The sequence below is a fragment of the Giraffa tippelskirchi genome, chromosome 4, assembly GCF_054371585.1.
Source record: "Giraffa tippelskirchi isolate mGirTip1 chromosome 4, T2T-mGirTip1v1.2.pri, whole genome shotgun sequence".
In the NCBI taxonomy this organism is placed as follows: Eukaryota; Metazoa; Chordata; class Mammalia; order Artiodactyla; family Giraffidae; genus Giraffa; species Giraffa tippelskirchi.
The window spans coordinates 192,825,467-192,946,644 of record NC_137278.1 but is presented as its reverse complement, the minus strand read 5'-3'; the positions used below and the strand labels follow the sequence as shown (position 1 = coordinate 192,946,644).

General features: G+C 39.6%; 4 protein-coding genes and 2 pseudogenes across 6 annotated transcripts; 4 read left to right on the top strand and 2 right to left on the bottom strand.

Annotated features, from left to right (window-relative positions):
• The first annotated feature begins 491 nt into the window (after positions 1 to 491).
• Positions 492 to 40,750, top strand: LOC145545269 (uncharacterized). The gene is made up of 4 exons (XM_081589339.1): positions 492 to 2,480; positions 3,175 to 3,347; positions 38,811 to 39,172; positions 40,667 to 40,750. The coding sequence occupies exons 2-3, from the start codon at positions 3,278 to 3,280 to the stop codon at positions 39,152 to 39,154; spliced, it is 414 nt and encodes a 137-aa protein (XP_081445465.1). The 5' UTR covers positions 492 to 2,480; positions 3,175 to 3,277; the 3' UTR covers positions 39,155 to 39,172; positions 40,667 to 40,750.
• On the bottom strand, positions 2,072 to 3,011 carry LOC145545268 (taste receptor type 2 member 42-like; annotated as a pseudogene).
• Positions 10,756 to 12,262, bottom strand: LOC145544394 (taste receptor type 2 member 42-like). The gene has a single exon (XM_081587278.1). It carries the CDS (start codon positions 11,683 to 11,685, stop codon positions 10,756 to 10,758), a length of 930 nt encoding a protein of 309 aa, XP_081443404.1. The 5' UTR covers positions 11,686 to 12,262.
• Positions 40,751 to 45,162: 4,412 nt separating the features above from the next.
• Positions 45,163 to 66,596, top strand: LOC145545714 (uncharacterized). The gene is made up of 5 exons (XM_081590520.1): positions 45,163 to 45,216; positions 62,328 to 62,427; positions 63,307 to 63,342; positions 64,255 to 64,505; positions 65,610 to 66,596. Exons 1-4 carry the CDS (start codon positions 45,163 to 45,165, stop codon positions 64,485 to 64,487), a joined length of 423 nt encoding a protein of 140 aa, XP_081446646.1. The 3' UTR covers positions 64,488 to 64,505; positions 65,610 to 66,596.
• Positions 66,597 to 68,562: 1,966 nt separating this feature from the next.
• LOC145544985 (uncharacterized) lies at positions 68,563 to 120,853 on the top strand. Of its 2 annotated transcripts, XM_081588482.1 has the most exons (5): positions 68,563 to 68,725; positions 79,577 to 79,612; positions 80,547 to 81,061; positions 87,824 to 87,965; positions 120,678 to 120,853. In XM_081588482.1, the coding sequence occupies exons 1-3, from the start codon at positions 68,641 to 68,643 to the stop codon at positions 80,981 to 80,983; spliced, it is 558 nt and encodes a 185-aa protein (XP_081444608.1). In that variant the 5' UTR covers positions 68,563 to 68,640; the 3' UTR covers positions 80,984 to 81,061; positions 87,824 to 87,965; positions 120,678 to 120,853. The 2 variants fall into 2 exon arrangements, with proteins under 2 accessions (XP_081444608.1, XP_081444609.1); XM_081588483.1 differs by lacking the exons at positions 87,824 to 87,965; positions 120,678 to 120,853 and adding an exon at positions 84,863 to 85,165 and having other exon boundaries at positions 80,547 to 81,729.
• LOC145544984 (transcription factor E2F6 pseudogene) lies at positions 73,852 to 77,240 on the top strand (annotated as a pseudogene). The gene has a single exon (XR_014081778.1). The product of XR_014081778.1 is annotated as a transcription factor E2F6 pseudogene (transcript).
• Positions 120,854 to 121,178: the final 325 nt, after the last annotated feature.

Here is a 121,178-nt window from a genome sequence, read left to right as displayed (position 1 = left end):
TGTAGTTTGCTGTGGGAGTGTTTGTTTTTTTGCTTCTACCTTTGAAAAATTATGGCAATTCTAGCAATGATTTCTTCATTTTTTACAGTTTTTAGGGAGGCTTCCCAGGTAGCCCAGTGGTAAAGAATCTGCCAGCCAATGCAGCAGACACAGGAGACTTGGGTTCGATCCTTGAGTCAGGAAGATTCTATGGAGTAGGAAATGGCAGCCCACTCCAATATTCTTGCCTGGAAAGTTCGATGGACAGAGGAAACTGGTGGGTTATAGTCCGTAGAGCCGCAAAGAGTCAGACACCCTTGAGCAACTGAGCATCACCACCAGTGTCATTAGCAAGCACAAATTTGCCACCTGCTGGTCTTAGGATGCATATACATTTTCAGCTGCTTTTATTTTATTTTAATTATTATAAACATCAACTCAGCACTATATATATATATACACATACACACACACACACACCCCCATAAACATGTCTGAAAATTCTACAAATAGGTGACATTCTCTTGTAAATTTCCTTTTCTGTTTTTACCCCTGGTGAATTGCTTTTGTTCTCTTTGACAAGGGACATTATTGTTCATACAATTCTTACACACACACACCCCGCACACACACACAAATTTGATATCAAAGTATGATTTTGATCCATGAAAAGTAGACATAAAAATATAAGTAGACTAAAAGCATTATTATACACTTAGGGATAATTATACAGTCTCTTTTTATAGGTTCAGTTAATTTTTTTCTTATTCTACAAAGTACAGGCTAGTCTAGCTTGGATTCCTAATAATAGTCTGCTCCTTTTTCTAAAAGCTATGTTGGCCAAGTCAGCTACAAAATGACACTTGCCATCTATCTCCATAAGGATTAAATCATCTACTGTTGGTGCTGCTGATTTTCAAGACTCCCTAAAGGAGTTCAGGGTGGAGAACAGAAATGAGGCACTCTGAGCTCAGGGAAAACTGGCAGAACAGGTCTTCAGATAGATATTTTCAGGAGACAACTTTATGAGAGCCTATTCTTGTATCTCCTCATATCTAAAAAGCACTAAAGTCCTTCATGGTGACGACTGCTCTTTGTGACTAGCAGAAACGTTCTGCAAAAATACGTGCTTGATTGCATATATTCCCCCTTCACCAAAATCACCTCTATACTGACCTTCTCTCCTGCCTCTTTGGAGCAGTCTCTCAGAGCTACCTAAGGTGCTGAATCCAGGGCTGCTGTCCTCATTTTGCCCTAAGAAAAACTTAACTTGCAAAGTTCACACTGTGCATTTTTGTTTTTTTAAGTTGACAGCCATTTTAAGGTTCTATACTTCCAACATTTTTAGCCCTTCATTTATCTATTTTTTATAATTTAACTTTTTTATTTTTCATTTGGGGCGTTCTTGGTCTTCATTGCTGTGCAGGCTTTGCTCTAGATGCAGAGAGTGGGCTTCTCATTGTGGTGGCTTCTCTTGTTGCAGAACATGGGCTCTAGGGTGCACAGGCTTCAGCAGTTGCAGCCCATGGGTACAGTAGTTTTGGCTTCAAGGCTCCAGGGCACAGGCTCAATAGTTGTGTGCAAGGGCCCAGTTGCTGCATGACATGTGGGACCTTCCTGTGTCAGATATTGAACCCGTGTCTCCTGCATTGGCAGGCAGACTCTCCACTACTGAGCCACCAGGGAAGCCCCTTTGATTTATTTTTAGCTTAATTATATACAAATATTTCACCTGCTCTACCTTGTAAAGGATGGGCATGTCCAAATGATCATGCATTTTCCCTTATATATTCTGTGGTAAACATATACCAACATATATAAAATTAATACATAGTGCATTATGTATTTTATATTTATATTGCTCAAATATTTTTTGATTGGTAAAAACTGTTAAGATGACCATGATGCTTGCTTCTTAAAAAATCAATTCACCTCTGTGACTAGATTGTTAGTTTATGGGTCATTCTAGGGAAAGTTTCTGATGTTCAGTGGTATTTAAAGGAATCCAGTGAGAAAAACAGAAGTTAAAATGCATCTTCAATGTCTCTTGATTAATTCAGTGCTCTTGGAATATAGAAAATTCTGGATAAATCTATGAAGCTAAAGATTTCACTCTTTTTTGGGTGACAATTAAGATACCACAGCAGTGCTACGGCATTTTGTCTCAGCTTGCTATTTCCCAAAATGAGGATAAAGGAGTGGCTTGAAGGAAAAACAGTCGAAGTTAACACAACCACCAATTTGGCCGGATGTTCCTGCAGTTTAAGGAAAACCCAACCTGTTAATAGGGTGGAAGAAACATGAATGACGAAGAGGAAGAGGAAAGACATCACCATTTTCATGGCTCTTTTATGGGCCTCTGTGCTGAGATCCTTTGAGCTGGGATTGAGCTGCAAATTCCTGATGTGTCTCATCAAGGAGAGAACTAAGAAGAGCAGTGAGGTCAGGGACAGAAGAAAGGGGATTAAGTTGATGAAGTTAAAAACAATCAACTGGTGAAGGTAATGACTTTCACTTATATCTGAGGACCACGTTGAGTTTCTTTCATATATTTTGTAGCTGTTAGTTGAGATATGATTAAACATACATATTGATTCAGAGTTCAAAAACAGTAAGGGCAAAGACCCCAAGAGAAGTACCAGTACCACACTACGAATTCGCCACCGCAGCCAAGTGAAGCAGGGGTGGGAGAAGTTGGCTACTTTAAAGAAGTAGAAAACACTTAGACAGGTGGCAAACCAGGTAGCTAGGTGATTGGACAGTATCCAAAAAATATTAACAACTTTTGTTAGTTTATCAATTGCATACAGGTGTGGCCATAGTACCAATAAAAATGAGTCACACAGTATTATCCAAAGTTGACTGATTCTGGAGATAGCCAGGCCTGTGAGGATGCAGTCAGCTGATGAGAGCTTTTGTCTCTTCACCAGGTCAATGCAGTTAACTAGTACAATGAACCCATTCCCCAACATTCCAATCATGAATCCTCCTGTTGTTGCTACCAGAAAAGTATTTTCAATTCCAGATGGCATTTCTGTAGAAAGAATCCAGAAAGTTAATACTATTTTTCACTGATTTTTTTTCTTGCTGTTGTTGCTGTCCAAGTGTTGTAGAATGATACCCAGTCAAGAATGCTTAATGAAACTCAGATACCACCTCACATATCTTCATAAAGACCTTTCTCTTTTATTCCAGCTGTAGTTCTGAAATTTATGCAAGGAGATCCACTCCCATAGCTCTAAACAGAAAACTTGAACATTGCTTTCAATCGGCTACTGATTTCCAGATTCAGCAGTGAATGTGCCCTCTCATCATTGGTGCTGGCAGCAATTTTCCACTTGTGGAGACATCTGGAAAAGGAAAATCAGGTATGCAAACACGCAAATGTGAGACAGATTTCTTTACACTCATTTGTACTTCCTTTCTCAACAGAAACTCAATGCCGTTTGGATTCAAGTTTCTCAATTTTAATAGTATTCTCAGAAAATAACCTCCAAAATAGAACATTGTTCATCAATTTCATTTAATAAAATCCATAACATTTCAGATACAGTTACAGATGAAAGAAACATAATAAAGAGAAGCAATATATAGGATCTCACAGAATCGTGGAAGAAATAACTTTAAATAAACTATTGCTGTTGTATATGACAAAAATTTGACCAAAATGCAGTTGCAACACCAAGGATGGTGTTACAAAATCTATAGTTTATAGTTAATTCTCATTTCCTAAGGACAAAGACAACTGGCTTAGGATTTGAAGCTTTTTAAGATTTCTTGAAGAAATAGATTAAAAGGGAAGTGATCTTCCAGAATAATGTGCAAAGGTACCTAAATCATACTTCTATCTGAGCTCCTACTGTGAATTTTTGAACTTTGTTTCCAATGAGCTACTGCCTATTTGATTCTGAATTAGCTGTCATCAACTGAGAGGAAAAAATACTAAGAAAAAAGCCAAAAAAAAAGCAGATGATGGATGAGTAGCAGATAGGTTCTCCTTTTCATTAATTCTGCTTTTGATAAAATGCTTCACCTCATAATAAATTGATTACAAGTAAAATGATTTTCCCTTCAACAAACAACTAACTCTAATACAATGGTTTTCAACCTTGACTGTAAACTGGAGCCTCCCTTCCACTGCCCACCCTCATCTCATCCCTCTAGCTCATCACAGAACTGCAAGCCCACTGAGCCAACTATGACTGTGGTTGACAAACAACCTACTTCATGTCCATCTCAGCCTCTCTGTGTGATGCTAAGACACTCACCTGGGCTGAAAGTACCTGTGGGAGTCCTCACTGACATTTCCCCACCAGCCAGTGTTGTATCTGGACTGGCTGTTTTGGTTCTTATTATGATTGCAAGACCCACTCAGTAGCAACCATCAGGGAAAAAGCAAAGTTTATTACTCAACAGATCCAGAGGGTATATAACATACCCAGGGCCATACAGTGAAGTCATGAGGAGAGAGAGAAAAAGCACCTAGGAGTCTGCCGTGTAAGGGTTGAGGGTAGGGTGCCTAGGGTTTCACAAGTTCACTCTTTAATGGTGAAATTAAAATGTAAGAGAGGGAATTAGGGCTCTTGAGGGAGAAATGGAGTCACTTGAGTGAACGGTCAGTTATCTAGTTTACCAGGCATTTTCTAAAGGGGAAACTTCATGGGTTGGGGGCAACCTGGCATCTTATCTAGGTGTTTATTAGTAGTTGTAGACAGCTGGAAATAAGTCCTGTCAAGATGGAGGCCTTAACAGTTTCACTACCGAGGGAGTGGTTTCAATCCCTGGTTAAAGAACTAAGATCCCACAAACCACATAGCCCAGCCAATAAAAGTAAAAGACAGAGATCCTAGAGATGGACGCCTCGGCAATCAAAAGCTTATTGTCAGGCACTTATATGACCTTAGCCACCTTGGCAGTCACCTACACTCCACAAGGAAAAGAACTATTTTCTGTCATCCACTGATCTCTTTCCAGTTCCTAGAATAAGGAGGGCCTGGCAAATAGAAGGCTCTCAATAACTATTTGTCAAGTGAATGAGTGCTAACTCTGTTGGTAATCTTATTGAGAACACAGAAAAAGAGAAAATGAGTTAAGATTTGATGGTGAAACTAGTATTAGAGCAAGAAAAGATGGAAACTCTTTAAAACTAGAGGCAGTTTTGTAACATATGAACTCATGAGAGATTTCTGTACTCACCTGAAATAACCAACACTGTTCTCTAGTCTTCTGGTTCAAATCAGAAGTCATACCAAATCATCAAGATCATTGTACACATCTGGCAACCAAGAAGTCTTTGAAAGAGAACTACTTTAAGCCCAGGGAGTTGAAAATGGGTAGAAAAATCTAGATTTTGTGGCAGAGGAGCAAGAAGGACTAGAGATCACTGATGTTTTCAGAAATGCTCCGACCTGGTATAGAAGGCTACCTGAGAAGCAGACTTCACTGAAAAGTGTGGCTTAGCAGTGACAAAAAAACAGACAGTTAATTAGCCAATAGATGCTCAGTCATTAAAAAACACTTGAGTTCATACTTATACACTTTACCCTAAAAGAGAAACTCAGTCTAAAGGATATAATAACAAATTTAAAATCACAAGTGCCATACGCTATAAATTAAATTCAAAGTCCAAGTTAACAATCACAGTTTAAAAAAATCTACATAACTGCAGAACTATCTCAGTTCCTGGGGAACTGCCTATATATCCTATATTCTTACAATGATTGATTTATACATGCAAAAGAAAGCGCTATTGTATGTTTAAATGAAAAGCATATTGTTGCAAAAATTTTAGGTAGATAATGATTCATTAAATTTATGTATATGCTATAATAACAATCCAAACTAATCAGTCTAAACTTACCATAATGACTATAATTGAAGTCAGAAAATTTGTGAACATTGATTTTATAATTGTCAGTAGGAAGGATCACATTTCCTCCAAGAAATAGTGAGAAAACACATTGAGAGAAGTTCACTTTGGCCTAATTCAAACAAAATCCTGAATCTGGAGTGATACTGAATAATACTAATAGAGTAACAAGCTACTGCTTATGGGAATGTAAATAAAGGTGACTCAGCTGAAGATCTTAATGACCTTCTATCATTAATATTATCTTTCTTTTGACTTGAATTATTCCTATCTCCTCCTTGTGTCTGTTACATCACCAGAGACTTTTTATTGCCTCTTTCTGTTGCCTATCTGTTTATGCAAGTTTCTGGGCCCTAGGCCAAACAAACTGGAACAACGGAGTTTGGGGCAAAGAAAAGGTTTATTGCAGGGAGACAGGTGGCTCCTACCCTAAAATGTTCTGAACTCCCAGGGTTGCAGCAGAGCATTTTTAAAACCCAGGTAAGGGGAATGTCCCAGCTTGTGCACAGTTCTCTGATTAGCTGATGGTGAGGTAGCCGGGTGATGTCACAGGGGTTAACATTATTAGTCCTCGGCTCTAGGAGGCCTGGGGCTATGTGCTCACCAGTCATCAAGTAGATACCACCTTCCATTTGATGCGGGGTTTTCCCATCAGCAAAACAACTCAGGAAATGTGCATCAAGTACTATTATCTCGGTACTTCAGAGAGGAGCTAAAGCAGAGGATATGAGGGAAGGCCTGTAGGGAAAGTCCCTCGAGGGCCTGCTCAGTCACCTTTCCCTTCCCTGAGTCCACATTTTTTAGATTTCCCAATAGTCTCAGACATGAGGCAGAATTAGAGGAGAATAAAGTTTATTAGAGTGGGCGACGCTGTTAGAACAGTGGGCCAGCTCAAGGGAGAACCAACAAAGAGTCGGACAGAGTAGCAAAGAGCTGGACACGACTGAGTGACTGAACTGAATAGTCTAAGAGAAGCCAGGAACAAATGCTCCCCTAGTTGTGATGCTCTCTGATCCTGTTAATAGAAAGATGTCCCATTTATTTGCAAGCAAAGAAATAGCTTCCTAATTCTTTTTGAATCACAACTTAGAGCTTCCACATATTGACCGTAACAACTTCTTTTCTAGTCACTAAATGAAAGCACTAGCCTTTGTGTTTTTCAGGTGAAAGAGATCTTCAATATTTCTTTGGCTTCAGTGTTTCTAGGCCAATAAGCATCAACTGGGACCAGAGTCACAGCTGGAAGGGACAAAGATTTAATCATTCATACCTGAAGGATATTTGTTCAGCTTAATCACTGCTACGGGGCTTCCAAGGTGGCACAGTGGTAAAGAATCCACCTGCCAATGCAGGAGACTTCAGAGATATGGGTTGGATCACTGGGTCAGGAAGATCCCCTGGAGAAGAAAATGGCAACCCACTCCAGTATTTTTGCCTGGAGAATCCCCATGGACAGAGGAGCCTGGCAGACTACAGTCCATGGGGTTGCAAAGAGTCAGACACGACTAAAGTGATGAAGAATGAGCTGACTTCAGCACTAGTCTTATGGATCAATGATAACACTCTTCCATCCATAAAAAGTTTATTTTTTCTCCTCCTACAAGCTGCCTGAATGAACAAATTGAAATGAAAATGATTACACCCAGATTCTTAAAATGAACATTTATTTGGTGGAAGAGAAAAGGGTGGTTAGTGAGAAATCAGTGATAATCTCCCTCTTACCCCAACATTTTTTGTCCCAGAGTAGGTTATTATCTGGAGAAGGAAATGGCAACCCACTCCAGTATTCTTGCCTAGAGAATCACGTGGACAGAGCAGCCTGGTGGGCTGCTGTATATGGGGTCGCACAGAGGTGGACATGACTGAAGTGACTTAGCAGCAGCAGCAGCAGGTTATTATCATCCAGGTTTTCTCCTCCAGATTGCAGATTGCATGGCACTGGCAGCATACATGCTGGGAGTGGCTCTTCTCGTATTGTGGCTTGTGTGCCACTGAGTCACCCACAGAGGCTCTTTTTACAGGGCTGCCGAGCTTGATCTCATCAGCCATTCAAGCATACAGCTTATAATATCTATACATCAATTGTAATTACTCTAGCCTATGGCCTGGTATTTTATTAGTCTTTTGATATACTTCTTTGACAAGAATAGGGCTCTGTTCCTTATAATTCCATCTTCCTAAGGTTACTGCAGAAGCATGGACCTACTCATAGTTAGACATTTACACTGAAGGTTCAGTTATGAGAAGCAAAGTTTGCTTATTACTTTATATACTTTACTGAAGAGAAATTTAGTAAATGAAAAAACTAAGGTAAAATTTTAGTGTTACTGTTGGTTATTATCTTATAAAGAGTACAAGATTATCTTTAAGTCATTTATGTGAAAGACTATCCAAGACAAAACAAACTCAGCTAAATGTATTCAGCTTGATTTGCACATTACTTTTAACCAATCCAAGATAACTACAATGATAATCTTTGGTAAAATACTAAGTTAGTGTCCAAAACAGTATATATACATTTTGTTTTGTAAAATGAAAGTTACTTTTTATAACAGACACTCTATTTTTTTTTAACTTTTTATTTTGTTAGAGTATAGCCGATTAATGTTGTGATAGTTTCAGGCAGACAGCAAAGTGACTCAGCCATACATATACATGTATCCATTCTCCCCCAAACTCTCCTCCTATCCAGTCTGCTACATAGCATTGAGCAGGACACTCTATTTCTTATCATTAAAACCATCATCAGAATCATTATTGTAACAGATACAAACGCACCACAGAGTCTAGGTGTGCTAGCCATTTCAGTTCAGTTCAGTTCAGTCACTCAGTTGCGTCCAACTCCTTGTGACCCCATGGACCACAGCACACCAGGCCTCCCTGTCCATCACCAACTCCCTGTCCATCCAACCATCTCCTCCCCGTCATCCCTTTCTGCTCCTGCCCTCAATCTTTCCCAGCATCAGGGTCTTTTCCAATGAGTCAGTTCTTCACATCAGGTGGCCAAAGTATTGGAGTTTCAGCTTCAACATCAGTCCTTCCAATGAGCACCCAGGACTGATCTCCTTTAGGATGGACTGGTTGGATCTCCTCACAGTCCAAGGGACTCTCAAGAGTCTTCTCCAACACCACAGTTCAAAAGCATTGATTTTTTGGCGCTCAGCTTTCCTTACAGTCCAACTCTCACACCCATACATGACTACTGAAAAAACCGTAGCCTTGACTAGACGGACCTTTGTTGGCAAAGTAATGTCTCTGCTAGCCATTTAGTTTCCTACATATCGTGTTTGAGGGTGGACATACATATTAATAATTCTAACATCGTTCCTAGCTTCAGGGAACAGCCCTAAAGCAGTGCCCTTACCTATGGCTTTATTAAGGTTAACTTATAGGTCACCTATTTATCACCTTCTAATTGCAGCTTTTTGTTTCTTTACTCTAATACAATCTAAAGATTATATCAAAGGTAAACCCTAAAAAGGATTATTTCTAATAATTTCCATTATATATACAAGTATAGCATCTGTGCAATATTATAATTCATACCATCATTTTGAAATTTTATAGTAAACTTCCTTATCCTTAACATTATTTACAATTTGTAGTCACCTTATCTAAATTCAGATTATTTTAGTCAAAACAACACTATATATACACATGCACAACCCAAATTTACACTAAACATGTAGTGTTCTATTAAAAAAATTCTGTGTCTTTACTATTGACCTGTTTCCATTTGTTTCTCTAAGAACTCTACTGATCAGATTACAAGAAAATGTATCTGCATAGACAAAAATATATTCTCAAACTATAATTATGATATTTTTGTAAGAGCAGTAGTGTGATTTTGAATTAAGGATAATTCTTCCATATATGTTTACTTCTATTACATAACATGATAGAAATATTGACTTCTACCACTCTGAAAATACATACCCCATATCCCAGAATTTAGCAAAATTAGTATGTACCCAGATACATCATTTATGATTTGGGGTTTCAAATTAAGATTAATATCATAAGCATGTTTTGAACTTATACTTAAAGATAATTTATTTTATTTTGTACTATGAATATAATTCTTTTTTCCAAGGGAAATAAAAGCAATCTATTTGGATAGATGTCAAAAAGACTTCTGATTAAATTTCACCCTCAATCCAGATATAACCATTAATAGGCTGGGTCTAGGAGAACACTTCTTTAACGTGATAAAAACTATTGAAACCTCAAATGGAGATGCCTGGTAACCTTGCTCTTTTTCAGTAGTGTTCTTATAACACTGATTGATGTAGGCATAAAGGATAAAGAAATATGGTAATTGATACAACATTGTAATATAAAAACAAGCAAATATTGGAAAGGAAGAGGTCTTTTTCATTTTTTTTGCAGACAACGTCTATATTGGCAGCGGCACTGTGAATAGCATTCTTATTCTGAAACATCTCATTCCTTTGTTATCAGTAAGACTCCCAATAACAATGCAAAGCCTTTTTTAAAAAAAAAGACTTTTGAGCTATGAGGTTATGTTTTTCCCACCTATGATTTTAGCTGCTTAGTCAATTTTTCTATCAACATTTTATAGATCTTCTACTTAGTCAAGTTTAGGATTTATCTTGATTTCTAAAGAGTTACAAGCCTCTTCTCATATATACGAGTTGAAATTACACACATCTTTTTCAGAGATCTAATTTGACTCTCTTTAAAAGAATATTTGAAACTTTTAAATATTGGGAAGCAATGACCATGTGTGAATTATCATCAAAAGCAAGCTGTTCTAGGGAAAATTTCAGTTATGCTCAACAATACCTAAAGGACCCAAGAGGAAAAACAAAACAGTAGAAGTGAAAATTAACCCTCAAAATCTCCTCATAAAGTTTTCATCTTTGAAAAGACTCTGAAAAGTGTTTCTATAAAGCCAATGGATTTTGTCTTTTCAAGGAGCTTTTAAGATGCTTCAGTACCTTCAAGGCTACCTGTCTTAACTGGCTGTTTCCCAGAATCAACATGAACGAGTGGCCTAAAGGAAAGACACATAGTGATAACATGATGAACTTTGTGAACTTATTGTCCAAAAATCTATGAAATATCCAATTTGCCAATTGTGTGAAAAGAAAATGAACCATGATAAGGAAGAGGAATGATGTCACCATTTTCATGGCTCTTTTATGGGCCTTTGTGCTGAAGTCCCTGGAACCCACAAAATTGAGCTGCAAATTTCTGGTGTGTTTCACCAAGGACCAAAATAAAAAAAGCAATGAGAGCAGGGACAGAACAATAGGAATGAAATGGGAGAAACTAAGAAGACTCTCGCTTTTAATATAATGAGTTTTACTTTCAGCTGAAGTCCAATTGCCTTCATTTATTAAATTCCAGAAGAGATCATTAAATGTTTCTAGCAATAGAATGTCCAAAATCAGAAAGACCAAAGAAAACGCAAGCATCACAAGAATGACTCTGTTCATTCTCCACTTCAACCAGAAAAAAAGAGAGTGGGAGAAATGAGCTACCTTAAGGAGATAGAAAATACTTAGGCAGGTGATGAGCCAGGTAGTCAAATGATTAGATATTCTCCAAAGTAAAGTAATGGGTTTTGCTAGTTTAAAAATGTCAAATACCTGTGGATCTAGTCCCATTATAAGTGATTCCAAAAAAAGCACCAATAGTTGACTGATTCTGGAGATAGCCAAGCCAGTGAGGGTGAAGTCAAATAAAGATGTCTTTTGGTTCTTAATGCATTCAGAGCAGAGTACCAGTCCAATGAATACATTGCCTAGAATTCCGATTAAGAATTCCACCCCTGACAATATCAGAAAGACTGTACTCAACCCAGGGAACATTTCCGCTGGAAGAAACCCAGATTTCTAATACTACGTCTCAATGAAAAAATTAGAATGAAGCTACAGCAGAACAGCATCCATTTCTGATCCTTATCTTCAGTGCTTTTATTGCAGTTCCAGTCTGAAGAAGAATTCTTGCTGTTGGATACAGTCTCACACCTAGAAAACCTTTCTGCTTTGATTGTAATGTCAATATCAATCCAGAAAGATCTGCTAAGTTTTACAGTCTCAAGTAGTTTCATGGAAATGGTTTTATTTCTTTGAGAGAGCTACTAATTTTCAAGCCAAATAGTTTATATGTCTATTTATCATGGGCAGAGACTGAAATTTTCCACTTGTGGTGGTGACGAAAATGTTAAAGGCAAATCTGCATGCAAATATGGAGAGGTTCTTTTTCACTGATTGTACTTTCCTCCTCACCAGAAATCCTATACTATTTGGATCAAAATATCATAGCTTGCTTTAGAAATAATCTAAGTAATTTAGGTATTATTCAATGATTATATTTTATGAGTGAGTGCATACTTTGTGTCAGAATTTTTTCCAAACGCAGAATAGGTTAATACAAAAAAGAACAAAGAAAGCATTAGGAAATCTATAAAATAGTCAAAACACAGAAAGAAATAACAAGATAGAAGTAAAAATAAAATGTAATGTGAACACGGAAAAGGTAACTACAAACATTATTGTCAAGAGAGAAAGAGAGGTAATATTTTCCTTCGATTTTTAAGATATTTAAAATTTCATGAGGAAACTGGTGAGTAATTTGGACTGATTGAACAATTACAAAAAGACACGAAAACCCACACTTCTCTGAAATAAAAGCCTTCTAACTGTAAGTTTGCTTTTAGTAGCATTCACAATTAAATAGTAGGCAGAGAATAGGTAGAAAACTGTTTTAGTTTAAATAAGAAAATAGTGAACAAATGTATATGTTCTATATTGTAGGAACAATAATTTTGACCAAAGCCATAAATGCATCAGAAGTGAGCTTTACAAACTTTGTATCTTGGTGTGTTTGTAGGCATTCTATTGTTACTGTTAATTATTCAAGCATTTAAGTGTTGCCAGATAACATCCCCCCAGAATGAATAAAATCATTAAAAAATTCAACCTTTTCAATGCTGCTGTCACACTCCTCAGTTAAATTCTACTAATTTTTAAAGTATATTTTTCAAGAACAATGATGTGTAATGAACTGTTGGTAAGTTATTTTGTACAAAAATATTTTTATTTAGGACACACATTTAAAATTATAAGAAGAAAGAGAGAATGGAAGAAAAGAGGAAGGAAATAACAGGAAGGATGAAGGGAAGGAAAAAAGAGAGGAAGGTATCTATTGGCTAGACCAAGAAATTTGGTTCTGTTTTCGAGAAGAGAATGGTACATATAACTATTAATAAATTAATATCTAGAGATAGGGAGAAATTCACAACAATGAGAAGCATCCAGGAATTAGAATCAGTAAGGCTTGGTGACGGGTTTGGGGGTTATAAAAAGGAAGAGAAGCCAACAATGACAGCATGCTCGTTTTGCACCTGGATACGTGGAATACAGTGACCTGAGGGAAGCCTTGGAGAAATACCAGGTTTAGAAGCCATGAGGGTAGGAAAAAGAAGAAAAGGTGGGAGATGACAAGTTCTGTTTCCATCATTTTGGACTATCTGTAAGTCATCCAAGAGGAAACATGGGTAGGCACTTGGGTATTTATGACTGCAGCTCAGAAAAGGAGTTTGGGCTCCAAGCAAACTGTTAAGGATCATCAGTGTATACTTGATTCATAAGAGGTGATGAGCTCCCAGGTCCATGAGGAACACTAGAGGATGAAAACACCAAAGCAAGATGAAAATACCAGCAAATGGAGGATGGAAACCAAGAGATTACAGTTTCAAAACAGTCAAGAGCAAGGAGCATCGCAAGGAAAAGTGTGTGGTGTGTGCTTAGTCACGTCTGACTCTTTGCAACCACATGGACTCTAGCCCTCCAGGCTCCTCTGTCCATGGGATTCTTCCAGGTAAGAATACTGGAGTGGGTTTCCACTTCCCACTCCAGGGGATGTTCCTGACCCAAGGGTCAAACTGAGATTTCTCGCATCTCCTATATTGGTAGGTGGATTCTTTATTACTGCGCCAACTGGGAAGCCATTACAAGGAAAGCATAACCAATATTTCCTGATATTAATAAAAAGCCACTTACAAGGAAGCACCAAGAGGGTCCTTAGTTAACATAGTAAGAACAGCTTAACTAAATAGAAACCAAACTGCCATCAATTACATAGTCAATGAGATCTCAATAATGAAGCATTAGGAAATCAGTTAATATAATCAATTCAAGGAGATTCAAGGAGAAACACCAAGAGGGAAAAAAGTTTGGTAGAGTTCTACATCTATTCACAATAAACATTCTCAGAAAGCTGGAAACAATATGAAATATTCTTTTTTCTGATAAAAAGTTGTCTATAAAAACCTAGAGTAAATACTATACCTATCAATGGTACATAGAAATCATTCCCTTTGAGTCTGAGACCAAATCAGCAATAAACATCTAAGTTTATTTTTTGGAAGTTTTCACCAATCTCAGTAAGATCAGAAAATTATATAAAAGATACAAATTGTAAAGCTTGAAATAAAACTATCTTTACTTACACATTACGATTGATAGTACATGAAAATCCAAACATATTCTTTAATACATTGTTAGAATAAGATCAAGAGACACAAAACAAAATGTAAAAATCCATTCCATTTCTTTGTACCATCAAGTGTTAAAATGAATTATTCTTTTAAAAGAAAAAATTACCATTATCTCAGCAAAAATCAAGTATCTAAGAAAAATTCATATGCAAAACCTTCATGGGGAATACTAATGAATGTAATCAAACCTAAATTTTTTTAATATAAATCATTATCATACTCATTTTCCCATTTTCAGTATGTGATCCAAGGACATTAAATTCTCTGTGTTGCTGAATATATTAAATTTTTCCGCTTGGTATCTAGATCATGGATCTGGCCCAGGTCTAAAGCAACCACTCCTAATAATATAGTAATGGCCATTCCTTCTCCATGAATACCAGCCTTGTTCCTTTCTTCTAGTCCAGTCACTTGCTGTATATATTATTATATATATATTATACATATATTACCATAGCTATAGGCTGCAATTTTCCATGTGAGGTGATTGATGGGTGACAAGATAATCTCACGTTTGCTATCATGCAAATACAAGTACTGATATTCCATCACTCCTTTTGTATTTTCATTGCTTGCCAAATTTGTGTCTGTACCTTTAGCTTTGGAAGATAATCTAAGGTAAGAATCTATAGACTGTAAGTTTTGGAAATCAACCAAAGTGTATCCTCCTCCAAGTATGTGAGAAAAACATTGATCAGAACATTGTCTACCATAGAGAAAGGCCTTGTGGACACAGGAGGAAGGAAAGGGTGGGATGAATGGAGAGTAGCACTGATGTATATACACCACCATGTGTAAAACAGATCGCTAGTGGGAAGCTGCCGTATAGCACAGGGAGCTCAGCTCAGTGCTCTGGGATGATCTAAGGTGTGGAATTGGGGTGGGGGTGGGAGGGAGACTTACAAGAGAGGGGATATATGTATCCATATAGCTGATGCACATTGTCATATAGCAGAAGCTAATAAAACATTGTAAAGTAATTATCCTCCAACTAAAAAAGAAATAAAATTAAAAAAAATACAGATTAACAGTTTCATTTAAAAAAAAAAAGAACACTGTCCAGAATGGGAAGAACAGAGTCTGTGGCATGCCCTATAGCTTACCATTAAACAGAATTATGAGATCGTTTACAAATATACCTAATTGCCCTATATTAAAATTCTTATTATTTGTTTTGTCCACAAGTATTACAAGAATCTATACCTGAAGCTTTACTGGAATCAAGGTATAAGACATCAACAATATCCTCATGTCAGTAAGTCTACAAATTATAGCCCACAGGAAATAGTTTGCCAGAACTTTCTGCTCTTATTAGCATAAAAGATGCTTGTACTAATTACGGTGGTTTTTGTCAAGGTTGGGAGTTGTTCTATTTGTTACATATGTCCTCTTGTTCAGGTATGTCTTTTAAAAAATATCACAATAATACTAGAAGTGAGCCAAGAAATTAATCGCAAATAAATCAATATCTGATGAGGAATTATAAATCGAATTAGTCATACATTTTTCTAATTATAAAAGTAATCACAACAATGATAAACATAATAGGTTACATTTATAGAACTCTTACTATATATCTGTGCTGGTTTATTCGCTCAGTCATGTCTGACTCTTGCGACCCCATGGACTGTAACCTGCCAGGCTCCTCTGTCCATGGGATTCTCCAGGCAAGAATACTCCAGTGGGTTGCCATCTTCTTCTCCAGGGGATCTTCCTGACCCAGGGATTGAACCCAGGTCTCCTGCATTGCAGACAGATTCTTTGCCAACTGAGCTATGAGGGAAGCCCCTACTATATGTTTAGCTCTGGGTTAAATTTCTTATTTTGAGTATTTTTATATAGGCACCTAAGACCATATAAGACAATAAGCAAGAATGTTTACAGCAGTGTTCAAAAGTGAAACAATTTTATTGTTTTATTTTAGAAAGGATGTCTTATTTGTTTTCTATTGTATTAGAAGAAAAGGACTCCTTCTCAGGATGCTCCAGTGATCACAACCACACTCGGTCAGCCCCCGCATACCCACAGACAGAAATGTAAGGAAGCTCTGCGTGCTCCAAGGAAGACACCAAGTTTCATGTCCAACACTAACTACCACCACAGCTGGAGATATGAGGACTCACCACATCTTACCTGTTTTATATCAGTTCCCATAGAAAGCCCAAGACTCTCAGCATGTTATTTTACCTCCCTTGTGGTTCTGTAAACTCATTTGATCCCCTAAGAAGCATTGCAGTCTAACTAGTGTTCACAAACTCAAAAGCATTCATGCACCATGGAATTGATAAAAATTAATGGTGTGAAGAATGATACAAGAGGCAAGGGTGGAGACTATGACAAAACAGAGGATGTATGACTCATTCGATTTAGTTCAGTTCAGTCGCTCAGTCGTGTCCGACTCTTTGTGACCCCATGGACTGCAGCACGCCAGGCCTCCCTGTCCGTCACCAACTCCTGGGGTTTACTCAAAACTTCCAATGAATATTCAGGACCGATTTCCTTTAGGGTGGACTGGTTGGATCTCCTTGCTGTCCAAGGGACTCTCAAGAATCTTCTCCAACACCACAGTCCAAAAGCATCAATTCTTCGGTGTCAGCTTTCTTTATAGTCCAATTCTCACATCCATACATGACCACTGGAAAAACCATAGCTTTGACTAGATGCAACTTGGTTGGCAAAGTAATGTCTTTACTTTTTAATATGCTGTCTAGGTTGATCATAACTTTCCTTCCAAGGAGAAAGCGTCTTTTCATTTAGTGGCTGCAGTAATCATCTGCAGTGATTTTGGAGTCCCCCCAAAAATGTCTGCCACTATTTCCACTGTTTCCTCATCTATTTGCCATGAAGTGATGGGACAGGATGACATGATCTTAGTTTTCTGAATGTTGAGCTTTAAGCCAACTTTTTCACTCTCCTCTTTCACTTTCATCAAGAGGCTCTTTAGTTCTTCTTCACTTTCTGCCATCAGAATGGTATCACCTGCATATCTGAGGTTATTGATATTTCTCCCGGCAATCTTGATTCCAGCCTATGCTTCATCCAGTCCAACATTTCTCATTATGTAGTCTGCATATAAGTTAACTCTTCATATAAGTTAAATAAGTTTATTGTTAAATAAACAATATACAGCCTTGACATACTCCTTTCCTGATTTGGAACCAGTCTGTTGTTCAATGTCCAGTTCTAACTGTTGCTTCTTGACCTGCATATAGATTTCTCAGGAGGCAGGTCAGATAACCCACTCAGAGGCATTTAATTTTTTTTTAATTAGAAAAACATTGTACCGTAACAAAAACAAACTAAATTCACTCCTGTCCCAGTCTTTGCCATCCCATGGACGTGGCCCGCCAGGCTCCTCTGTCCATGGAATTCTCAAAGCAAGAGTACTGGAGTGGGTTGCCATTTCCTTCTCCAGGAGATCTTCCTGACCCAGGAATCGAACCTGGATCTCCTGCATTGCAGGTGGACTCTTTACCATCTGAGCCACCAAGGTCACGAAATCCAGGCTGGAAATATTAATTTCAGTGAATTTATCTTAAGGAAATAAAAAATTTTCCTGAAGCCCATTTCTTTGGGCTTACCAGGTGGCCCAGTGGTAAAGAATCTGCCTGCCAATGCAGGAGACATAAGAGATGCAGTTTTAATCTCTGAATGAGGAAGATCCCCTAGAGAAGGAAATGGCAACCCACTTCAGTATTCTTGTCTGGGAAATGCCATAAACAGAGGAGCCTGGAGGGCTATGGTCCACAGGGTTACAAAGAATCAGGCATGACTGAGTGAGAACACACACAGATGCCCTTTAACCAACACACTGTCCCCACTGAGATCAAAATTTATAATATGCCAAATAATAACCATTCATTTTTGTTTTTCTGCTCTCATATTGTTCCAATGAACACAGAAACAGATACATTTTCAAAGGTAGTACTAATCATTTTATCTTTTATTTGGCATTACCTAGCCTCATAAAAACCACTGAAATCAAAATCCATTCATTCATATCAGCAAATATTTATTGAATGACTACCATGTTCCTACCATGGAGAGGAAATGGCAACCCACTCAAGTATTCTTGCCTGGAGAATCCACAGACAGTGGAGCCTGACAGGCCACGGTCCATTGAGTCACAGAGTCAGACACAACTGAAGTGACTTAGCACACCCGTAACATGTGTTAAATGTTATGCTAGATCTGAGGCCTCTTTTCCTAATACTTTTGTTTTGATTAGCTCAGTTTTTTTCAGAAAATTGCATATGTGATATTTTTGGATCCTGGAATGTTGATAAAGGACTTGATTTTACCCTCACACTAGAGTAATAGCATGGCTGACAAAATAAAGGTCACAACGCTTTCTCTTTGGAGATCCCTAAATACTACTTCCTTGTCTTCTAACTGGAGACCATCCAGCTATCTTCCCTTGGTAGGCAACCTTTGTTTTCATCCAGAAGCATGTGTGGTTTTTCTCTTTATCTTTGGAACATGGTACATTTGCTAGGATGCATGAAAAAGTATATCTATTTTTTTTTCAGTATGCTTATCCAGGGCTCAATAGTCCTTTTGAATTGAAAATCAGTCTTTCTTTCCACTCAGGAATATTTTTTCTACTTCTTTGATTATCCTCTAGCATTTATATTATCTCCATTTTGATCATTTCTTTTCATTCCCCACATCAGAACAAATGGCTAAGCAGAGGGATAAATGACCACCTAGCACAGCTATGTTCCTCCTGATTGTAAAGTAGCTTAAAGATGTTAGGAACATTTCCAAATAGAAGAAAAAGAAGAGAAAGCAATCAAAATGCTCATGGTCTCACATTGACCTCTGTCCTTTGAGCCAGATGTCTGCTGTTTTCTCCACAGAGGGTTAACTGACAAGGAACGCAACATTTGAGAAATCCTAAGTGAATAGACTTCAGGTTAACAAGAATCTGATCAACATAAAACTGGGTTTCATTCACAATGACCTTCCAATTAGAAGGTCATTTAGAAGGTCCAATTAGATGAGAATACAATTCTCTTATATTTCATTTTGATGACAAATCGAAATGAGAATGGAGTAATCACAGTTCAGGCATACGCAAAGGGAGTAAAGTGACCATTGAGGATCTAATCTCAGACACTTCTCTATCTCACTGAAAACTTGAACTTTCCTTGAACTGTACCAGATCCAAGAATATCACTAGTGGTATTCAGAACACCTGCCAGCTACAACCTTACGGTCTCATCATTAATAAGGAATGTGCAACAGATTCAGAATATTTTGGAAGTGGTTTATGAATTGAAGCAGTGTGTATGTTTACCATGAATTATTCAGATAAATATTTTCCAGTGTTTATCTGGGTTTAAGGAAATACATATTTATTTTGAAAATATAGATAAAATGCCACCAAGTACAAGGCACTGTACTGGGTATGGTTCAAAGCCTCATGTAAAGAAAACCATATTCTGTCCATTCTAAGCATAATATTTCAGCCTGAAGTCCTGAAAATAATACTTAATCATTATTATCATTAAAATGCTTTCCCATCTATAAAAGCAATATCTTAAGAGTATGAGGAAAAATTACTTTACATCATTACTTATAATGGTTGTCACATTTTTAAGCTTCTATCCAATAATAGCTGCAGGCAAACTTGAGTAGGTAAAAATATCTCATATACCCTGTATGTGTGGCATGCCACATAAGAAGAGGGTGGGAACTATCTGCTCCCATAAAGTGTGTTAGTCGCTCAGTCATGTCTGACTCTTTGCAACCCCATGGACTCTACAGTCCATGTAATTCTCCAGGCCAGAGTACTGGAGTAGGTAGCTTTTCCCAACTCCAGAGAATCTTCCCAACCCAGGTCTCCCACATTGCAGGTGGATTTTTTTACCAGCTGAGCCACAAGGGAAGCCCAGGAATACTGGAGTGGATATCCTATCCCTTCTCCAGCGATTTTCCCGACCCAGGAATTGAACCGGGGTCTCCTGTATTGCAGGCAGATTCTTTACCAACTGACCTATCAGCTCCCATGAAAGGAATATTTTATTGCTAAATTACAAGTGCATGAGGATTATAAACAGTGGACTGATTTTTAGTTTATTGTATTACAGTTTTTAAATTCCCTACAAACAGCCTTTTATTATTTGTAGTAAGGACACTCAACTCTCATCCGTCCACACCCTAATACTGAGATGCACTCTAACTTAGATCCTCCACAAAATTACAGCTTATTTTATACCTCCATTGTACATAAAGGCAGCAGTAAAGTATAGGAAAGTCATTAGGGTTGTTGGTGTAATTTCACTGCATAATCTGAATACAATTATCCGCCTCTTGCCTGGAGAATCCCAGGGACGAGGGAGCCTGGTGGGCTGCTGTCTATGGGGTCGCACAGAGTCGGACACAACTGAAGCGACTTAGCAGCAGCAGTAGCAGCATCCCCCTGAAAGCAGTAAGAATACAAATAAGAGCTGACATCTTCTGGGCTCTAGCTCTGTCTAATCAGTGTCTTCACTGTTTAATCATTTTACTTGTCTCAGTTTCATCACTCAGTTGTGTCCAACTCTTTGAGACCCCATGAATTGCAGCATGCCAGGCCTCCCTGACCATCATCAACTCCTAGAGTTTACCCAAACCCATGTCCATTGAGTCGGTGATGTCATCCAACCATCTCATCCTCCGTCGTCCCCTTTTCCTCTGGCCCTGAATCTTTCCCAGCATCAGGGTCTTTTCCAATGAGTCAGCTTTTTGCAGCAGGTGGCCAAAGTATTGGAGTTTCACCTTTAACATCAGTCCTTCCAATGAACACCTAGGATTGATCTCCTTTAGGATGGACTTGTTGGATCTACTTGCAGTCCAAGGGACTCTCAAGAGTCTTCTCCAACACCACAGTTCAAAAGCATCCATTCTTCAGCACTCAGCTTTCTTTATAGTCCAACTCTCACATCCATACATGACCACTGGAAAAACCATAGTCTTGACTAGATAGACCTTTGTTGACAAAGTAATGTCTCTGCTTTCTAATATGCTGTCTAGGTTGGTCATAACTTTCCTTCCAAGGAGTAAGCGTCTTTTAATTTCATGGCTGCAATCACCATCTATAGTGATTTCAGCCCCCAAAAATAAAGTCAGCCACTGTTTCCACTGTTTCCCCATCTATTTACCATGAAGTGATGGGACCGGATGCCATGATCTTAGTTTTCTGAATTTTGAGCTTTAAGCCAACTTTTTCACTCTCCTCTTTCACTTTCATCAAGAGGCTCTTTAGTTCTTCTTCACTTTCTGCCATAAGGGTGGTGTCATCTGCATATCTGAGGTTATTGATATTTCTCCCGGCAATCTTGATTCCAGCTTGTGCTTCTTCCAGCCCAGCGTTTCTCATGATGTACTCTACATGCAAGTTAAATAAGCAAGGTGACAATATACAGCCTTGACGTACTCCTTTTCCTATTTGGAACCAGTCTGTTGTTCCATGTCCAGTTCTAGCTGTTGCTTCCTGACCTGCATACAGGTTTCTCAAGAGGCAGGTCAGGTGGTCTGGTATGCCCATCTCTTTTAGAATTTTCAACAGTTTATTGTCTAACCTCATTTAATTCTCACAGTAGTCCTATTAACAGGTATTGTAATTATCTCCATTTTACACATAAAGGAACTGAAATACAGAGAGGTTAATTAATTTACCCAAGTTCATGTTAATTAGCAAATTACACTGATTTCTATTCAGGTGAATGTATATTCATGAGACTCTTGGAAACCTTCATATTATGGCAGTTTTAACAAGACACTGCAAAAATTAAAATAACTGAGGTAACAGTGCAACATGAGATATAATTCTCTCAGTACAACAACAACAGTAACAGATAAAGATTAAAATGAAAGTAAACAGTATAATAGAAATGGAGAAAATAATAGATGCTAAGTCAATTAATATTGGCAATTATAACATCAATATAAATTTTAATTAGCTCTCACTATTTTCCTAGCATCTTACTATTATTATATTTAATCTTCACATAACCCTACTAGTTCAGGTACTATATTATCACTATTATATGGATGAATGAATTGAGGCTTAGAGACATTATATATCCTGCTGCTAAAGTTCAAACAAGGTCTTCCAAGGTGGCTCAGTGGTAAGGTAAAGAATCCCTCTGCCAATGCAGAAGTCACAGGAGACGCAGGTTCAATCCCTGGGTTAGGAAGGACCTATGGAGGAGGGAATCTCAACCCACTCCAATATTCTTGCCTGGGAAATTTCATGGACAGAGGAGCCTGGCGAGGTATAGTCTGTGGGGTTGCAAAGAGTCAGACATGACTAAGCACGCACAATCGATTAAAGTTCAAACAGCTAGAAACCTGAATGAAATGTGAAACTAAGTGTTATCATTCAGAGCTCACACTAGATTAAGTTACTTGAGTTTGCCACCTTTTATATCTGAATTGTAAATTTGATCATTTCACTCACCTACTGATACCAAAACCTACGGGAGCACAAAAAAGGAAAAAATGGGCTGACTGCAAGTCTAAAGATACTCTTAAATTCTAAATAATACACTTACAAATGAATTTAAACATCAAAAGTATAATACCAGTGGTAATGATTCATGAATATCAACTTATGTCAAAACTTGTCAAATTGTACACTTAAAATATGTGCAGATCATTGTATGTCAGTGATACTTCAGCAAGGCTGTTTGTTTTTTTATAAGTTCGATATCATAAAGATCATGCAAGGTTTATCTCACAAATGTAGTCATGGTTCAGTAGTAAATATATACACACACATGCACAAACATACATGATAAGCATTATTAGATTGAAAGAAAAGAGATGTGTAATCATCTTTAGAGATATAAAAAATGCATTTAATTTGATGTGCTTTCCTGACTATTTACATATAGGAGGTAAATTTAAATTTTTAAATTTACAATCAGAAGAACATATAATGGGGAAAAAAGAGAAGTTGTAGCGTGTTAGTAAGATTGGCTTTAGGAGAAAGCAGTTTGAATTCATGCTTTTTATAACAGCTCCTTACTACAAACCCACTTGTTGTAGGTGCTCAGTTGTGTCCAACTCTTTGTGACCCCCATGGACTGTAGCTCGCCAGGCTGCACATTTCATGGAATTCTCCAAGCAAGAATACTGGAGTAAGTTGCCATTCTCTTCTCCAGGGGATCTTCCCAACCCAGGGATCAAACCCAGGTCTCACACATTGCAGACAAATTCTTTACCATCTAACCCCACTTAAGTGATGATAAATCAGGAGACAATGCTTTTTAAGCTCAAGCCACAGTGATAAAGCAAATTGGAAGTGAGACAAAATTTGGAGGCAATAAAACAGACAAAGATGTAGTAAAGCCTGTGATTTAGCAAATGAAAAATGTAGAAAAACAGCTGCGGGGAAAGCTGAGAAGCGACCTGATTTGTATTATAGAATATGATGAGGATGAAGGTGAGGTCGTAAACTCAAAGTTTGGTTGAAAGACACATTGGGGTAATTTGATTTGGAAAGGCCCTTCCAGTTTCCACACAGCTGTGCAGCTAGCCTTCCCTTTGCAGCACCAGGCTTTCCTTCTCTGGAGAGGTCACTTGTCTGGACTGGGGATTGGACACACTGAAGACAGAGAAAGAGTTCTGAAAACTGCAGATTCATTCAGTGTTAATGTCCTTGAAGTTGAAACAGAAGCCTCTTTTCCTCCTTATCCCCCCAAATATTAGAGCCAGGGTTATTCCCTCCAGACAGATTGGAAATGTCTTCTTTAGGGATCCTGAATGGATGTTTTAAAAATACCTAAAGATACTTTGTTTATATGCCAATGATAAGTTTCAAAATACAATTTAAAAAAAACCACACACTACAACAATCAAAAATACAAAAAATATCCAGGAATTGGTTAAGAATTTACAGAATCGATTTGCAACAATACTTTAAAAGTCTACATGTGAGGAAAGTTTTTAATTAACAAAGTGACTTGCCTTGTTTCTTTTTAAAAAGACTAAATATTGTAAAGATGTTAGGCCTAAATCAATTGAGAAATATAATATCAATACATTGTATTTATTGAAGACATTTTTAAATTATCATGATGTTCAACTGAAAAACTAGATAAGAATAGCAGGAAAAAGTCTGAAACATAAAAACAATGGGAGCAAAAAATGATATTTCATACACTGAAACATGACAAGTATGCTGTAAACAGAAAAATTTGGCTTTGATAGAGTAAACCAACAATATGAGAATGGAAAGTACAGATGGAAGAATGTGTAAGAACTTATATGATAAAAGTGAATTTCCTAGTCAGTAGAAAGAAGATAAATGATTAAATAGAGCAACAACTGACCAGTCATGTACTCAAAATTGAAGTTAGATTGATACATATTTTTTTTAATTGGGGTATAATTGATCTACAATGTTGTGTTAGTTTCAGGTGTACAGCAAAGTGAATCTGTTACACATAGACATATATCCATAGATTGATATGTTTTTGTACCATAGAAGCTGTCCAATAGTAGGTTTTAAATTTCAAATCAAACTATTTTAAAGCATACCAGAAGAAAAAATTAAATATATACCGATAAATTGCATGTAGATAAATTACGTACATATAACATATACGTACATAAAAAATATTTTTTCTATATAAAAAATATATAGATATCTTAGACCAGAAAAGCTTGTTACAAGCATGCAATGAAATCAGAAGCCAAAGAGAAGAAAATTCATAGATTGAATACATAATCAAATTTTATTTTAAAATAATAAAGCTAACATGTATTCAGCCTGCATTATATGCTGAGTATGATGTTATTTCATTTATTCTTCACACCAGTGTTATGTTATATATTCTGTTATTATTTCCATTTTTTGAACAAAGACACTGAGATTCATCGAAGAAAGTGATCTGACCAAGGTCCCATAACCTTCAAGTGGTACATGACGCCAAATCCTACACTGATTATTCCTAACTGGTTATCCATGGGTCCTCTAGCCAGGGACTCACATTTGGACGCCCTCATTACTCCAAGATCAGGAGGTGGAGGGAAGTAATTTTTGACAGCTTCAGAAATAACAGGTTCTTCAGGCACAGGCAGCTGAGGCTACGAGATCTCTGGTGGGAAGGGGAATCCCTGACAACCAGGTGACACGGTGCAGGCTAGAGTCTGAATGAAGTAGATCTGAAGTCTTCACTGGTGACAAGACCCTACACAATCTGCCTACCACCCGCACCCAGCCCCCTCATAGCCGGAAGATCTGCCCCACACCCACACCTTTATTGTTGCACTGGCTTCCAGCTGTTCCTCCAACACTCCAGGCTCCTCCAGCCTCACAGCCTTGAGGATGGTCCCTCTGCCTGAAATCCACACGTTTCCCTGCTAAGTACCACATGTCTCTCTGCAAAAGTTCCCTGTTCACTGAGGCCTCCCATGTCTACCCAACCCTGATCACCCATACCCTCCTTCCCCAGTGTTTTTCCCTCCTTGGCACTTATTACTATCAAACATAGATTAGATTGGTTTTGGTTTTGTCTGTTGCCCTTCTTGCGCCTAAAAGGCAAATCGCATGAGAGCAGTAGTTTTCTCTATTTTGCTCATTTCTGTATTCCTGTGCTGTGCTTAGTTGCTCAGTCATGTCCGACTCTTCGTGACCCCGTGGACTGTAGCCAGCCAGGCTCCTCTGCCCATGGGAATTCTCCAGGCAAGAATACTGGAGTGAGTTGCCATGCCCTCCTCCAGGGAATCTTCCCAACTCAGGAATCGAACCGAGGTCTCCCAATATTGCAGGCAGATTCTTTACCAGCTGAGCCATAAAGGAAGCCCAAGAATGCTGGAGTGGGTAGGCAATCCCTCTCCAGCATAACTTCTACACCCAGAAATTGAACTGGGGGCTCCTGCATTGCTGGCGGATTCTTTACCATCTGAGCCACTATGTCCTAGCACTTAGAATATTTCTGAGAAATAAATTAATAACATGATTTTTTTAAGAAAGAGGTCACTTTCCCAAACTGCAAATATTAATGACTCTCTCTTTGAATTTTTTAAAAGTCTTGCATAAAAACCAACTGAGAAACAAAAATACAAAAGGAGTTTAAAAAAAAATTTTTTTTTTTTTGGCTGTGCCAGGTCTTGGTTGTGGCAGGCAAGATCTTCACTGCAGCAGGATTTTTAGTTGCAGCATGCAGGATCTTGAGTTGTGGCACACGGGCAGGATCGGTTCTCTGACCAGTGACCAAACCCCGGCCCCTGCACTGGGAGCTCAGACTCATAGCCCATTGGCCACGTGAGGGTCCTAAATGAAGTCTGAAGGGGTGGGAACTGTCTGTGTCACAAACACCCCTTCAGCTCCCTTACAAACAGAGCCCTGCAGTGAGCAGAAACTGCCAAAGTAATCAAAGTTGAGCAGAATAGAGATAAAACAGATAAACGAAGAGACAATCCAGACAAAAATGTAGGAAAGAACATGGCCAGGAAATGTCACAAAACAAACCATTACAATTTTTGAAATGATTTCTGTGTTAGATTTCAACACACGGTATTTAATATTATTGATTGATTGATTTTGGCTGTGCTGGGTCTTCGTTTCTCTAGTTGCTTCTCTTGTTGCAGAGCTTTAGGCTCCTGGGCTTCAGTGGGTGTGGCTTGTGGGCTCAATAGTTGCGGTTCCCGGCTCTAGGGCACAGGCTCAGTAGTTGTGGTACACAAGCTTAGTTGCTCCGTGACATGTGGGATCTTCCTGGACCAGGGATGGAACCCGTGTCTCCTTCATTGGCAGGCAGGTTTTTTACCACCAAGCCACCAGGGAAGCCTCTAAAATTTTTAATAAAATGAGAAGAGTTAAGCTTTGTGAAGTTAGGAAAGTTGTCTATCTGACCCACGCTTCCCTATAAAGTTTAGGTGTGTGTAAAAGTGATTTCATGGACCAATTTTTAATGCTAAAGAATGTAAGCCAAATCTCCTACAAAATTTTAATGAGGAAAAAAGAGAATAATAACATCCCTAGGGATAATGAAAATACCTCAAAAAGATGAACACGGAAAAGATACAACAAAAAACAAAAACTCCAGAACCTTCTAATAAAAATGAGATAACAGGACAGAGAAGAATTAGAAATAAAAGGAAAAAAAAAATCAAACACTTCCTAAACAAAGTCTGAACTAGAAAGAAAATGAAAATAATACATATGACAAAAGCACCTAAAAGAAATTAGAGATGAAAAGGAAAAAAAAAACAAACCCTTAAAATCAAAAGGAATGAAAAGATTAATTAAAAAAGGGATTTTAGAGAAAGTAAAAATTATTGAGAACTAGCCAAAGAAGAGCCAACCTACAGTTATTAGGCAGCCTTAAAGAAGGAAAACACAGCAATTTAATAGAATAAATTCTAAAAACACTAACTCAAGAAATGTTCCTGAAATTTCTTTTTAAAAGTTTTGAAACTAGAAGTTGAAAGAACAAATTTGCCGAGAATACTGACCCAGAACAACTAACATGAAGCCATGTCTTAATATGATAATTGGACTTTAAAGAAAAAGAAAAAATTCCTTGGACATCTATAAAAAACTGCTAATGACTTACAACAGGAATAGAAATAGATTATTCTAAGAGTTCTTTACAGTAACACTCTTTGATAAAAGAAAGTGGAGTAACCTATTAAAGATGTGGAGAGAAAGCAAGTGTGATGTTTCTATATGCAAAAATAACACTCCAGTAAAAGTATATAAACAGTTGTTCACTAAGGGACCGTTGTTCTCATGAGTCCTTCTTAATGAATTTATTGGAGAATGAGTCTCAGACAACCAAAATGCCTAGGGAAAATCAATATAAATATTGGTAGAGCATAAAACATACAGTTACTTGTGGAACTAAAACAAATGAAAGTTAAAAGAGAGAAAATAATGGCTATATGATCTGACAATCCAGTTAAATGGGAAACCCAGTTAAAAATAAGATAGGGAAATGGAGAGAGCATATGCAAAAATAAATAAATAAATAAAATTTAATGATGTCAAAAGTTGTGCAGCTGGTGGTAGTATTAATATTGTTATTCTGAGGCTGCTTATGTGATGTGACAATATTCATTATCCATGGTTTCCCTAACTTTTTTAAAAGTAAGTCAAGAATTCATATATTCTCAGACACTATTTTTAAAAGACTCCCTTGCAAGGTGAAATTCATATGGTAACATCTAATGTTGTACAATATTTCTTTGAGTAGAGAACAGAGCGATGACAGAAGAGTCAGAATGACTGAAATGTCCACCTCATTGCTTATTTTAAAAGAACAGTCTTTGCTATCTGTTTTTTAATAGGCTCCAAAGACATCACAGTTGTCATATGATTTAACTTGAGGCCATTAACAATCTCAATATCTAGGACACTTAAGGCATGGGATCAGACATTCATTTCTCTTGGCTTTGGCTATTGGATAATCTGCAGTCTTCCAAGTTGTAATGCCATCTTTCCCCAACAAGGAAAGGTCATGCTTTGGAACACTCTAGTTTCTCATGGCTGACTGTGACCATCGTTGGCAGAATGACTTTCCCCTGATCTGCTGCAATATTTAAGCAGGCATGTCCAAGCTTGAGAAACAAGTATTACTTCTGTTCTCAATTCAATAGCAAGATTGGCCATTTCATGTAAGAGGTTCCATTATTCAGAAAATTTAAACTCTGAGATGTTGCTGCTGTTGTTCAGTCACTAAGTTGTGCCTCTTTTTTGACCCCATGGACGGTAGGCCTATGGTAGGTCTATGGGATTGCTCAGGCAAGAATACTGAAGTGAATTATCATTTCTTTCCCCAGGGGATTGTCCTGACCCAGGGATCGAACCCTCATCTCCTGAACTGGCAGGCAGATCCTTTACCACTGAGCTACTAGGGAAGCCCCAAAATCTGAGATACAAATCTTTAAAAATTATTGTCCATGCCCTTCTCTTTATTGATTCTTTCCTATAAATTACTAGGAAATGAATCTCTTTAGTAAACTCTGTCAAGGCTTCAGTTCCCTTCCCAAATCTTCTGAAAACACTCACTATCTTCTCAGGATTACTAAAAGAAATGTGGTTAAGAGTCCTTTCAGGTTGTCTTGTACTGTCTGCTGATTATCACTAAAGGAAAAATGACTTTTGCATTTTCACACTCATTTCTGTACATCTATTATATGCTTGTTTCAAACCATTTTCCCAAAAACTTATGATCATTGTCTGCAAACAGCTGCAATTTTCTTTAGACCTATAACCTTAGATGTCTAGACACTTTGCTGCCTGTTAGATGTTAGAACAGAAAACACATTCAGTGTTTTAACCAAGAGGTGAGTGCACTAGAATTCTCTCTTTAGTATTGTTAAGAGAGGCAGAGTGTTGAAGATGCAGGCTCTCAATGCATGTTATCTCAATTAACCATTGCAACATTTCCTTGAAGGCCACCTCCTACTCCTGATACCCACTCAACTTCAATACTGAGCCATTCTCACCTCCTTAACTGTCTCTTCTTGCATGTGCTTTTAACTCTAAGGGTTTCCTTCCACTTTTCTCCATTAATCTACAGCTTATGCTACCTTCAGGAAGTCTTTATAAATTTCTAACTCTCAGTTAATAGTCTCAGCTAATGATCTCTGTTAATATTTTCAGTTAATGCTGTTAATTTTCAGAAATGTTATGAAATCTTTTTTTTTAAAGTACTTTCTATCATTTCAGAGAATTTGGGTCCAAAGGAAATGTAAATATATGTGTTCTATTTAATTTTCTTGACCAAATCTCATGACAAAGATATATATATATGTTTATATGGGCTTCCCTGGTAGCTCAGCTGGGAAAGAATCCACTTGCAATGCAGGAGACCCAGTTCGACCCCTAGGTTGGGAAGTTCCCCTGGAAAAGGGATCAGCTACCCACTCCAGTATTCTTGGGCTTCCCTAGTGGCTCAGACGGTAAAGAATCTGGCTGCCATGCAGGAGAACTGGGTTCGATCCCTGGGTTGGGATGATCTCCTGGAGGAGGCATGGCAACCCACTCCAGTATTCTTGGCCTGGAGAATCCCACGGACAGAGGAGCCTGGTGGGCTACAGTCCGTGGGGTCGCAAAGAGTGGAACACAACTGAGTGACTAAGCATATATATATAGCCACACCACTTGGCTTGTGGGACCTTAGTTCCCTAACTAGGGATGGAACCCAGGCCCCCCACTGAGCCCTAACCACTGGTGTGTGTGTGTGTGTGTGTGTGTGTGTGTGTGTGTGCGTGCGCGCACTCTGTCACTCAATCATGTCCTACTCTTTGCAACCCCATAGACTGTAGCCTGCCAGGCTCCTCTGTTCGTGGGATTCTCCAGGCAAGAACACTGGAGTGGGTTGCCATTTCCTTCTCCAGGAGATCTTCCCCACCCAGGGATTGAACCCGAGTCTCTTGCATCTCCTGCATTAGCAGGCGGGTTCTTTACTTCTAGGGCCACCTAGGTAGCCCCTCCCAACCCCAACCACTGGACCATTGGGGGCTTTCCTCATGACGATGATTTACATGGTTGCATTAAATGACTGAAGAGCAGCAAGATAGTTCTCAATGTTTTTATTACTTAAAAAAACTTGAAGGAATTTATAAGCATATGTATTTGTTCATTTTTTGTTATGTAACTGTTACTTAGATATTTCTGCTTATACAGAATATTTTATTGTCAAAATAGTGATAGCTTTACGAAAATAAGTGTGGAATTTTCCTTTTTCTCTATGTTGTAGAGTAGTTTAAATAGCACAGTTGTCTATTCCTGTAGATTTAAAAGAACTAACATTTAAAATGATATTGAACTGTCCTTTTTTAGTTAATTAATTACTTGGCTAATAATAATTAGCCAATTTAAAAAATATCTACTTAGTTATTTAGCTGTGTCAGGGCTTCGTTGTGGCACATGGTGTCTTTGTTGCGTCATGCAGGATCTTTGTTGTGGTGAGTGGACTCTCTAATTGTGTCCAGGCTCAGTAGTTCAAGGTGTGAGCTCAGTTGCCCTGCAGTATGTGCTATCCTAGTTTCCCAACCAGAGATCAAACCCACGTCCTCGGCATTGCAAGGTGGGTTCTTGACCACCAGACCACCAGGGAAGCTCCTGAACTGTCCTTTTTAACAGGGGTAACTTTTTAATACTTTTGGGGCTTCCCTGGTGCTTCAGATGGTAAAGAATCTGCCTGCAATGCAGGAGACCTGGGTTCTATCTCTGGGTGGGAGGATTCCCTGAAGGAGGGCATGCAATCCACTCCAGCATTCTTGCCTGGAGAATCCCCATGGACAGAGGAGCCTGGCAGGCTACAGTCCATAGGGTCACAAAGAGTCGGACATGATTAAATATAGCATAGCACACAACTTTTTAATAGCTTTCTCAATCTCATCCGTTGATATTGGTCTATTCATATAATCCTGACTCAATTGCATTCATTTATGTTTTATTGATAGTCTCTTCTATTCAGAATTTAAAATCAGTTGGCATAGAGTTGTGCCATAAATTTCTAAACTGATTTCATTTAATCTCTCATGGGTTCTTTCATAATTGAGTTAGCTTACTATTTTATTTATTTACTGCAAATAACAGTCTTGGATTCATATAAAATTCTGTTTTCATTCTGATTTTAGCTTTATATTTTTGTCTCTTCTGTTGGGTTTATGTCTTTGTGTTCCCTTTTTCTGTTTTCTTGAATTTAATATTTATTTCACTTATTTTCCTAATATCTTGCTTAGTAGTAAAAGTATTGAATTCCATGAATTTTTACAAACAAAATGTTGCTTGAATTTTTAACATGTAGGTTTTAGCTTAAAATTCTAGACCTATTCCTAAAAGAATTCCCTTAAAATCAAGTAGGGAAGGGTTGTTCATGATAAAAGATATTAGTCAACACATTTCTGATGAAGAAAATGTAAAATAAAAAAAGCCAGATTGTCACTTATAATTAGAATAAAACTTGAAGGATTGTTTGGAAGTCTCAACAAAGATTAAAGAGCTTATGCTTCTCCAAGCAACTAATTGTTTTCTACTTTCCTTTAACCTTAAACCTCATCCTTGGTGGGAGGTTTACATACTTCCTCTTCTGGTGTGTTTTTTATGTTTCATCTAGGGATACAGTTTCTGATATTTATTCTGTTGTGGTACATTGACAACTTCTATTCACTCTCATTTCTTATGAAGTTGGGAAAAGTTCCTGAGTGGAAGGACATTTTTACAATGGGCATAACAAAACCAGTATTTAAAAGGAAACCTGACATCAAGTAGAAAGTAAACATTTGGATTTCATTGAGCATTTCCATCCATCTTGAAATCATGTACAATGATGAGAATCTATCCTGGTATATCTCTACAATGTCACCAAGCCCATTCATGAATTTATCTGAAAAAGACTGACAAACCTCATGGATGGAGAAAAGAAAACCTCAGGAACATTCCTTCAGAGCCAGATTCGTGCTAAACTCCAACTCTACTCACCATACTTCTGTTAATGAATGTTAAGTATGATTTTATTTTCTTACCTACTAGATGACACTAGAGTTTGCATAAACTGCTTCTTGAGTAATTCACTTTTAAATCTAATACAGAACTTCATACGCAGTTGATTGTATCTTTGAACTGGGAGTATTCTCAAACTTGATTTCAGTATCTACCAAATGTGATAGAACCCTCAGCTTTATGTCCTCAAATTAGTAAATATATATTCTAATTCTTCTCAAAATAGACATGTACTTCATTTGATTTTAGCAAGTCTTAATAAGAACTTTTGGAAATTGTATTTGTTCTACCAGGCTCTAACTAGAAAAGCTTACATTGTTCTCACTACTAATGGCATAAAGCTAGAAGTACCTACATAAAGCCAGGTTGGAAAAATATGACATGGAATATCTACTCTCTCTTCTACCCACCCCTGCCCTAGAACAGCTCACCAACCAAAGGGAAGCCTGCCTTCGAGCAGGACCACTCCTTCCAAGCCCCTACTCAAGCTGGCTGCCACTTCCCTCTCTTCCTTATCTCTGACTCTCCTTTCCCACTAGAAGTTCTACCAAAAGTCACGGATCAAGACTCATCTTCTCCCCTTTCCTTTCCAAATTATTGTCTGAGGAAACCAGAAACAGTCATCCCAATACTGTAAGGGGACCTGTTTATCCCAAGAAACTGCTCATTTTCTCCCACGAAGCCCAGCTGGAGCCATGTGCCTCATCAACTAGCTACATAGCTTTTCCACGTTGCCAAATGTGGATACAGTCCCCTTTCTGAAATAAATCCCTCATTACGACAGGAAAAGAAACCAATCTGCCCAGTCACCCTGCAAGGGTACAGTTATAAACTCCAATTATCAGGAAGCCTTCCTGTAATGTTATCTGCAATGCATCAGAAAGTCCCAGACTTATACGCATAGCAAGGGACCTACTCATCCACACTTGTCAAGGGATCTGTTCTTTGGGATTACCAGCTCAATATATATGTGGCTTTCCCTCAGATACTCTAAGCACACCATCATAAAATTTCACTAGGTGACGATAGCTTTAAATGAACCTGTCTCTGCCAGTGCAGGAAACATAAGAGAGGCAGGCTCGATCCCTGGGTCGGGAAGATCCCCTGGAGGAGGGCATGGCAACCCACTCCAGTATACTTGCCTGGAGAATCCCATGGACAGAGGAGCTTGGTGGGCTGCAGTCCATAGGGTCGCAAAGAGTCAGACACGACTGAAGTGACTGAGCACACACACAAAAACTGAACAATTATATAAATGCTACAATAATTCTGAAATAAGTGGCAGGTGATGATATTGATGAATCTCATTCTAAAATAAAAGGACAAGCAGATAACTACTCAACAACATAATAGAATACTCAACTGAAAAGAAGATTGCAGATAATTTTTTAAAATTTGGAAACACAGTACTTGTGAAATACAAGCAACAAAATAGTGAAGAGGATAAAGGTCTGATTTAGATGATCAAATAAATGAATTCCTAGTGTAGAAACTAATTGCAAAATAGAAGATTCTTGACATGCAATTGAGGCTTTAAAGGGGGTATCAGACTCTTGTGCTGGAGTACACAATTGCAACCATTAAATTATCAGGGGGTAGGGGGTTAAAAATACTTTCTAGAAAAAATAAAACCCAACCAGAATTTTACAAAAGATTCTAGAAAAGGGAAGTGGCTTGGAAGAACTCTTAGAGACATAAAATGACATGATCCATGACCCATTCTAGGAGCTATGTATTAATTCACTTCTTCTGCAGGAGACCCCAGTTCGATTCCTGGGTCAGGAAGATCCTCTGGAGAAGGGATAGGCTACCCACTCCAGTATTCTTGGGCTTCCCTGTGGATCAGCTGGTAAAGAACCCATCTGCAATGCAGGATACCTGGGTTCAATTCCTGGGTTGGGTAGATCCCCTGGAGAAGGGAAAGACAACCCACTCTAGTATTCTAAACTGGAAAATTCCATAGACTATATAATCCATGGGGTCAATAGAGTCAAACACCACTGAATGACTTTCACTCTTAGACTCTGTCCTAGAAACTCTATGGTGGATTTCCTATCTATATTTGCATTTACTAAATACAACTTTCAAGAACTTTAATAAGAATAGAAAGCCTTAAGTTACATTTTTTCTACAACATAAAGATTTCCCAGTTAGAGCCAGGTAATCTTGGATGATGGTTGGGGACTTGAGTAGGTTGAGGGCCACCCTTCTGCTATCCATGTGAGCCCAAGTATGAGTTTTCCATGTATCTCTCAAAGTTAAACCGAGATGATCTCTATCATAAACATGTTTTGCTACATATCATATACATATGGTGTAGATAGGTATGGGGCTTCCCAGGTGGCGCTAGTGGCACAGAACGCACTTGCCAATGTAGGAGACATAAGAGATGAGGATACACAAATAAATGATGGCATTTCGGCCATAAAAATAGACAGAAATATTGATCAGTTTCACGATGGGCAATAGGATCATTGCCAACACACACACACAAATGCACATACATATATACCTCATTCATGAGAAATGCTGGGCTGGAAGAAGCACAAACTGGAATCAAGATTGCAGGGAGAAATATCAATAACCTCAGATATGCAGATGACACCACCCTTATGGCAGAAAGCAAAGATGAACTAAAGAGCCTCTTGATGAAAGTGAAAGAGGAGAGTGAAAAAGTTGGCTTAAAGCTCAACATTCAGAAAACTAAGGTCATGGCATCTGGTCCCATTACTTCATGGGAAATAGATGGGGAAACAGTAGAAACAGTGGCTTTATTTTTGGGGGCTCCAAAATCACTACAGGTGGTGATTGCAGCCATGAAATTAAAAGATGCTTAGTCCTGGAAGGAAAGTTATGACCAACCTAGACAGCATATTAAAAAGCAGAGACATTACTTTGTCAACAAAGGTCCATCTAGTCAAGGCTATGGTTTTTCCAGTAGTCATGTATGGATGTGAGAGTTGGACTATAAAGAAAGCTGAGCACTGAAGAATTGATGCTTTTGAACTGTGGTGTTGGAGAAGACTCTTGAGAGTCCCTTGGACTGCGAGGAGATCCAACCAGTCCAGCCTAAAGGAGATCAGTCCTGGGTGTTCATTGGAAGGACTGATGTTGAAACTCCAATACTTTGGCCACCTGATGTGAAGAGATGACTCATTTGAAAAGACCCTGATGCTGAGAAAGATTGAGGGCAGGAGGAGAAGGGGACAACAGAGGATGAGATGGCTGGATGACATCACCGACTCGATGGACATGAGTTTGGGTAAACTCCAGGAGTTGGTGATGGATAGGGAGGCCTGTTGTGCTGCGGTTCACGGGGTCGCAAAAAGTTGACACGGCTGAGCGACTGAACTGAACTGAACTGAACTGAACTGAATATACCCCATACATATGAAAAACACATTGGAAGGACAGAAAAACAGATCACTAAACAGACTGAAAATCATATGATGACAGAACAATTCTATCTGCTCTGATTGCTTAGATATCCTTCCTTCAAAATCTTTTCCCAAGTCACATCCTATCCCTTTAAGAAGTGACACATTGATAACACCTAACCTCTCAATCCTGTTGGGCTAAGTCCCAACTCTAACCGTGTCTATACAGTGACACGTTCTGCCCAGTGTGAAACTCAAAAGATAACATTGTTCTGGTCCCCTTTATAAAGGAAGCTGCCTGGTTTCTCCTAGCCCAGAGCTGAGAACATTCCAAAGCTTCCTCCAAGATGCTGCTGATCCTGCTCTCAGTGACCTTGCTGGCCCTGAGCTCAGCTCAAGGCCTGTTTGATGGTAAGAGAAAGAAAGAGGTGGGTGCTGAGACTCTGCTTGGGGCTTGAGGGATGACACTGTAGTGAGGAAGCTGGTAAGAGAGAACAAAAATGAAAGATGAGGTACAGAGTTCTTAAGACAAGGATAAGGCCCTTCACACCCTCGTTGACACCAAGGCCTCATACTTTATTTAAAGTGTGATTCCAACCCAATCCAGAATTTTAACCAGAGGAATGACAAGGTAAGTTTTTAACAAAAGTCTCTCTACTGTGTTATGGAGGATGCATTGCAAAAAAGGTACGACTGGAACAGACGTGTTTCTTCGTGAAGATGTTGTGGTAATCAAAGTAGGCAGTAGATGAGGATGACCTTGTTAGGAGGTGCCAGATGGATGGAGGAGGTGAAGCCCATTCAGAGCTATTTCAAAGACAGAGACTAGGATAATCTCTCTCTCTTTCTCTACATGTATATACAGAGATTCCAGGAACTGGTGGTCTCATTTTACTCTCATCCACATTTAATATTTCAGTGTATTGCACCCAATATGGGCAAGCTTGTATCCACTTGTTTACTCCTGGTTGCCCCACCTTGAGAAATATAAGTAAAGGATTTCATGAATGGATATCTTAGAATTCTCATAGGATGTAAGTCAACATAAGTAAGGGATTTCATGAATTGAGAGGGCAGAAGTCCACTAAAAAATGACTTTGAAATAGCCCAGCACTTCACCTAAATTAGCATTACTATTTGAGGGATCCTAGGCTTCCCTTGTAGTTCGGTAGGTAAAAAGTCTGCCTGCAAGGCAGGAGACCTGAGTTCAGTTCCTGGCTCAGGAAGATTCCCCTGGAGAAGGAAGTGGCAGCCCACTCCAGTATTCCTGCCTGGAGAATCCCAAGGGCAGAGGAGCCTGGCAGGCTATAGTCTATTGGGTTGCAAGAGTCAGACATGACAGAGCAACTAAGCTACACACACACACAGAGGACAAAACTGCCTTTTCTCTTTTACTTGGTGATTGAGCCTCAGCACAGGAGCAACCCTGCCATCGCTTCATGTCTTCCTCCCTTTGCAATAGCATCACAGACAATGACTGACAAGTTAACTTCGGGGATATAGAGATGTAGTTGAAGAGTCCCATTCCCTGTAGAACAGCTGTGAGCCCTGAACTTACTTTACACTTCATCTTCTGCTTCTTTCCCTAGAAGGCAACAGTGAAGACTTCCCTACCCCATATATGGCAAGACTTAATTAATTCTCATTCAACTGTTTTTTCCATTAGCTACTTTTCATTTTTCCAGTGTCCTACTATCATCTTTGTCTTGTCAAGAACTGATTAATGCTAGAAACCGTTCCCAGAAGGCTCAGAGGTCGAGAATCCAACTGCAACACAGGAGACGAGGGTTCAATCCCTTGGTTGGGAAGATTCATTGGAGAAAGAACTGGCAACCCACTCCATTGTTCTTGCCTGGGAAATCCCATGGACAGAAGAACATAGCAGCCTACAGTCCATGGGGTCGCAAAAGAGTCAGATACGATTAAACAACAGCAATTAGCTTGGATGACACAGGAGACTTCTGCCTATATACCCTCAGACCAGAAATGACTATTGAGAGCCAACCACTCAACTTGTTCCTTCTTCCATAATATTCCTCTCTCTAAATATACGGTTTAAGAAGAAATGTAAAGAAATGGAGTCTGGGTCCCTTTGTCCCTGTAATTAATTTTGCTCACTATTATTTAGTCACCCTTAGGCAAACCATTATTTGTGTTTCTCTCTATCTCTCTTTATTATTGCTCATCATGTCATAGAGGAGGCAAATTCCACATATGCATTCAACTGGCCAGAAGTGAAGTCACAGATGTCAGGTTACATCACTGACCCCAAATATAACCGGCAACATAACTGACATCGAAAATCCATTCGCTTTCTTTTATCTTTGGAAGCATCCTCTGAGAATTCTAAGATATCCAATAACTTTATTTTTGCCAAATTGAGGACACCTGTTTGTCTCAAGAACACAGAATTACTATTCAATATCACTAGTATGTGGATGAATAGGAACCCTGCAAAATGAAGCTGAGGGTGAGAGGGAAATTGGTAGTTGACAAGCAAGTCCTAGGAGAAAGGGACTGTCTGATAAGGTGACCAGAGACCAAAATAAGAGGGGTGCCTTCCGTCACCAAGTTCTTCTATTCCTGTGCTGTATCCTACAGATGCAGAGAACCCAGACCAGGTCTCCCCTGAGCACTTTCAGAGACCTCCTGAGGAACCTGAAACACCACCACCTGGAGCCCCTCCTAATGGCGAAAACCTAGAAGGAGAACCTCAGCAAAGTCCACCCCCACAAGGTGATGGACCTCAGCAGGGACCACGCCCACAAGGTGATGGACCTCAGCAGGGACCACGCCCACAAGGTGATGGACCTCAGCAGAGACCACTCCCACCAAAGCAACATTGTCACCACTATCCTTCTTCACCTTCTCCTGAAAGACATCACAGACCACCAACACCAAGACATGGCCCACAAAGACCTCCCCAAGGCCCACCAACCCAGTAATCTGGAATTCGATGACAGGTATGACTCAAGCTCACTTTCCATAAAGGTTCTAACCCCTACAAGTCTCACATTTTATTATGTCATTGAATTAACTGAAAATATGTGGAAATTGCCTACTCCTGGATTCCAGTCTAAATATTTCAGTTCAGATGTTCTGGAATAAAGTAGCAAGACCTTGTATTTATTACATGCTATCCAAGGTGATTCTGATTTTAAGAAAGATGGACCATAGATTGCCTTTTCCCTGGTGACTACCTGTCGTAAAGTGGGTTGGTGATGAGAAAGTAGAGCTGTGTTTTCCCTTGTCCTCTCCTCTTCTCCTCCTCAGGCTCAATGACTTCCCTTCTCAAGTTTCCACCTGCCAGACCTCTCAGGTCCCATGTGCCTGATAAATGATACTTTAATTTTTATGCTTCTAATGTTATCTAGTTTTTAAAGTATTGACTTTTGATTTAATATATGCTCAAAATAAGGAAAAAAGAAAACAAGAGAAAAGTATGAGGCTAATTCTTAACATCATATTACATCCTACCTTCCCACTTCCTTCCCCAAAGGCCACCACAATTAGCTCCTTTGAACATCCCCTTGGGAATATTTAGACTTCCCAGGTAGCTCAAATGGTAAAGAATCTGCCTGCAGTGTGGGAGACCTGGGTTCCATCCCTGGGTTCCATCCCTTCATCCTCCTGGAGAAGGGCATAGCAACCCACTCCAGTATTCTTGGCTGGAGAATCCCATGGACAGTGGAGCCAGGAGGGCTACAGTCCATGGGGTTGCAAAGAGTCAGACATGACTGAGTGACTAACACACACACACACACAAACATATGTTATCTTTTTATTTGCAAATGATACACTATTTTATTTATGTATCTATAAGTTCTTATTTCAAATAACATATTTTGGGTGATCTATTATTTATTTTTATTGAAATACAGTTGATGTACAATATTATACTAGTTTCAGATGTACTACTTAGTGATTCGACATTTATATACATTATAAATTTATCAGTACCAGAAGTCTAGTAAGCATTTGTCAAATAACTTATTTCTTAGAAAAATTCCATATCATTTTATAGAACTATACGGATCTGTTTGCTTCTGGTTTTATTTTCATTTTAACTGTATTCTATTCTTTTGTCTGACTGTGCCATGATTTCTTTAACTAAAGCTCTATCAATGGACACTTAGGCTGGCCTCGGCTTTTTGCTATTATAGGATATACTGCAGCAACCATCTTTGTAAATATAATGCATGTTTGAACATTATAAATAGCAGCCTAGAGATAAACAACCTAAGAAAAAACTTTCTTCATCTTGCAAGCAACAATTTAGAACTCACTGTCTGTTACATGCATACTAATCATAAACAAGAACATTAGAAGATTACAGGACATGGAGGAAGTAGAGAAAGTGAGAAGTTGGGCTCTCAACAACTTCCTTTCAGTTACCAGCAGGGCTATGAACTCAATTTCCAACACTCTCTGAACTTCCCTCTTTTTTTTTGTTTCAGAAAATATGAAGATATGTGTCCTTCAGAAAGCCATGGAAGAAGGCAGTCTATCCTCCATTTACCAATAAAACAATCAGCATCTAATTTCTAAGTGTCATGTCTCATTCTGGGTGTTTGTGAGTCTGAAATTTGAGGGCTATAAACCCAGCATAGGAGCATCAAAGACCTGTTCTCATCGATGAGTCCGGATGGCTTCCTCCAGGGCTGCCTTTCTAGGAAACATTTTCCCTTCGTTCTTTGCTTGAGGACAGGAATGTGTATCTCCTTTCAACCTGCTTTTGCCTCCTCCTTCCCCCTAGAATAAGCCAGGTACCTGTTCCTCTCTCTCCATGGTTTCTACAGCACCAAGGCCATATTTTATTTTATTTTTTACACTTTTAATTAAGACACCAGTAATGTTAGGAAAATAAGGAAAATATTGCAAATGTAACAAGTTGCACAGGATCGAAATTCTTAAAATTTCCAAAATAATTGATGCTATTGCTAGAGAAATGAGTGGTTCTAGGTCCTTACTCTCTGGAGTCTACTATACCCCACTTCCATATTTTTTTTTAAACATTTCTCAGTTTTCTCCCTCCTTAGATCCCCGGCCTTTCTTTAACAAAACCTGAGTGTATTTCATAAAGGAGGTGGTATGCTCCAAAGGAATTTGGAGTTCTCCAGACTTGAGTTTAAATCCTATCTCTTTATGTTAGCTCTGGACTCTTAGCAAGCTGCTTCAGGCTTCAGAGCCTTTGTTTACTCACTCATACAGTGAGGATAATAATAATATCTACTCTAGAGGATAAATGTAATGAGTTAACACATGTAGAAAACCTTTTACACCACCAAGTTAACGTTATGGGGAGAAAAAGGATGTCCTTCTCTAGATTAAAAATGAAACAGCTGAATGTGGAAAGGAGCCAGATTTTAAGGAGCCAAAAGCTTATATAATTTAGATTGCTCCTGTAAGGTAAACAGTTGTCTTACTCTATGAGACCCCATGGGCTGTAGCACACCAGGCTTCTCTGTCCCCCACCATCTCCCAGAGTTTGCTCTAACTGATGTCCATTGAGTCAGTTACACTAACCATTTCATCTTCTGTCGCCCCCTTCTCCTTTTGCCCTCAATCTTTCCCAGCATCAGGATCTTTACCATTGTATTGGCTCTTCTCAACGGGTGGACAAAGTATTGGATCTTCAGCTTCAGCATCAGTACTTCCAATGAATATTCAGGGTTGATTTCCTTTAGGAGCCACTGATTGATCTCCTTGCTGTCCAAGGGACTCTCAAGAGTCCTCTCCAGCACCACAATTTGAGCATCAGTTCTCTGACGCTTAGCCTTCTTTATAGACCAACTCTCACATCAGTACATGACTAGTACAGTAAACAGGGAAACAGTACAAAATGATGAATACAAAATTCCCAGGCTTCTCCCAGGGCATTAAAAGAGGCCTGTGAAATAGGGGATCTCAAATTTAAAGTTGCATCAGCTTTGTAGAAAATGTAAATCTAACCAAATATAACACATGAACGTTGTTCAAGTCCTCATTTAAATAACCAGTATTTGTTGGACAAAAATGTACATTTTTCATACAGCCAGGATATTGTGAGTATAGACTACGTTTAGCTAGAAAACAAAGAAATTTAGTGAAAATTTTAGAAAAATCCAAACTTTTTCTTCCCCTTAACATAAACTTAAGTTTCCATCTAGATTAGTTTACTAAAAAGACAAATAGAATTCCTATAATGTTAAGAGGTTCATTTTAGCACTTCTCAGAACTGTTAAGTGGTAGGTTTGAAACTACAGAACTTTGCTGTAGGAAACTATATTTGTTAATTGTTAAACAGAAAACAGGGCTAGTACACTTAAAATTATTATTCCTGTGTTTGAAAAATATGTTATTTACTCATCAATCTTGTGATAATTACCCAATTGATTATGAACTCACAGTCATGTTTTATTTGATGCAGCCAGTAAAAAAGCACTGTGCAGATTCTTCTCCTAAAATTATGAACATAGCTAACAGTTCTTTGCCTAGGAAAATAACTTAAAAGTGCAAAAAGACAAAACAAAAAAGAACGGAGCAGCAAAGGCTGATTTATACAAGTTCTTTTAATCTATCAGGGAATTTGTCCTTTTAACCTAATGATATTGGAGTATTGGATATTGGAATGCTAACAGAATGTTAAGCCAGGAAGTTACAGGATCAGACGGGACATTAAAAAGATCATTAAGTTTTTAATTTAAATGTAGTACATTGGACATATATATTTATTTATGTTTTTACCGATGCCCAAATAAAACTATAATAATGAAATTTTAAAGTAATTAATGGCCAAGGATAAGAAGAATATGAGAGAAGATACAGCAAACAAGAAAGATGAACAAAATTCTGGAATTGGAATGACTAGATGAAAGTTAACAGAGGTAGTGAATGTGCAGAGGATGAAACCAGACATGGAAGTGAGAAGAGCAGTGCAAATCAAAATACTTCAGAACCCCAGAAATATTGCCTCTTTTAGAATATTGCATTTCCCTCTCCAGAAGTTCATGTTTACCCTCATTTAGTGAACTACTTGTGTTTCTAGTTGTTTGATCCTAGAAATTGTGATTTGTTCTTGTAAGTAAGGTTGTTCTCTCTCTCATTCTCTGTCCATTGAATCTCCTACTAATTTTGATACTTACAAAATATATGGATGTGGAAAAGTCACTCAATCAGATTATGCCTTTATTCTTTAATCTGAAACATGAACATGATGCCAAAAATCAAAGGGCTCTTGTGAAAACTTTCAGCTAGTATATGAGAAGCACTTATGGCTCTGCTGGACACAAAGAGATGATCAATAGACATAAAGCTATACAGCTGTTCATGTAAAGAAGCTTAATATGGGAAAAGGTTCACTTGTCAACCAACATCTCTGATACTGTTGCAAAGGGAGGAAGACTTGAAGGGGTGGCAGGGTTGCTCCTGTGCTAACAATCAACCACAAACTCAAAAGAGAAGAGGTCCTTTTGTCCTCCCTAGGATCCCTCAAACCCTAATGGTTAAGTGCTGGGGCAATTCCGTGTCATATTTTAGTGTCCTTCTGCCCTCTTTCTTCATGAAATATTTTACTTATATTAACATACTTTCTCAGGGTAGTGGTACCAGAAGTAAATATGTGGATAAAAACTTGCCCATATTAGGCACAGCACATAGAAATATTAAACATAGGTGGCAATAAAATGAAACAACTGGGCCCTGGAATCTCTATATCTCCATGTAGGGAGAGAGGGATTTATTACCACAGTCTCTGTCACTGAAAGAGCCCTAAATGAGCATCACCTCCTCCAACCATTGGTATCCCCTAACAAGGCCACCCTCATCCACTGCCTACTTTGATTAACATCAGGCTTCATGAGGGAACTTTTCTGTTCCTGTCTTGTCATTGTCTGAGAGGATTTTATAAAAACACAAATTTTACTTTGTCATTCCTCTGGTTACAGTAGTGCATCAGGCTCAAATCGCACAGTAAATAAAATGTGATGACTTGGTATGAATATAATGTTAAGGGCTTTATCCTTCTCTTAAGAAATCCACTGGAGAAGGCAATGGCAACCCACTCCAGTACCCTTGCCTGGAGAATCCCATGGACAGAGGAGCCTGGTAGGCTGCGGTCCATGGGGTCGCTGAGAGTCGGACACGACTGAGCGACTTCACTTTCACTTTTCACTTTCATGCATTGGAAAAGGAAATGGCAACCCACTCCAATGTTCTTGTCTGGAGAATCCCAGGGACGGAAGAGCCTGGTGGGCTGCCGTCTATGGGGTCGCACCGAGTCAGACACGACTGAAGCGACTTAGCAGCAACAGCAGCAGCAAGAAATCCTCAGCTCATCTTTCCTCTCATTTATGTATGCCAGCAAATTTGGAAAACTCAGTAGTGGCCACAGGACTGGGAAAGGTCAGTTTTCATTCCAAGTCCAGAGAAAGACAATGCCAAATAATGTTCAAACTATGCACAATTGCACTCATCTCACATACTAGCAAAGCAATGCTCAAAATTCTCCAAGCCAGGCTTCAGCAATATGTAAACCATGAAATTCCAAATGTTCAAGATGGATTTAGAAAAGGCAGAGGAACCAGAGATCAACATGCCAACATCCACTGGATATCGAAAAAGCAAGAGTTCCAGAAAAACATCTACTTCTACTTCACTGACTATTCCAAAACCTTTGACTGATGGATCATAGAAAACTGTAGAAAATTCTTTAAGAGATGGAAATACCAGACCACCTTACCCGCCTCGTGAAAAATCTCTTTGCAGGTTTAGAAGCAACAGTTAGAGCTTGACATGGAACAACAGAGTGGTTCCAAATTGTGAAAGCATTATGTCAAGGCTGTATATTGTCACCCTGCTTACTTAACTTTTTTGAGAGTGCATCACGTGAAATGCCAGGCTGGATGAAGTACAAGCTGGAATCAAGACTGCTGGGAGAAATATCAATAACCTCAGACATGCAGATGATATCACCATGATGGCAGAAAACGAAAAAGAACTAAAGAGTCTCTTGATGAAAGTGAAAAAGGTGAGTGGAAAAGCTGCCGTAAAACTCAACATTCAGAAAACTAAGAGCATGGCATCCAGTCCCATCACTTCATGGCAAATAGATGCGGAAACAGTGAGAACAGTGACAGACTTTATATTTTTGGGCTCCAAAATCACTGCAGATGATGACTGCAGCCATGAAATTAAAAGACACTTGCTCCTTGGAAGAAAAGTTATGACCAACCTAGACAGCATATTAGAAAGCAAAGACATTACTTTGCCAACGAAGGTCCATCTAGTCAAAGCTATGGTTTTTCCAGTAGTCATATATGGGTGTGAGTGTTGGACTATAAAGAAAACTGAGACCAAAGAATTCATGCATTTGAACTGTGGTGTTGGAGAAGATTCTTGAGAGTCCCTTGGACTGCAAGGAAATCAAACCAGTCAATCTTAAAGGAAATCAGTCCTAAATATTCATTGGAAAGACTGATGCTGAAGTTGAAACTCCAATAGTTTGGCCACCTGATGCAAAGAACTGACTCATTGGAAAAGACCCTTATGCTTGGAAAGATTGAAGGCAGGAGGAGAAGCAGATGACAGAGGATGAGATGGTTGGATGGCATCACCGACTCAATGGACATGAGTTTGAGCAAGCTCTGGAAGCTGGTGATGGACAAGGAAACCTGGCGTGCTACAATCAATGGGGTCTCAAAGAGTCAGACACTACTGACTGACTGAACTGAACTGATGTCCCTCTTTACCAGCTGCCACACAGAAATGTGATCTCCCAAGTCTAATGCAGAGTCTCAGCATCCTCCCCCTTCATTCCTACCACACAATGGGTCTTGAACTGAGCTAAGGGTCAGCAAGCCCACTGAGAGCGGGATCAGCAGCTTCTTGGAGGAAGCTCTGGAATGTTCTCAATTCTGTGCTGGGATAAATCATGCAGCTTCCTTTACAAAGGGGCCAAGAACAATGGAATCTTTGAGTTCTATACTGAACAGTCCTCATCACCAGAGAGACATGGTTATAGTTGGGACTTAGCTCAGCAGGATGGAATGGGTAGGCTCTGCCTGGTGTCTCATTTTGAAAAGGTTCAGCATGTGACTTGTGCAAGGTTTCGAAGGACCGTTGTCCAAGCAGTCAGCACAGATACTTGAATTATTGTCATATTTGCATGTTCCATGTGTTCCCTGAGACTCTTTCTCTGTTTCCCCTGTGTGTTCTTCATGTGTTTATGTGTGTATGTATATTTGTGTGTTGGCAGTGATCCTACAACCCAATGTGAAGTTGATCAATATCTCTGGCCATTATTATAACAGAACTCCATAATTCTTGGTATTTGGGTACCTCTGTATATGATAGGTAGGTAACAGAACATTTTGATGATGTAGAGATTATTTCTGTTTATCTTTGAAGTGTGTGTGGAGAACCTGTGCTTGTACACACACGGAAGGCAGAAGGTTGACCCTCAGTCAGCTCAGGCCCCCAGAGATCATCTAAGATTACTTGGTTCTAAAACTGAAGCTTGTCATTGTTGAACAAAGATAACCTAAGACGTTCTATTCTTACTAAGATTCTTGGTGTTTATAATATTTAGGAAAATAGACAAAAATCAACCATAGGGTCAAGAAGCAACAGTTAGAACAAAATGTGGAATAACAGACTGGTTCAAAATTGAGAAAGGAACACGACAAGGCTTTGTATTGTCACCCTGCTTATTTAACTTCTATGCAAAGTGTACCTCATTGGAAATGCTAGGCTGGATGAAGGAGAAGCTGAAATCAGTATTGCCAGGAGAAATCTCAACAACCTCAAATATGCAGATGGTACCACTCTAATGGCAGAAAGTGAGAGGAACTATAAAGAGCCTCTTGATGTGGGTCAAAGAGGAGAGTGAAAAGGTTGCCTTGAAACTGACCATGAAAAAAAAACTAAGATCATGGCATCTCATCTCATCAGTTCATGGCAAATAGAAGTGGCAAAAGTGGAAGCAGTGACAGATTTTACTTTCTTGGGCTCCAAGATCACTGTGGAGTGACTGCAGCCAAGAAATTAAAAGACACTTGCTCTTTGGAAGGTAAGCTATGACAAACCGAGACAGCATTTTTTTTTCATTGTAATAAAAATACTTTAATGACATCATTTTTGTATATTCTGTTGTTACTGTACTGCTTTAACTCTTTTCACTCCAACATACACAAACAATACATATATGCAGTGCTCTTATACAGTAAACACATGAACTCTGTAAAGTACACTATGTTGTACAGTAGATCATGCAAAGAAAGTCCTAGAAAAAAAGATTAAACTTAATTAAATATTAACATTAACTAAAATTCTAATTTTGATAGAACTGCAGGATGTGTGATGGGGCAATGCACTGAGTGGGTAAATCTCTTGACCTTGGCTTGACCCAGGAAAACCAAAGGAGAGGACGATGCTTTGTTTTGCCTACTCTTCCAGGTCTTAGTTGGTGGTTTCTACTTCCTTCTCTGCCCAAGTTTCTTCCACATCTTCCATCATATCTTTTGAAGTCTTTTTTACTTATATGCTTTGTGATATGCATTTGTGATATGCTTTGTGATATGTGTTTGACACTGTCCTTTATATTTTCTGTAACACCTTTAAGTCTGAAAATTTTCAGGCAGTCCAGCCAAGCATTTTCCCAACAGTTGATGATAGTAGTCTACTTATTAATTATCGCAGGTTGTGCCAACACAGTGACAGTGCATATACTGACAGATACCCAGTAGTCCATCCTGGTGGTTTCTTTGTTGGTATTGAGAGTTTTGCTAAAAGCTCCCTTATGTTGTGCTTTTATTATGCCCTGATTGAGAGGTTGGATAACATAGAATTTAGGGGCATGAAAAGAACATCTTGATTGGAGTAGGCATTTTCTTTGTTTTCTGTAATATAAATTTATTTATTTTAATTGGAGGCTAATTACTTTACAATATTGTAGTGGTTTTGCCATACATTAACATGAATCCATCATGGGTGCACATGTGTCCCCCATCTTGAACCCCACTCCCAACCCCTGCCCATACCATCCCTCTGGGTCATCCCAGTGCACCAGCCCCAAGCACTGAATGATTTCAATTTTTTTGATTTTACCGAGGCTAGATTTATGGCCCAGGATGTGACCTATCCTGGAGAAGGTTCCATGCGCACTTGAGAAAAAGGTGAAATTCATTGTTTTGGGGTGAAATGTCCTATAGATATCAATTAGGTCTAACTGACCTATTGCATCATTTAAAGTTTGTGTTTCCTTGTTAATTTTCTGTTTTGTTGATCTATCCATAGGTGTGAGTGGGGTATTAAAGTCTCTTTACAGACAAGCAAAAGCTGAGAGAATTCAGCACCACCAAGCCAGCTCTCCAACAAATGCTAAAGGATCTTCTCTAGACAGGAAACACAGAAAGGGTGTATAAACTCGAACCCAAAACAACAAAGTAAATGGCAACGGGACTATACTTATCAATAATTACCTTAAATGTAAATAGGTTGAATGCCCCAACCAAAAGACAAAGACTGGCAGAATGGATACAAAAACAAGACCCCTATATATGTTGTCTAGAAGAGACCCACCTTGAAACAAGGGATATGTACAGACTGAAAGTGAAGGGCTGGAAACAGATATTCCACTCAAATAGAAACCAAAAGAAAGCAGGAGTAGCAATACTCATATCAGATAAAATAGACTTTAAATCGAAGGCTGTGAATAGAGACAAAGAAGGACACCACATAATGATCAAAGGATCAATCCAAGAAGATATAACAATTATAAATATATATGCCCCCAACATAGGAGCACTGCAATATGTAAGACAAATGCTAACAAGTATGAAAGGGGAAATTAACAATAACACAATAATAGTAGTTCATTTTAATTTTAAAAATTTGGTGACAAAAATTTATTTCCAAAATTTTTTGATTATCTGCATTCTGCTTTTCAGTTGCTTGCTAATCTGTTATATTTAGCAGTTGTCTCTCCCTCCTTTTATTTGGTGACTGAAATTGTTAATATTATCAGTTGGAACTTATTTCAGAACTATTAATACTATATGGTTTATGTTCTTATTCAGATTTTGAGTGGGGCTAGTGGTAATTTTAGAATGGTGTACTTGGAGTATCAGAAGGAGTGTAACATGGCTGGAAATCCTAAGAACAGTGCCCTTGACCAATGTGGATAATCCAGTAGGTTCATTTCCCTGCATATGAGTGTCCTGGGCTTTCTGAAAGGTTGCAGATAATATTACTGGAAGGCTTCCTAATACAATGGGTTTTTCTACAGATAAAAAATCCTTGTGGCCATGCAGGGTAACTGTGCAGATTGTTTTCCTTCCCTGGCATAATAATGGATCTATTCGAGAAAAGGGACTGTATCTACAGTTGGCAATGTAAGAAAGCTATGTGGTTATGTGGTGAGGCAAATGGTTCCAGCTGGGCTTGGTGGAAGAAAGGGAGTAGTTTTAGGGACAAGCAGAGACCTCCTTACAGTATTGGGGTGACTGTTTCTGGTTTCCTCAGACAATAATTTGAAAAGGAAAGTGGAGACAAACTAGTCCTCACCAGGTGGCTTTTGGTAAAACTTCCAGCAAAGAGAAGGGTCAGAGATAAGGAGGAGAGGGAAGTGGCAGGCAATTTGAGTGGGCGCTAGGAAGGGGCAGTCCTGCTGGAAGTCAGGCTTCCCTTCCACTTGGTGAGAACTGGAAAAGAGCAGGTGACTCTTCAAAATGTCACTAAGTTCAGAACCTTTCAATAACCTTCTCCAGTGTCAGCCATACAGGAAAGAGATTAGTGTGCTGTGACCGGAAAAATATCAGCCCTGAACTCACCAAACAGATCAAAAACAGAGGAAATGGAAGACCTAAAAGAGAAGGCTGTCCATCAGGAAGGGCAAGGAAGAAGCAAAGAGCATGACTGCAGCAGAAGCTTAGGTAACTGAAAAAGAACAGAAGCTCTCAAGCAATGCATTTGCTTCCTAATACGGATGCTTAACTTGACATGTGCCAAGGAGAATTCCTAATTTCCTTCCCTGAAACCTGCTCTCCTGCAATCTTTTCTCAGTTAAAAACAGCTGTTTCATGCCCCAAAACACATATTAATCAAATTAACGAAGATCAAACACAAAGAACAAATATTAAAAGCAGCAAGGGAAAAACAACAAATAACTCACAGGGGGATCCCCATAAGGATAACAGCTAATCTTTCAATAGAAACTCTTCTAGCCAGAAGGCAATGGCAGGATATACTTAACGTGATGAAAGAGAAAAACCTACAACCCAGATTACCGTACCCAGCAAGGATCTCATTCAAATATGAAGGAGAAATCAAAAGCTTTACAGACAAGCAAAAGCTCAGAGACTTAGCACCACCAAACCAACTCTTCAACAAATGCTAAAGGATCTTCTCTAGACAGGAAACACAGAAAAGGTTAATAAACTCAAACCCAAAACAACAAAGTAAATGGCAACGGGATCATACTTATCAATAATTACCTTAAATGTAAATGGGTTGAATGCCCCAACCAAAAGACAAAGACTGGCTGAATGGATACAAAGACAAGAACCCTATATATGCTGTCTACAAGAGACCCACCTCAAACCTAAGGACACATACAGACTGAAAGTGAAGGGCTAGAAAAAGATATTTCATGCAAACGGAGACCAAAAGAAAACAGGAGTAGCAATACTCATATCAGATAAAATAGACTTTGAAATAAAGGCCATGAAAAGAGATAAAGAAGGATATTACATAATGGTCAAAGGATCGATCCAAGAAGATATAACAATTATAAGAATTTATGCACCCAGCATAGGAGCACCACAATATGTAAGGCAAATGCTAACAAGTATGAAAGGGTAAATTAACAGTAACACAATAATAGTGGGAGACTTTAATACCCCACTCACACCTATGAATAGATCAACAAAACAGAAAATTAACAAGGAAACACAAACTTTAAATGATGCAATAGATCAGTTAGACCTAATTGATATCTATAGGACATTTCACCCCAACACAATGAATTTCACCTTTTTCTCAAGTGCACATGGAACCTTCTCCAGGATAGGTCACATCCTGGGCCATAAATCTAGCCTCAGTAAAATCAAAAAAATTGAAATCATTCCAAGAATCTTTTCTGACCACAATGCAGTAAGATTAGATGTCAGTTACAGGAGAAAAATTATTCAAAATTCCAAAATATGGAGGCTGAACAACACGCTGCTGAATAACCAACAAATCACAGAATAAATCAAAAAAGAAATCAAAATATGCATAGAAATGAATGAAAATGGAAACACAACAACTCAAAACCTAAGGGACACTGTAAAAGCAGTGCTAAGGGGAAGGTTCATAGTAATACAGGCTTACCTCAAAAAACAAGAAAAAAGTCAAGTAAATAACCTAACTCTACACCTAAAGCAACTAGAAAAGGAAGAAATGAAGAACCCCAGGGATAGTAGAAGGAAAGAGATTTTAAAAATCAGGGCAGAAATGAATGCAAAAGAAACAGAAGAGACCATAGCAAAAATCAACAAAGCCAAAAGCTGGTTCTTTGAGAAGATAAATAAAATAGACAAACCATTAGCCAGACTCATCAAGAAACAAAGGGAGAAGAATCAAATCAACAAAATTAGAAATGAAAATGGAGAAATCACAACAGACAACACAGAAATACAAGGATCATAAGAGACTACTATCAACAACTATATGCCAATAAAATGGACAACTTGGAAGAAATGGACAAATTCTTAGAAAAGTACAACTTTCCAAAACTGAACCAGGAAGAAATAGAAAATCTTAACAGACCCATCACAAGCACGGAAATCGAAACTATAATCAGAAATCTTCCAGCAAACAAAAGTCCAGGACCAGGCGGCTTCACAGCTGAATTCTACCAAAAATTTAGAGAAGAGCTAGCACCTATCCTACTCAAACTCTTCCAGAAAATTGCAGAGGAAGGTAAACTTCCAAACTCATTCTATGAGGCCACCATCACCCTAACACCAAAACCAGGCAAAGATGCCACAAAAAAAACAAAACTACAGGCTAATATCACTGATGAACATAGGTGCAAAAATCCTTAACAAAATTCTAGCAAACAGAATCCAACAACATATTAAAAAGATCATACATCATGACCAAGTGGGCTTTATCCCAGGGCTGCAAGGATTCTTCAATATTCGCAAATCAATCAGTGTGATACACCACATTAACAAATTGAAAGATAAAAACGATATGATTATCTCAATAGATGCAGAGAAAGCCTTTGACAAAATTCAACACCCATTTATGATGAAAAACCCTCCAGAAAGCAGGCATAGAAGGAACATACTTCAACATAATAAAAGCCATATATGACAAACCCACAGCAAACATTATCCTCAGTGGTGAAAAACTGAAAGCATTTCCCCTAAAGTCAGGAATAGGACAAGGGTTCCCACTCTTACCACCACTATTCAACATAGTTTTGGATGTTTTGGCCTCAGCAATCAGAGCAGAAAAAGAGATAAAAGGAATCCAGATTGGAAAAGAAGAAGTAAAACTCTCACTGTTTGCAGATGACATGATCCTCTACATAGAAAACCCTAAAGACTCCACCAGAAAATTACTGGAGCTGATCAGTGAATATAGTAAAGTTGCAGGATATAAAATTAACACACAGAAATCCCTTGCAATCCTATAGACTAACAATGAGATAACAGAAAGAGAAATTAACGAGACAAGTCCATTCACCATTGCAACGAAAAGCATAAAATACTTAGGAATAAATCTATCTAAAGAAACAAAAGACCTATATATAGAAAAATATAAAACACTGATGAAAGAAATCAAAGAGGACACAAATAGATGGAGAAATATACCATGTTCATGGATTGGAAGAATCAATATAGTGAAAATGAGTATACTACCCAAAGCAATCTATAGATTCAAATGCAGTCCTTATCGAGCTACCAATGGTATTTTTCAGAGAACTAGAAAAAAATAATTTCACAATTTGTATGGAAATACAAAAAACCTCAAATAGCCAAAGCAATCTTGAGAAAGAAGAATGGAACTGGAGGAATAAACCTACCTGCCTTCAGGCTATACTACAAAGCAACAGTCATCAAGACAGTACGGTACTGGCACAAAGACAGAAATATAGATCAATGGAACAAAATAGAAAGCCCAGAGATAAATCCACGCACCTATGGACACCTTATCTTTGACAAAGGAGGCAAGGATATACAATGGAGAAAAGACAATCTCTTCAACAAGTGGTGCTGGGAAAACTGGTCAACCACTTGTAAAAGAATGAAACTAGAACAGTTTCTAACACCATACACAAAAGTAAGCTCAAAATGGATTAAAGATCTAAATGTAAGACCAGAAACCATAAAACTCCTAGAGGAAAACATAGGCAAAACACTCTCTGACATAAATCACAGCAGGATCCTCTATGACCCACATCCCAGAGTAATGCAAATTAAAGCACAAATAAACAAACGGGACCTAATTAAAGTTTTTTCACAACGAAGGAAACTATAAGGTGGAAAGACAGTCTTCAGAATGGGAGAAAATAATAGCAAATGAAGCAACTGACAAAGAATTAATCTCAAAAATATACAAGCAACTCCTGCAGCTGAATTCCAGAAAAATAAGCGACCCAATCAAAAAATGGGCCAAAGAACTAAGCAGACATTTCTCCAAAGAAGACATACAGATGACTAACAAACACATGAAAAGATGCTCAACGTCACTCATTATCAGAGAAATGCAAATCAAAACCACAATGAGGTACCATCTCACACCGGTCAGAATGGCTGCTATCAAAAATCTACAAGCCACAAATGCTGGAGAGGGTGTGGAGAAAAAGGAACCCTCTTACACTGTTGGTGGGAATGCAAACTAGTACAGCCACTATGGAGAACAGTGTGGAGATTCCTTAAAAAACTGGAAATAGAACTGCCATATGACCCAGAAATCCCACTGCTGGGCATACACACCGAGGAAGCCAGAATTGAAAGAGACACGTGTACTCCAATGTTCATTGCAGCACTGTTTATAATAACCAGGACATGGAAGCAACCTAGATGTCCATCGGCAGAGGAATGGATAAGAAAGCTGTGATACATATAGACAATGGAATATTACTCGGCTATTAAAAAGAATGCATTTGAATCGGTTCTAATGAGGTAGATGAAACCGGAGCCTATTATACAGAGTGAAGTAAGCCAGGAAGAAAAACACCAATACAGTATACTAAGGCATATATATGGAATTTAGAAAGATGGTAACGATAACCCTACATGCGAGACAGCAAAAGAGACACAGATATAAAAAACAGACTTTTGCACTCTGTGGGAGAAGGCAAGGGTGTGATGAGAGTATATCATTGAAACACGTATATTATCATATGTGTAACAGATCGCCAGTCCAGGTTCAATGCATGAGACAGGGTGCTTGGGGCTGGTGCACTGGGATGACCCAGAGGGATGGGATGGGGAGGGCGATGGGAGGGGGGTTCAAGATGGGGAACACATGTGCACCCATGGCTCTTTCATGTTAATGTACGGCAAATCCCACCACAATATTGTAAAGTAATTAGCCTCCAATTAAAAAATTTTTAAATGGCAAAAAAACCCCACCACAGCTGTTTCAGAAAATGAAAATAAAAAGAAGTTGTTTCATCCGTTTGTCTAAAAATTAATTGGGAATACATTCTGGACCACTCATCCCCCATACTTCCCCGTTAGCAACTCCATTGTGCTGGACCATCAAAATATACCCCAAATATGAGCCCATCAATAATGTCTGCCAAAGGAGTCTGGTGCAGGAGATGTTTCTTTCTTTCCTAGAAAGAAGTGTAACAGCCTCCCAGCTGGTCTCGGTAGCGTTCTTGTCCTCTGCCACATCCCGTATCAGTTCTCCACTCAACAACCAGAGTTACCTTGAAAAAATATAAATTAGATCATATCACCTTCTTGCTTAAGAGCCCCCAAGTTTTTTACACACTTTACAGGTGTGGTCAGGTATACATTTCGCACTTTAACTTTTAGCCGCCATAATGTCTGTGACAGAAAAAGAGGCTCTAAAAGGGGCACAATATGACAGTTGGTCCATCTAATCCTCCAACTCTGGGAAGTCAAATTAACAGAATTTGACAGAATTACCCTTGGTTTTTTTCACAGAACATGTGTTGCTTTTTTATTGAGGAAAGTCCAGTAATCTTTGTTTGTGGCAGAAATATCTCACATTTTGTGTTGAACAGTTAGCACTCTTTTTTTCCACTGAGATCACTTTGGTTCCAAATGCAAGAAACCCAACTAAAATTACCTGTAGGAGAAAAGGAAAATGAAATATGAAAATAACAGGGACCTCAAATGAGTGGATTCAGTGGCTCCAAAATGTTTCCCAAGGGCCTTAATCCATCTCTAGCTTTTCCTATGTGGCTGCCAATAGCTCTCTATCTCAACCCCTCATCTTAGGAACTCATTCATATATTTTCCTGTGGATAAACTTCTTTTGATCAAAGCTCTCATTCTCCCTTTCTCTTTCCTCTGTTTTGCTAAGTATGCTGCTACTCATACATCCTAACTGTTTTTCCTATCTGTGTTAAAACTCATAGACTATAAGGATTTGTGAAAGTGACTGATCATATTATAATCTGATTTCTTCTTATGAAAAGTGAACACAATGCAAAGAAATTAAAGGGATATTTTGAAGATTTATGTGTTGGTGAATATTTAGCATTTGTGGCTGTGCTGGGCACAGAGGAATAACCAGAAGACATTAAACTATAAAGCTTCATTCACATGTAAAGAAATTTATTATGTGATAAAAATGGCAATTCACATCACTGACAAAGAGTAGATTATTCGGTAGCATTTAAGGATGATTAGCTATCCAATTATTTTTAAACATTTTAGTCCTCTACTATATAAGGCTCTGAAGACCTACAAGACCTTCTAGAAGTAACACTCCAAAAAGATGTCCTTTTCATTATAAGGGACTGGAATACAAAAGGAGGAAGTCAAAAAACATCTGGAGTAACAGGTAAATTTGGCCTTGGAGTACAGAATGAAGCAGGGCAAAGGCTAATAGAGTTTTACCAAAAGAATGCATTGGTCATAGCAAACACCCTCTTCCAACAACTCAAGAGAAGATTCTACACATGGACATCACCAGATGGTCAATACTGAAATCAGATTGATTATATTCTTTGCAGCCAAAAATGGAGAAGCTCTATACAGTCAGCAAAAACAAGACCGGGAGCTGACTGTGGCTCAGATCATGAACTCTTTATTGCCAAATTCAGACTGAAATTGAAGAAAGTAGGGAAAACCACTAGACCATTCAGGTATGACCTAAATCAAATCCCTTATTATTATACAGTGGAAGTGAGAAATAGATTCAACGGAATAGATCTGATAGACAGAGTCCCTGATAAACTATGGACGGAGGTTCATGACATTGTTTAGGAGACAGGGATCAAGACCATCCCCCAGAAAAAGAAATGCAAGAAAGAAAAATGGCTGTCTGAGGAGGCCTTAAAAACAGCTGTGAAAAGAAGAGAAGGAAAAAGCAAAGGAGAAAAGGAAAGATATACCCATTTGAATGCAGAGTTCAAAAGAATAGTAAGGAGAGATAACAAAGCCTTCTTCAGTGATCTGTGCAAAGAAATAGAGGAAAACAATAGAATGGGAAAGACTAGAGATCTCTTCAAGAAAATTAGACATACCAAGGGAACATTTCATGCAAAGATGGGCTCAATAAAGGACAGAAATGGTACGGACCTAAGAGAAGCAGCAGATATTAAGAAGAGGTGGCAAGGACAGAGAAGAACTATACAAAAAAGATCTTCATGACCCAGATAATCACGGTGGTATGATCACTCATCTAGAGCCAGACATCCTGGAATGTGAAGTCAAGTGGGCCTTAGGAAGAAGCACTACAAACAAAGCTAGCGGAGGTGATGGAATTCCAGTTGAGCTATTTCAAATCCTGAAAGATGACGCTGTGAAAGTGCTGCACTCAATATGCCAGCAAATTTGGAAAAATCAGCAGTGGCCACAGGACTGGAAAAGGTCAGTTTTCATTCCAGCCACAAAGAAAGGCAATGCCAAAGGATGTTTCAAACTACTGCACAATTGCACTCATCTCACAGGCTAGTAAAGTAATGCTCAAAATTCTCCAAGCCAGGCTTCAACAGTACACGAACTGTGAACTTTCAGATGTTCAAGCTGGTTTTAGAAAAGTCCAAGGAACCACAGATCAAATTGCCAATATCTGTTGGGTTATTAGAAAAGCAAAAGAGTTCCAGAAGAATATCTATTTCCCCTTTATTGATTATGCCAAAGTCTTTGACAGTGTGGACCACAACAAACTGGGAAATTCTGAAAGAGATGGAACACCATACCACCTGACCTGCCTCTTGAGAAATCTGTACGCAGGTCAGGAAGCAAGAGTTAGAACTAGACATGGAACAACAGACTGGTTCCAAATCAGGAAAGGAGTACAACAAGGCTGTATATGGTCACCCTGCTTATTTAACTTATATGCAGAGTACATCATGAGAAATACTGGGCTGGATGAAGCACAAACTGGAATCAAGATTGCTGGGAGAAATATGAATAACCTCAGATATGCAGATGACACCACCCTTATGGAAGAAAGTGAAGAAGAACTAAAGAGCCTTTTGATGAATGTGAAAGACGAGAGTGAAAAAGTTGGCTTAAAGCTCAACATTCAGAAAACTAAGATCATGGCATCTGGTCCCATAACTTCCTGGGAAATAGATGGGAAAACAGTGGAAATAGTGGTAGACTTTATTTTTGAGGGCTCCAATCACTGCAGATGGTGACTGCAGCCATGAAATTAAAAGATGCTTACTCCTTGGAAGAAAAGTTATGACCAATCTAGACAGCATATTAAAAGCAGAGACATTACCTTGCCAACAAAGGTCCATCTAGTTAAAGCTATGGTTTTTCCAGTAATCATGTATGGATGTAAGAATTGGACTACAAAGAAGGCTGAGCGCTGAAGAATTGATGCTTTTGGACTGTGGTGTTGGAGAAGACTCTTGAGAGTCGCTTGGACTACAAGGAGATCCAACCAGTCCATCCTAAAGTAAATCAGTCCTGAATATTCATAGGAAGGACTGATGCTGAAGCTGAAACTCCAATACTTTGGCCACCTGCTATGAAGAACTGACTCATTTGAAAATACCCTGATGCTGGGAGAGATTAAAGGCGGGAGGAGAAAGGGACGACAGAGGAAGAGATGGTTCAGTGGCATCGCCGACTCAGTGGACATGAGTTTGAGTAAACTCCAGGAGTTGGTGAAGGGCAGTGAGGCCTGCGTGCTGCAGTCCATGGGGTGGCAATGAGTTGGACATGACTGAGTGACTGAAATGAACTGAACTGAACTGAACTACATAGGAATCACAAAAAGTACCATTTTGAATGGATTAAAGAGGTAAATGTGATTTATTGCCTCAAAACAAATGTGTGTATATATGATGTTGAGGTAGAGAAGTAGGAAGGGAATGTATGTCATAGTGGGATGGGGAATTGGGGCATTTATGGTAGTAAGATAGGCAAAACAGTCTGAACTAGGACATAAAACACATAGACATAAAAGAAAAAATAGGCTTAATTACATCAGAATTTAAAGTATTTATAATAAAAAACCCAAAAACAAAATTAAAAGACATTCATATTAGGAACTAGGAGCAAATATTTATAGAACATATCTCACGCACAGGGTTGATATCCACAATATATTATAAACTTAACAATAATAAAACTTCAAAAAATTTGAAAATGAATATATATGATTATAAATCTGGCACACTAGCAGCTGGAAGAGACTGTCAGCAAGATTGCCAAACCAAATGGGTTCTTGATCATTGTTTCAAGTTTGTAGCTCTTTGTCCAGAAATGTACTGCACCAGGCTAGACTAAGGCAAGAAGCTAAGGGTGAAAACTGTGTTCATGCCTGGGTGGATGCTTCCTTACTCTGTAGTCATCTTGAAAACTGTTAAACTATGAAATGGATGGTGGCCCTACTCATAGGAGTTGTGCATGGCTTTAATCTACATTGACCTCTGCACTCACACAACCATCTCAGCCTGACTCGTGTACTGCTGAAAACTGGAGGCAGCAATTCATATTCCAGAAAATCCGACCCTCACTTATTCAGATTCATCATCCAACCAGGAGCACACTACAGAGGCTTTAGCGGGGTGTGATCATTGGACCGTCGCTGTTGTAAATGATAATGCTCATTGCTCTTTAGGTATTAATACTGTCTGCACTCTGTATTCTTAGAACAGTTTAGCCTCATATACTTTATTCAAAATGTGGCTTGAACTATCTTTCTACCAGTCAGAGATAGATATGACCTTAAGTACACACACACAAGGACACATAAAAAGGTCAATAATCATACAAAAGGAATTTAACTCACTGATATCAGGAAGAGACACAATATGATTAAGTATTTTTGTGTATATTTGAGTTGCAAAGGATAAAAGTAACAGATATCAAGGAATTGAGAGGATGTGAGCAAGCCAGTACTTTCATGAACTGCTCTTATTTCTTTAAATTATTACAGCTATCTTTGAGAAGTTAACACTTGCTACCTGCATATATTTTGACCCAGAATTTCAGTTTTGGTATACACTGGTTATATACAGATTATTCTCCATAAAATACATAAAAATGGAATTTTCTTGGCGGCACAATGGATAAGAATCTGCCTGCCAATGCAGGGGACACAGAGTCGATCTCTGGTCCAGGAAGTTCTCATGGGGTGGAGCAAGTGAATCTATATGCCACAATTACTGAGCCCATGTGTTGTAACTGCTAAAGCCTGTGGATCTAGAGCCTGTGTTCTACAACAAGAGAATCCACTGCAGTGAGAAGCCCACACACTGCAATGAACAGTAACCCCTGCTTGCTGCAGCTAGAGAAAGCCCTCATACATCAAAGATTCAGTGAAGCCAAACATAAATAAATAAATTGTTTTTAAAAGATAAGTCCATCTGGAGGAAAAGTGAGTCATTCATTAACCATTTCAACAAAATCCTTCTTTTAAGGATATCTGCTTTCTTCCTTCTTCCATGTCTTCATACAACCAGGAGGGAGATATGTGTTGCTTTAGATTCCATATATAGAAGTTATGGTTGTATTTCTCTTTGAATTCGGAGGAAGAGCCACTGAAAGTTTCAGACCCCCTTATGTTACTGATATAGTGGTAAGCAGAATCTACAAACACTTGGACAGAGAGATGGCAAGAAATGCCTTCTGTGGCTCTCATCGCTGGAGACCAGAACCTGGGAGAAACTCTCAAGCAAAAGACTAAAAGCCGTGCAGGAGATTTACAAATACACATTTTGATAGACAATTCCATGACTAGGCTTTCTCTCAGGGCTTTCTAAAGTTTAGAGTTATTGTGATTAAAGAATCAAAATTTTTCCCAGCTAAAAGAGGCATCCACACTTTTCATTGGAAAAGACCCTAATGCTGGGTAGGATTGGGGGTGGGAGGAGAAGGGGATGACAGAGGATGAGATGGTTGGATGTCATCACCGACTCGATGGACATGGGTTTGTGTAGACTCCGGGAGTTGGTGATGGACAGAGAGGCCTGGCGTGCTGCAATTCATGGGGTCGCAAAGAGTCGGACACGACTGAGCGACTGAACTGAACTGATGCCTCCCCAGAGAAATTCGTATCATTTTGCTCAAAGTAGCAAACACATTATCTTCATTGTCGTGGTGTTTGTACCAGCAACCAAAAAAAAAATTTTCTATACAAGCTTCTTTTCATGAAGGCAGAAGAATAAGATGCTAGAAACCTGTGTGAATGTATTGCTGATTTTAAAGAAAACTAATGTACATGGGGAAAAGAATTTTTTTTTTCAACTCACCTGTTAAGATCAGAGGAAAAGTTCAGCAACTATAAAGAGGAATGCAGGTAATCAAAAAAAAGTTTGGAAACCCAATACCTCATTATGAAATGTTTAAATAAAAGTCAACAAATCTAGTGAAGAATGGCCTTAATTAAACAACAACAAATATCCTCCAAAATGCATAACAAAAAATAAGCCACAAATAAAAGTTAAATACAGTGGCTGGATTAAGGAGAGAAAATATCAAAAAATAAGTTTCATGTAGACAGTGGGGAGAGTGAGTGTCAGAATATTCTAGACAAAATTCCCTGTGTTTAAGACTAATCCGAGAAAACATGTTCTAACATGGAAGCTCACTGAAAAATATAAGATCAAGGCAATGAAATTGAAGACTTGAAAGGAACATAAGACCATCTTTTGGAAGTGCATAAGTGCAGCTATGAAATCATCAGTGGAAGACAGGGAGGTTAAAAATATTTCCTAGTGGAAAGAAACCAAACAGAATCTCACAAAGATGCTAGAAAAGAGACGAAATCTTAGAGACATAGAGTAACATGATCCATTCAAGAAGATGTATATTCATTTCGTTCAGTCCTATAAGTCCTATTGTAGATTCTGTGTCTACCTTTGCTTTTACTAAATATTGTAACTCCTGAGATATTTACAAGAACAGAAAGTCTTAGGTTACCTTGTTGGACAACACCAATACTTTCCTATTAGAGAACAGATAAACCTGGATTATATCTGGTGGCCTGAAAAGGCTGAGGGTCAGCCTTCTGCCGTCCATGTGTGCCCAAGGGTGCTATCCACATATATTTCATAAATAAACTGAAATGATCTCTAGCATCAAAATGTTTTGCAATGTATCATATACATAGGTAAACAAATACCAAAATGATGGAGTTTGGAAGATATGAAGGCCAGAGATCACAGCCAAAACACACACAAATCACACTTGGAAGGACAAAGAAATGAATTCACCAAAAAGACTGAAAACAAATGATGACAGAACAGTTCTAATATCTGTGCTGAATGCTTGGACATTCTCCCTCAAAAGCTTTGCCCACATCACATGTTGTACCTTTTAGAAATGACACAATAATAACATTCAATCCATTCCATCCTGCTGGGATTAGTCCCAGCTATAACCCTGTCTAACCGGTGACAAGATCTGCCCAGTATAGAACTCAAAGATACCATTGTTCTGGTCCCCTTTATAAAAGAAGCTGCCTGTCTTCTCCCAGTGCAGAGTTGCGAGCAAATCCAGAGCTTCTTCCAAGATGCTGCTGATCATGCTCTCAGTGGCCTTGCTGGCCCTGAGCTCAGTTCAAGCCTCAGTTTCTGGTAAGAATAAAGGGGGAGGGTGCTGAGTCTCTGCTTGGGGCTTGGGGGATCACCCTGCAGTGAGGAAGCTTGTAAAGAGGAGCCATAAGTGAAAGGTGTGGCTACAGGCTGCTTAAGACAAGAGGAAGGCCCTTCACCTCCGCTATGATGTGAAGGCCTCAAACTAGTACAACTGGAAACCAGCAGAGAATTTTTAAGCAGAGGAATGACAAATTATGACTTATCTCTGTTCTATGAAGGATGCACTGCAAAAAGGCAAGACTGGAACAGACAAGTTCCCTCATGAAGATGCTATGATAATCAAAGTAGGCAGTGGATGAAAGTGGTCTTGCTAGGGGATGCCTGATAGATAGAGGAGGTGAAGCCCATTCAGAGCTATTTCGGAGACAGAGACGAGAGTAATAAATCTCTCTGTGTCTAAGCAGAGATATGGAGATTCCAGGGCACAGTGGTCTCATTTTACTCCCACCAATATTTAATATTTCAGAATGTTGTGCCCAATATGGCAAGATTGTATCCACATGTTTACTCCTAGTCCTTCTACCTTGAGAAGCCATGTTAATATAAGTAAAGTATTCCATAAATTGAGGGCAGAAGGACACTAAAACATAACACTGAAATATTCCAGCACTTAAGCTAAACTAACATTAGGGTTTAAGGGATCCTAGGAAGGACAAATGGGCCTCTTTTGAGTTTGAGGTTGATCCTCAGCACAGAAACAACCTTACCATGCGTTCATATCTTCTTCATTTTGCAATGGAATCACAGATGGTAGTTGAAAATTTATAATATCTTAGAGTATATACAGAGTGTGCCCTTTTCCTGTAGAACATTGTGAACCCTGGAGGATATAGGTTCATCTTCTGCTTCTTTTCCTAGAAAGCAGCAGTGAAGAGTCTCTGAGAACCGTATTAGGTAAGTTGCGATTAACCCTCCCTCATCTTTCTTTTTTTCATTAGCAACTTTTCAATTCTCTGCTGTCATGTTATCATCATTATCTTTTGAAGGTTATAATCAGTGTTAGAAACACTAAAGATAAAGGCCATCCTTTCAAACCTTGGTTTCCGGGATCATGAACAAGGCCCTAACATGAATAACATGATGTCTAGCTTGGATGACACTGGATATGACGCCTGTTTGCTCAGGCCAGAAATGATGGTTGAGAGAGGATGACAAAGGGAAGGGGTCCCAATTCTGACTCCTGCAGCCTACTGAGAGCCAACCCCTCAACTGACTGTTTCCTTCTTCCTCAGTATTCTTCTCTTTAAATGTGTGGTTTAGAAAAAGTGCAAAGAAGCTAGGTCTGGTTCGTTTTTCCTGTTTCTCTGCTCAGCTGTGTCACCTAATTAAAATTTGCAAGTTATTTAGTGACTCCTGTGTATGCCATCATGTTTCTCTCTCTCTCTCTGTCCTACAATTGCTCCATCTGGTTTTAGAGCCAGAGGGTTCCATATACACTCTCCACAGGCCAGACTTGGAGTCACAGTTGGCAGGTTATGTCAGTGACCCAAAATATATCTGGCAGCATAACTGACATGATTAATCCTTTTGCTTTTCTTCTGTCCTTGGAGACATCATCTGGCAATACTAAGATATCCATCATCTTCTTTTTGCCAAATTGTTTTTCCCAAGAGCAAAGAACTGAGACTCAGTATCACTAGTATGTGGGTGAACAGGAGTACTGCAAAAAGAAGTGAGTAGGAAGGAAGTTGGTAGTTGAGAGATGTTTTCTGGAGGAAGGGACTATCCGAAAAGTTTATCAGAGATCAAAATGAGAGGGGAGCCTTCCATCACCTAGTTGCTCTCTTTTTGTGCCATACCCTGTAGATGAAAGCAATTCAGACTCAAGCTCAGAGGAGGATTTTTTCATACCACGTCATGGAAAACACAGAGAACGCAGAGGACCACCACCTTCTCCTAATGATGAAAACGAAGATGAGGAAGCTCCACCAGGGCCACCTCCACCAGGGCCACCTCCACAAGGGACACCTCCACCAGGGCCACCCCCACCGGAGGAGCAACCTGAGCAGAGTCCAGACGAAGACTCAACATCTGAGTAATCTGAAAGTCATTGACAGGTATGACTCCAGCTCATTCCCCGTCAAGGGCCCTAACCCTACGTGTCTCACACTTTAGTGAGTCAACTGAATTAACAGAAAATATGTGAAAATTGCATCGTCCTGTACACAAGTTTTAAAGGTTTCTATTCAGATAGTCTAAAATAAGGTAGCAAAACCTCATATTTATTACAAGCTACCCAAGGCTATTTCAATTTTGAGAAACAGGAACGTAGCCTTTTCTCCGATGACCACCTGTCCTAAAGTGGTCTGGTGATGAGGAAGTACAGACATGTTCTCCCTTGTCCTTGTCTCTCCTACTCCTCTGGCTCAATGATCCATTCTTCTCAAGTTTCCACCTGACAGGCCTCCCAGGTCCAGGGTCCCTACTAAATGATTCTTTAATTTTATGTTGCTAAATTTATCTAGCAAACTATTTCCTTTTCGATTAGTATATGGTCAAGGCAAAAAAATAACTGAACAGAAAAGTATGAGGTTAACTCTTAAGGGCATCCACATTCTACCTTCCCACTTCCTTCCCCAAAGGCCACCACAGTTAACTCTTGAACATCCTCTTGGAAACATTTACACCTTTAAACCATAACTATACACTTTATCCACAAATGATGTCTTACTTTATGCAGATTAATAGGTTGCTTATTTCAAATAACATAGTTGTTAAAAATGTTCGTAACTGTTCATTGAGCTATATGGGTGTGTTTAATCCTCATTTTGTTTACTTTTTAATTTTGCTATTCCATTGTCTACCTGTGCCATGATTTGTTTAACCAAACCCGTATCAGTGGACATTTAGGCCAGTTTCAGTTTTTCACTAGTTAAAACTTGGTTGCAGTAACCATCTTTGTAAATATATATTTGAACACTTTAATAGCAACCAAGAAATAAACAAGCTAAGAACAACCTTTTATCTTGAAAGCAAGATTTTAGACCACGTTATCCATTTGGTGCATAAAAATGACAAAACAAAAGAAATTTGTAAGGAAACAGGAGAGGGAAGAAGAAGAGAAGGGAAATGTGGGCTCTTAGCTACTTCCCTTCACTGTTATCTGCAAGGATTAGAAACCACTTGCCCATCTTGTGTGAACCTCCTTTTTTGCTTTTCAGAGCATGAGTATGAAGATATGACTCCCTCAGAAAGCCATGACATTGGAAGAAGGCAGTCTGTCTTCAGTTTACCAATAAAATAATCAGCATCCAATTTCTAAATGTCACGTCTCATTCTGGATGTTTGTGAGCCTGAAATTTGAGGGCCATGAACATCCAAGACCAGTTCTCACTGATGCTTCCAGCAGCCTTCCTCCTGGACTGCCTTCTTAGAAGACGTTTTCTCTTTGTTCTTTGCTTGGGGACCAGAATGTGTATCTCCTTTCTACCTTTGGTTGCCTCCCCTCTTCCACTTGACACCTTTATTCAGAAGCCAGGTGCCTTTCCTGTCCTTCCTTGGTTTCTATAGCACTAACACGAGGTTTTTATTATTTTCACACCTTGCTAACAATTTTAGGGAAATAAAAACAAAAATACTGCAAATGTGAAGAAGTGGCAAGAGCTGAGGGAATCCTTAAAATTTCCGAAAGAATTGATCCTGGTTTCTAGTAAAATAAATGTGATTCTAGGTCCTTATTCCCTGAAGCCCATTACCACATCCCCCACTTTTAAATCATTTCTCAGTTTTCTTTCTAGATTCCCCCCGCTTTGTATAACAAAATGTGAGTCAGTTTGATAAAGGAGATGATATGTTGTTTCTAAAAAGCAAGGAAAATTTGGGGTTCTTCAGACATGAGTTTATCTTGTCTGTTTTTAATAGCTCTTAATAGTAATAGTAGCAAGCTACTTCAACTCTCAGAGCCTTAGTTTCCCTATCCATATAGTGAGGATAATATTAATACCTACCCTAGGGCACAAAGAGTAACAAATACCATACATAAAAACCTAGCAGAGGAACTTCCCTGGTGGTCCAGTATTTAAAACTCTACCCTCCCAATACAGGGGACCTGGTTCAATCCGAGGTCAGAAAACTAGATCCCACATGCAGCAACTGTAGATCCCCATAGTGCAACTAAGATGTAGCACAGCCAAATAAATAAAAATAAATATTCCTTTTAAACACTGGCAAAGATTGCCTTCACTATTTCCTAATAATTATTATAGGGAAGGCTAGTACATGTGAAATTGTAAGCAATTAAATATTTCCCAAATTAAGCTGATCACATTGCCTTGTCAGAAGGTCAAATTACAGTATTTTCTGACAATACCTCTTCCAAATTCAAAAAACAATGAACAATGCTTTGCTTCCTGGTAGCACTTTCTGGTGTCTTTTCATCTGAGTGATACTTTTTCTGATACTGATTCTGTCATGGTACATTGATAACTTCCACTTCTTACAAACTTGGAAAACATTCCTGGGTTAAAAGACACTCTTACAGTGAGCATTAACAAAATCAATACTTAAAAAGAAACTTGACATTCAGGTTGCTGACATCAAGTGAAAAAAAGAATGTTTGGATTCCATCAAAGGCTCCCCTACCTTGAAATCACATAGAATGAGAATCTGTCTAGGATGGAAAACAGCCCATTCATGAACATCTCTGGCGAAGACTGACAAGTCTTGTGCACTAGAAAGAGAGGATCTCAGGAATAGTTCTTCAGAGCCAGATTCATCCTAACTCCAGATCTACTCACCATACTTCTGTGAATGAATGCTGAGCATGATTTTACTTTCTTACCTACAAGTTCAGACTATTATACTGAACAGAAGTTAACTGAAACAAATATTTTACTTAAACTGCTTCTTGAGTTATTCATTTTTAAATGTAATATAGAACTTCTCACAGTGGATTGTAGCTTTGGACTATATTTTTGATTCTGATTTTGGCATCTACTAAAAGTAATAGAACCTTAAGCTTTCTGTCAGCAAAATGATAAACATTCTCTAATTTCAAAAAAAAATCGAATGCATTTCCTCATTTCATTTAAATATGGCAATTATTTTTTCCTATATTAAAAATATTTTGTCTAAAAAAAATACTGCGCACCCCCTCAACAAACGCACACACAGGGGTGAGGTATTCTCAGAGGCTGCAGCATGGGCACCAGTGGTCACCGCAGGCTTTGGAGGTGTGGCCGCTGTGGGGTCTGGTACCCCGAGACTCCCTCCTGGACTGCTAGAGGGGGCTTATTCACCAAGACCCCCATGATCCCCCATCCTTAGTCCCCCTTTCAGTCCCACAAAAGCACTTCATGTGATGCCAGTTTGCAGCTGGACTGGGATTCTGCAGTGTGGGTCTCAGTAGGACCAGCGTGCGCCTTTGCAGTCAAGGCCAGGAAACAACTGCACCTCCTCAGGCTCATCTGTCTGCAGAAGAGGTGGGGGACTCTGAAACTATGACAGAGCCCACTTTGCATCACCCCCACCCCCATCATGGGTGGGTCCACTCACGAGACAGGCACTGGGGCTGCTGGTGGAGAGTGCCAGAGTTTGAGAGGACCCAGGCCGGCCCACACTCTGAGGAAGGGGTGGGAGACTGAGGGCAGGTGGGGGTCCGCAGTCCGCCTTCCACGCACCACCTCCAGGTGGGCAGGAGAGTCAAGGGACCCAAGGGCAGAGGAAGGAGAGCCACCTGCTTCCCCAGACATCCATCACTCCTGTGGGATGGCCTAAGCCCAGCCCTGGAGAGCACGACATCACCACATCCAGCATTTCTGCAAGTCTTAATAAGACCTTCATCAATTGCATGTGTTCTACCCACCTCTGACTTTCATGTAGTGTTCCTACTGAAAATGGCATACAGCATAGAGAACCCAACTAATCCAGGTTAGAAGCAAATAACATGGAAAATCTCCTCTCTTCACACCCACAAGGCTCCAGGTGTGGACCTAACACTTGTAACAATGATCTGTGACAGAAAAAGAGGCTCCAATAGGGGGTTGAATATGATTTCTTGTTTCAGCTAGTCTTCCAGCCTCAGAAAGACAAATTAGTAGGTTTTGACAGGACCCTCAGTTGTTTCACAAACTATGTGCTGCCTTCTTATTAAGGAAATTTCAAAACTCCACTTTTGAGGCGGGGCTAAGATGGCGGAGGAATAGGACGGGGAGACCACTCTCTCCTCCACAAATTTAGCGAAAGAACATCTGAATGCTGAGCAAACTTCACAAAACTACTTCTGAAGGCTGGCAGAGGACGTCAGGCATCCACAAAGAGCGCATTATCTTCAAAAGAGGTAGGAGAAATTATAAAAGATAAAAAGAGAGACAAAAGAGTTAGGGACGGAGACCCGTCCCAGGGAGGGAGTCGTAAAAGAGGAGAAATTTCCAAGCACCAGGAAACCCTCTCACCGGCGGGTGTGGGGGAAGATTTCTTATCTCGGAGGGCAACGTAACTGGGAGAAAAAATAAATAAAACCCACAGATTACGTGCCTAAAGCAACTCCCAGCAAAGAACCCCAGACGTTCGCATCATCCGCCACCAGCAAGTGGGGGCTGAACGGAGAGGAGCGGGCGGCATTGCCTAGGGTAAGGACCGGGCCCGAGTGCCCTGAGGGCAATCTGAGGGAGCTAACGCGAGATAGTAACCTAAACTGTGGGACAGCCAGAGAGAGAGAACTATCCCGCGAAAAGCCCAACTCTAAGGCACTGCCGGCCCGCTCACAGAACAAAGGACTGAGCGATACCAGAGGAGAGCTAGCCGGCTGCGGACCGCCCCATCCCCCGCCGGACACAGCGGGCAGGCGGGGCCCGCCAGAGCCGGAGAGGGGCAAACTCGGCCCCAGAGAGGGCACCCCCTACCAAACTGCAAACAGGCTCCCAGTTTCTAAGAAAAGACTGCCTGAGATCCCGGAGGGTCGACAGCCGCCGGGAGGGTCGCAGCCAGAGATCAGCTCCCCAGAACCGACACAAAGCACACCGGAGCCGGGCGCGCCCGTAAACCGAGGCGGGGACCAGGGAGGTGATAAGCCGCACCGCCCCAACAGGGGAGAGCGTGCTCGCCAAACTCCTGGCCGCCTGAGCAGCTCCGACCGGGAACGGCACAAGCCGCAGGCGAAACCGAGTCTGCGCCTTTGTGGAGTACCCGGGAACCTGAACCTGAGCGGCTTAGACCTGGGAAGTGCACGCAGCTCAGGGCCCGCTCCCTGGCCGAGTAACCTGAAGCCTGAGCAGGGTAGACGGGGAAAGCACACACGCCGTGAGCGGGGGCGAACCCAGTGCGGCCGAGACACCGCGAGCTCACCACACACACGCCAGGTTTGCAGTGTTCCTCCCTCCCCACAGCACGATTGAACAAGCGAACCTAAAGAGACCACCTCCACCCCTCTGTTGCAGGGTGGAAATTAGATACTGAAGAGACCTCCAAACAGAAGCCAAATAAACAGAGGGAAGCGTCTTGGAAGTGACAGGCCAACAGATTAAAATCCTTGTAGTTAATACCGACTGCATTGAAAGGGACCTATAGATCTTGAAAAGTATAAGCAAGAACAAGGATCTATCTGAAACTGAGCAGACCCCACACTGCTCACAATAGTGCCAGAGAAAGTCTGGGATATATATATTTTTACTATTATTATTTTTTTTTAATTAAAAAAATTTTTTTTCTCTTCTTTCCTTTTTCTTCAAGTCCTCTATTACACCTTTAACTTTCATTTTCATAACCCACTATTAACTTGCAAAAAAAAAAACCCTATTTTTGAAGCAAACTGCATACGTATATCTTATACCTTTTGTGTTTTCTTTTTTTACTGTTTTTTTCCTGTTTTACTTTTTTTACTGTTTCTTTTTCTACTGTTTTACTGTTTTTTTTCTTTTTACACTGTTTCCTTTTTTTCTTTTTTTTATATTGTAAGTTTTATAAGAGTCTAACCTCTACTCTTGATTTTTAATCTTTGTTTTACATATTTGATATCAGTTTTGTACATTTAAGAACCCAATCTTTAGGACCCATTTTTACTCAGGAGTGTGATCACTGGCCTGATTACTCTCTCCCCCTATTGATGCTCTTTCTTCTCCCCCAGGGAACCTCTATCTCCCACCCTCCTCCTTCTCTTCTCAACCCAATTCTGTGAATCTCTGAGGGTGTTCTGGGTACCGGAGAACACTTCAGGAAGAGGATACTGCCCAGATCTCTCTCTCCCCTCTTGATTCCTCCCTTTCTACTCATGCTCACCTCTATTACCTTCCTCCCCCCTCTCTATGTGTCTCTGTGAACCACTCTGAGGGTTCCAGACTGTGGAAAGCACAGAGGGAAGTGCTTACTGGCTAGATTGCTCTCTCCACATTTGAATTTCCCTCTTCCCCTCCTGGTCACCTCAACCCCGCCCCTCACCTCATCTCTCCATGTAACTCAGTGAACCTTTCTGGGTATCCCTCACTGTGGAGAATCTTTTCACCATTAACCTAAAAGTTTTATTATTGATGCTGTATGGATGGAGAAGTCTTGAGGCTACTGCAAGAATAAGACTGAAAGCCAGGGGAAACATTAAATAATAAGAGACCATCCAATAGCCTCCACATATACACTGAAACCAAGCTCCACCCAAGAGCCAATAAGTTCCAGAGCAAGACATACCACGCAAATTCTTCAGCAACGCAGGAACATAGCCCTGAGCATCAATATACAGGCTGCCCAGAGGCACACCAAATCCATAGACATCTCAAAAATTAATACTGGTCACTCTATTGCACTCCAGAGAGCAGAAATCCAGCTCCACCCACCAGAACACCGACACAAGCTCCTTCAACCAGGAAGCCTTGACAAGCCACCTGTCCAACCCCAACCACAGTGAGGAACCTCCACAATAAAGAGGAACTTCATACTACCAGAATACAGAAGGGCCACGCCTAACACAGCAATCTAAACAAGATGAAAAGGCAGAGAAATACTCAGCAAGTAAAGGAAAATGAGAAATGCCCACAAAACCAAACAAAAGAGGAGGAGATAGGGAGTCTATCTGAAAAAGAATTTAGAATAATGATAATAAAAATGATCCAAAATCTTGAAAGCAAAATGGAGTTACAGATAAATAGCCTGGAGACAAGGATTGAGAAGATGCAAGAAATGTTTATCAAGGACTTAGAAGAAATAAAAAGGAGTCAATATAGAATGAATAATGAAATAAAGGAGATAAAAGACACTCTGGAGGGAACCAACAGTAGAATAACGGAGGCAGAAGATAGGATAAGTGAGGCAGAAGATAGAATGATGGAAATAAACGAAGCAGAGAGGAAAAAAGAAAAAAGAATCAAAAGAAATGAGGAAAACCTCAGGGACCTCTGGGACAATATGAAACGCCCCAACATTCGAATCATAGGAGTCCCAGAAGAAGAAGATAAAAGGAAAGGCCATGAAAAAATACTCGAGGAGATAATAGTTGAAAATTTCCCTAAAATGAGGAAAGAAATAGTCATAGAAGTCCAAGAAACCCAGAGAGTTCCAAACAGGATAAACCCAAGGCGAAACACCCCAAGACACATATTAATCAAATTAACAAAGATCAAACACAAAGAACAAATATTAAAAGCAGCAAGGGAAAAACAACAAATAACACACAAGGGGATCCCCATAAGGATAACAGCTGATCTTTCAATAGAAACCCTTCAGGCTAGAAGGGAATGGCAGGACATACTTAAAGTAATGAAAGAGAATAATCTACAACCCAGATTACTGTACCCAGCAAGGATCTCATTCAGATATGAAGGAGAATTCAAAAGCTTTACAGACAAGCAAGAGCTGAGGGAATTCAGCACCACCAAACCAGCTCTCCAACAAATGCTAAAGGATTTTCTCTAAACAGAAAACACAGAAAGGATGTTTCAACACGAACTCAAAACAACAAAGTAAATGGCAACGGGATCATACTTATCAATAATTACCTTAAATGTAAATGGGTTGAATGCCCCAACCAAAAGACAAAGGCTGGCTGAATGGATACAAAAACAAGACCCCTATATATGCTGTCTACAAGAGACCCACCTCAAAACTAGGGACACACACAGGCTGAAAGTGAAGGGATGGAAAAACATATTTCATGCAAACGGAGACCAAAAGAAAGCAGGAGTCGCAATACTCATTTCAGATAAAATAGAGTTTAAAATAAAGGCTGTGAAAAGGGACAAAGAAGGACACTACATAAAGATCAAAGGATCAATCCAAGAAGAAGACATAACAATCATAAATATATATGCACCCAACATAGGAGCACCACAATATATAAGGCAAATACTAACAAGTATGAAAGGGGAAATTAACAATAACACAATAATAGTGGGAGACTTTAATACTCCACTCACGCATATGGATAGATCAACTAAACAGAAAATTAACAAGGAAACACAAACTTTAAATGATACAATAGACAAATTAGATTTAATTGATATTTACAGGACTTTCCACCCCAAAACAATCAATTTTACCTTTTTCTCAAGTGCACATGGAACTTTCTCCAGGATAGATCACATCCTGGGCCATAAATCTAGCCTTGGTAAATTCCAAAAAATTGAAATCATCCCAGCCATCTTCTCTGACCACAATGCAGTAAGATTAGACCTCAATTACAGGAAAAAAACTATTAAAAATTCCAACATATGGAGGCTAAACAACACGCTTCTGAATAACCAACAAATCACAGAAGAAATCAAAAAAGAAATCAAATTATGCATAGAAACGAATGAAAATGAAAACACGACAACCCAAAACCTATGGGACACTGTAAAAGCAATGCTAAGGGGAAGGTTCATAGCAATACAGGCGTACCTCAAGAAACAAGAAAAAAATCAAATAAATCAACTAACTCTACACCTAAAGCAACTAGAGAAGGAAGAAATGAAGAACCCCAGGGTCAGTAGAAGGAAAGAAATCTTAAAAATTAGGGCAGAAATAAATGCAAAAGAAACAAAAGAGACCATAGCAAAAATCAACAAAACTAAAAGCTGGTTTTTCGAGAAGATAAACAAAATTGACAAGCCATTAGCCAGACTCATCAAGAAACAAAGGGAGAAGAATCAGATCAACAAAATTAGAAATGAAAATGGAGAGATCACAACAGACTCCACAGAAATACAAAGGATCATAAGAGACTACTACCAACAACTATATGCCAATAAAATGGACAACTTGGAAGAAATGGACAAATTCTTAGAAAAGTATAACTTTCCAAAACTGAACCAGGAAGAAATAGAAGATCTTAACAGACCCATCACAAGCACGGAAATCGAAACTGTAATCAGAAATCTTCCAGCAAACAAAAGCCCAGGACCAGATGGCTTCACAGCGGAATTCTATCAAAAATTTTGGCGCGGCGCGTGGGGAGCGCTCGGGCGGCGGCGCCGGCGCCGGCGGCGGTGCGCGTGCGCACTGGGGGGCGGCGGCGCACTGCGCATGCGGGAAGATGGCGGGTCTGGCGTCCTGAGGTGCGCGGGTCACGGTGTTCTTTATCCCGTCCGCGTCCCACCTCCCGGTATCGCGTCCGGTCCGCCAGCCAGTCTAGTCAGGCGGCGCCTCTGGGCCGGCCAGGGGCCCGGTTCGTGCTTGACGACGCACCCTTCTCCCCTCCCGCCCCCTTACCCCCCTGGGACCCGGCCTGTTGTGTGTGGGGGGCGGCACCCGAGCGGAGCGGGAGAAGGCGGGAGAGCTCTCGAGGGTGCGAGGCGAGGAGCGACTGGCCGGGCAGCATGAGTCAGCAGCGGCCGGCGCGGAAGCTGCCCAGCCTGCTCGTGGACCCGGCGGAGGAGACGGTGCGCCGCCGCTGCCGCGACCCCATCAACGTGGAGGGCCTGCTGCCATCAAAAATAAGGATTAATTTAGAAGATAATGTACAATATGTGTCCATGAGAACACTGAAAGTGAAGAGGCCTCGTTTTGATGTATCACTGGTTTATTTAACTCGAAAATTTATGGATCTTGTCAGATCTGCTCCTGGGGGCATTCTTGACTTAAACAAGGTTGCAACGAAACTGGGAGTACGAAAACGAAGAGTGTATGACATCACCAACGTCTTAGATGGAACTGACCTGGTTGAAAAGAAGTCTAAGAACCATATTCGATGGATAGGATCTGATCTTAGCAATTTTGGAGCAGTGCCCCAACAGAAGAAGCTGCAGGAGGAGCTGTCTGACTTATCAGCAATGGAAGATGCCCTGGATGAGTTAATTAAGGATTGTGCTCAGCAGTTGTTTGAGTTAACAGATGACAAAGAAAATGAAAGACTAGCATATGTGACGTATCAAGACATTCACAGCATCCAAGCCTTTCATGAACAGATTGTAATCGCAGTTAAAGCACCGGCAGAAACCAGACTGGATGTTCCAGCTCCCAGAGAGGATTCTATCACAGTACATATCAGGAGCACCAAAGGACCCATTGACGTTTATTTATGTGAAGTGGAGCAGGGTTCCCACTCAAGTAATAAAACATCAGGCCGTGTAGGGACGTCTTCATCCAAAAGCAAGCCTTCGGCGCACCCTCAAGCTGAGAAAGAAGAAAATCCTCCACAGCAAAGTGAAGAAGTACTTGAAGTGAGCAACTAATGGTGTTTGAAGGTCCATACATTGAGTCTCTTGGACTCCTGTGTGAACGAAGATCCTCAGAGCAATAAATCGTCCCTGCCGTTTTCTCATTGTTAGTAGCCACAAGAAGGCTAGGAGTGCCTCCAAGCACTTCGCTCCTTAGATTCCTGGATAATGATGGTTTCTGCATTTGAAAACAGCTCTTTTTATAATTATTCACTGCTTTTTTGCCAGTGAAGCAGTCATCTTGCCTACAGAAACTGAGTCACATGACTGTCACTGAAACAGCCGAGTGGGCTGGGTGGACAGCTCCTCGGGGACTCTGCCCTTTGCCGCAGATCATGTGTCGTCGTCACAAAAGAAGTCACCTTACACGGCTGCATGTCTGCACAGATGGGTGTGTGCACGCACCTGATGTGATGTTTGTACATATTTGTATAATGTGAAATTTCACTTGTGAAATACATCTAAGTGAGACTGTTAAAAAAAAAATTTAGAGAAGAGCTAACACCTATCCTACTCAAACTCTTCCAGAAAATTGCAGAAGATGGTAAACTTCCAAACTCATTCTATGAGGCCACCATCACCCTAATTCCAAAACCAGACAACGATGTCACAAAAAAGGAAAACTACAGGCCAATATCACTGATGAACATAGATGCAAAAATCCTTAATAAAATTCTAGCAAACAGAATCCAACATCATATTAAAAAGATCATACATCATGACCAAGTGGGCTTTATCCCAAGAATGCAAGGTTTTTTTAACATCCGCAAATCAATCAATGTAATACACCACATTAACAAATTGAAAAAAAAAAACCATATGGTTATCTCAATAGATGCAGAAAAAAGCCTTTGACAAAATTCAGCATCCATTTATGATAAAAACCCTCCAGAAAGCAGGAATAGAAGGAACATACCTCAACATAATAAAAGCTATATATGACAAACCCACAGCAAACATTATCCTCAATGGTGAAAAATTGAAAGCATTTCCCCTAAAGTCAGGAACAAGGCAAGGATGCCCACTTTCACCACTACTATTCAACCTAGTTTTGGAAGTTTTGGCCACAGCAATCAGAGCTGAAAAAGAAATAAAAGGAATACAGATAGGAAAAGAAGAAGTAAAACTCTCACTGTTTGCAGATGACATGATCCTCTACATAGAAAACCCTAAAGACTCTACTAGAAAATTACTAGAGTTAATCAATGAATATAGTAAAGTTGCAGGATATAAAATTAACACACAGAAATCCCTTGCATTCCTATACTCCAATAATGAGAAAACAGAAAGAGAAATTAAGGAAACAATACCATTCACCATTGCAACAAAAAGAATAAAATACTTAGGAATATATCTACCTAAAGAAACAAACGACTTATATATAGAAAACTATAAAACACTGATGAAAGAAATCAAAGAGGACACAAACAGATGGAGAAATATACCGTGTTCATGGATTGGAAGAATTAATATAGTGAAAATGAGTATACTACCCAAAGCAATCTATAGATTCAATGCAATCCCTATCAAGCTACCAATGGTATTTTTCACAGAACTAGAACAAATCATCTCACAATTTGTATGGAAATATAAGAAACCTCGAATAGCCAAAGCAATCTTGAGGAAGAAGAATGGAACTGGAGGAATCAACCTGCCTGACTTCAGGCTCTACTACAAAGCCACAGTCATCAAGACAGTATGGTACTGGCACAAAGATAGAAATATAGATCAGTGGAACAAAATAGAAAGCCCAGAGATAAACCCACGCACCTATGGACACCTTATCTTCGACAAAGGAGGAAAGAATATACAATGGAGAAAAGACAATCTCTTTAACAAGTGGTGCTGGGAAAACTGGTCAACCACTTGTAAAAGAATGAAACTAGAACACTTCCTAACACCATACACAAAAATAAACTCAAAATGGATTAAAGATCTAAACGTAAGACCAGAAACTATAAAACTCCTAGAGGAAAACATAGGCAAAACACTCTCCGACATAAATCACAGCAGGATCCTCCATGACCCACCTCCCAGAACATTGGAAATAAAAGCAAAAATAAACAAATGGGACCTAATTAAAATTAAAAGCTTTTGCACAACAAAGGAAACTATAAGCAAGGTGAAAAGACAGCCTTCAGAATGGGAGAAAACAATAGCAAACGAAGCAACAGACAAACAATTAATCTCAAAAATATACAAGCAACTTCTGCAGCTGAATTCCAGAAAAATAAACGACCCAATCAAAAAATGGGCCAAAGAACTAAACAGACATTTCTCCAAAGAAGACATACAGATGGCTAACAAACACATGAAAAGATGCTCAACATCACTCATTATTAGAGAAATGCAAATCAAAACCACAATGAGGTATCATTTCACACCAGTCAGAATGGCTGCTATCCAAAAGTCTACAAGCAATAAATGCTGGAGAGGGTGTGGAGAAAAGGGAACCCTCTTACACTGTTGGTGGGAATGCAAACTAGTACAGCCACTATGGAGAACAGTGTGGAGATTCCTTAAAAAACTGGGAATAGAACTGCCATATGATCCAGCAATCCCACTGCTGGGCATACACACTGAAGAAACCAGAATTGAAAGAGACGCGTGTACCCCAATGTTCATCGCAGCAGTGTTTACAATAGCCAGGACACGGAAGCAACCTAGATGTCCATCAGCAGACGAATGGATAAGGAAGCTGTGGTACATATACACAATGGAATATTACTCAGCCATTAAAAAAAATACATTTGAATCGGTTCTACTGAGATGGATGAAACTGGAGCCCATTATACAGAGTGAAGTAAGCCAGAAAGAAAAACACCAATACAGTATACTAATGCATATATATGGAATTTGAAAGATGGTAACGATAACCCTATATGCGAGACAGAATAAGAGACACAGATGCATGGAACAATTTTATGGACTCTGAGGGAGAAGGTGAGGGTGGGACGTTCTGGGAGAATAGCATTGAAACATGTATATTATCATATGTGAAACAGAACACCATTCCATGTTCGATGCATGAGACAAAGGCTCAGGGCCGGGGCAATGGGATGACCCAGAGGGATGGGATGGGGAGGGAGGTGGGTGAGGGGTCCAGGAAGGGGAACACATGTAAACTCATGGCTGATTCATGTCAATGTATGGCAAAAACTATTACAATATTGTAAAGTAATTAGCCCCCAACTAAAATAAATAAATTTATTAAAAAAAAAAACTCCACTTTTTAGAAATGTTTCAAATGTGTTTCACAATTAGCAGCCTTTTTACCACCAAGATAATTTTGGTTCCAAAGCCAAGAAACCCAACTAATTGGCTCACGTGGAAAAGAAAAAATGGAATATCAAATAAAAGGGACATCGAACATGAGTGGATTCAAAGCCTCAATATTTCCAAAAGGCTTTAATCAGCCATGGGTGTACATCCCCCACCTGAGCCCCCTCCCACTTCCCTCCCCATCCCATCCCTCAGGGTTGTCCCAGTGAACCGGCCCTGAGCACCCTGTCTCATGCATCGAACCTGGACTGATGATAGTTCACATATGGTAATATACATGTTTCAGTGATATTCTCTCAAATCATCCCACCCTCGTCTTCTCCCATGGAGTACAAAACTCTGTTCTTTACATCTGTGTCTCTTTTGCTGTCTTCCACACTGCAGTGAGGAAGATGGTAAACGGGACAGAAAGATGCAATAAGATGAGGCTGCAGGGCGCTTAAAACAAGGCCCTTCACCCCCTCTTTGGCTGAAGGCCTCACACATTACTTAAAGTACATCTGGAACCCAGTACAGAATTTTTAACATGACATTGTAAGATTTGCATTTTTACTAAGGTCTCTTTTACTGTGTCATGAAGGATGCATTGCAAAAAGCAACAATAAAAAAAAAAAAAACATAGCAAGACCAGAACAGACAAGTTCCTTCATGAAGATGTTATGATAATCTAAGTAGGCAGTGGAGGATGGTGGCCTTGCTAGGGGATGCCAGATAAATGGGGAAAATGAATCCCACTCAGAGCTATTTCAGAGACAGAGACTAGGGCATTAAACAATAAATAGGAAATAGAGGGTAACTAACCTCTTTCTCTCCCTCTACATAGAAATATAGAGATTCCAAGGCTCAGTGTTCTCATTTTACTCCCCGCCCCATTTCATAGTTCTGGGTGCTGTTCCCAATATGGATAAGATTGTAGTCACATGTTTACTCCTGGTCCTGCCAGCTTGAGCAACCATGTTAATATAAGTGAAGTATTTCATGAATTAAGAGGACAGAAGGACACTAAATTATGACGTTGAAATACCCCAGCACTAACCTAAATTAGCATTAGGGTTTGAGGGATTCTAGGAAGGACAAAAAGGTTCTCTTCTCTTTTGAGTTTGTGATTGGTCCTCAGCACAGGAGCAACCCTGCCACCTGTTCACGTCTTCCTTCCTTTGCCACAGCATCACAGGTTGTAGGAAATATACAGGGTATGATTAGTAGTGTTCATTTACCTGTAGAATAGTTGTGAGCATTGAAGGATTGGGAACTTACTTTGCACTTCCATCTTCTGCTTCTTTTCCTAGAAGGCAGCAATCAAGACTCTTTCAGCCCCATATCCGGTAAGTCTTAATTAATCCTCCATTATCTTTTTGTTTTGCATTAGCAACTTTTCAGTTCTCTGGTGTTCTATTATCATTATTATATTGTGAAGAGTTTATTAGTGTTAGAACCCCTAAAGATATCGGCAGTCCTTTTCTAACATTGATTTTGGGGACCATGAGTGTGGCCATACCTTGAATAACAAAGATGTCTAGCTCAGATGACACAGGAGTGTGCTGCCTGTTCCCTCCAGCCAGATATGATTGCTAAGAGAGGACAGCAAAGGAATGTAGTCCTAATTTTGACTCTTCCTGCCTATTGAGAACCAACCTCTCAACTGTTTCTTTCTTCCTCAATGTTCTTCTCTTTAAATACATGGTTTAGAAAAAATGCAAAGAAGCTAGATGTGGTTCATTTTTCTCCATTTGATTCTGCTCCACTGTGTCCCTGTACCTAATTAAAATTTGCAGAAGTTATTCAGTGACTCCCTTGTGGGCCATCATGTTGCCTTTCTCGCTCTCATATTATTGCTCCACTTGGTCTTGAGCAGGAGGAGCCAACATAATGCACTCAACTGGCCAGACTTGGAGTCACATTTGGCAGGTTGTATCAGTGATCCAAAAGATAACTAGCAACATAACTGACATGGATAACAATCCCTTTGGTTTTCTTCTGTCCTTGGAAGCATCCTCTGGAGATTCTAAAATATCCAGCACCTTCTTTTTTACCAAATTTAATGCACATACTTGTCTCAAAAGCAAAGAATTAAGATTCAATATCACTAGTATGCAGGTAAACAGGAGTACTACAGAGAGAAGAAGTAAGTAGGAGGGAAGTTGGTAGCTAAGAGGCAGATTCTGGAAGAAGGAACACTCTAACAAGGCCATGAGAGATCAAAATAAGAGGGGAGCCTTCCATCACCTAGTTTCTCTCTCCTTGTGCCATATCCTACAGGTGGAAACAACTCAAACTCAAATGAGGACTTTCCCAGACCACCTCGTGGAGGACCACCACCTAGACACTCTCCTAATGGTGAGAACCAAGGTGATAAACCTCAGGAGAGACCACCCCTACAAGGTGATGAACCTCAACAGGTACCTCAGTCACAAGAAGGTCAGCCTCAACAGGGACCACCTTCACAAGATAGTGAACCTCAACAGGGACCACCTCCACCAAGAGGTCCTCATAATCGCCGTTCTCCTCCACCCCTTCCTGGGAGGAATCAGGGACCACCTCCAAAAGGTTGTCACCCCCAACGGGGACAACCCACACAAGAAGGTCAATCCCAACAGGGACCAGCCCCACAAGATGGTGAACCTCAGCAGGGATCACCCCCACCAAGAGGTCCTCGTGATCATCGTTCTCCTCCACCTCCTCCTGGGAGGAATTAGAGACCTCCACCCCCAGGGCGTGGACCGTAAAGACTTCCCCAAGGCCCCTCAGGGCACTAATCCGGAATTCAATCACAGGTATGACTCAAGCTCATTCTCCATCAAGGTCTCTAACCTCTATAGGTCTCAAACTTTTGTGGGTCACTGAATCAACTGGAAACATGTTGAAATTTCATAGTCCTGCATCCTAGTTCTAAGATTTCTATTCAGGTATATGGAAGAGGGCAGCAAGATCCTTTATTTTTAAGGAGCTTTCCAAGATGATTCTGATTTTGAGAAACACGGACCATAAACTGCCTTTTCCCCGATGACTACCTGTCATGTAGTGGCTGATACTGAGGAAGTAGAGCCATGTTCTCCCTTGTCCTCTTCTCTCCTCCTTTTCAGGCTCAGTGATTTTTCCACCTCAAGTTTCCACCTGACCAGGCCTCTCAGGTCTAGTGTCCCTGCTAAATGATACTTTAATTTTATGTTGCTCAATTTATCTAACTTTTAAAATATTTCCTTTTGAATGGCAAAATTTCCTTTTAATGTATGCTTAAGGTAAAAAATAACTGAACAGCAAAGTATGAGGCTAACTCTTAAAGGCAGCCACATCCTACGTCTCTACTTCCTTCCCCCCAAATCACCACAATTAACTCTTTTTAACATGCGCTTAGAAACGTTCATGCTTATATAAACATATAAGGGCTTCCCTTATATATGACTCAGTGGTGAAGAATCTGCATGAAATGCAGGGAACATGGGTTTGATCTCTGGGTCAGGAAGATCACCTGGAGAAAGACATGGCAACCCACTCCATTATTCTCGCCTGAGAAATACAATGGACAGAGAAGACTGGTGTGCTACAGTCCACGGGATTGCGAAGAATCAAATATGACTTAGTCCCTAAACAACAAGCATATATAATGTTTTTTCATCCACAAATGATATCATACTTTACACATATCTATAGGTTGCTCATTTCTAACAAAATATTTCTTAGAAAACATTTGTATCAGTTCATAGAGCTATATGGATCTGTTTGATCCTTTTTTTTTTAATTGTATACTATTCTACTGCTTGGCTGTGCCATGATTTCTTCAACCAACTCTGTATCAATGAACATTTAGGCTGGTTTCAGTTTTTTACTAGTAAAAAATTGGCTGCAGCAACCATCTTTGTAAATATACATTTGAACATTTAAATAACAGCCAAGAGATAAACAACCTAAGGAGAATCTTTTTTTATCTTGCAAGCAACATTTTAAAGCCCATTATTTGTTAGGTGCATAAAAACAGTAAACCAGATGAAATTTAAAAGGAAACAGAAGGAAGAAGGAGAGAGGGGAAATGTGGGCTCTTAGCTACTTTCCTTCACTGTTATCTTCAGGGGTTGGAAACTACCTGCATACCTTCCATGAACCTCCTTTTTTGCTTTTTAGAGCATGAGTATAAAGATGCCAGTCCTTCAGAAAGCATGACATTGGAAGAAGGCAGTCTGTCTTCAATTTACCAAGAAAATAATCACCATTCAAATCTAAGTGTCATGTCTCATTCTGGGTGTTTGTGAGTCTGAAATTTGAGGATCATGAACCTAGCACAGAAACATCCTAGACCCTTTCTCATTGATCCTTCCATCAGGCTTTCTCCTGGACCACCTTCCTAGAAAGCATTTTTTCATTCTTTACTTGGAGACAGGACTAAATCTTTTTTTGTTTTCCTACTTGGTACTGCCTCCCCTATTCCCTCTAACATCTTTATTCATCAGCCAGGTGCCTGTTCCTCTTCTCTGATTTTTACAGCACTAAACACAATGTTTTTATTACTTTCATACCTTTTACTGATTCTAGTAATTTTAGGAAAATAAAGAAAATATTGCAAATGTGAAGATGTGGCTCATACTGAGGAAATCCTTAAAATTTTGAAAATAATTTCTCCTGGTTTCTAGCAAAATAAATGTGGTTCTAGGTCCTTACTCCCTCAAGCCCACGATACCCCACTCCTCACTTTTTTTACTGCTCTGTTTTCTTCCTCCCTAAATCTCCCACCTTTCTTTAACAAAATGTGAGTCAGTAAAGGAGGTGACATGCTGAGTAGTAGAAAGCACAGAATTTGGAGTCCTTCAGACATGAGTTTAATCTTACCTCTTTTTATTAAAGCTCTGGACTTTTAGCAAGCAGCTTCAACTCTCAGGGCCCTAGTTTCCTCATCTATATACTGAAGATAATAATAATACCTACCCTAGAGGGCAAAGAGTAATGATTAGCACAGATAAAAACCCAACAGAGATTGCCTTTGCCACTCCCTAATAGTTACTATAGGGAAGAACAGTACACATGAAATTGTAAGAAATTAAGTGTTCCCCAAATTAAATTGTTCAGAATGCTTTGTCAAAAGATTGAATTACATGTTTTCTGATAATGTGCCTTCCAAATTTTAAAATTTTTAAAAATTAAAAAAAAATTGCTATGCCTATTTATTAGCTATTTTTGTGTTTCTAGTCTGTTTATAAAAGTCTTTTTTAGTTTTTCTTCAAAGTGAGTACCTGATATTCTGTTAGATACTAAACACATTTAATGCTCAACTTCATGAGATTTGAAATGCAGATCTTCTTAAACTTCTTCCAGATTAGAAATATGTTAGTTAATGAATTTTTGTTTACGTATTTTCCAAATTTTTCCACCACTAAAATTGGAGTAAAATGTCAAATGAGAAAATAGGAAAAAAATTAATTGATAACAGATTCAGTTGTTGGTTCTTAGACTAAAGCAATAAACAAGACAAACTTCTTATAATTCTGATCAAGGGGGAAAAAAACAGAAAACAAGGCAAACTTCAGAAATGAAACAGGTAGATAACATAAATGCTTAGATTTTTAAAAGAATAGGAGGGTGAGGGAGGGGAAATTGAAGGAATGTGGTCAAAAAGTTCAAACTTCCAGTTAAATAGGTACTAGAGATGTAATGTAGAACATGATGAATATAATTAGCGTTATATATAATATATGGGAAAGTTGTTAAGAGAGTAAATACTAAGAATTCTCATCACACAGATAAAAATTCTTTTACTTTTTTTATTTTCGACCATTTCTAGCAATGATAGGTGCTGAGTAAACTTCTGTGTTAATCACTTCATAATATATGTAAGTCAAACCATCATGTTGTACACCTTAAACTTGGGCAGTGATGGGAGTAGGGCATATCTAACCACACAGATATAGTTAGTTAAACTTTGACAAAGGCAATTGCATGGAGAAAAGATAGTCTTTCCATCAAATGGTTCCAAAACAAATGGATGTCCACATAGCAAAAATGAACACTGATACATATATTACACTTTATACAAACAATAACTCAAAATAGGCTATAGACCTAAATGTAAAACATAAACTATGAGTCTTCTTTAATAAACTTGTAGAAATCTCTGTGACTTTAGATTAGAAAAAGATTTCTTATATACGACACCAAAAGCATAACGAATTTTTTAAAATTGTTAAATAGAGATTTGTTAATATTAAAAAAAAAAAAAAACTTTTGCTGAGGGCACAGAAGAATAGAGCTTAAAAGCTAAAAAGAGTTTGTTTTATTCTCATTTGAATAAAACAGAATTCAACAACACATTAAAATGATCATACACCATGATCAAGTCAGCTTTGTCCCCGGGGTGCAAGGATTCTTCAGTATACATAAGTCAATCCATGTAATACACCACATTAACAAATTGAAAGATAAAAACCATATGATAATTTCAACAGATGCAGAAAAAGCTTTCAACAAAATTCAGCATCCATTTATGATACAGTGAAGTCGCTCAGTCGTGTCCAACTCTTTGCAACCCCATGGACTGTAGCCTACCAGGCTCCTCCATCCATGGGATTTTTCAGCCAAGAATACTGGAGTGGGTTGCCATTTCTTTCTCCAGGAGACCTTCATGACCCAGGGATTGAACCTGGGTCTCCCACATTGTAGGCAGACGCTTTACTGCCTGAGCCATAAAAACTCTTCAAAAAATGGGCATAGAAGGAATCTACCTCAACTTAATAAAGGCCATATGTGATAAACTGACAACAAACATTATTCTCAGTGGTGAAAAGCTCAAAGCACTCCCTGTAAAATGAGGAACAAGAGAAGGGTGCCCACTCTCACCACTATTATTCTACATAATTTTGGAAGTCCTGGCTATGGCAGAGAAGAAAAAGAAATAGAAAGAATCCAGATTGGAAAAGAAGAAAACTCTCATTGTTTGCAGATGATATGATACTATATATAGAACACTCTAAAGATACCATCAGAAAATTACCAGAGCTAATCAATGAATTTAGCAAAGTTGGAGGATACAAAATCAATACATAGAAATCACTTGCATTCCTATATACTAACAATGAAAAATCAGAAAGAGAAATTAAGGAATCAATCCCATTGCAACAAAAAGAATAAAATGCTTAGATTGCTTTGGCTATTTGGGATCTTTTGTGACCTCGAATAAACCCACCTAAGGAGACAAAGAAGTTGTACACAGAAAGCTAAGATACCAAAGAAAGAAATCAAAGATGACATAAACAGATGGAGAGATATTCTGTGTTCCTGGGTTGGAAAAATCAATATTGTGAAAATGACTGTGTTACCAAATGCAGTCTACAGATTCAATGCGATCCCTATCAAATTACCAATGGCATTTTTCACAGAACTAGAATGAGAAAAATCTCACAATTCATATAGAAACACAAAAGACCCCGAATAGCCAAAGCAGTCTTGAAAAGGAAGAATGGAGCTGGAGGAATCAACCTTCCCTGACTTCAGACTATACTACAGGGTTACTGTCATCAAGACAGTGTGGTACTGGCACAAAAACAGAAATATAGACCAATGGAACAAGATAAACCCACACACTTATAGTTACCTTATTTTTTATAAGTTCAGTTCAGTCTCTTGGTCATGTCCTACTCTTTGTGACCCCATGGACTGCAGCATGCCAGGCTTCCCTGTCTCCATCAGAGGCAAGAAAATACAATGGAGCAAAGATAATCTCTTCAATACATGCTGCTGGGAAAACTGGACAGCTACGTGTAAAAGAATGAAATTAGAACACTTCCTAACACCACACACAAGGATAAGTTCAAAATGTATTAAAGACCTAAATGTAAGACCAGAAACTATAAAACTCTTAGAAGAAACTATAAAGCAGAACACTTTATGACATAAATCACAGCAAGATCCTCTATGACCCACCTCCTAGAGTAATGGAAATAAAAACAAGAATAAACAAGTGGAGCCTAATTAAACTTTAAAGTTTTGCACAGCAAAGGAAAGCATAAACAAGATGAAAAGGCAACCCTCAGAATGGGAGAAAATAATAGCAAATGAAGCAACTGACAAAGGATTAATTTCCAAAGTATACAATTCAATACCGAAAAACAACCCAATTGAAAAGTGGAAAAAAGACCTAAACAGACATTTCTCCAAAGAAGACATATAGATGGCTAATAAACACATGAAAATATACTCAACATTGCTCATTATTAGAGAAAGGCAAATCAAAACTACAATGAGATATCACCTCACATTGGTCAGAATGGCCCTCATCAAAAACTCTACAAATAATAAATACTGGAGAGGGTGTGAAGAAAAGGGAACCCTCTTGCATTGTTGGTGAAAATGTAAACTGATACAGCCACTAGGGAAGAGAGTATAGCGATCCCTTTAAAAACTAGGAATTAAAAAAAAAAAAAACAGCAAAAAACTAGGAATAAAACCACCATATGACCCAGCAATGCCATTACTAAGCATATACTCTGAGGAAACCAAACTTGAAAAGGACACATATTCCCCAAAATTCATTGCAGCACTATTTATGATAGCTAGGACATGGAGGCACGTCAGGGTGGGGAAAAGGAGAGTTGCGATGTGTGGAGAGAGAAACATGGGAACACATATATTACCATACGTGACATAAATAGCCAATGGAAATTTGCTGTATGACTCAGGGAACTCAACCGGGTCTCTGTAACAACTTAGATAGATGGGATAGAGTTGGGGTGGGGGAGGTTCAAGAGGGAGAGGACATAGGTATACCTACAGCTGATTCATGTTAATGTTTGGCAGAAACCAACGCAATATTGTCAAGCAATTATCCTTCAATTAAAAATATATTTAATTGTAAACAAAAAAAATTAAAAATAAATAAATTAGTACATTGCAGTAATGTTTAACCACAGGAAAGATCCATCAGTGTATAAATAGGATATCTTCATAGTCTCAAAATATGTCCTACAAATATTGAATATTTATAACAGGAACAATAGTAAAGAGTCCTAGTAGATATCACCTTAGCCAAGAAATTAAGGTTAACATGACAAATAATACATATTTTTAGTAACTTTATCTATTTAATTTTGGCTGTGCTGGGTCTTTACTGCTGCAAGGGCTTTTCTCTAATTGCAGCAATCGGGGGCTACTCTCCAGTTGTGGTGCACGGGCTTCTCATCGCAGTGGTTTCCCAGAGCATGAGCTCTAGGGAACTCAGGCTCAGTAGTTGTGGCTCCCCAGCTCTAGAGCACAGGCTCAGTAGTTGTGGCGCATGGGCTTAGTTGCTCTGGGGCATGTGGGATCTTCTCGGATCAGGGATCGAACCCAAGTCTCCTGCATTGGCAGGTGGATTCTTTACCACTGAGCCACTAGGGAAGCCCCAATAATACATATTGACATAATGTACCCCTGATATGATGCACTAAGAAAAGCACATCAGCCTATGGCACCTTCCAAATAAGGGACAACCTCAATCCAGTCATAAACATATATCAGAAAACCCCATATTGAGAAACACTCTACAAAGTAACTGATCAGTACCCTGTCATGTCAAGGACATGAGAGGCAAGAAAGACCAAGGAATACATTGGAAGAGCCTAATCAAGGAGCCACGATGACTAAGCGCAACGTGGAATCCTGAAGGAGGTCCTGGGACAGAAAAGGGACATCTGTGGAAAAATCTGGAGAAAAATCCAAGTAAGTTCTGTACTTTACTTTAGTAACATTGAGCTGAAGTTAATTTCTAATATTACTTTACTTTAGTAACATTGAGCTGAAGTTAATTTCTCACTGTTGATAAATAGTCGTTGGTTATTTAAGATGCTAATACAAGGGGAAGCTGGGTGAAGAGTATACAAGAACTCTTTATACTAATTTTTCAACTTTCCTGTAAGGCTAAAATAATGTAATCTTTGTTTAAAATGCCGTTTAAAAATTAAAACAAAAAGGAATAGGATAACATTATGTAAAATGCTGTCTTGATATAAAATTTTCAATGAAATTGACATTATTGCAAGATAATGTAATTTACCAAATTTAACTCAAAAAGCTTAGGAAAAGTTGAATAGAAAATAAACATGAAAGAAATGGAAGTTATAAGAAAACAACTGCAGCAACCTATCACTATAACCTCCAACATCAATGGACATAGCATATTTTAGTATCAAACTTTTTATATCATTAAAAACATAATTCTGGGACTTCTCTGGTGGTCCAGTGGTTGAGACTTCACCTTCCAATCAAGGAAGTGTAACAAATTCAATGAAGATTTTTTAAATGGTACACATTTAAAAGGAAAACTTTTAAAAAACATAATTATTCTATAACTTATTCCAAAATAAGATTAGCAAGTTTCTAAATTCACCCTGTGAGGTTCACAAAACAAAACACATACCTGCAAAAATATTTCACTAGGAAAACTTCTCAGTAATATCTAAACATCAACACTGAACATCAATGCTAGAAAAATAATACATCATGTTGAAAGAGGATTGCAGGGTGGTTCAGTACTAGGAGAAGGACCCTCTCCCCACTACTGATGGCCTCAAAATTTTTACTGAGAAGTTCAAGAAAAATCAGAAAAGACTCTTTCACCTTAACAACCACCAAGTTGACTAGCCCACAGTCAGTTCTAGCTCTGTTCACTGGCTTCTCTCCCATTGCAGTTGAAGCCTTCTTCCTCCTTCTACTTCTACTCTGAATTTCAACCCGTACTGGCTAGTCAAGGGTTTTGCTGCTGCAATTATGTCCCTTTTCTCCCCCTGCATCTTCGATTTCTACTTTTCTACAGGACCAGTCCAATCAACACAAACCCATTGTAACATCTCCCATTTTTACAAACCTCTCCCTAGACCCTTAATTTAGCCTCTCCATCTACCACACTGTGTGCCTGCCATCTTTATTGCAAAATTCCTTGAAAAATATGTCTAAAGTTAGTGCCCCAACTTTCTCACCTCCCATTTTTGTCTTCCAACCATTCCATTGTTGTTGTTGTTTAGTCATTCGGTTGCGTCCAACTCTGCAACCCTATGGACTATAGCCCACCAGGGTTCTCTGTTCATGAGATTTCCCAGGTAAAAATACTGGACTGGGTTGCCATTTCCTACTCCAGTTGATAGAAACTTGTGTACTCACCATTTTCTTTTTTTTAATGGTTATCTGTGACCTGCATTCTACTAAATTCAATGGTTGGTTCTCAGGCCTCATCTCACCTAACTCAGCAATTTGGCAACATTGATCATACCCTTCTTTAAGGAACACTTTTGTAACAGCACCGGTGACTTCATGCTCTCTTCTAGGTTTTCTCCTACCCCACTCCTTACCTCCTACAGTCACAACCTCATTCTTGCCTAACTTTTCTCCAGTTTAGTAAATAGCATCTACATTCACATATTTGCTGAAGTTAACTAGGAACCATTCTTGACTCCTCTTTTCCTCACACATCGCATTACATCTATTATTTAGAAATTCTGCCTTCAAAATAAACCTGAAATACAACCATTCTCCATCACTTTCATTGCTATTTTCCCATCTAAGCAAGAAGTGTCTCTAGCTTACTTGCATAGCCATTCCACTCTTGCTCCAAAAGTCAGTTCTCCACCCCAGACTCTTCTGTCCATGGAATTCTCCAGGCAAGAATACTGGAGTAGGTAGTCATTTCTTTCTCCAGGGGATCTTCCCCAGCCAGAAATCAAACCCAGGTCTCCTGCATTGCAGGCAGATTCTTTACCATCTGAGCCACCAGGGAAGCCCACCAGTCATTTTAAGTTCACATTACTCTTCCATTTCAAAATTTCCAATGGATTGCCACCATTTTATCCCATCAGAAAAAAAAAAATCCAAGTTTGTTACTATGGTCAGCACCCAACTGTCTCTGAATTTTCTGAGTTCTCTACCTAATTCTGTGCTCCATTCTAGACCCACTGATCTTCCTGGCATTTATCCAAAATTCCAAGCTTGTTCCTTTGTCAATCATGCGTCCTCACTTTGTTCAAATCTGCTCAAATTTCACCATTTTAAATCCTTGTTTGAATACACAAAAACCATTCATTTCATTACCTACTTTAAAGAAGTTTTTTTTCTTCTGATAGGTTTTTTAAAGACATAATTTTGGGGGGCAATTCTATGTTTATAACAAAATTAAGAGGAAGGTAAGGAAATTTCCCATGGACTTGTGCCCCAGCACATGCATAGCTTTCCCATTATCAATGTCACTCACAAGAGTGGTATATTTATTACAATTAATAGGTACTTCCCTGGTAGTCCAGTGGTTAAGAATTCACCTTGTAATGCAGAGGACACAGGTCAATCTTTGGTCCAAGAACTAAGATTCCACATGCCACAGGGCAAGCTTGTGCTTGGCAACTACTAAGCCTTCATACCACAACTACAGTCTGTATTCCACACGGAAAGATCCCACATGATACAATGAAGATCCCACAGGCCGCAACTAAGACCCAATGCAGCCAAGTAAATAAGCAAATATTAAAAATACATTAATTAAATTTTTTTTTTTGATATTAGATCAGATTTTTTTTTTTTTATAAATTTATTTATTTTAGTTGGGGGCTAATTACTTTACAATATTGTAATAGTTTTTGCCATACATTGACATGAATCAGCCATGGGTTTACATGTGTTCCCCTTCCTGGACCCCCCAAAATACATTAATTAAATTTAAAAAAATACAATTGATCCCATATTGACACATCATAATCATCCAAAGTTCATACTTCACCTTCAGGTTCACTCTTGGTGTTGTCCATTCTGTGGGTTTGAACAAATGGATAATAACATACATATCTATCTTTATAATATTATATAGAGCATTTTTGCTGTCCTAAAAATCCTTTGTTCTCTGCCTATTCATCTCCCTCTCTACCCTTGCTTCCCTGGAAACCACTGATCTTCTTATTGTCGCCATAATTTTGCCTTCTCTAGAATGTCATATAATTGGAATCATACAGAACGTAGCCTTTTCAATCATACAGAACATTGACTTACTTCACTTAGTAACATGCATTTAAATTTCCTCAATGTTTTTTCATTCCTTAGTAGGTAGTTTCTTTTTGGCTCTGAATAATATCTCATTATCTGAAAATACCAGTTTATTTATCCAATCACCTGCTAAAAGACATCTTAGTTGCTTCCAAATTTTGGCAGTTATGAATAAAGCTGCTATAAACATCCATGCACAGGGTTTGTGTGCAAACAAACTTTCAACTCCTTTGGGGCAGTACCAAGGAATATGACTGTTGGATCATATGGCAGGAGTTTAGTTTTATAAGGAGCTGCCAGACAGTCATCCAAAGTGTTTGTACCATTTTGAATTGCCACCAGCAGTAACCGGAGATTTCCTGTTGCTCTGCATCCTCACCGGCCCTTGGTTTGTCAGTGTTCTGACAAACTACATCCTAATGGGTATGTAGTGATATCTCACTGCTGTTTTAAATTACATTTTCCTGATTACATGTGATATGGAGGATCTTGTCATATGCTTGTGGCCATCAATTTTCTTTGCTGAGTTGCATGCTATGGTCTTTGGTTCATTTTTAATCAAGTTGTTGCTTTCTTATTGTTGAGCTTTAAGAATTCCTTGTGTATTTTGGATAATGCTCCTTTATCAGATGTGTCTTTTGCAAATGTTTCTCCCAATCTATGACTCCTCTTCCAACTCTCTTGACTTTCTCTTTTCAGGGCAAAGGTTTTTAATTTTAAAGAATCCAGCTTATTAACTATTTCTTTCATGCATTTTATTTTTGATGTGACATCTAAAAAGGCATGCTTTAAAAAAAATTAAAATAGTCATCACTGGCAGATAGCTAGCATCCAAGATCCCCATCTCTTTGTAGTCACCCTCTTGTGTAATTCCCTACCGTATCACACCAGGATCAGCCTGTGTGACTAATAGAATATGGCAGAGATGGTGGTATGTCCCTTGTAAGACTGAGCTATAAAGGACATTGTGGCTTCACCAAGGTCACTCTTTCTTGCCCTTCAGTCCTGTCTGTCTGTCTGTCTCTCTCTCTCTCTCTCATCAGTTGCTTTGGGAGAAGCCAGAGCCTGAGCCCTGTGGAGAAGACCCATATTTTACAAGTGAGTCCCTTGGAGGTTCCCTCATTTGGTTTCACAGAAGGGAAAGCACAAGAGGGGAAAAGAAGAAAAAATTCTCATACCTTCAACACTTCCCACTTGACTTCTTATCTTTTTCTTTCTTTTTTCTTTTCTTTTTTTTTTGTTATTGTTGTGGCACTGGGTCTTCATAGCAGCATGCAGGCTCTCTAGCTGTGGCATGGGCCTAGTTGCTTTGTCACATGTGGAATCTTAGTTCCCCAACCAGGGATTGAACCCACGTTCCCTGCATTGGAATGTGGATTTTCAACCACTGGACCACCAGGGAAGTCCCCTACCTGACTTCTGATAACATCTTCACCGTCCCCAAATTGTTTCTAACCTGGACTGAGGTGGGGTGAATGACAAGGGTGGGTCTGCTTCCTCACAGTAAGCCCTGCACTGAGGTGTCAAGCTTCAGGTATTAAAGAGTCTTTGGTGCGCGCGCGCGTGTGTGTGTGTGTGTGTGTGTGTGTGTGTGTGTGTGCGCGCGCGCGCGTGCGCGCTCCTCCAAGGGATCTTCCCGATCCAAGGATAGAACCCACGGCTCCTGCAACTCCTGCGTTGGCAGGCGGATTCTTTACCACTGTGCCACCTGGGAAGACCAAAAGAGTCTTTGGTAGTGACTATTTTTAGAATGAGAAAGATTTCGTTTATAAGTGTATCCTATAATCACCAAGGTAAACTCTATACCGTAACTGAAATCACCTGTTAATTACACTTACAGTTTCTTCCTTGAAAACCTTTTTGTTTTCCTGGAGTTAATAATTATCTTTTTCTTCATTTGCTTGGTTTTCTATAACATCTAAGTCTTCCTGCACCTGTCAGCACACCCATAAAAATCTCTCTCAACACAATTTTCCTCACCTTCAAACATATCAGATAATTTGCTTTTGTCCTGGAAATTCCCTTTTCTCCTTCTTAAGTAGGATGATGTACATCCTGAGTTAAAGCCTTTCTCTTTCTTGGTTTTCTTCTTTGTTGGGTGAAATACATCCTACCATATCTTTTTACAAATGAGTGCACGAGGGGCAAAGTATTTTGAGACTTTTATGTCTGAGAATGACTTTACTCTAGCCTCATGCTCAATTCATAATTTGACTGGATATAAGATTCTAGGTTAAAATTATTTTTAGTCAGAAGTGTTACAGGACAAATCCCTGAATTCCCACTGTTTTTCCACTATCATTCTGATTCTCAACTCTTTGCATATGACTGCTTTTCTCACTGAGAACTTCAGTATCATCTTTTTATCCCTAAAATTTAATTGGATATAAATTGGTAGATGTGGATATTTTTTCCATTTATTGTGCTGGGCACTCAGTATTCCAAGATGGTCTCCTGTCCTGCGGTCTGCACTTCAGAAGGAGTCCCATGCAAACACCAAAACAAACGCATTATTTTTTCCTTTCACTCTCATTAGAAAATATTTTTAAAGTTCAGCAAGTAAATTTAAAAATAAGAATTGTGAGAGAGGAGCACAAATTGAACATGGGGCCCCCAAGGCCTGAGTATGCAGGATTGAGCATGTGTTAAGGTTCAGAATAAGTGCACATCTTCTGTCCTGGTACATTAGGCAATAACAGAAAAAAAAAATTACTTTTGCATAAACTTAGTCACCTCAAATCAACCAAAAACACATCCAGGTAGACAGGTTCACCCACCTCCCCTCCATTGTAACTACACTCCCAGTCTCCCCTGTGCTCAGTGGTATATTTAGGAGAGATGCTTAAAAATTCCTGGAAACCCTTTTCCAGAACTGAGGCAAGAGGAAGGGAAACCTGTCCAGCAAGTTCCCACAGGAGCTTGACCAGGTCAGTCCTGGGCCTGACCTGCCTTCAACCTGCTGTCCCAGCAGACACCCTTCCCCAACCCGCCTGGGCTTGCAGGGACGATCCAAGGGAGCTCATGGCTCACTTGGTCTCTAGGCTTGGTCGAAAGGACAGTTTCCAAGGAATAGGCTTTGAGAGTCAGACTGCATAGGAAACACAACCTGAACCCAGGGTCTAACTTGGCTTGTAACTTGTGAATATTCAGAGTTATGGATGCAGGCCTCCATTTGTATTCCCGCACTGGATTCTGCAATGTTAAGTCTAAGCCTGTGGATAATAATTGGACAGTTTCAGCATGGAGGAACATCCTTAAGTTCTTGAAAATGTATTACACCGCTTCACTTAACATTTCTTTCCCACTGTATTCTATTTTCTCTGAAATTTATGTTAGTTGAATTTTTTCTCACCTGTTGACCATCTCTTTGAATTTCTGTTCTATTTTAATGAAGAAGTTCTTTAACTTCATGTTCCATTTAACTCATCATCAATTGTATTTACAAGGGCCAATATTTCTTTTCATCTTCTGGTTGATTATTTAATAGCATCCCATTCTTGTTTCAAGGATGCAGTCTGTATTTTTGTCTCTCAGAATATATTAATTACAGTTTCTTAAAGGTTTCTTCTACTCCTCATATTGTCTATTTCCTCTGAATTCTTTTGCTCTTTCTTTACTTGAGCTTCATTTGATAGAGCTTTTCCTCAGATGTCTGGTGATTCTTTGTTTTCTGTTCACACATCAGAGCTAGATACTAAGAGGATCAGAAAACTCTATGTGCATGAAAAAAATTTTTGTAGAATCTTGTGCCTCACAGTAGGATGGTTGAATGGCATGATAGCTATTTTGTTGAGACTTATCTCCAGGTGCTGTCTCTCAGACAGCCCTGAATCTTCAGAAGAATCTTCCTGTCTTCTGCTTGGGAAGCATAATCCTCATACCGGTGCTTTGGAGTTGGCCAGAGGTTGGACATCTCTCCACTTATGATAATTTTTATTTATTTGTAAAGGATTTTTTTTATATGCTTAGTCACTCAGTCATGTCTGACTCTTTGTGACCCCATGAACAGTAGCCCACCAGGCTCCTCTGCCCATGGGATTCTCCAGGCAAGAATACTGGAGTGGGTTGCCATTTCCTTCTCCATTTTTTGATGTAGACCATTTTTAAAGTCTTTATGGAGTTTGTTACAATATTGCTTCTGTTTTCTGTTTTGACTTTTTGGCCCTGAGGCATGTGGGATCTTTGCTCCCCAGCCAGAGATCAAACCCATACCCTGTGCGTTGGAAAGTCAAGTCTTAACCACTTGGGACCACCAGGGACATCCTATCTCCATTTATTTTGTAGGCGTTCCTTGACTGTCCAGTTTTTGAATAGAATTTCACTTGTATTTTCTAATGTAACAGTTGTCCCCAAGTCTAGTGCCTCTCTGATTCAGTTTTCCTATAGAATAAACCTACTCTCTCCATGGCAATAAGAGAGGATATGAACCTGTTTCCTACCACCTGTCTCCCCACCATCATCACTCCTCCTCTAATCTAATCTCACCAGGGTTCTGTAAGACCATCGGCTTACTTTTACTTGGTACAACTGTTCCCACCCTCAGATGTGCACAGCTAATGGATTGATAGCTTTCTCCTTTCTGGTATATCACTAGCCAATCTGCCAGTTTCCCATCTGTGTGTATATATATATATTTACAGTCTGTATATATTATGGCTTTTAATTGTACTATATGTTTTATCAAAGATGATATTTGCATTTCTGTTTCTTTACCTGCTGTTTTTGTTTAGGCTTTGAGAAAAAAAGGATAGGAAATGTTTTACTATTAACCTATAAGTCACTGTCAGCTATATTTTAGGAAAGTGGTTGACCAATAGGCTAAGAAAGCGAAGCAAAATGGCTGCCTGCCAAAGGCTTATAAACCAAGGCTCCTGTTCCCATCCTTCCACTCAAACAGCTCACACCAGGGTAACCAGTGACTTCCAAGTTGCTGAAGTCAATGGACATTTTTCAGTCATTATCTTAACTTGCTTCTCAGGAGCAATAGGACATTTTGTCCTATTTAAACACTCTTTCCTTTGGCTCTGTGATGCTGTATATACCTGTTTCATATCTAACTCTCTGACTGCTCTTCTTACTTCTATCATTTATCAAATATTTATTTAATATTTATCAAATATTTCTTGAGTCCCTCCTATACACCAGCTATTTTACTAGGAGTTTAGGATGTAATGATGAATACAAAATCCTGATTCCCACTATCTAGGAGTTAAGCTTTGCGTGTCCTTTGCAGATGCATCTGCTTACATTTAGCCATGAAATTATGAAATTCCTCTAGTTTTGTTTTAGATTCTTTTCTCCTTATATACTATCATCTTAGAAATTTTCATCCTTTAAAAGAAAACAGTGACAGGTATGTTAATCAACTTCATTGTGGTAATCATTTCACTATGCATGTGTATATCAAATCCTCGTACCATACACTTTAATTCTATACAATTTTTTTTATGGAACATTTTACAAACTTTTGTGTCATTCTTGCCCAATGAATATGTTAAATTACACAGCAAAGGGAGGAATAAAGGTCACTAATCAATTGACCTTGAAATAGAGATTTTCCTAGATTATCCAGGTGGGGCTCAGATGTGGAAGACAAGGGGCAGCATGGTAGGTGTTGGTGACTCTGTGATATATTGTGAGAATCAGTCAACTTTTGCTGGCTTCAAAGACATAAGAATGCTATGGAAAGTGGGAAAGGAAATTGATTCTTCCAGAAAGTCTCCAGAAAGGAACTCAGCCCTGCCAACACATTGTCTTAAACTCAGTGAGATACCTTTCAGAATTGTGAGCTACAAAACTATAAAATAAGAGATTTATATATAATTTTAGTCTACTACGTTTGTGGTAATTTGTTATACAAGGAATAGAAACACCAATATATTTTCCATAGGCTCATTTCATACTTTGCTGTAGCCAGAAAGAGTTAGTGTCTGGTTACAGAGTCCCTTGGACAGCAAAAAGATCAAACCAGTCAATCCTAAAGGAAATCAGCCCTGAATATTCATTGGAAGGACTGATGCTGGAGTTGAAGCTCCAATACTTTGGCCACCTGATGTGAAGAGCCGACTCATTGGAAAAGACCCTAATGCTGGGAAAGATTGAGGATGGCAGAGAAGGGGACAACAGGGAATGAGATGGTTGGATGACATCATCGACTCAATGGACATGAGTTTGAGCAAACTGGGAGACAGTGAAGGACAGAAAATTCTGGCGTGCTGCAGTCCATGGGGTTGCAAAGAGTTGGACACGACTCAGCAACTAAACAACATAAAGTATGTATCAGAGAGGAATAAAATGACTATTGGTATGAAAACAAGGCAACTAAGCAATATGTTGCCTTGTAAAATAACATCCCTACTCAGAATTCAGTCAGTGCAGATGAACATTTATTGAGCCTGTTTTAAATGGGACATGTTTGAGAGATGCCTTTCTTCTGTCTGTGTATTGTCAATCCCTGCCACTCTGTTTATCCTCAAGTGGGTACATTCCGTGTCTCACTAGTCTTTTATAATTATCCAAGCTCCTATGATGGGATGGAAGTCTTGTTCAAAGGCTCAGAACCTTCTTGGAAAGTTGTGGTTAATAGAGCAACAGTCACAGGTATGAGAATCTGCTTCATTTTCTAAACTGAAAAACAAACAAAAACAAAAAAACATGAGTTCCCAAGAGACGAGAACCTAGTGTTCAAAAGATCAGGCTCATCTTTCCAGTTTCCCACTGTGACCATGGGCATGTGACTTAATTTCTTTAAGGTGTAAATTCCTTATTCTCCCTCCTCTTCTTTGAGCCTTAAGCAATATACCTGCATACCATTCAGGTTTACATTTTACTACATGAAGAAATCACTTTAGAAATTTCCCAAAAAGCCAGGAGTGAGGCAGAGTATTAAAACAGGGACCTCTTAATTCAGAGCTTCTGGGTTTTATGACTTTTCATTGAATTACATATATTTATAAATCAGAAAATCTGATGCCTTTTCCTCAGGCTTTCCCTTAAAAACATTCCATGGATTGGACTGGAATCCTTATATTAGAGAGACAGGAAATCTTGGAAAACTCAGAGGAGAGAACTTGTTTATCCTATGCCTATTCGATGACTGAAAATCCAGACAGTTAGACTTGGAAGGTAAACCTCAGAGAGGGAAGAAGCTGTCTTTCATCTCCATATTAAAATTATAGCTGATCTCGACATCTTGAAAGTTTTAAGTTGGAATCCTTTCCAAGTGGATTAATACCAGCATTGAAAATGGTATGAAATTCCTAATAAGATATCGGAGACAAGAGAGAAGAAACTTACCAAAAACTGCTGCATTGGACTTGTTCCTTCCCGTGGAGATACTGGGTCATCTGTAATTAGGAAATAGTTTTTATTCACTTCCAGTAAATATCATTCAGAGTGTATCTGTCATTCAGCTCACAGCCCCAAGTAGCCCCCTAGGAAATGTAGGACTCCACTGAGAATGGCAGCAAAACCTCCCTCCTCCTAACTGCCGAGTCACTCTGCCTACAGTCCTACCGGTGGAAATGAAGCACAAGAGCACTTCATGAGAAAGATTTGGTTAAAGGGCTGGTCTTCACTGACACTTAGAAGTCCCTGAGAGTCGCACATGACTGGCCATACCTTCATGTGAAGAACCATATTCTCTCTTCTCCCCCCAAAGTGGATTCAGCTAGTGAACATGGTGCCTGGCTGAGAAGGGTGTAGACATGGTAAGAGTACCTACCACAGTCCCACTTCTTGAGTCTGTTCTGGAGGGCCTCCCAAGAAAAAAAAATCCCTCAAAGACCAAGAAAAGCAAAAAGGAGAGGTCTTTGGACTTGCCTCATGCTTTAGTCACAGGCTCTTCAGAATAACCAGCAGTGACACCTTCTAGAAATAAAGGAGTAAATTTCCTGATTTAAAAGGTTAAAATCTCCATGGATTTTCTCTTCCTATTAAAAACCAAGGCTTCTCAATATATACATGTATCAAATACTTGTTATACACCCTAAACTTATAAAATATTTTATGGCAATTATATCAATAAAACTGGTTGGAAATTATTTAAAAAAATGTATTATAGGAAAAACAAAAACAAAAGTGCAAAGTTTATTGGTAATTGGCACAGTTAAAAGGACCTCTAGATAAACAGGCTACAGGGTCCAATACATTAGCAGAAATGACCGAATGGATCTGGGCCATAAGGCTGCTTCATACTCCTACAGTCAAACACGAGTGTTTTCCTAATATCGCATGGGATAGAGGTGGTGATGGGGATGGAGGAGGGACAAAGAATTAACTTACATTAAATTTTCAATCAATTACTACAGACTGGGTAGTTAGAGCATAGTACTCAGGTAGAGCTCCATTTTGCAAAAGATGTATACTTTACAAGGAAGATAATTAGTGGAAGAGGAAGAATTTAAAGCCAGAAAACCAATCTTTTTTAACTGGCCCTTTGGCCTCCACTAAAATACAATATCTAGATTCCTTGAACTACTATCTAAAGTACCCCATATGCTTTGAGCTGTGCTGCAATACAGTAGACCTCGATCAATGTTGGCTATTATTTAAGACATAGGAATCAGACTATTTAGAAATTTGCTTTTGCAAGTAAGAACCAAGGGTCTTTCTTAGCAAAAATTGCAGGCATTCCCTCAGACTATTGGGGTTTGTTTGTAGGGGTAGAAAGCATTGAAATCTTATGACCTCTTGGCTGAGTGGCAGGCATAAAATTGAAAAATAACGGCAGCTTAGGAGAGGGATGGACAGAGGTAGGAACACTGCTTAATTCCGAAAGCTTTTAAATCAAAATCTTCTGCTCAGTCTATATTCAAATAAGATTTACACTTAGTGTAATATTTACTTCAAAATTCTGTTTGAAATGAATTGTAATCAACTGGAAAGGAAAAAGAAAGTGTTAACCCCTTTACTGACACCACATCCATCGGCCCTACAGAGACATGAAGTAGCTTGTCCTTTTTAGCGAATCCCAGAAAGTGGGTCCCAGAGTTCAGATCAGGACAGAACTTAGAGCTGGAGCTAGGTTGATATTCAACTGGTTTCAATTCCTGGCATTCTGTGAAATACTTCCGTTTTCCTCAAGTTTCAGTGAATTTTTGACAAAATTTACTCCACCTCAAAGAACAAAGCCACAAAAATACCCCCAAATGTATAAATCATGATAGCACATTATAGCAAAGAGCTATAAACAAGGAAAGGAAGAACAGGGAGACATTCCTACATTTTTGAAGAGAGGAATCCTCACCTGTGACCTGAGTGGCTTCTTCCTTAGAGCTGAGGGTGTTTAATTCCACATTAGCAGGCAATTCTAGGAAAATAGAATGGAGGATGGGTGTGGTCACAGGTTTATGCTGGGAATCAAGTACACTGGAAAAAAGCAGGCTTTCCCTCAGAAATACAAAAGAAGGAGCCCACCAATCTCCGCCCAGGCTTCCTGTGCCAGAACCCTCACTTACCAAAAGTCTGTGTGTTCTCCAAATACACTTCAGTGGTTGTTTCTGCATCTTCAGTGAAGTCATGGTGAGTGGTCAAGTCTGATAGGCCAGTGGTTGACTCTAAGCCAATGGTTGACTGTAGGTCAGTGGTCGACTCCAGGTCAGTGGGGCCAGTAGTTGACTCTAGGCCAGAGGTTGACTCTAGCTCTGTGATTGACCCCAGGTTAGTGTGGCCAGTGGCTGACTCTAGGCCAGTGTTTGACTCCAGGTCAATGGGACCAGTGGTCGACTCTAGGCCAGTGGCTGACTGTAGGCCAGTGGTCGTCTCCAGGTCAGTGGGGCCAGTAGTCGTTTCTAGGCCAGAGGTTGACTCTAGGTCTGTGATTGACTCCAAGTTAGTGCGACCAGTGGTTGACTGTAGGCCAGTGTTTGACTCCAGGTCAGTGGGGCTAGTGGTCGACTCTAGGCCAGTGGCTGACTGTAGGCCAGTGGTCAACTCCAAGTCAGTGGGGTCAGTAGTCAACTCTAGGCCAGAGGTTGACTCTAGGTCTGTGATTGACTCCAGGTTAGTGGGGCTAGTGGTTGACTCTAGGCCAATGGTCAACTCCAAGTCAGTGGGGCCAGTTGTCGACTCTAAGCCAATTGTTGACTCTAGGCCTGTGGTTGACTCTAGGACAGTTGTCGACTCCAGGTCAGTGGGGCCAGTGGTTGACTCTAGGCCAGTGGTCAGTTCCAGGCCAGTGGTTAACTCTAGGCCGCTGGTTGACTCAAGGCCAGTGGACTCTATGTCAATGGTTGACTCTAAGTCAGCGATGAATTCTTGAGGAGGTAAGAAGAAAAAACAGCTCAAGTACTTTCTAGTGAGAATATTTCCATCTCCACGCCCTTTCATTCACAGCTAGGTCTTTTTCCAGGGAAAACATTGGACAGAAAAAGGTATATTGACTCATACTGGTCTCCCCACAAGTTTCTCTTTTACCAAATGCTAGAATGTCCAGAAGACTAACTACCAGGAGTATGCTCATAGGCTCCTACTCCTCCCTCTTTGAGGGGCTGGTTTAGGAAGGAGGATTTGATACTATGCCTCTAAATATGAATCAGTCAGACTGCAATGGAATAAAATTTAAAAAACTCTCCTATATAATTCTTTCAAGCTCCTAAAACAAAATTATCAGGACAAGGAGCAAGGACAGCATCTATTTCCAAGATGCAAAAGCAAGAATGGATTTGACTTTAAAATAGGGCCTCCTACCATTTTCATTTCAGTTCAGTTCAGTTCAGTCGCTCAGTCGTGTCTGACTCTTTGTGACCCCATGAATCGCAGCACACCAGGTCTCCCTGTTCATCACCAACTCCCGGAGTCTACCCAAACCCATGTCCATTGAGTCGGTGATGCCATCCAGCCATCTCATCCTCTGTCATCCCCTTCTCCTCCTGACCCCAAACCTTCCCAGCATTAGGGTCTTTTCCAATGAGTCAACTCTTCTCATGAGGTGGCCAAAATTAGCAGGCTATATTTAGTACTTCATTTTCCAGTCTGCCCCAGAGAATGCATAATCCAGTCACCTGGGACTTGTGAACCACAAAAGTATCATAACCTGATGAACCTACAACCTGGGCCTGCTTGGGCTGGAATGAAAGACCGCAGTCTTCATGGCTGCCTAGTCCAGCAGGTTGTGGGCAGCCTGCCAATGAGGCCAAAATCATGAGCCTTAATTTAGTCATTTGCTTTATCATTCATTCATATGCAATAAAAAATCCAGACCCAGCAGTGGATAAATTGAGAGCTACTAGAAGGAGAAGAACTGGGAGGTAGAGGGGAAAATTAGCACTTAAATGGAAATGAATGAACATCCCTCCTCTTTTTTGTGTTTTTAAAAAATTAATTTTAATTGGAGGATAATTGCTTTACAATGTTGTTTTGGCTTCTACCCTGCAACATATGAATCAGTCATAAGTATACATGTCCCCTCCCTTTTGGAGCTCTCTCCCACCCACCACCCTATCTCATTCCTATAAGTTGTCACAGAGCACCACGTTGAGCTCCCTGTGTTATACAGCAACTTCCCACTAGCTATCTATGTTACATATGGTAATATATATGTTTCAGTGCTATTCTCGCAATTCATCCTACCCTCTCCTTTCCTCACAGTGTCCACAAATCTGTTCTCTATGTCTGTGTCTCTATTCCTGCCCTGCAAATAGGTTCATCAGTATCATCTTTCTAGATTTCATATATATGCATTAATATGCATTATTTGTTTTTCTCTTTCTGACTTACTTCACTCTGTATAACAGGCTCTAGGTTCATCCACCTTACTGGAACTGACTCAAATGTGTTCCCTTTCATGGCTGTGTAATATTCCATTGTATATATAGACCAAAACTTCTTTATTCATTCATCTGTTGATGGACATCTAGGTTGTTTCCATATCTGAGCTATTGTTAATGGTGCTGCAGTGAACATTGGGGTACATGTGTTTTTTTCAATTATGGTTTTCTCAAATTTTATGCCCGGTAGTGGGATTGCTGGGTTATATGGTAGTTTTGTTCCTAGGTTTTTTTTTAAGGAATCTCCATACTATTCTCCATAGTAGCTGTGTCAATTTACATTCCCAACAACAGTGCAAGAGGGTTCCTTTAAATTTAAAAGCTTTTGCACAGCAAAGGAAAGTATAAGCAAGAGGAAAAGATAGCCCAAACAATGGGAGAAAATAATTGCAAATGAAATGACTGACAAAGATTCACCTCCAAAATATACAAGCAGCTCATGTACTTCAAGATCAGAGAAACAAACAACCTAAACAAAAAATGGGCAGAAGACCTAAATAGACATTTCCCTAAAGAAGACATACAGATGCCCAATAAACACATGAAAAAATGCTCAATATCGCTCATGTTCAGTTCAGTCTCTCAGTCGTGTCCGACTCTCTGCGACTCCATGAATCGCTCATTATTAGAGAAATGCAAATCAAACCTCTAATGAGGTATCACCTCACATTGGTTAGAAAAGCCATCATAAAAAAAAAAATCTACAGACAAAAAATTCTGAAGAGGATGAGGAGAAAAGGGAACTCTCCTTTTGAGAAATTGATCTGAGTCCAGGAAGAAATGGAGTGGCCCTCATAGTCGTCAAAAGAGACCAAAATGCAGTACATAGGTGCAATCTCAAAAACAGCAGAATGTTCTCAGTTCCTTTCCAAAGCAAACCATTCAGCATCACAGTAATCCAAATCTATGCCCCAACTACTAATGCCAAAGAAGCTGGAGTGGACCAATTCTATGAAGACCTACAAGGCTTTTTAACCTGAACCAAATGGAGTAAAGCCTCTTTTAGTACCTGATAGTGAGGGGGACCACAAGGAAACCCCAGGACCCCTTTCATCATCAACCCTAATTCCATCTAACTATCAGTCAGGTAGCCTGACTACCTATATGAGGCAGGGTCAAAACACAGCCTTAGTCTTAGCCAAGCCACTCAAATTCCCCAAGGCCTCAGAGCTCAGCCGCCCACCCCCACCTCACTTTACAAGGCCTCTGGCTCTGTTTCACACATACACACACAAATACACTCACACACACAGCGAATGGATTTTAGCCCTCTTCTCCAAAAGGCCTCCCAATGTCCACTCACCCTGAAGCAGCACAGGATAAGTCATAGCCAGAATGAAGCAGGTGGAGAGGAGAAGCGCTTGCCGGAGCATGGTGCTGGTGGTGCTGGGCAGAGAGCCCAGGAGGCTGGCAGAGGTGGGGAGGACAAGAGTGCTGGACTGCAACTCCGCAGGGCATTTATACAACCTCAGGCCCAGATCTCTGAAGTCAGCATTCCCAGGGTGGCTAGGGGAAGGAAAAAAAAAAAAAAACTTCACTCACAAAGGATGAGATTGCCCTGGAGCAAAGGAAGGAAAAGGTAAGTAGAGGGGTGAGGGGCAGAGGGAGGAAGCAAGGAGTTTGGAGGAAACCATCAATGAGATCCTTGCCCATGATGTTTGAGTCCTTTGCCCCATTCCCACCAGGGGCAGGGCTTCTTGTTCCACCAGATCGCAGACGCTCCCCTCCTGACCCAGGGCTGCAGGTGTATCCTATAGCGTGCTTCAGCCTGTGCCTTGTGCTCAGTCGTGTCTGACTCTTTGCGACCCCATGGAATGTAACCTGCCAGGCTCCTCAGTCCACCGGGATTCTCCAGGCAAGAAAACTGGAATGAGTTTCCATTTCCTTCTCCAGGGGATCTTCCCCACCCTGGGATTGAACCCATGTCTCCTGTGTCTCCTGCATTGCTGGCAGATTCCTTACCTGATGAGCCATCGGGGAAAGCTGTAGTTGGGAGCCTAAAAATGCTTTACTGAGCCCCTGAAATGCCACCGTTTGTCAGGCTACGAGACTAAGAACGGTGGTGAGAGCCTGCTGGCTACTTTGGTGATGAGTGAGAGCCCTGTGCGAACAGGCTTCTAACTCCAGCAGGTCCCTGCAAGAGAACCGTGATCAGAATGATAACTAGCGCAACTGTTATAATCACAGAAATACCTAAAATGGTAAGATTTCACATGTGCCACGGTCTCACTGGATATTCACCATGATTCTGTGAAAGAGTCACTCTTATCCTAATTTTTTTCTGGTGAGGAACCTAGAGGCTGAGACACTACATGACTCCAGATTTCACCTGAAGATACTCACGCCCTGCCTCCATTCCTTGAACATGTGGGAGCTCTTAGCTGTGAGGACTGGCTCCTGCTAATGACATTCCCAGTCCTCTAGGGGGCAGTATGAAGCTGAGAGGCATCCTTGGCTGAGCACTGACTCTAACCCTCCTCAGTCCAGTTGCTCAGTCATGTCTGACTCTTTGCGACCGCATGGACTGCAGCACGCCAGGCCTCCCTGTCCATCACCAACTCCCAGAGTTTACTCAAACTCATGTCCATTGAGTCGGTGATACCATCCAACCATCTCATCCTCTGTCATCCCCTTCTCCTCCTGCCTTCAATCTTTCCCAGCATCAGGTCTTTTCAAATGAGTCGGTTCTTCACATCAGGTGGCCAAAGTATTGGAGTTTCAGCTTCAACATCAGTCCTTCCAATGAATACTCAGGACTGATCTTCTTTAGGATGGACTGGTTAGATCTCCTTGCAGTCCAAGGGACTCTCAAGAGTCTTCTCCAACACTACAGTTCAAAAGCATCAATTTTTCAGCTGTCAGCTTTCTTTATAGTCCAACTCTCACATCCATACATGACTAATGGAAAAACCATAGCCTTGACTAGATGGACCTTTGTTGGCAAAGTAATGTCTCTGCTTTTTAATATGTTTTCTAGGTTGGTCATAACTTTCTTTCCAAGGAGTAAGCGTCTTTTAATTTCATGGCTATAGTCACCATCTGCAGTGATTTTGGAGCCCCCAAAATAAAGTCTGCCACTGTTTCCACTGTTTCCGATCTATTTGCCATATTTACTAACCCCCCTCCCCCCCCCCCCAGTAGATACCAAACAGGCTGAGAAAACAGAAGTTTGTGAGGCCGGCTCACCTAAGTCAGCCTCCGCCCATTGAAGTCAGGACCGTTACCTGGAGAGGAGGTCTGCACAACTCCAGTCCCAGGGTCAAATCCTGTGAGAACTTCTGGTCTCAGTTTTCTTTATTTAAAAGAATCACGGCTGATTCCTGCTCCTCAGAAACCATGGGGCTGACAATACTATTGAGAGAAACCTTTCAGTAATAGTAATAAGAGCTAATAGTTATAGAGAACTTAACTGTTGGCATAGGCATGTTTCTTTATCCTAATGCCAAACCTAAGGTAATCTTATTCTTCTCCTTTTCCAGATGAAGAAACCATGGCACAGAGAGGTTAAGGAACTTTAGAAAGTAAATGTTATAGAATCAGAAAGCAAACCTTTGGGCAGCCTGATGCTGGGGCCTCTGCTCTCAATCAACTCTTCCATTTGTGCCCCCAGCCTGATTGTCTGGCTGGGCTCACTGGCAGTTTTGTCCTGGGAAATGTGGTACTGCACAGGCTTTACCTTCAAGGCAGAGGGAAAACAACACATTTTGCGTTTCTGGAAACTACATTTCCTTGGCAAGGCCTGTACAATGAAGTGTAACCAAACCCAATAGTCAGGAGCCTAAGAAGCCAGAAGCTCATGAAAAACTTGCAGGCAAATGACACTAGCAATGACACTAGCAAACAGACTCAGATCAGACAATCATACGGCAAGTCACTGGCTGGTGGAAAAGGGAGGATTTCATCCACGTCAGCACAATGTGAGGGTGTTTCCTTCCCTAGAAAAGTGGAAGAATCAGGCTTCCAAATGTGCAAAGTAGAATCTCTGGTCTCTTTAAGGAGCGCAGGACTTGGACCAGAGTCATCAGAAATGACCAACTTCTTCTAGAAACTTCCTCTAGAAGCTTTGTTTCAAAACTCAACTACCAAAAAATATAGATAATGCTTTCGAGGTTCTTCCAAAGCACAGATGGTAAAGCATCTGCCTGCAATGCTGGAGACCTGGGTTCAATCCCTCAGTTGGGAAGATCTCCTGGAGAAGGAAATGGCAACCCACTCTAGTATTCTTGCCTGGAAAATCCCATGGATGGATGAGCCTGGTAGGCTACAGTCCATGGTGTCACAAAGAGTCGGACATGACTCAGTGACTTCACTTTCCTTTTTTCCTTTTCCAAAGATCATGGTACAACTTTTACGTGCCTCAGTTTCCACTGGAGTTAGTGCAAGTACAGCTTCCGGGTGACCACTGTATTGAAATATGGGAGCAAGTTGGTCTCCTTTCATGAAAATGTTTTATTCTTTCTCATCACTTAAATATGGTTAGGTCATTAACACAATGAGTCCCAGAGATGTCTCTGCTAAGTTGAGATGTAATAACGTTGTCAGGTTATAATTATAGGGTCTTTTTATTGATATGGCATTGTAAGTCTATTTTATAGTATTAAAATAATTTGGTTTTCTTAACTTTTTACATTGCTATCAACTGTTATAGAATCATATCATCTCAAAGCTTGAAGGTATATTAAATTGTACCCAGCTCAATCAAATAACCAATTCTTTTTTTACAAGTAAGAATAACCTTTTCTTTAAGTAACATCCCTAGTAATGGAGAACTCACTGCATTGAGGAGAATAGTTCATCTTTGGACAATTATTCCTTGCAGTGGAAAAAATGTGTCTTCTTGTTATTTCAACCTATTTGCCCCAGTTTTATTCTTGGGTGTATAAATATATATATATATATATAATTAGGTCCTTTTTTCCCTCTCTTCAGATATCAAAAGTGGCTATCATTTTACTTTCAAATTTCTTCACCATGCTAAAAAATAATGTAAGTTTCTTACTATCTTATTCCCTCAGATTTCTCCAAAACCTAGCAAAGTGTCTGGTACATCAGAGGTGATAAAAATATTTATTAATAATTTAATGATAGATGACTCTTGGTCTTTAGTCTCTGGTCGCATTCATCTGTGGTCTTCTGAAAAGAAAACACTATAATTGAAACAAGTTAGCACAAATTTGATCTAATTAGAGCAAAGAAAAAACTATCACTATCCTTCTTTCTAGAAAATTTGTACATTAAATGCCAAATTAAATGCTAAAATGTAAGGCTGGCAGGAAGTGTGGAAAGTTTCCTGAAAACACAAAAGGAATGCAAAAGCTTTTGCAACTACTTTCTCCAGAATGAGATCAGTTTCTGGCATGTGGGCTGAGCTGGGAATGACATCCTGCAGACATGTCTCTATGTGTGCGTGCTTGCTAAGTTGCTTCAGGCATGTCTGACTCTGTGCAACCCTATAGACTACAGCCCGTCAGGCTCCTCTATCCAGGGGATTCTCCACGGAAGAGTGGGTTGCCATGCCCTCCTCCAGGGGATCTTTCCACCCCCGGGAACAAGCCTGCATCTCTTAAGTCTCCTGAATTGGCAGTTGGGTTCTTCACCACTAGCGCCATCTCACCCGCCATCTCACCCTCGACAGACAGAAGCCCTGAAGCACCTAGGAGCTGGGGAGCCAGCAGTTTGGCCCAGGGCAAAGTGCTCCTCCCATTCTCCATTCCAAACTCCAACAGTCATTCTCCCCTTAAGGGGCAATTTCCAGAGAGCAAGACAAGTTTCTCCCTTGAGGAACTAGGTGCCCAGAATGAATACCTGACCTCACAGATCATATACCAATAAAGGTTAGCCTAGTCTTTTTAGGGTCCGTCAAGCATTTTTCCAGCATATGATCAGTGACTTAGCAATTACACTAAGTATCTTGAACAATTCAAAAGAAACCTCAAAATTGATTGTTTCTCAGAGGTTATAATCATGGAGTAAGTTTATTTATATTTATATTTACATTACAAAGGCAGTTTATAACAAGATAGTGAGACTTCTAATCCAGCGCTAGAGATACAAAAAAAAGTTATTTACTTAAAAAACATTTACAGAGTCACTGAAATGCCATGACTAAAGCAGAAGAGGCACTAGACAAAAGGTCAAAACCATAGACTCTGGCGTCCAGTAGCCTGGACTCTATCCAATATATCCTGTCTCTGCCAGCAACCACAGACAAGTTACATAACACATAGGAGCTCAGTTTTTTCTTTACATGATGAAGATAAAAATAGTTTTTACTTTATTAGATTGCTGTAAGGATTAAATTAATGTGTTCATATAAAATGCCTAGAATAAGGAAAACCATAATAAAAATGAGCTATTATTACGTGCTAAAAATTAGCTATTGTTAGGTGCTAAAAAAAAGGCTCAGATCTCCAAAGAGTTGATAATATTGTTTTAAGGTGGGAATACAAAGGAGCATCATCCTGAAAAGTTCCATGGGGAAGGTGGAACAAGTTAAAGAGTTAAGACTCGCTTGAATTTTTATTTATTTATTTATTATAATTTTTTTTTTTTCTGTCCTTGGTCTCCTTTGCTGCCTGCGGCCTTTCTCCAGTTGCAGATATGAACAGGGGTCACTCTCTACTTGTGGTACACGGGTTTCTCATTGTGGTGGCCTCTCGTTGTGGAGCTCAAAGGCACACAGGCTCAGGAATTGTGGCGCACAGGCCTGGTTTCTCCATGGCATGTGGCATCTTCCCAGACCAGGAATCAAACCTATATCCCCTTCATTGGCAGGTGGATTCTTAACCACTGGACCACCAGGGAAGTCCCACTTGAATTTAATATATTTCTGGGCTAATAGAAAGAAAGAAGATAAATAGAAGAGACTCTAGGCAAAAGAAGTAATGCTGTATTGGAAGAGACAAAAAAGTGCACGAATAGTAATGTTCAAGGTGTCATGAAATGAGAATGATAATTAATTTGGGAACATAGTGGAAATATATATTAATTGCTAGATTCTAAACCACTGAAGGCTGGTGTTGTCTTCATCAGCTTTGCATTGCCCACTCCTACAGAGTCTATGATAGTTACATAATGAATGCCAAATAAATGATTATTTATCTGTATTGAGCTATAACATGGGATAGGTGGGAAGGCATCATCATTCAAGCAACAAAATCATAGCTAAAAACTTGAGTTCTGGACTGTGAATCCAGGTCTTGGTGAGAATTCAGTCTTGTGCAAGTTACTTGACCCTTCAAAATGCAGGGGACAATAGTAATCATTTCACAGGGTCATTGTGAATGTTAAATGTAATTCAATCCATTTAATCCATGGATTAAATGTAATTACTGTATAGTAAATGATCAGTGATTGGCAGCTATCATTATTATGACTTGAAATGGGATGAATGAATGGAATAAGAATGAATTAAAAGTGTAAGACTGGCCATTTTCATTGAAAAGAAGTTCCTGACTGGAGAACATAGTGAGAACATGAGAGGAAAGAGGGCAGAAGGAGAGAAGGTTATAAAAAAAACAGTCTGAAATGGCATTTGGGACCAGATCAAGAAATGAGTTGAGTCATTATTCTGCCAGCAGAGTGGAGTCCTTAAGGTTGTTAAATCAAGGACTGTTCTGGTAAAGTCATGCTTTAGACAGGCTAACCAAACCTGCACAGAAAGAAAAGAGGTCAGCTATGACGCAACACAAACAAGAACTGCTGTGGGTTAAGCAGTGTGGTGGCCCTAGGCATGAAAGGAAATACACAGATACTAAAGACTTTACAGAGGTGAAATTAAAGGGACTTGGTGGCTCGTTGGATGGCACAGACCAAGGCATCCCCACCATGAGTTATGTAAAGTTGTCTTTAATTCCTCTAGGACATGAATTCCCAGAGTCAGAAACCCTATGCTAAAAATAAAGAGATTGAAGAGGGTGATGAGGAGAAGGATAATTCTAAGATTTAGCTGAGAGTCTTGATTGGTGGTGAGTGAGCAAGTAAGGAAACACACTGTGGTGCACCAGTAATGGACCTCACTGTGTTAGAATAAAGTTTTAGGGCCCATGTTTTCTCTGGTGCTAGTACACATCCTTATGGGAAATTTTGAGACACTGCACCATCTTTATCTGTTAAATATTTTGCTTCAAGATTGGATGCTATCAATTCATGGGTGGGGGAGTTTTCCATAGTTAATTGATAAGAAATAAAATAGGTATAACAATGAGATACTGCATCACACATATTCAGTTCAGTTCAGTTCAGTCGCTCGGTCGTGTCTGATTCTTTGCGACCCTATAGACTGCAGAACGCCAGGCTTCGCTGTCCATCGCCAACTGCCAGAGCCTGCTCAAACTCATGTTCATTGAGTTTGTGATGCCATCCAACCATCTCATCCTCTATCATCCCCTTCTCTTCCTGCCTTCAATCTTTTCCAGCATCAGGGTCTTTTCCAATGAGTCGGTTCTTCACATCAGGTGGCCAGAGTATTGGAGTTTCACCTTCAGCATCGGTCCTTCCAATGTATATTCAGGCCTGATTTCCTTTAGGATGTAATGGTTGAATCTCCTTGCAGGCCAAGGGACTCTCAAGAGTCTTCTCCAACACCACAGTTCAAAAGCATCAATTCTTCAGGGGTCAGCATTTTTTATAGTCCAACTCTCACATCCATACATGACTACTGGAAAAACCATAGCTTTGACTAGACAAACCTTTGTTGGCAAAGTAATGTCTCTGCTTTTTATTATGCTGTCTAGGTTGGTCATAGCTTTTCTTCCAAGGAGTAAATGCCTATTAATTTCATGGCTGCAGTCACCATCTGCAGTGATTTTGGAGCCCCCAAAATTAAACTCTGCCACTGTTTCCATTGTTTCCCCATCTATTTGCCATGAAATGATGGGACCAGATGCCATGATCTTAGTTTTGTGAATGTTGACCTTTAAGCCAGCTTTTCACTCTTCTCTTTCACTTTCATCGAGAGGCTCTTTAGTTCTTCCTCACTTTCTGCCCTAAGGGTGGTGTCATCTGCATATCTGACATTATTGATATTTCTCCCAGCAGTCTTGATTCCAGCTTGTGCTTCATCTGGCACATCATTTCAAGTGATATACTCTACATATAAGTTAAATAAGCAGGGTGACAATATACAGCCTTGACATACTCCTTTCCCAATTTGGAGCCAGTCTGTTGTTCCATGTCCAGTTCTAACTGTTGCTTCTTGACCTGCATACAGATTTCTCAAGAGGCAGAAAAGGTGGTCTGGTATTCCCATCTCTTTAAGAATTTTCCACAGTTTGTGGTCATTGAAATAGTCAAAGGCTTTGGTGTATTCAGTAAAGCAGAAGCAGATATTTTTCTGGAACTCTCATGCTTTTTTGATGATCCAACGGATGTTGGCAACTTGATCTCTGTTTCCTCTGCCTTTTCTAAATCCAGCTTGAACATCTGGAATTTCATGGTTCATGTACTTTTGAAGCCTGACTTGGATAATTTTGAGCATTACTTTGCTGTTGTGTGAGATGAGTGCAATTGTGTGGTAGTTTGAACATTCTTTGGCATTATCTTTCTTTGGGCTTGGAATGAAAACTGATCTTGTCCAGTCCTGTGGCTACTGCTGAGTTTTCCACATTTGCTGGCATATTGAGTGCAGCACTTTCACAGCATCATCATTTAGGATTTGAAATAGCTCAACTGGAATTCCATCACCTCCACTAGCTTTGTTTGTAGTGTTGCTTCCTAAGGCCCACTTGACTTCGCATTCCAGGATACCTGGCTCTAGGTGAGTGATCACACCATCGTGGTTATCTGGGTCATGAAGATCTTTCTTGTATGGTTCTTCTGTGTATTCTTGCCACCTCTTCTTAATATCTTCTGCTTCTGTTAGGTCCATACTATTTCTGTCCTTTATTGTGCCTATCTTTGCATGAAATGTTCCCTTGATATCTCTAATTTTCTTGAGGAGATCTCTAGTCTTTCCCATTCTATTGTTTTCCTCTATTTCTTTACATGGATTGCTGAGGAAGGCTTTCTTATCTCTCCTTGCTATTCTTTGGAACTCTGCATTCAAATGGGCATATCTTTCCTTTTCTCCTTTGCCTTTAGCTTCTCTTCTTTTCTCAGCTATTTGTGAGGCCTACTCAGACAACCATTTTGCCTTTGCATTTCTTTTTCTCAGGGATCGTCTTGATCATTGCCTCCTGTACAATGTCACAAACCTCTGTCCATAGTTCTTCAGACACTCTATCAGATCTAATCCCTTAAATCTATTTCTAACTTCCACTGTATAATCGTACAGGATTTAATTTAGGTCATACCTGAATAGTGTCATGGTTTTCCCTACTTTCTTCATTTTAAGTCTGAATTTGGCAATAAGGAGTTCATGATCTGAGCCACAGTCATCTCCCAGTCTTGTTTTTGCTGACTGTATAGAGCTTCTCAATCTTTGGCTGCAAAGAATATAATCAATCTGAATTTGGTGTTGACCATCTGGTGATTTCCATGTGCAGAGTCTTCTCTTGTGCTGTTGGAAGTGAGTGTTTGCTATGACCAGTGCGTTCTCTTGGCAAAACTCTGTTAGCCTTTGCCCTGCTTCATTTTGTAGTCCAAGGCCAAATTTGCCCATTACTCCAGTTATCTCTTGACCGCCTACTTTTACATTCCAGTCATTATCAAAACTACAAACAAACAAAATAACATTGGCATGGATGTGGAGAAATTGGAACTCTCATGCACTATTGTGGGAATGTAAAGGTGCAACCATAATGGAAAACAGTATGGAGGTTCCTCAAAAAGTTAAAAATATAATTGCTTTAGTAACCATCAATCCCACTTCTGGGCATATATCCAAAAGAATTCAAAACAGGATCTCAAAGAGATGTTTGCACACCCATGTTCATAGCAGCATTATTCAAAATAGATAAGAGGTTGGGGCTCACATCCATCAACAGATGAATGGATAAATAAGATATGTTTTTAAAATACAATGGAATATCATTTAGCCTTTAAAAAGGAAGGAAATCTTGTCACGTACTATGAATAAGGTCTTATGGACAAACTTGGATGACATTATGCAAAATGAAATGAAGAAAGAAAGTGAAGTCACTCAGTCATGTCTGACTCTTTGCGACCCCATGGACTGTAGCCTACCAGGCTCCTCCATCCATGGGATTCTCCAGGCAAGAATACTGGGGTGGGTTGCCATTTCCTTCTCCAGGGGATCTTCCCGACCCAGGGATCAAACCCAGGTCTCCCGCATTGTAGGCAGATTCTTTGACCAGCTGAGTGACCAGGGAAGACGAAATAAGCCAGTGACAAAAAGGCCAATACTGAGTGATTCCACTTATGTGAAACACCTCAAGTAGTCGAACTCGGAGAAACAGATGATTGAAAAAATAAAGCAGTAGTTGACAGGGAGAAGTGGAAGTTGTTGTCCAATGGACATAGAGTGAGAAACTTCTAAAGATCTGTTGCACAACAAGGTGAATATACTTAATAGTGCTGAAGTGTACCCCTAAAAATGGTGAAGTGGCAAATTGTATGAGTTTTTTTACCACAATTAAAATTTCTAAAAATAGCTAGAACAATTAATAACAGCTAAATGACAATTACTGTTTACTAGACACAATTCAAAATATTTTCCAAATTCTAGGTATTTTAAAATATTTACTCATTTTAATCCTCATAGCAATCATAAATTATTATCACTACTTGTGGTTTACAAGTGAGGAAATTGAGGCACAAAGAATTTAAGTAACTTGCCAAAGTTACAGAGCTAGTAAGAGATTGAAGCAGCATTCAATTGAAACATTGTAGCTCAGAGTCAGTTTCCATCTCTTCCCTATGCAAGCTGATCTTTATCCATCATTTCAGTGTCAAAGTAATTACTCTGAGAGTTCAGTATTAACTCCTTCCTTATGTCTCTGCCCAACTATATTGAAAGGTTCAGACAGCAGAGGCAAGATTTATACAAAGTTATGGCATTGTGTTCCCTAATTGTACCTAGCTGGGAGTTTCACCCACTAGTTCAGACCAAATTAGTTCATGCATTTTAACAGACATTGAACCTTAGCAGGATCCCATCCATGTAAAATTTGAATCAGGATATTTCATTCACTCTCCTCATATGGACTATAGCGTGCCAGGCTCCTCTGTCCATGGGATTTCCCAAGCAAGAATACGGGAGTGGATTGCCATTTCCTCCTCCAGAGGATCTTCCCGACCTAGGCATCAAACCCACATCTCCTACATTGCAGGCAATTTCTTTACCACTGAGCTGTCAGAGAAGCCCCTATACAACTATGCTCCAATATAAATGTTTTAAAATAAATAAATGCATAGCTGCTTCTTTACTGACACCGGATTGAGTTACGTTCCCCTGTAAGAGGTTCAGTTCAGTTCAGTCACTCAATTGTGTTCGACTCTTTGTGACCCCATGGACTGCAGTATGCCAGGCCTCCCAGTCCATCACCAACTCCTGGAGTTTACTCAAACTCATGTCCATTGAGTCAGTGATGCCATCCAACCATCTCATCTTCTGTCATCCCCTTCTCCTCCTGCCTTCAGTCTTTCCCAGCATCAGGGCCTTTCCAAATGAGTCGGTTCTTCACATCAGGTGGCCAAAGTATTGGAGTTTCAGCTTCAGCATCAGTGCTGTGAGAGATTGGAGAAGCTAAATGAAAGAACATTAGTTTCCCCTATCACATTTCAAGTTACATAAGGAAAAAGAAAGAAAAGGTTTGAGTGTGTTTTCCTGACCTCTCCAAGAGATGTAATACAAATTCACCATGGAATTTTATTCACCATTATTCTCCAATCCAGGCTTCAGCAATATGTGAACCATGAACTTCCAGATGTTCAAGCTGATTTTAGAAAAGGCAGAGGAACCAGAGATCAAATTGCCAACATCCGCTGGATCATCGAAAAAGCAAGAGAGCTCCAGAAAAACATCTATTTCTGCTTCATTGACTATGCCAAAGCCTTTGACTGTGTGGATCACAATAAACTGTGGAAAATTCTGAAAGAGATGGGAATACCAGACCATCTGACCTGTCTCTTGAGAAACCTGTATGCAGGTCAGGATGCAACAGTTAGAACTGGACACGGAACAACAGACTGGTTCCAAATAGGAAAAGGAGTACGTCAAGGCTGTATATTGTCCCCCTGCTTATTTAACTTATATGCAGAGTACATCATGAGAAACGCTGGGCTGGAAGAAACACAAGCTGGAATCAAGATTGCCGGGAGAAATATCAATAACCTCAGATATGCAGATGATACCACCCTTATGGCAGAAAGTGAAGAAGAACTAAAGAGCCTCTTGATGAAAGTGAAAGAGGAGAGTGAAAAAGTTGGCTTAAAGCTCAACATTCAGAAAACTAAGATCATGGCATCTGGTCCCATCACTTCATGGCAAATAGATGGGGAAACATTGGAAACAGTGTCAGACTTTATTTTTTGGGCTCCAAAATCACTGCTGATGGTGATTGCAGCCATGAAATTAAAAGACGCTTACTCCTTGGAAGGAAGGTTATGACCAACCTAGATAGCATATTTAAAAGCAGATTCATTACTTTGCCAACAAAGGTCCATCTAGTCCAGGCTATGGATTTTCCAGTGGTCATGTAGGGATGTGCGAGTTGGACGGTGAAGAAAGCTGAGCGCCAAAGAATTGATGCTTTTGAACTGTGGTGTTGGAGAAGACTCTTGAGAGTCCCTTGGACTGCAAGGAGATCCAACCAGTCCATCCTAAAGGAGATCAGTCCTCGGTGTTCATTGGAAGGACTGATGTTGAAGCTGAAACTCCAATACTTTGGCCACCTCATGCGAAGGGTTGACTCATTGGAAAAGACCCTAATGCTGGGAAGGATTGGGGGCAAGAGGAAAAGGGGACGACAGAGGATGAGATGGCTGGATGGCATCACCGACTCGATGGACATGCATTTGGGTAGACTCCGGGAGTTGGTGATGGACAGGAAGGCCTGGCGTGCTGTGATTCATGGGGTTGCAAAGAGTCGGACACGACTGAGCGACTGAACTGAACTGATTTTTCTTACAAATGAGCCTCCTCTTAACCACCCCAACACTCATTTAGGTAAAGCTGAATAGAAGTTAAAGGATGGATAAAGAATGAAAGAGCCCATATTTCATTATAAGATTTTATATAAGATGATGGATGTTCACTGAACTTACTGTGATAATCATTTCATAATGCAGGTTAAGTCAAATCGTTGTGCTGTACACCTTAAACTTATACGTGCTATATATCTATTAAATCTCAATAAAACTATAGAAAAAATAAAAATAGAATAAAATAACATATTTATTCAAATAAAATGAATATAGTACCTGATAAAAATTTCAAACAAAGCTTAAAAGTATAAAATTGAAACGGAAAATACCTCTGCTTCCTAACCCTGAAACCATGATTAACAGTTTCTTCTATTTCTTAAAAAAAAAATGCATTATTTTTACTGCTCAATACTCATGGAGGATTATAGTCCATTCACTTTATGAGATATTATAAATTTTATTCTTAGATTCACACATTTAACAAGTATTTGATTCTTATTTTATCCAGGTACTGATTCACTGCTTAGTTTTTTTTAAATAGAGTGGAAGATTCGTTCAATTCTGTAATGCCTTACAGTTTTCATAAGTTTAACACACATAATTTTATATAATCTCATAATAACCTTTTTTCCCCCTCTGCTCCTATATTTACCCTTTCCTCTTCCCTCTCCCCACAGGTAACCACTAGTTTGTTCTCTATATCTGGGAGTCTGCTTCTTTTTTGTTATATTCACTAGTTTGTTGTATTTTTTAGATACCACGTATAAGTGATATCATACAGTATATGTCTTTTCTAACTTATTTCACTTAGCATAATGCCCTCCAAATCCACCCATGTTGCTGCAAATGGCAGAATTTCATTATTTTTTATGGCTGAGTAGTATTCCATGATGTGTGTGTGTGTGTGTGTGTGTGTACCACATCTTTTTTACCCATTTCTCTGTTGCTTCCGTATTTTGGCAATTGTAAATAATGCTACTATGAACATTGGAGTGCATGCATCTTTTTGAATTAGTGCTTTTGTTTCTTTCAGATATACACACAGGAGTGGAATTGCTATATCATATGGTAGTTCTATTTTCAGTTTTTTGAGAAATCTCTATGCTGTTTTCCATGGTGGCTGCAGCAAATTACATTCTTACCAACAGTGTAGGAGTGTTCCATTTTCTCCTTAGCACCAGTTTTAACCATTTGAGCAAACTTTCTGATTAATAACCCAGCATACTCCCTACTTTATGCCTCCTCGAGTTCATTCATTTAACATATACTGATGAATCACCTATTTTTTTTTCAGAATTTTTCACTATTGCAAGGGCTTGAAGCTATGGATACAAATGAAGTAAAAAACATAATATGACAAGAGCCTTAAGGAAGTATAGGGTATTCTGGTGATTCAGAGGAGACAGAGATTACACTCACTAACAATGGTTAAGTCAACAGTTGTTCAAAAACTCAATGAGTCAGGAAGTATGCTAGACTCTAGTGACATAAAGACTGTCTCTGTCTCTAAAGATATTCTTGGCTAGTTGTTCAGGAAGCTTTCATAAAGGAAGTTACATTTTAATTGGATCTTAGAAGGTAGAAAGATTTCATCGGGGAAAATGATGAGTAAAACAGGGAGGATTATCAGGAAGAAGAAATAATCCAACTAAATACACATAGAGGCAAAGATAAGAGAGCAGAGGACATATTCAAGGAATAGCAATTAGGCTAATTTCTCTTACAGGGATGTTTCAGAAAGCATAGGAATCTGAGACCATAGAATGGAATGCCTACCCTAGACCAAAGATATTTGACTCATTGGTAGATAATAGCCTGTTACTGAAGGGCATCCCTGGTGGCTCAGTAGTAAAGAATCCACCTGCAAAGCAGGAAATGCAAGAGATGCAGGTCCAATCTCTGGGGTCTGGAAGATCCCCTGGAGAAGAAAATGGCAACCCACTCCAGTATACTTGTCTGTGAAATACCATGGACAGAGGAATCTGGCGGTCTACAGTCCATGAGGTTGCAAAGAATCAGATACAACTGAGCACGCATGCACGAAGGCTTTTTAGTAGATTAAGCTGATCCAACTCATATTGTATGAAGACAATCAGCCAAATTTTAAAGAAGAGAAGAGGGTGCCACAGTAGCACAGGCAAGACATTAAGTAGCAAGAATAGCATACAATCATCAAATTAAATTTTTGTGGATGGCATGAGAAGTGAGGGTCCAGGGAGTGGGAAAACAACTCCAAGTTTTAAAGAGTGAATTATTCCAATGACATACACAGGCGGTCAAACCAGGAACCAGTTTCTGAATGGTGTTAGGAAGAGAAGAGCGTGGGTGAGGAGAGAATTTTCAGCAGGGGGCAATATCGGTTTGGCTAGTGGAAGTTATGTTGCTTTAAGAGAATCTTTATGGGAATATTCCATAAGCAGCAGAAACCATGAGGCTGAAGTCCATGAGATTTTGCTTTACGCATAGATATGTGTGATTCATTTGCTCTGAAGTGATGATTGTGAGCAAAGAGTAGATACGATTCCAAGACAGATGGGGAATGACAGGAAGACTAGGAAGAAGCTTAGTCTAGGAAATTCTTTCATTTAGGATGACTAAGGAAAAGCCAGCAAAGGAGACAGAGAAGTAGAAAACCATAATGTTACATGGACACAGAAAATGAGGAAGGAGAGTACTTCAAGGAGATAGTAAATAGCATCAGATGCAGCCAAGACAGGTCAAGAATAAAGAAAATTAAGGAAGTAAGCAGGGGAGCAAAAACGATCAAGAGACAATGAGCAGTTATTTGTGGGGGAGCAATTATTTTGGGGTTTAGGTAAAAAGTATTGAAATCAAGACAACAAGCCCCAAAAGAAGTTGTTTATGCTAATCCCCATGTCACCAAACTGAGACTTAATTACAGTTTCAGTTCTTCTAGAAATGGAATCTTAAAGCAGTCATTCAGGGTTCTCTTGATCAGCACTATTTAAGTAATGTGCCTGTTAGACCCTTTGCCAACCCCTGAAGGAAAGCAACTTTGCCATAACCAACCTGGTTTGTTTGTTTGTTTGTTTGTTGCCTCATATAACTTTCTTGTTCCTGATTCCTTCTGTGTTTGAGTTTTTCATTTAGTACAGCTCCTGGGAATTCTTTTCTATCTGCTAGATTAGATGTGGCCTGATTCACAAACTGTTGATGGAACATGTAACCTTGCAAGTTCTCTTGCTTAAAGCACAAAAACATATTTGATGGTTTAACTGATAATTTTTCTAAGAACTACAGGAAAAATCTATGGAATCTTAATCATTGGAACATTTCTAGGAGAACAGCCAGATAGATATTTTGTCTTCCAGGCCTTTGTGGTTTATGATAAAGGTACCTCGTTTGGATGGCCTCTTTCAGGCAGTTACTCAATATCAATGATAAGGAAACATTGCTGTGTTCTTTCCATCCTCCGTGGCAAACAAGAAGCCCCAGTATACCCAGCAATATCAATTCCTTTATTTTATATCCTCAACCACGTTCTTAATATGGTGGGAGATCAATAAAATAAATATTCATTGAATCGATGAGCGAATAAATGAAGAAACTGACCTTTTCAAACCTACTTTGTTTACAGTCTCTGTCCTCAATTCAGGGGGCCATCCTATGACAGCCATTCTGTGTGATCCAGCAATGGGTGCTCCCAAACAAGAAAAGTATCCATAACACAAGCCCAGAGATCCAGGAAGCCAGGAAAAAAGAACCCAGGAAATACCGACAAGTAGCCTGCTTTTCCATGCAAAAAAAATACAGGTGGGTGATATGGATGGGGTGAGCAGCCTGAGATCAAGCAGAATTCTAAATTCACAACTCAAGCTGCATTTTAGAGGAAACCTACAGGATTGTGCCCTGCTTGTACTTCTAATTCTAATTAGTTAGGGAAATTTAATGGAAAATGGAGCAGCATTGTGCCCCTAGGTCTCTGGCTAATGACTAAACATACTAGAGGTCTGTTTACAGAGGTTATTGTGACCTGACCCTAGAAAAGCAAAAACAAGGCTGGAGTATTTTACCCTTTTATCAGCATGGATATTAATCCTAGCAGGTAGAATGTATGTTCATTTAGGCTTCCTAAATG

Coding starts and splice junctions, on each gene's coding strand:
- LOC145545269 (XM_081589339.1), top strand. CDS start 3,278: ATGTGCCCTCTCATCATTGGTGCTGGCAGCAATTTTCCACTTGTGGAG. Junction 3,348..38,810: donor ATCTGGAAAAGGAAAATCAG/GTATGCAAACAC, acceptor TGTATCCTACAG/ATGCAGAGAACCCAGACCAG.
- LOC145544394 (XM_081587278.1), bottom strand. CDS start 11,685: ATGTTCCCTGGGTTGAGTACAGTCTTTCTGATATTGTCAGGGGTGGAA.
- LOC145545714 (XM_081590520.1), top strand. CDS start 45,163: ATGATGGCAGAAAACGAAAAAGAACTAAAGAGTCTCTTGATGAAAGTG. Junction 45,217..62,327: donor TCTTGATGAAAGTGAAAAAG/GTGAGTGGAAAA, acceptor GTCTTCTCCCAG/TGCAGAGTTGCGAGCAAATC. Junction 63,343..64,254: donor GTCTCTGAGAACCGTATTAG/GTAAGTTGCGAT, acceptor CATACCCTGTAG/ATGAAAGCAATTCAGACTCA.
- LOC145544985 (XM_081588482.1), top strand. CDS start 68,641: ATGCTGAGCAAACTTCACAAAACTACTTCTGAAGGCTGGCAGAGGACG. Junction 68,726..79,576: donor GCGCATTATCTTCAAAAGAG/GTAGGAGAAATT, acceptor TTCTTTTCCTAG/AAGGCAGCAATCAAGACTCT. Junction 79,613..80,546: donor CTCTTTCAGCCCCATATCCG/GTAAGTCTTAAT, acceptor CATATCCTACAG/GTGGAAACAACTCAAACTCA.